Source organism: Salmo trutta, chromosome 11 (genome assembly GCF_901001165.1).
Source record: "Salmo trutta chromosome 11, fSalTru1.1, whole genome shotgun sequence".
Lineage (NCBI taxonomy): Eukaryota > Metazoa > Chordata > Actinopteri > Salmoniformes > Salmonidae > Salmo > Salmo trutta.
In genome coordinates this window covers 97,467-241,645 of record NC_042967.1, presented here as the reverse complement: position 1 = coordinate 241,645, position 144,179 = coordinate 97,467, and the positions used below count along the sequence as shown (strand labels likewise).

The window sequence follows — 144,179 nt, the reverse complement described above, 5'->3', positions numbered from 1 at the left end:
AAAATGGATGGGAGTGACGCAAGGACTGTCCACTGGGTAGCAAGCCTTCCTGAGTCTTCTGGGAGGATATTCCAAGAAGATGGTGTAGTCCCAGTTGATGGAAGTGAAGTGGAACGGCCATATGACGTCCCCTTGAGTGAGGTGTGCTCAGTAGAAGTGGACCAGAGAGAGATTCCCAAAGCCTACAAGAGTTCTGATGGCGAAACTCCATTCAGTGGGGATGGTGCTGTGACAGATGTTAACTTGGTTGAAGATGCTTTGTCAGTGTGGTCTGTGGCAATCTACCAGGATTCTGATCAGTCGTCTGACGCTACTAGTGTTGAGTCTGTAACTGAAAGTGTGCTGGCTCCGGATAGGCCGAGTTGTAGTATTCCCCAACCTGAGGTTAGACCTCTGAGCACGGTTAGTGCTGTCCGTGACATTCCTGCTAGGTTTTTGGGTGAGGGTGTTCGGACTAGACTAGGTAGATTTATTAAGCCAGTGAATAGGTTAATCCAAACTATGTTTACACAGGAAATGAAACCGTTCTTGGTTTCTCAGTGACGGTAGGATATTGTCTACCTTTTCCTTTTTTTGTGTGTATATGGTAACCTAACTGGGTTTTAGAGTGATTGGTGGGTTGGTCTAATATTTTTGACAATTCATGTAACTTTGTGTGTAGTTCATCAGCATAAAATGTATTTGGCATTTTTCTGTATATGGTTGAATAAGGGATTAGCTACCTCTTATTTTTCCTAATCCTTCGCGGGATAGCTTTCCAGCTGATCGACCATTTGTGGGTCTAGACTTAAGGGACTACACTGGGTTACTACGTCGCTCTGTGGGTGTGAATTTTTTTTCTTTTCTTTCTTTGCTTTGTTACCTTCGAGGTAATGTGTTTTGTGCCTATAATCTAGTGTAAAACAGTGGGGGTGAATGTAGTAGAGTGATGTTGTTCCCCTAGATTATGCACCAAGTTGCACGCAAGGACAGTTCAAGTAGGCCAGGGCAAGAGGGGATGTTAATAAGTTAATAACAATAATAATAATTCAATGTGTTTTCTTTATTTAATTACAGCAGCATAGTTAATGTTATTTTTCAGTGTACAAACATTTTTTGATATCTATATTGTAAATACACCTAATTGTAAAAGTTTGTATATTTTGGTTTGGTCCATCGCGGGTTATCCGTACTTGCGGACCCTGTTATCGTTCTCTTTTGCCGGACCTTCAGCTAGCAAGGTATGTTGTCCTTGGCGCCGTAATTTGGCAATATAAAACTGTGGTAAAGTTACATAAAGTGCTGTTACTCAATTATAGGGTTTGTTACAATGTGAACAATTATAACGATTTATGTTAACTTTCACCAGCTCGCTAATTAGGGTACCTATTGTAACTCGGGAGTATTTGGGACCGTGTTTGAGTGAGTTGCTATGTGGTCACGCAGGTGCCCGAGAGCTGTGACTGCACCGAGGGCTAACCTATTGTGTGTTGTCTCTTCGTGTGCAGGTATGTCTTTTATTTTGTTCAGAATATGTTGTATATAATTTTAACTGTATTGTATAGTGTGCTGATGGGCACTGAATGTATGTATGCAGTTCCCGCTCTTTTGCCGGACCTTCAGCTAGCAAGGTGCCCGAGAGCTGTGACTGCACCGAGGGCTAACCTATTGTGTGTTGTCTCTTCGTGTGCAGGACCAATAAACATGATTCAACCATCATAATTCCAGTTGTGGCAGTGTCCTGATTAAAAGTACACAACGCAGAACGAACCACGCTACATTTGCACATAAAAGTATTTCCACTGCAATTGTTGTGAAATCTATTTCAGACCAAAAAAAGATCCCATCTTGTCTTGTTGACATTGGGAAACTTTACTGATAACATTCTGTTTCTAGGAGGTCTGTCATGAGTTGTTTAAAGCGTCAGGTAATTAATCTGCATGAAATGGTTGGATGGAAACCTGGTTACTACTATTATTTTTCTATCTGCATTGTGCTTAGATTGTGGACTACAGAAAGTTCAAGTGTCACTGTTATTGAAAAAAGTACAAGTTTGTAGTACTAGTGCCAGGTATTCCCTCTGGGTTTGAAATGATGAGGTACGGTAAAACAATTATAGAGGGAGAGGAGTAGCAGCCTACCTTTTGCTTGGCAAAACCAGGATCGATCACAAACACCACTCCGTCGATGGTAAGGGATGTCTCAGCAATGTTTGTGGAAACCACAACCTAGGAAACAGGCATTGGGGTTAGCACTAGCAGACAACTGAAAGACTTTCTATACAAACTTACATCATAAGCCATTGGAAATATTTGGTGATAAACGAGCACCAATGTATGAAATCTGGGTTGTATTCAGTAGGGCACCCCATAGCAAAACATTTTGAAATTAAACTAAAATCTGTGTTCTGATTGTACAAGTTCAGGAAGTACCTTCCCATTTCACTCAGTTTCAAAACGTTTTCTTCCTACTGAACACAACCCTCTTTTTATAGTCCGGGCATGTTCTGCTGGTCAGTACCTTTCTTCCTATCGCACCGCTGGGCTTCCTGGGGGGTGCGGCCTCAAAGATTCTTTGTTGCTGCTGGGGAGGCAGTGTGGAATATAGTGGAATGACTTTGATGTCTCCGACTTCAGGTCCCAAGTCGTCAATCTCCCGTTTGATCCGTTTACAGGCCTCGTCAATTTCCTGATAGTTCAGAGTCAGACAATATTCATGTTGAGCAGCAGACAGGTACCCTGAAAGTTAAACCTCCCCCAACCATTCAACTTATATTCAGGTGACAACCTTGGTGTTGTCAGCATCACGCTTCAACACTGAACTGAACCGCCTTGACTGCATATGAGAAGGGCTGGAGGTATACCTCGAACAGTGAACCAACTCAAACCGTCTTGACTACATATGAGAAGGGGTAGAGGTATAGCCCTTGACTAGTGTCCAGTGAACCAACTCAAACTATCTGGATTGCATTTGAGAAGGGGTGGAAGTATACCTCTTGTCCGGTGAGGAACAACAGACAGTCCCCCTCCTCTTCCTCACACATGTGGATCTGAACGACCGTGCGGATGGCGGCTTCCAGGTAGTCCCGCTCCGGCTCAGGGGTGTAGAAGATCTCCACGGGGTGTGTGCGTCCGGGAATGGTCAGCAGTGGACAGCTGTCAAAGTACACTTGGAACTTCCCGGCGTCTAACGTAGCGCTCATCACAATCACCTGGCAAAAAACATATTCCTGTTAATGCTTTGTGGTTGTTAAGGATTGTTGCAATGCCACTGTGTGTACAATAGTGAAACCGTGACTATGGGACCCAAAGAGGGACACATCTACATTTGAATAGGGATCTAAGATGGACGAGCAAATAACTAGGTTAATTGACATTGGGACTAACTAAAATAAGTGAAAGGCAATCCAAAAACATAACCCTTAAAGAGCGAATGCCTTTAAAAAGCAAATAAATCCCTTTGAAAACGGCCTGTGACATCGATATGAGTCAGAAACAGTTATTCTAGTGTTGTCTAAAACAGTTTGGATAATCCGTGCGTCACAATGGGTAAACGAAGGTAGGGTTTTGATTTGACAATGTCCATTTGCCCACTAACATGGAGTGAATAGCTGTGGTGATTGCTCTCTATCCAATAGTATAGACAGTGCGACAGACATACCCAGCAGCTCTGATGTTGTTTACATAAAACACGCTGTACATTTTTTTGTTGACAAATACAGCACAAACACCTTAGTTAGATGTAAAATTGCGCAACTAAAGTATCCTCTGCAAAAAAGACTAAATGAATTAACAGATTTCTTGAGTTACGGTATCTTAGAGTCATTCCAGGCTTCAGTGTCTACAGTGTCTCATGGGCGACAAACATTAACCAAACGCAGAATCTGTCAGGAAACACACCAAGACAAAAATTGAATTTCTTCTAATGAGCAACAGAAAAACACACATGCCAATCCTCATATTCAGTGTCTCTTTAAGGACTTTTGTACATGCATGGGGACTGGGCTACACCAGGGGTTATTTTTGGATTTGGAAATAGTTAGCGGTAAAGCAACATTTATAATTCATGTGGTATTTTTCGCTCCATGTAACTCATTCAGTTATGGTCAATACCATTTTAACTGCATCCAAAAACAAGCAAATTTAAATTCAACTAATGAATCAAATTAATCTCCAGAATTGACTAAATGCAAATGATAAAGATATCAACCTTGGTATATGCCGCCCTCCTCATTTGTCTTTCCTTGATTCCCCACCGCTTTCTCAAAACACAGAGAAGATTCAAATCAAGGACATGAGGAATCGAGGAAAGACTTGAGATCCCCCCCCCCGGACTCAGAGGCTGTACCTTGAGGTCTGACCTCTGTCGGACCACCTCCTTCAAGACTCCCATTAGGATGTCCGTTGCCAGCGTTCTCTCATGGGCCTCATCCAGGATGATCACGCCGTACCGCTCCAGCAGGGGGTCGTTCATGGCTTCCCGAAGCAACATACCGTCTGTCATATACCTTCAAGGGGAAAGGACACACATGGTTTGAAACATAGCAGATGCTGACCTAGTGATGGTTTGAACTCCAAAATGTGTGTTTATTGATCTTATGCCTCTTCAAATTGAACACATAAATACACAACCTTTGCTCCCTTTTAGTGTGCAGCTGTAACACTATACCAAATACTTGTTGACCACAGTAGTCTAAAATAACTTCATTCTTATTAAAGCATGTCCAAAGAAATTTGACTGAAGCCGTGTGTGTTGAATTGAATTAACTGGCTATAACCCAAATGCTTGGATCATGTATTCTGGGGGAATTCAATTACAGTTCTGAAGGGCCAAAATGCTGCGTTTTTGTTTTACCCATGTTGTGTTCAGTAGGCACAAAACAGGAGAAAACTCTTAACTGAGTGAAATGGCGATTAGTACCATCTGAAGTTATCCAATAAGTGCTAATTTTCTAATTCCGTTGAATAACGTCTTGCAGCGCTTTGCTACAGGTGTGCCCTAATAATGATGATCATGGTAGTAGGCGAGAATGAAAACCGGAAGTGTTTAGGCCTGGAATTGAATAACCCTGACGTAGCCTCTACTATCCAGACAAGAAGTTGCTTACTTCAGTATGGTCTTGGCGGAGCTGCAGTCCTCGAATCGTATGGAGTAGCCCACCTCTTGGCCCAGCATGACGTCCATCTCGTCGGCCACCCTCTGGGCCACGCTCATGGCTGCCACCCTCCTGGGCTGGGTACAGGCCACTGCCTTCTTGGGGCCGCCCAAGCCCTTCACCATGTCCACACACCACTGGGGGATCTGAGGAGGGGAAAGGGAGGGCATGTTATGGATGTGTCTGTCTGCTGAAACAACAAACATATTCCAAGGTGCATTGGTTTGGAGGGGAGGGGGAGAATTGACTGGAATGCCAAATTACAAATCGCCCCTATACGCTACCTCTTCTGTGTTTGCAGATCTAAGGGAACAAAGTAGGTGTAAACACAGTGACGTAACCATTTGGTCTTCAATGGCATGTGGAGGGAGGGGGGGGGGGTTATTGCTTACTGTACACCTATCTGATTCCATCAGAAAACAAACAGAGGGAACAGGAGATTAAACTAAAAGTCAACCCAAACTGCTTCTTCCGTTTCAAGTGTGAAGATTTGCCAATGCAAAAATGAAAACTAAGCACTTTTGCAAAGTAGAAACACAGAAGAATTTAAGGCAGGGGTTGACATTAAGGGTTTCCCTATTTCCCAGGACAAGTGACCTGAGCAGTCGCGCAAGCTGCCCCAATGGGCAGAAGATCGTTTTTTTTACCAATAACCAAAATGCAAAGAATTCTAGTAGTTGAGTCTTTCTCATTCCTCCCATGTGTAGGTGAAAATAACTTCACATTTTCGGGGGCAAGTGATCGTAATCTTTCGGCCAACCAAAAAAAGACTCCTGACTTGCCCAATGGGCAAGAGCCTTTTAGCCCTTAATGTCAATCCCTGTTTAAGGACCTTCAAACAGAACTGCACCTGTGTGGTTTTCCCGGAGCCCGTCTCTCCGACAAGCACGAAGCTCTGGTGGCGTGCCAGGATGTCGTTGAAGCGCTCCTTATACTCCCACACAGGCAGCTGCAGCCTCTTCTTCAGGATCTCATAGTAGCGCGGCGTGTGGGGCAGGTTTGTGAACGGGTTGATCTGCTGCTGCATGGCTGTCTGCTTGAGAGGCAGCATGCCTCCCCCGGCCATCATGGTGTTGGGGGGCACGACAGAGGGCTTTACATCTCTATCTCGGTCCCGGTCCCGATCTCTGTCGCGGTCCCTGTCTTTAGAGCGCTCGTCACGGTCCCTGTCGCGATCTCTGTCTTTCCTAAAAAATTTAAGAATATACATAAGTCAGCCCACGATAGTATGTTACTTGAGTACACTTTAATGTAGTGGGACATTTACAAAATGTGCATAATGACAAAAACAAATTCAGTTATACATTTTGGGTTATGTCAATAAGATATATTACACAAGAATCAGTGGATTTATATTATTCATTAACCATTCTACAGCAAGACATTTTACAGATGACCATTTAATGGAATCCAAATATGCAAGTGTTTCTCCCGGTCCCCAAAATACTATTGTATGTAGATTAAGTGCTAATGCAAGTTGGATGCAATATTAGAAAACGCAAGTGTTGGTTATTAGGCTATCTTGCAGCTGAGAAGCTAGTTCCTGAACTTGAGAAATAGGCTGGCCAATTAATTGGCAAATAAAACCCAACTCTATGATTAAAGGATTACATTTCTTATTGTCAGTTGGCCCAACCGAAACTCAACCCCTCTGAATCAGAGAAGTGCAGGGGGCTGCCACATTGGGCACCTGTTGTTGTGGGTGATTAATTGCCTTGCTCAAGGGCAGAACGGTAGATTTTCACCTTCTCTGCTCGGGGATTCGAACTGGCAAGCTTTCGGTTACCTGCCACCCGGCCCGTGTACATAAACGGAGTTGAGCGGCGACGTGGGCGGACTGGAGCTCCAATGTCACATAAAATGATGTGTCGCATATTTAACTAGGCAAGTCAGTTAAGAACAAATTCTTATTTACAATGACGACCTACTCAAGCCAAACCCTTACCAGGACGACGCTGGGCCAATTGTGCGCCGCCCTATAGGACTCCCAATCACAGCCGGTTGTGATACAGACTGGAATCGAACCAGTGTCAGTAGTGGCGCCTCTAGCATTGAAATGGGGTGCCATAGACCGCCACTTGGGAGCCCAATTATGGGCTATTTTTGGGGTGCCATAGTTTTTTTTATAAAAACTCGATTTAATATAACGTCGGCGCTCCAGTCCGCCCACTCTTGTATCCACTCAACTCCGTTGATGCAAAGACATCGTCGAATTGAGTTAACGTTACTTTTGGCTAGCCAGTTTACTCTGTATAACGTCAGCGCTAGGCCGCAGAACATCAACACGTGTCTTATCAACATGACTACACGAGCGTCACAAGCTGATTAACATAGGAAGCTCGCGGATATGTAGCTAATCGTTCATCATCGCTACAAAGTAGCCAGCTAATCAACGACAACTAGCAAGAAGAAACATTAGCCGGTTGATAGCTAGCTAAACAAAACAAGCTAGCAGCAACTTGCTACCCGAAAGAGTAGATGCATGAAACGAGAAGCTTACCCATCAGATCTCTTTTTATTTGAGTAGTCATCGCCTAAATCTAAACGGTGTCTTTTAGACATGATGAATAAACATAGATTAAAAAAAAATAATAAGGGTATATTTAGCTACTTTCCTTACAACCGGCTAGCTACGGTGATCTGCGCGAGGACGCAAATTCGGGTAACCCGGAAGCAGTTTGTTTTAGCTCGCTGGTTATGGTTCTGCTGAGGGTAAAATCACAGATAGATGAGACAAATATTTCATTGGCTGTATAAATGTGAGACATCCGGTTGGCGTTTCTTCTCACTACCATATTTGGTAGTGAGAGGAAACCCAATGGCCGGCAGTGGGAGAAGATTGCGCTAGATGGATTTTGGCTGACATTCTGAAAATGTTCTCATAAATGAAACATTTGATCTCCATACAGTTTTCTGTTTCCAAAACTATAATCTATAACAATCAGAGTTAGTTAATCTCATACAGATGTTACTTTAATAAGAGAATACAGCTCCTGGAAAAGAAGCTGTCAAAATCACAACAAAAAAACAGGCAAATGCAAAGTAGGCATGCTGCAAGACTAAAAGTCACCAAAACCAAGTACGTCGTCCTCTTATTGATTGGAATAACAAAAATGGAGGACGTAATTGACAAAAACCTTAACAGTCTCTGGCAAAAACTGGCATTGCGTAAGGACTAAGAGTCCTCTTACTTAGATCTAGTGCCTTTGATTGCATCCTGGAAGGCCATGTCGAGTGTGCCTACCCCCTCAAACAAAAAATTATAAAGAAATGCACCATGTGTAGAATGTGAGCACAGCTTAGAAAAATACATGGTGAAGTTAACGAACCAAAAACCACAGCACAACGAAAACAGAAGGTTTTCACTGGATAGTACTTTTCTTTTGGTGCCTGGAACCCCCCTCCCCAACTTCACGGATCTTCATTGTAAAGGTTTAAACATTGTTTCCCATGCTTGTTCAATGAACCTTAAACAATTAATGAACATGCACCTGTGGAACAGTCGTTAAGACACTAACAGCTTACAGACGGTAGGCAATTAAGGTCACAGTTATGAAAACTTAGGACACTAAAAAGGCCTTTCTACTGACTCTGAAAAACACCAAAAGAAAGATGCCCAGGGTACCTGCTCATCTGCATGAACGTGACTTAGGCATGCTGCAAGGAGACATGAGGACTGCAGATGTGGCTAGGGCAATAAATTGCAATGTCCGTACTGTGAGATGCCTAAGACAGCGCTACAGGGAGACAGGACGGACAGCTGATTGTCCTCGCAGTGGCAGAGCACGTGTACCAACACCTGCACAGGATCGGTACATCCAAACATCACATCTGCGGGACAGGTACACAATGGCAACAACAACTGCCCGAGTTACACCAGGAATGCACAACCCCTCCATCAGTGCTCAAACTGTCCACAATAGGCTGAGAGAAGTGTAACCGATGTGAAATGGCTAGTTAGTTAGCGGTGATTCGCGCTAATAGTGTTTCAATCGGTGACGTCACTCGCTCTGAGACCTGAAGTAGGGTTTCCCCTTGCGTTGCAAGGGCCGTGGCTCTTGTGGCGCGATGGGTAACGATGCTTCGGTGGGTGTCAGTTGTTGATGTGTGCAAGGGTCCCTGGTTCGAGCCCGGATTGGGGGGAAGAGAGGGACGGAACCTACACTGTTACATTGGTGCCGTGACCCGGATCATTGGTTGCTGCGGAAAAGGAGGAGGTCAAAAGGGGGGTGAGTGTAACCGTTGTGAAATGGCTAGTTAGTTAGCGGTGATTCGCGCTAATAGTGTTTCAATCGGTGACGTCACTCGCTCTGAGACCTGAAGTAGGGTTTCCCCTTGCGTTGCAAGGGCCGTGGCTCTTGTGGCGCGATGGGTAACAATGCTTCGGTGGGTGTCAGTTGTTGATGTGTGCAAGGGTCCCTGGTTCGAGCCCGGGTTGGGGCGAAGAGAGGGACGGAACCTACACTGTTACAGAAGCTTGACTGAGGGCTTGTAGGCCTGTAATAAGGCAGGTCCTCACCAGACATCACCGGCAACAACGTTGCCTATGGGCACAAACTCACAGTTGCTGGACCAGACAGGACTGGCAAAAAGTGCTCATCACTGACGAGTCGCGGTTTTGTCTCACCAGGGGTGATGGTCAGATTCTCGTTTATCGTCGAAGGAATGAGCGTTACATCGAGGCCTGTACTCTGGAGCAGGATCGATTTGGAGGTGGAGGGTCCGTCATGGTCTGGGGCGGTGTGTCACAGCATCATCGGACTGAGCTTGTTGTCATTGCAGGCAATCTCAACGCTGTGCGTTACAGGGAAGTCATCCTCCTCCCTCATGTGGTACCCTTCCTGCAGGCTCATCCTGACATGACCCTCCAGCATGTCAATGCCACCAGCCATACTGCTCATTTTTTGCGTGATTTCCTGCAAGACCTTCAACAGACACACCACCATCACAGGAATCCTATCTTCATTCCTCTACCTACCTATCTCCCAGAGGGACTGATGCATCCAGATTTTTCAGGTTTTTTTATTTGTTTTTTGAGATCCGGAATCAGCGAAGAGCCGAATCTCAATCCCATTGAGCACGTCTGGGACCTGTTTGATCGGAGGGTGAGGGCTAGGGCTATTCCCCCCAGAAATATCTGAGAACTTGCAGGTGCCTTGGTGGAAGAGTGGGGTAACATCTTAAAGCAAGAACTGGCAAATCTGGTGCAGTCCATGAGGAGGAGATGCACTGCAGTACTTAATGCAGCTGGTGGCCACACCAGATACTGACTGTTACTTTTGATTCCCCCTTTGTTCAGGGACACATTATTCCATTTCTGTTAGTCAAATGTCTGTGGAACTTGTTCAGTTTATGTCTCAGTTGTTGAATCTTATGTTCATACAAATATTTACACATGTTAAGTTTGCTGAAAATAAATGCAGCTGACAGTGAGAGGACACTTCTTCTTTGCTGAGTTTTATATCCACTACCATTCAAAACTTTGGAGTTGTCACGTCCTGACCAGCAGATGGAGCTATTGTTTTAGTGTTGGGGTCAGGACGTGGCAGTTTTTGTGTATGTGAATGTTTGATTGTTGATTTGGGACTTCCAATTGAAGGCAGGTGTGTTGAGTTGCCTTTGATTGGAAGTCCTATATAGGTGTGTGTGTTTTTCTTTGGGCTTGTGGGTGGTTGTTCTGCACTGCGTTTTCAAGCCTGCAAACTGTTGCTGCCGTGTTTTTTTTTGTTTCCTGTGGATGCTTTACTCCTTTTGTTGGATAATTAAAGATGAGTATTCACATACCTGCTGCGCCTTGGTCCATTTATGAAGACAGCCATGACAGGGGTCACTTAGAAATGTCCTTGTTTTTGAAAGAAAATCACATTTTTTTTGTCCATTAAAATAACTGAAAATTGATCAGAAATACAGTTTAGACATTGTTAATGTTGAAAAGGACTATTGTAGCTGGAAACGGCAGATGTTTCATGGAATATCTACATAGGCGTACAGAGGCCCATTAACAGCAACCATTACTCCTGTGTTCCAATAGCACGTTGTGTTAGCTAATCCAAGTTTATCATTTTAAAAGGCTAATTGATCATTAGAAAACCCATTTGCAAATATGTTAGCACAGCTGAAAACTGTTGTCCTGATTAAAGAGAAATGAAGGCTATTCCATGCAAGAAATTGCCAAAAAACTGAAGATCTCATACAATGCTGTGTACTACTCCCTTCACAGAACAGCTCAAACCAGAATAGAAAGAGGAGTGGGAGGCCACGGTGCACAACTGAGCAAGAGGACAAGTACATTAGAGTGTCTAGTTTGAGAAACAGACGCCGCACAAGTCCTCAACTGGCAGTACCTTTAAATAGTACCCACATTTCCACAAACTTCAAAGTGTTACCTTTCAAATGGTATCAAGAATATGCATATCCTTGCTTCAGGGCCTGAGCTACAGACATAGATTTGGGTATGTCATTTTAGGCGAAAATTGAAAAAAAGGATCTGTCCCATTTTTTCAATTTGTGGAATTTGTTTTCAATTTGTGGAAATGTGAAAGGAATGCAGGAGAATATAACACAATAGATCTGGTAAAAGATAATACAAAGAAAAAAAAACATTTTATATTTTTTTGTACCATCTTTGAAATGCAAGAAAAAGGCCATAATGTATAATTCCAGCCCAGGTGCAATTTAGATTTTTGCCACTAGATGGCAGGTTAATGGATAGAGGGCAGGTTGGGGAGAAATGACCCCTTTCTCCACAATAGGAGCAGAGGCCCAGATTCCTCCTTCTCCTACGCCTTGGGCAAACGTGCAGAGCCCACCTCCATCGGCTCTGGCCACGGAGCAGGTGTAGCCATGGGCTCCGGATTCCACACAGGTCTTCGTCAAGACCGCAGGAGGTTGTCCAAATAAATCACCATGCTGATGAGCTGGTTGAGTGACAGGTTTTCATCACGGCAGGCTTTCTCAATCCGTACCTCCTCCCGCAGTCCGCTGCGGAACACGGTAACAAGAGCTGACTCGTTTCATCCGGTGGAGGCCGCGATCGTCCGGAACTCCAAAGCGAACTCCGAGGCGGTCCTTGATCCCTGGTGTAGTCAGAGTAGGTGCTCATCCTCCTCTCGGCCCTCCACAGGATGATCAAACACCGAGCGGAAGAGGAGGGTGAAGTGCTCGTAGGACTAGACCTCGGGTCCACCTGTTTCCCAGACCACGGCACCCCAGTCCAGGGCCCGTCCGGTCAGTGCCAAGATGGCAACCCTGTCTCTCCTGGAGACAGCCTCGGCGTAGCTAGCGAGGTACAGGTCACAGTGCAGAAAGGATCCCTTGCATCTCGCTGGTGCGCCGTCAAAGGGACAGGGGTATTCCGCGGACCGGCTCAGATGGGACGGAGGCAGGTAGTGGTGTGGGGGCTGGTGCCGGAACTGGTGCTGGTGCTGGAGACTGGAGGGACTGCACATTCCCCTCCAAATGCAGAATGGTTGCCAGCACACTGTCCATGGCACTGCTGAGTCTGGAGAGACAGTCCTCTTGATGCCGGACTGTCTCTACGATGGTCAACAGCTCAGTCTTTCCTGCTGTCTCCATTTAGAAGGTTGGTTATTCTGTCACGCTGTAAAATGATAGGAGACAAGCGCAGGAATATGTAATAAGGGTTTTTATTTTCTCCACCCAAACAAAAGAGCAAGGTGTAAACCTCTCAATAATACACGATACGAGACCCGTAAAACAAGTGCACAATAACACGTAGCATGGAAGCTGATACAACAGCACAGGTGCTCACAAGACCAACGGACATGGTAACAATAACCGACAAGGACAATGGGGAACAGAGGGCACATATATACACATACTAATCAGGGGGAATGGGAATCAGGTGTACGTAATGAGACAAGACAGTCCGGGGTTGGTGGTAAAGAATCCAGTTCAGTAACACCTAGAAGGCCGGTGACGTAGACTTCCGGAACTGGTGAACGGAATGAGCAGCAGTACTAGGGGGATCCATGACAACACCATAGAGACAAACGCAGTCAAACCCCTACACCTCTCTCTCATGTTATCAAAGCTAGAGGGAAAGGGGGCGGGTGTCAAGAGTTTAAATATGCCCTATGAGTAACAGGAGCTGTTAACTGGAGCTCCTCCCACATGCAGAATTTGGCCGTGTTCGAGAGCATCAAAACTGTGATGTATCATGGGTAAATTGTGACTGACTGATCTACAAATAATAATGAGTTGTTAGTTATGATGCAAGGTGATTTGTAGATCAGTCAGTCGGCAGTTGCATGCACTGTCGGCTGCCTTACTTTTGCTTTCCCCCTTCACAGAACTGACCAGACAGTATAGGTGAAACCGAAGCAATATGGCGGAAACTAGGTGGAGCTTTTGCATAACACCCCCCTAGCTGTATCAAGGTTGTGATGACAAGTGAATGAGAGCAGAGGGGAGTGGGCATAGTTTTGGAATGGAATGAGGCCTGCGTCTACCCCCATGCCCCTCAGTTTGATGTCAAGTTAGAGGCGCCAGGGGGACAGTCGTTCCTTGTTCCAAGGCTGTGCCTGTGCCTCATCTGCATATCCTGTTTACTTTCATTTATTGTGGTGTCATGACGTACCCTGGGGGGAGGATCATAGCCCCCTCCCCCTCTCTCACCACAGTTTTATAAATACCTGGTAGAAACTGCTATGCAGTATTTAGGGAGAGCGAGAACAAAGACCTTCTTTTGTTCAAAACTCCTATATCCCCAAAATGGGAGAACTAAACCATATTTATATTTTTGAGAATGTGGGAATGGTCCGTGGACACTTAAGGGACAGTTATGACAAGTGTGTTTCATTTGGTGATCTCATGGAGGACAGGAAACACACATAACTGTATGACTTAAAGTGTACATTTCCCAGCTGTCAGGTTTACATCTAAATATTGTGAAATGTATGTGATTAAACATGAAACTATTTGTGAAAAGATGTAATGTGATGTTAACCTTCTAAATGAGAGTATGGGTTTTCATATAAAGCTAACCAAATCAATGGCCATGCCCACATGAGCATAGACATTACATCGGCGTCAATGGACCGCCCTTTTCTACTTCAGAGTATAAGACCACCCGTGACCAAATTTACATTTCATGCCAAAGAGACCCACGGTAAGCCGGATGTCTCGATTGGTTATGAAGTCAGAAAAAGCTGTGACATCGTCCCCACGTTGGAATGGCTACAATTCTATAGGGCACGGAGACCATACAGCTGTAGTTTTGGCTACACGGCTGGAAATGGTTAAACTCTGAGACTATTGATCACTACAGAATAAGAGCAATGAGTCTGCAGCTAGAAATGACGTAAATCTAGAGTGAGAAAACAGACAACCGCTGAAGCATCTATCTATGAGAACATTTCCGAATGGTACTCTGAAGTATCCATTCTAACCCCCAACAATCACGAAAGACATTGTGACTTCTGAGAAAGTTAACCAGAGACTCAGGTGAACTCTACAAGACGATTGAGTGTTTAACGGAGAGACCACAATGACATACAGGCGTAAATATGTACATTGCAATTTATTCTCGAATGAGCGGCCGTTCATGTGCAAAGGATTAGCATTCAATGAATATAATTATAGACTGTGTGTAGTGAATCCATTTTGTCTTTCACCACCCCTTTCTTTTGTTTACCAAGCCGTCATATTGGCATAGCCCACTAGGGACGTTTCTATCATTGTTAGTAACCAATATCTACTGTTTGTTTGTTCTGTAATTCTGTGTGATTATTTAGTTAGTTAGTAAATAAATAATTAAGCCAATTTGCATATTGCTGATACATGATTTTGGCTAGGGTTCGTGCAGATATCCAAGGGTTTGCAACGTTCTGTAATGAGAATTGAGGTAATAATAATCATTCATTCATAGAACACTAATTGATCAGATATTAAAATATCTGAAGAGTTATATTCAGAAAATTATAACTTTGTAATCTCAACATTTTCCGTGGTGCCCCGACTCCCTAATGAATTAATGTTTACATGATTAGTTTAATCACATAATAATTCAACCTAGAGAACTGATTTGATATAAATAAGTCTTCACATTTAATGATAGTCACAGACACGACAGTGGTTTCGGAAAAATAAGAGGTGTGTGTGTGTGTGTGTGTGTGTGTGTGTGTGTGTGTGTGTGTGTGCGTGTGCGTGTGCGTGTGCGTGTGCGTGTGCGTGTGCGTGTGCGCGTGTGCGTGTGCGTGTGCGTGTGCGTGTGTGTGTGTGTGTGTGTGTGTGTCTTTATAAGCACTACATAAATGCCTCAGAAATCTTGTTTTGGAAAACAGCTGAGGGATGGGGCTGTAGAAATGCAGCCACTCTCAATTTCATAGACAGAGCTATGGATGCAAGGGTCGACCATCCTGAGATCCAAATGATAGTTTCGTCCTTTTTTTTGAAGTTATACAGTGCTTGATTACAATTAGGCCTACATTGTTTACAAACGTACGTAATAGTGTAAGACAGTTAAACTAAGGTCATGAGACATTTAGAAGCTGTATTCTTCAAGAATCAATGGCTATATAACATTAATTTAAAAGCATCATTAATGTCTTATTTCTCCATTAGGCCTACTGATTCATTACTGACCTCTGGGTACCAGTCAATGATTGAAAAGTCAGAGGAAGACAGATCAACAAAGGAGCTCAAACAGTATAGCATCCATTCAGAAATCGTGCCAGTGAACATCAATGTTTTATATTTGAATAATGGTTATTCTGCAGAAATGTGTGTTTGATGTCCACTGTCCCCGATAATGTTTTTGGCATTTCGGGTGAAGACGTTCGAATACCACTGTTGTACAAATTGTGACATTTTTTCATCAAGTTTGTCACCAAGTTAATATACAGTCAGGTCGATCACAAAGTCCATACATACTGTATAAGATGAGAAAAACATATACCATTGTTGACACATTGGATTTAGGTGAGTCTCAGTCCTTGCAGTGAGTTCCACAATAGAACCTATCGGACAACCTTCCTGGTTCTCGCTATTAAGAGTTTGCAGCTGTTGAAAATCGTGGGTGGAGCATTGATAACATTCAGCTGTCAAAAAATATTTTAAGTCCAATGTATTTGCAGCTACCACATAAGGCCGGTTTGGTTTGGGGCCAACTGATCTATTTCATGCTCCTTTCCAATCAATCATAATGTCTGACAATAAGAGCAGAAAGATATTGACCTATTCAGGAGTGGTATTTATCAAGCAGCATATAGCTGTTTCGGCTTCTAATATCAATGTAGCCTAGCAATTTTGTTAATTTGTTAGAGACATTGATGCTATGCATTTCTGATTTAAATCAGCTACCTTGCCCATGAATTAACAAATGCACATCTTCCCTTTCTTTAGAAAATATTTCCTTCCTAAATGTATTTATTTATTTAGAAGGTATTTATTTAGAAAGTATAGAACGAAACAAAGAAAGATCTGGATAGAGGTTTTCGCTGTTTTCTAGGAACATTAGCTGTTGTTCTAGGAAAGGTGACGCACATTCCATGTCCTTAACTGCACTTTGGGCATACAGTAGCTGATGCGACAATTCTCTTGAAAATACGAGGCAGCTAGCGTTGAACCGCTTTAACATACTTCTAAAATACTTTTTTAATTAGGAGTTAAATTAGGACCTAATATTTTTCAAGAAGAGTACTATGCAGTCAGCGAGTGCCTGTGCTGTGCGGCACTGAGGTTTAGTCCCATGCACGGCTGATAAAAATAGCGCGTCTTCCATTCCGTTATCTTTTATTGCCTATTTGTCACATATGCAAATGTTTAAGGCAACACTTTAGAGAGAGTTTGATGTTTACGTTTTAGTATCTAATAGACTGCATGGGCGCATCAAATATTTACTAGAAAATACAGTAACACGTTGTGCGTAAGTAAGTCGCTGTGCATAATTTATTGTAATTTGGCACAGGGGAGATCATGTTCACGCGCATTCCATGAGGGTAGTTAAATCCACATAGTCATTCGTCTCTCTCTCTCTCTCTCTCTCTCTCTCTCTCTCTCAACCGCGCAATTGATTGTGAACCGCTACGTTATCAAAGAGAGCAGCATCAAGTAGATTAGCATGTAGGCCTAAAATCGCACTCTGTGACGAAGGTTTGACCCCTGCCTTTGCCAATGTAGCTGACATGTCATCCGAAATGTTGCTCGAGCGTTATACAGACAACTGTCGTCGAGAGAAGCCGTGAAGAGCAACAACTCCATGCGCTGATTACGGACGGCGGAATATACAACTGGGGATTCCGAGGGCGACTAGACTGACCCCCTCTAACTCTCCCTCCCTCATTCCAGTCTCTCCCTCGCGCAGTTTTCCGTCCTGTGTCAGGATAACGTCGCTAACAAAGAGCATTTCTGGCGTTAAGAAACCGCACAAATGGAAGCAGTTGAGAAAACTCTCACTTACCGAGACGACACCGGACCTTATAGAAAGCTGCTCCCTGGAAATGAAGACAAAAACCAGTGCAACCCTAAGGCAAAAAGTGACGAATCCAATTATGTTGATTTGGATGATTTACTTGATATGAATTCAGAGGGCACAAAAACGGTTAAAGTGACTTTTACCGGTGACGGTAACCAGCTTGCAGTTTTCAAATGCAACAGTGATACGTCCGGAGAGAGGAGCCCAGGGGTTCGCGAGATTGATGACAATGTGGATCAAATCTATGAGGAACCATCGAAGGACAGGTGGGCAGATAGGCCTGTCTCGGAAGATCACCCCATGGACACGTATTTGACAGAATTTAACAGCAATGTGGACTTGGAGAATGACAATACGACAGAACCCCAGAGCGAAATTGTGCCTCGTGATTATAATGTCCCCAGCGATTGTGAGGAGTTACAATACACAGACATGTATTTGAACAGTAAAACCGAATCGGACGACGGTGAGAGCGTAGTATTTTCAGACCATTGTGCTCCTGATACGGTGATAGACGAATCGCACTACATTACAACGCACGAAATCCAACTGACAGAGCTTGACCATGATGTCGATTACGATTTTGGACGGGGAACCTGTTGGGATATTGAGGACGATATGGTTTATTCATTTGTGGATTATGCCTCTTTTGAAAGCGATGAAACAACGGAGGAAACTTTGATAGGCCTAGTGGATGGTAGGAGCCAGGTGAAAGTAAAAAGCAGCAAGGCGCAATGTAATGTACACCAACGTGTTTCTGGTTGTGCAGTTGTCAGCACTGAGAGTGAGTTTTGTGACTCTGACAAATGCCCCAGCTCAGATGAAAGCGTTTGTAAAAACCAAAACAGTAGTGGGAATTCGGCGGGGCAAATTCACCTGTCAATCAAGACGTCATCAAGAGCGATAAACGACTCTAACAATATCATTGAGAATGAAAACATTTGTTATAATACCAAGCACGTGGGAGACAGGAGTCACTTCTTTTTTACAAGCACTGACGCCAGAGCGGAAGCCTTGTGCGATAGATCCCAATATTTTATCCCAGCCCCGGGACGTCAACACTTTGCAACTAAATTAAGAGGGAAAGATGTTAACGAATATTCCAGCGGTGCGTCAAGTTCGATAAGTGAACTGGACGACGCTGATAAAGAAGTGCGTAATTTAACCGCCAAATCATTTAGGAGTTTAGCATGTCCCTATTTCGATGCTATAAATTTGAGCACTTCAAGTGAGTCTTCAATGTCAGAAAATGGGCTTGGCTTAAACAAGTGGTCAGCTTTCGTTGACCTTAAATATGGTAATATGTCACATGGCAGAGAGCAAAATCTAATCGCCCATAAGAGTGCAACTGCAACTTTTGAAATGAGCAAGAACGCAGACTATAAGAGTATACATGGTATTGCCATAAGCAATAAGAAAGGACCCCAAACCAAGATGTTTTCTTTGAATACAAAAATATCTAGTCCACAACATGCATCTTCCTCTACCCAAAACGTAGAGATTGCAGGCCCATTTGAACCAGGCAGTGAGGTTATCACTTTGACAAAGACATTGAATTTTCGCTGTAATGTTGAAGCGGGTTCACCTGAACCCGGAAAGTCTCACAAATATTCAGAAAATGCGTCAGGAGCACGTTCCATGGATGAAGTTACCGGCACCTTGCCAGCCAAGCCAGGGAATGAAGTGAGCTACCAACACAGTGACGCGGGTGATTGCATGGAAGGCACACATAAGAAGGCAAGTTTCGCATCAAGTCTCTTAAAAAATGTCATTTCCAAAAAAATGCAATTTGAACAGGAGCGCAAGATGGAGAGGGGGGAGATACGGGACACGCATCCCACGCACTCCCCATGCTTTCAATGCAAGGATCAAGATGGGATAAGAGAGAGGGATACAGAGAGAGGCGTGCATAGTCAATCCTCAGAATCGGGTTCGGGATACACAAGCAATTCTTCTGATGAACAAGGGGCTGTGGACAGTAGACCTAATTCTTGTAACCCCAAGGAAGAGCGTACAAGAACACTAGCAAGCACTAGAACACTTCAGCCCATAAATGAGGCACGACTAGATTCTCAAAAGGATGCATGCGAGCACACAAGAGGATCCCTGAGCCATAGCCAAAACAGCGCATTCAAATCATGGCGGGATGGTGAGCCAGAGCCCCGAGATGAACATGAAATTCGTACCGTTTTAGATGGGACACACTCCACAACAGATAACACGGGGGAAAGGGAGTTAGACACCAGAGCTGTAAGTAGCAAGCTAACTAAATTGTCACACTTGTTTGTTCCAAGTTCCCAGCGTCTCCCTAAAGATACGGAATTGAAAGAACAGATGTCAGACAGTACTTTACTCGGTGCGCAAAAAGAGCAACAAGGGGACCGGGAGAGAAAGTTTAGACCTGACAACAATGCAGGAATCGTGAAAGGGTCAAAGGCACCCGAGATAAAAATACGCCTGAGGAGCGTAAAAGAAAACAAATGCAATCCGCTAACAATTGACAACTTGTTAACCCCTAATATAAGTGATCCAATAAAGTCAGCAGGTGACTCCAAATGCCAGGTGCTGCCAGCGCCAGACAGAGTGCCACACTTTACGGTTAGGGATATAAGAGACAATAAGGGCAAGTTTCAGACGCCAATTCATCAGGTAAGAGACGTACGTAAATTGGTCAAGAGTTCATATAGTTTAGTCTCAGTGGATAACAGCGAGAGTAAAGGCGCAGTCGCCCCTGCAACTGCCTCGTTACGCGATGATAAAGCTTCTAAGAAACAACCCGGTAAAAAATCGCCTCCCTCTTCAATTGTAATAAAATGTCAGTCTGTAAATACAAATAGCAGTACTAAACAAGTTGTGCTTGTAACCGAGGCTCCAAAGCAGAGACAAATTGAGAACGATAGGTCATCCCCCAAACCATCTCCAGACTGTGCCAAAAATGAACCCACGTCGCTGCACAGGGCGACGGGCAGACCTCCAATTGGCTTCTCTAAACACCCCAACACAGATCAGTCCGAGGCTAAACAGAAGCAGGAAAAAATGGTCGAGGCAGGTGAACGCAAACCGGAGTCGAAAATACCAAAACAGGGGGCGTTAGAGAAACTAAAGGCGGCCGTTAAAACAATGGAACAGCTTTATGTTTTTGACAGAAATGAATGGAAGCGCAAGAGCCAGGCTCCCTGGCCTATTACAGACAGTCATGTTCTGTCACTCATTGCTAAAGAGGAGCATGGTGGCCCGGAGGAGATAGGTTCAGCAGGTGGCAGAGAGAGGCTTATTACAGAGACAAACACAGACAGGTTGCCAGAAACATGCAACATTCAAGAAGAGAAAGGTTGTCTAAGAATAATCCATGTCCCATTCACAAAGGACACATTTAAAACCCAGTCACAACAAAGTAAAATGTTTAGTAACAAAAGCGTGTTTCATTTGGGGAACAGCATTAAGACAGCTGTCAGTAGCAGCAGCTCTGCTAGTAGGAATGGGCCACAACCCTGTTCTCCATCACATGCAACCTCTATGGTGAAAAGCATTAGCACTAAGACCCCGAAAGCTCCACTGTCATTGAAAATATCCCCCCCAAAACGAGCCCTGGTGGACAGGGGAAGGTTCAAAAGCAGCCCCACCACAGAGACACCACCACAGCCCATCAAATCTGGCAACCCAGACTCTGAAAACTACTTAACAATACCTGTAGAAGGCAGGTATGTCGGTCAAGTGAAACTGCCCGTTCAAGAGCAGGTATTCCCAAACAGCCCTGCTGCCAGTCAACCTGGCATCACCGACACCAAGAGATCCGAGCATAATTCTATCCAGTCCCTCAAACGGTCCCCTGTTGTCATGGAGACGCGGCCCCCGGATACCCCCACCACCCCCACTACCGCCACCATCTACCACCACTCTCTACCAGTGGTCAAGCAAGGAGCCCCCCAGCCGCAGGTGTTCTGCTTCTCCCCGTCCATTGCCCCCTTCCCCACAACCCCTTCGGAGGGAGACCCCTTCCAGCTTACCCAGAGGAAGATGCTCTTTGATCCCACCACTGGACAGTACTACCTGGTGGACACTCCGAGTGAGCCAGTCACCCGGCGTCTCTTCGACCCTGAGACGGGCCAGTATGTGGATGTGCCCATGCCTATACCTATGCCACAGCTGCAGCCAGTGACCCCCATGTCCGTGTCCCCCCTGGCGCTGAACACGGGGGGGCTGTACGCACCCACCTACATGATCTACCCGGGGTTCCTCTCACCCATGCTTCCTGCACAGACGGTGATGACACCCCAGGTCGCATCCAACGTGGCATCCCAATTGGAGGACGAGAGCGGGGATACGGCTCACGGGCAATACACCCTGGTGCGTGGGGGGGGACAGGAGGGTAACATGACGGGGGCAGAGAGCCCCTACTACAGTGCTACTGGAGGGTCAGTGCCAGCGTCAGTGCCCGTCACCGTGGGCCACCACGTCACCACCCGGGGGAGTGCGGCCTTGTCAGAAGGGAAACCACCGGTCATCAGCATCCCGTCGCAGCAGCGCCCGAGAATCATTGCACCACCCTTCTTCGATGGGACGACCATGAGCTTTGTGGTGGAGCATCGGTAACCACTAAGGGAATATACACAGTGAGTCACCTTGAGTGTTTACTTCTCACTCATGCTTGTACCACTTCTAAGCTGTACAGTCTGTGGCTGGAATACAACCTTAAATTACTTGTATACATATATTATATTGACAACATGCAAAGACCCCAATCTGTACTGGAATACCACCAAGCATGCCATTAAAATGTTTACATAGTGTCTTTGTTTACAATCTACAGCCCCTTTAAAATCCACTTTTTGACGGCATAAACAGCAGGTGAGTATTGTCTCTGTATGGCCCTGATTCCGATTTAGGAAATTAAGCCTTTCTTACGCACCCCTTTCCTACGTACTTCTCAGTAGTTGGTATTCAGACTTACCTTATCGTAACGCGCTTTGCAGGTGTGGTTCCCTTGCGCATGCTGAATAAATGTAATTCAACCCTTTAAATATGGTGTTCCTTTTAGTTAGGATTTTGTCGACACTCAATAGAATATCTAGAGATTACGGGTTCAGAATATTAGGGATCAATGAAAGAACGCCATCTAAATAGGCTATATGTATTTAGTCTCCGTTTCAGCACCAATTGGTAGATTAAAAAAATACTCTGATCTTTAGATTATTTAGATTTAGGAAAGTATTTATGAATCATAAAAAACAGGCTTGGAGATTCTTTACTCACAAAATAAAGAAAACGATGGTTTGATTGAAGATGCTCTGCCATTTTCCAACTTCTCAGAGCATTTCGTATTATTCTGTATGTAAATCCGAGACACTCCATTTAGTATGATATGTTACGTTTGGTATAGTTGCGTAAGATAGATGGTTAGTTTAGGCAAAAACTAAAGTAGCGTTGTTGGTCGAGGTGAATGGGTGGGCGTATAACTCGAATGTTTAGCAACCCAAAGGACAACTTTAGAATTGTAGCTAATTAGCATATTTTCAACTACTTACTAATGTTTAGCTACTTTGCAACTACTTAGCATGTTAGCTAACACTTCCCCTAAACCTAACCTTAACCCTTTGATCTAACCCTTCACTTAACCCCTAACATTAATAACCCTTTTAGCTAACTCTTCCCCTAACCCCAAACTTAACCCGTTGTGCAAATTTGTAACATATTGTATGTTTTGCAATTCGTAACATATAATACGAATTGTAATTTGCAACATATCATATGGAATGGGTGATGGACATCCACAAATTAATACCATACATTACATATCATATGAAATGCTCTGAGACCAAGTTGCAGTTCCTGGTTGCTAAAATTCTAATAGTTAGGCTAATTTAAGTTTATGTGACATAGTGTAGAGAATCATTGTACCATCTAAACCACTGTAAAATATATTTTCCATAACCAAAAATATTGTATTTTCAGCTCTTTGAAACTGGTGTACAAAACCGAAAGTAAAAGACGCAAAAACCAAACTTATGAACTGGAAGCATAAGAAATAGCACACATAGACCACTTCTTAGACTTGCTTTCAATGAGAATGACAGATCAATAACACACATTTTTATGTGAATTTGGTCAGGTTGCCCAAAAAGTTACATATTGCAGCTTTAATTTAAAAAATTGCCACATTCAGTTTTTCAACCCATGATAATGTTGGAATATTAGTGTACATAGAATTATAATAGGGAGAATAGTGTACAATAGTAGGCTATTGCTTGCACGAACCATGGAACTGTGTAATGACACGGCCAAGTTGTAACGAGTGCGCTGAGAGTCGGGAAGCAAGTTCAGGGAGTGAGTGTTTTAATAAAATACACGGAAAATAATACAAAACAAGAAACACTAACAGCACACAGACATGAAACAGAAACAATGACGCCTGGGGAAGGAACCAAAGGGAGTGGCATATATAGGGAATGTAATCAGGGAAGTGATGGAGTCCAGGTAAGTCTGATGACGCGGAGCTGCGCGTAACGATGGTGACAGGTGTGCGCCATATAACGAGCGGCCTGGTGACCTAGAGGCCGGAGAGGGAGCACACGTGACACAAGTATTGCGCATTGCGTCGGGTTCAAACTGTTACGGCTTGGTCTGTGCTCCACTCCGTAGTATTTTAATTAGCCAACATGTCTTTTTTTTACATTATGAACTGTGACTAATGATCCACCCCGCCGTGGCGTTTAGAGCGGAAGCAAATGAAGATAAACGAAACAATATAATTCAATGAATGATAATGTAGGCTTTACCAACTGAAGGGAGCTAACAGTAAATTGGCAGTTAAATATGTGTGGTTATTAGGCCTACTGATAGTTGATACTGACAGTGGCTAAATATTTAACATGATAGAAATAGGAAGCAGAGAACGTCAAGGTAGCCTATAATTCAGACATTCAAGAGTGCCCATCCCTGCAAGTTAAAAGGCTGTACAATTTCAATTCTGCGTAATGGTCCAGCATTTCATAAACTTTTCTGTGAGAAAGTTGATATGTTGATATGCTTCAGTTTGTGTCACATTTGTCTCCAGCGATTATAAGTTAAAATAGATCTAAAACAAGTGTAATTTATATTTACAATTTCCTTATTCAAACGGATTACTCATTTACCAAGCTATATGAAGTTGTAAATTACAGTGCATGGAGAATGCTGTTATTTCTATTGGAAAAAAGCTAGTAAATGTTTTTTCCACTTGGAACCATCAGGTTCGCTCGACCTTATTCACGGTTTCCGTGCGCGTAATGGTGGTGGAATTATGAGAGAATTAAATCAAGGTCAAAATACGATGTATCTGTAGACACACCTCCGCCACACCTTCATTTCTTAGATCTTCACCCGAGCGAATAGCAGGTGAATAGCATTCTATTCTCATGCTTAAATTCAAGGTCAGAATATGCATAGAGAGAAAAGTGCATAAAAACGGGACTACGGTACATTTATGCTCACTTAACTCGGGTCGGAATCAGGCCCTATGAGATTTGTAAAAAAAAAAATCCACCACCTGAGAAATAATGGTTAAGATTTGGTTTGAGATTTATGTTGTGAAATGAAGAAAATTCATAAGCAATTTACAATTACCACCAAGTGGGTTAAAGAGATTGAACGAAATCTTAAGCACTTACAAATTTGTAACATATTGTACGAATTGGAATTCGTAACATGTTCAGATTGCAGTTTTTAACTTAATTTTTTTAATTTAAATTGTAATTTAAAAAATGTGTAAGTGGGTTTGCGACAATTTTCATAAAGCCTTTCATAAAGAATTTAATTAATGCTCCATTATTGCATTATTATTAAAAGTGCCACGTCCCCCTCACCTCCTCCCATCTACTTGGAACTTTAAGATGAATGAGGAATGTTAGATATTATGAATTAGTATAATGAATGATGAGACCAGATTGACTTGGCACAATAAGCATCTTGTTCCCTTGTGATGAATGATGATGTTATTAACCTTTTTTACACTTTTCTTATGATATAAGTCCCCTGAATTTTATTTTAATTTTACGTTGCTGTCTCCAATCAGGCCTTTCAAGTTATCGAGTTTGTTTATTGAAATAAGACACAGACAGGTGAGGAAATGTCAATTGTTTTGGATCTATTTTACCTTAGGATCGCTGGAGACAAATGTAAAACCAGTGATATGGCAGCTAACTGAAGCATATCAACATTTCAACTTTTCCACAGTGAAGTTTATGAAGTGCTGGGCTTATTACATGCAAGGATGACATTTGGAGACCTAAGCTATAGGCTTCTGTAGCCATGCGCAAATTACATTAAAGGGGCAAACCTACCGAGTTGATTTATGATTTTTAGTATGTTTTAATTATATTGGGGTGGCAGGGTAGCCTAGTGGTTAGAGCGTTGGACTAGTAACCGAAAGTTTGCAAATTCGAATCCCTGAGCTGACAATGTAAAAATCTGTCGTTCTGCCCCTGAACAAGGCCGTTAACCCACTGTTCCTAGGCCGTCATTGAAAATAAGAATTTGTTCTTAACTGACTTGCCTAGTTAAATAAAGGTAAAATAAATATCCCTGGGCTTTTTACTGTATTTAACAAAAACGGTATCAGGCTAAACAATTAGCCATTTTCGGTAGCCACCATCAGTTATACCCACATACTGTATTTCTATAACTGTCACTTGAGTGCTCATTTCCTTACATTTTGCATCATTCCATTACATACTTAGTTTACCTTTCTTTCCTCTGTCACATTTGTGTGGTTGTTCCTGAGGATCACTAGCAATAGTGGCTCATATTAGTCTAATGTATTACAAGATGTGCAGTAAATTGGGACTTGTAGCTCACATATGTAGCAGTTTAAACTTGTAACCTGGTGCACAGTTCATTACATTTTAGTCATTTAGAAGACGCTCTTATCCAGAGCGACTTACAGTAGTGAATGCATACATTACATTTCATACATATTTTTTTTTTTTTTTGTACTGGCCCCCCATGGGAAACGAACCCACAACCCTGGTGTTGCAAACACCATGCTCTACCAACTGAGCTACAGGGAAGACCACTGGACCGTTGTCATCACAGTTCCATGATTAGTGGGTATTATCAGGGTAGATTTATAGGACTAGTGTTCAACCCCTATTGTACACTTTGAATCAAACCACTGTAATTTTGATTCACCAATATATTTAGTGCGTAAAGGCTTTCCAAACCTGTCTTTTATTATTATTCATGAATACTTTCCTAACGCTAAATATATAATATACAAGATCAGAGTATTTTTAAATCTACCAATTGGTGCAGAAAAATAGACGAATATGCATGTATTTAGGCCTACATGGCTTTCTTTCATTGATTGAAAAATGTATTTAACCTTTATTTAACTAGGAAAGTCAGTTAAGAACAAATTCATATTTACAATGATGGCCTACCCCGGCCAAACCGGCGATGCTGCGCCACCCTATGGGACTCCCTTTCACGGCCAGTGGTGATACAGCCTGGAATTGAACCAGGGTCTGTAGTGACACCTCTAGCACTTAGATCAAATCAAATTTTATTGGTCACATACACATGGTTAGCAGATGTTAATGCGAGTGTAGCGAAATGCTTGTGCTTCTAGTTCCGACAGTGCAGTAATATCTAACAAGTAATCTACCAATTCCCCAACAACTACCTAATACACACATATCTTAAGAGGTGAATGAGAATATGTACATATAAATATATGGATGAGCGATGGCCGAGCGGCATAGGCACGGTGCAGTAGATGGTATAAAATAAAGTATATACATGTGATATGAGTAATGTAAGATATGTAAACACTATTAAAGTGTCATTATTTAAAGTGTCCAGTGATTGGGTCTCAATGTAGGCAGCAGCCTCTGAGTCAGTGATTGCTGTTAAACAGTCTGATGGCCTTGAGATAAAAGCTGTTTTTCAGTCTCTCTGTCCCAGCTTTGATGCACCTGTACTGACCTCACCTTCTGGATAGTAGCGGGGTGAACAGGCAGTGGCTCAGGTGGTTGTCCTTGATGATCTTTTTGGCCTTCCTGTGACATCGGATGATGTATGTGTCCTGGAGGGCAGGTAGTTTGCCCCCGGTGATGCGTTGTGCAGACTGCACCACCCTCTGGAGAGCCTTGCGATTGAGGGCGGTGCAGTTGCCATGCCAGGCTGTGATACTGCCTGACAGGATGCTCTCGATTGTGCATCTGTAAAAGTTTGTCAGGGTTTTGGGTGACAAGCCAACTTTCTTCAGCCTCCTGAGGTTGAAGAGGCGCTGTTGCGCCTTCTTCACCACACTGTCTGTGTGGGTGGACCATTTCAGTACATCTGTGATGTGTATGCCCAGGAACTTAAAACTTTCCACCTTCTCCACTACTGTCCCTTCGATGTGAATAGGGGAGTGCTCCCTCTGCTGTTTCCTGAAGTCCACGATCATCTCCTTTGTTTTGTTGACGTTGAGTGAGAGGTTGTTTTCCTGACACCCCACTCCGAGTGCCCTCACCTCCTCCCTGTAGGCTGTCTCGTCGTTGTTGGTGATCAAGCCCACTACTGTTGTGTCGTCTGCAAACTTGATGATTGAGTTGGAGGTGTGCATGGCCACACAGTTGTGGGTGAACAGGGAGTACAGGAGAGAACTGAGCACACTCTTGTGGGGCCCCAATGTTGAGGGTCAGCAAAGTGGAAATGTTATTTTCTACCTTCATCACCTGAGGGCGGCCCGTCAGAAAGTCAGGACCCAGTTACACGGTGGGGTTGAGACCCAGGGCCTCCAGCTTGATGATGAGCTTGGATGGTACTACGGTGTTGAATGCTGAGCTGTAGTCAATGAACAGCATTACATAGGGATTATTTTTGTCCAGATGGGATAGGGCAGTGTGCAGTGTGATGGCGATTGCGTCATCTGTGGACCTGTTGGGGCGGTATGCAAACTGAAGTGGGTCTAGGGTGGTGGTGATATGATCCTTGACTAGTGCCTTAGACTGCTGTGTCACACGGGATCCCTAATATTCTGAACCGTTTTCTCCATATATTGTAGTATAGTCTGTGGAGAAAATTCAAATTAAAGGCACACCAAATTTAAAGGGATGGCTTTAGATAAATGTACTGAAAACCCTATAGGTTCCAAAAGTTGGTTGAAAATACACTTGCACTTACGAGCTTAGATGGTTCTCGAATTAATCAGGTCTCTGCATATAAATACTTAGGGATATGGTTGGATGATAAACTATCTTTTAAAATGCATATTGATGAACTTTGTAAACGGCAAAAAATCAAGCTAGGCTTCCCCTATAAAAACAGGACATGTTTGTCCTCTACAAATAGAAGACAAATTGTGCAAGCTACTTTTATGTCTGTTATAGATTATGAAATCGCTGTATGCTACTTATCATTGCGCACTTAGGTTTATTACAGGTTCAGAACTCACCACTGTGTTTTATATCAACATGTGGGTTGGACTTCGTCGTCCGTGAGACGAGAACAACATGCACTCGTGTTTGTCTATTAAGCACTTCTGAATAAACTACCTTCTTATTTCTCATCACTCATCAATCTTAGAATTATAATTCCTAAAACCAGGTCTCAAGCATGGATTACACTTGAAGCCCATGCGATTTCCAGAGTTGGGTATGGCTGCCTTTTCCTGTTATGCTCCTTGCCTATGGAAGAGCCTGCAGACTAAACTTAAACTTGAGACTCTTGTCCCCCTTGCCCATTTTAAATATTTATTGGAGGATTTTTATTTTTGTATTGCTTGTAACTGTTTCGGGTAAATCAAGTTCTTGTGCTGTTAGGGTAATAACCTATGTGTAAATGTAATCTGCTGCTGTATTTTTTTGTGTTATCTGTGATCGTTTTGTTTGTCTTGTTTAGTTTTTGAATCATTGTACCTAAACTTTATGTGTAAACATGTATACGCAGGGCCCAGCTGTAAAAGAGACCTTGGTCTCAGTCTGTGTTCCTTGTTGAAATAAAGGTATAATAATAATACTGAATGAATACTCCACGAGAAAATCTGGTGGCCACCAAGTGGGAGGGTTTTCAGCGGTTGAATTCAGCAAGCGCAGGGGAACCACGCATGCAAAGCCTGTTACGCACCTACATAGGGTAAGTCTGAATACCAACTACTAAGAAGTGCGTAGGAATGGTGTGCTTAGGGAAGGCGTACATTTCCTACAGTAAGTCTGATTCGGGCCCCAAATGAGTTATCTGGTATTATAGTTTATCAGTGCTTCTAAGTAATCAGTCACAGACTGTACTTTACGGTAGTATTTCCAGTAGTTTCCTAGTGTTTACTAGAAGATTATGTGGTAACAATACTTTCTGGTACTTTAAATAATTATACACAATTGGTAGGCCTACTTGATGTTGCTTGTTTTAGTGAATTCTAAAGAAAGAAAAATTGTATTTCTGTGTGATGTTTTCAGTTTGCCCTATACTTTCGAGGTAAAGTATTCAGAAAGCATCTCAGAGTAGGAGTGCTGATGTACAATCAGTTTCTAATTCAGATCATAATGTTTAAAAATTATATTGACTGGGAGGACCTGATCCTAGATCAGCACTCCTACTCTGAGACACATTGTGAATAAAGGCCAATGTCTGTACCGTTAGATACAGGGCCTTAGTTCCGACTCGTTGATGGTAATGAGTGATAACAGAGATTCCTAAAGGAATAGTTCACCCAAATTACAAAATGACATATTGGTCTCCTTACCATGTAAGCAGTCTATGGACAAGGTATGACCACCATGCTTTGGTTTTGTTTACCTGATCACTGTTTCAAATGCTAACTTTTTTGCATTTGTGGCCCAAATTCAAGTTAAGTCAATAATATCATATTAGCATTTTCGCTCTTCATGTCCAATCAAGTATAAAAAAATGTATTGTGTAACTCAATTAAGTTACATGTAGTTTCAACTGTTTCAACAGAAACTGAACTGATAAATAATCATACAGGATAGCACATTGTATGTCCAGTGGTGGCCCGAAATTATTGACACCCTTGATAAATATGAGCAAAATTGACTGTATAAAATAAATAATTAAAATATTGTATACTCCAAAAAATGTTACAATTATATTATTTTATACTAATACAATTTCTCAGAGAACAAGATTTTGTTTAACAAGTAATACTTTTTATCTCGAAAAGATAGTTGTAAAAATTATTGACACCACCTGTTTTCAATACCTCACCTTGCGAGGTTAATGACACTGAGCCTTTTTCTATTGGGATGTATCAAACTGTCGCACGCAACATATATCCATGTTTTCATTGATAAATCAGAGCCATATTACATTTTGCGGGAATACTAGGCGCACGCAAGGTCCAAGCACACCAAGACAGTCGTGAAGAGGACACGACAAAACCTATTCCCCCTCAGGAGACAGAAAAGATTTGGCATGGATCCTCAGATCCTCAAAAGGTTTTACAGCTGCACCATCGAGAGCATCCTGACTGGTTGCATCACTGCCTGGTATGGAAACTGCTCGGCCTCCAACCGCAAGGCACTACAGAGTGTAGTGCGTACGGCCCAGTACATCACTGGGGCCAAGCTTCCTGCCATCAAGGACTTCTATACCAGGCGGTGTCAGAGGAAAGCCCTAAAAATTGTCAAAGACTCCAGCCAACCTAGTCATAGACTGTTCTCTCTGCTACCGCACGGCAAGCGGTATCGGAGCGCCAAGTCTAGGTCCAAGAGGCTTCTAAGCAGCTTCTACCCCCAAGCCATAAGACTCCTGAACATCTAATCAAATGGCTACCCCTGACCATTTGCATTGCCCCACCCCCTCTTTTACACCGCTGCTACTCTGTTATTATCTATGCATAGTCACTTTAATAACTCTACCTACATGTACATATTACCTCAATTACCTCGACTAACCGGTGCCCCCGCACATTGACTTTGTACCGGTACCCCCTGTATATAGTCTCGCTATTGTTATTTTACTGCTGCTCTTTAATTACTTGTTCCTTTTATTTCTTATTATTTGTATTTTTTAAACTGCATTGTTGGTTATGGGCTTGTAAGTAAGAATTTCACTGTAAGGTTGTAATACCTGTTGTATTCAGCGCATGTGACTAATACAATTTGATACAATTCGATTTGATTTAATTTGATTTAGAGTATTTTTTGTGAGCACGCATCTTTGATAAATGAGGCCCCAGGCCGTTGACATTTGTTGGATGACATGGAAATAAATATCTTTGGCCATGCATGCTAGTGATGGGTTTGGCATCAAAATGCATGAGCAGAAAAGAACACATACCTACTGTAAAATATGGTGGTGGTACTTTGATGTTATGGGGCTATTTTGCTTCCACTAGTTCTGGGGCACTTGTTAAGGTCAATGTCATCATGCATTTTACCCAGTACCAGGACATTTTAGCCAAAAACCTGGTTGCCTCTGCCAGGAGGCTGAAACTGGATCTGAAAGTGGATCTTCCAGCAATACAATAACCCTAAGACACAGGAACCACAGTAGGGGTGCTGAGGGTGCTGCAGCACCCCCTATTTAAAAAAAAAAATGTTTCTCACAGTAGTCCTGTATATAGCCGTCTGTAGCTCTGGCAAAAACACATTTTCAGTGCGGTTATCCTGAAAAGCTATTGAAAACAGGGGTGTCAATCATTTTGACCCCTTCCTTTTTGAGAAAAAAATTACTTGTTAAACAAATTTCTTTCTCTGAGCAATTGTATTCGTATAAAATAATCTAATTTCCCAAATATTTTAAGCATACATTATAGCTCATTATCTGAATAGTATTTATTTAATAGTAAGTATATGAATAGCCAGATTGATAAATAGTCAATGAATGGTACCCGAACTATCTCCACTGACTCTATCTTGCACTGACCCGACGCACACTCACTAATTTGACACTCCCACACAAAGCCCACACACATTCATATACACTACACACACACATAACACAACACAAACACACATTCATATTCACTACGCACGCACACACACATAACACAACACAAACACACATTCATATACACTACGCACACACACACACATAACACAACACAAACACACATTCATATACACTACGCACACACATAACACAACACAAACACACATTCATATACACTACGCACACACACATAACACAACACAAACACACATTCATATACACTACGCACACACATAACACAACACAAACACACATTCATATACACTACGCACACACATAACACAACACAAACACACATTCATATACACTACGCACACACATAACACAACACAAACACACATTCATATACACTACGCACGCACACATAACACAACACAAACACACATTCATACACACTACGCACACACACATAACACAACACAAACACACATTCATATACACTATGCACACACACACACATAACACAACACAAACACACATTCATATACACTATGCACACACACACACACATAACACAACACAAACACACATTCATATACACTACGCACACACATAACACAACACAAACACACATTCATATACACTACGCACACACACATAACACAACACAAACACACATTCATATACACTACGCACACACATAACACAACACAAACACACATTTATATACACTACGCACACACACAACACAACACAAACACACATTCATATACACTACGCACACACACACACACATAACACAACACAAACATACATACACATTACACACGCACTTTTACACTCATCATTTGCTGCTGCTAATCTGTTCTTTATTTTACTCTCATTATTATCTATTCTGAGGCCTAGTCGCTTTATCCTGCCTTCATGTACATATCTACCTCAAATACCTCGTACCTCTGCACATTGATCTGGTACTGGTACTCCCTATATATAGCTCCATTCTTAAGTATTTTACTGTAGTCCTCGTGTTAGTATTTTAATTCAATTTGTATAATTATTTTTAAAATGTGCATCATTGAGAAGGGCTCATAAGAAAGCATATTTTTTTAACCTTTATTTAACTAGGCAAGTCAGTTAAGAACAAATTCTTATTTTCAATGACGGCCTAGGAACAGTGGGTTAACTGTCTTGTTCAGGGGCAGAACAACATATTTTTACCTTTTCAGCCCGGGGATTCGATCTTGCAACTTGAAATTGAAATCTTGAAATTGCGATCTTGCAATTTAACGGTAAAGTCTACACCAGTTGTATTTGGCGCAAATAATATTTAATTCAAATTATTTATTTTATAAAGTCATCTTTATCAATTAATCCACTAATGAAAGTCACACTCCAATGTTTATCGAAAGTGGTCTTATGTTATTTACAGAATCCAGCCACATGCCTTGCCCAAATGAACTGTATAACATCAGAGTTTTATAATTGCCATGGCGCCTAGTGGCAGCCTAGGCAAAGAGCTCATGTAAATTCTGTACATATTTAATTGTTTTTATGTAAATACTTTTTACAAACTTTATTTTTCAACAGCTAAAAGCGTGCAGATCAAGTCTTGATATCATGAATTGGAATCCTGCCTGTAACTTGATGAAAATCAGCAAGGCCAATAAGCTAGCTAATGTTTTCATTAGAACGACACCTTTGGGTTGTTTTTCAACAATGGTGACCCAAGAGGAGGCTATGCATGCAGAGTTGACAGGGGGCCAGCTTTTTCATTGCTTAGGGGGTACTTCTGAAGTAAGGAGTGGGCTGTACTCTGTGGGGAGCTCATCACAGAGTCCCAGTAAAGAAAAGCTGCAAAAGGCTGAGACGCCCTGCGACCATCTCCGGTCCCCAGATCATCAGATCCTCTCATGACTGCAGCTGTCCATCTTCTGAAGGCTTCAAGAAGCACTCAAACAGACTTGATCTAGCTACTGTTGTAGCCTATATTTCTTTTTAAATTACTTGTTTATTTTGCTTAACAAGCGTTTTGAGATTCTGTCTGTAATGAAAAGAGTGAGATTATTTTAATTTGTCAAACAGCAGCCAAGCATCAATCATCATGTCACCAGAATAATTTTTATTTTTATTTTATTTCACCTTTATTTAACCAGGTAGGCCAGTTGAGAACAAGTTCTCATTTACAACTCCGACCTTGCCAAGATAAAGCAAAGCAGTGCGACAAAAACAACAACACATAAACAAACGTACAGTCAATAACACAATGGAAAAATGTACAGTGTGTGCAAATGTAGAAGATTAGGGAGGTAAGGCAATAAATAGGCCATAGAGGCGAAATATTTACAATTTAGCATTAACACTGGAGTGATAGATGTGCAGATGATGATGTGCAAGTAGAGATACTGGGGTGCAAAAGAGCAAGAAGATAAACAACAATATGGGGATGAGGTAGTTGGGTGTGCTATTTACAGATGGGCTATGTACAGGTACAGAGATCGGTAAGCTGCTCTGACAGCAGATGCTTAAAGAGAGAGGGAGATATACGTCTCCAGCTTCAGTGATTTTTGCAATTCGTTCCAGTCATTGGCAGCAGAGAACTGGTCGAATAAGATCCTCGATATTTATTGGAAAGGAGCATCAAGATCATCACCTTGCACTTTCACCACCCTGTGAATCATCTGTAGCCTAATAAACGTTCCCCGAATCGTAGTCGGAGGACCACACAACATGTCATCGTGTGACTCCAAGTTTACTTCAATATGATAGTTATTATATCAATATTTGCACATAAGAGTGTTTTCACTGCCATTGGTAGCCTAATTAATTTTACAGACACAAAAAGATCCAACCTTGTCTAGTGTATTTTGTTTTGTTGACATTTGGAAAGTTTATGACAAATTTGCTGTTTCCATCATTATCCGGCATGTACTTTACGTGCATAAAAATGTTGGATGGAAACCTGGTTATTGTGACAAAATACAGCTTAAATGTTGAAAATGTATTTCACACAATTTTATCACTTACGTCTACATTTAACTTAATTACATTTTCGTGGGGGAAATATACAAAAATTTGGGTTCCTCAATACTAAATTGATCACATATGTGAAGTGAGATTTCAATTGGCACTGTCCTTTGTGTATTGACGTTTGTGGATATATTGAAACTTAAAATCAATTCCTTGTTCTTCAACTCTATGCACCCTCCCCTCCCCCTTCTTGTCCTCATCCTCTCTTTCACACACACACACACACACACACACACACACACACACACACACACACACACACACACACACACACACACACACACACACACACACACAAATGTGTCGGTGTATTGAGACAATTGCATGAGGGATACATGTCAACTGGGTCAATGGCTAGGGAGTCAGATGGGGTTGAGTGGAAGCATTGGACACGGCTGGGATAGCGACGGGAGAGAAAAGGTCAGGCAATGTAAAGTATTTGTTGTGCTGATGCAGGAGGACAGCTGCTGGGAGAGATCAGATGCTGGAAGGGGGGGGGCAGATTGGTGAGCGAGGCTGCAGCAGGTTAAACTTTTTATAGGTCGCCCCTCTCTCCTAAAAGTGGAGGAGGAAGTGGAGCGGTGCTGACCTCCAGCTCTTACGTAAAGGGGTTACATACTTTTACTACGTTTCACTGTATCTTTTAAGGGTCCCACTTTACATTAAGTTGCTCTTATTGCTGTATAATAACACCACACTGAACCTCACACCCAATATTTTGACCATGTCCACTTTCGCAATGATGGGGCTGTGAATTAAAGGGTAACACTTTATATGAAATGTTAGACCTATTTAATAATGATGTAATTACTCAAGTAATAACGTTGTGTTATCTTATAAGTTAATGTAGTAGTTGCTTTGTAATTGCATAGTCATGAAGTTAAATGGCTATTGATAATGAATGACAGAAGTTGCTGAACTTGCTATCAGAAGGCAACTACTAAATAACTTCCAAACAACACGTGGGTCTAATCCTGAATGCAGATTGGTTAAAACCACATTCCAGCCAGTGTCTATTCCACAAGTTACCACCAGCTAAATCTATGACGTTAAAATGCCTCTTCCATCTTTTATTTTTTATTTCACCTTTTTTTAACTAGGCAAGTCAGTTAAGAACAAATTTGTATAAAACTGTCTCTCTGACATTTGCAACATTATTTCAAAATTCAAATTGGATCTCCAGCTGTCCCATGGTAATGCACGTGTCGGGAGTCGTGATGAGACAGACAGGCAGGCAGCTTTTCTCAGCCAGTCGAAATCAGGAATCAGCATCATTTTTATGGATATATACAAAGAACAGTCAATAGAAAACAGGTAAAACGAAATGAAGTGTTGCTAGTTTGCAGTCTTTTCGTCTTTTCAGCTCCTCTGAACAGTGTCCTGACGAGAGAGCACATTTTTTTATGCCAGGTGAAATCGTGCATCATAAGCTCATTGTTATGTCCATATCCAACTAAATGTCACTAGAAAACAGCTTAAACAAATGCAAATGCAGCTACCTTGTTGTTATTCTGGCCACACTGTTTGACATGACTGTAAGTCAGCTGTAGTTGGCTAGCTAGCAACAAGGAATAAGAACGTTGCCAGCCAGTATGGCAATAGAACGTTTAGAACGAACGACTGGGTCGTGTCTCTGGCAACCGAACTGAGAGAAAAACGACCAGCCCGCTTGGGAAGCAACCCTAGATATGTGTCGGCACAGTATCTTGTGGAAGGATGAAATAGTATGAATTAAATTAATCAAAATAACTTTTTAAATGAAAATATGTAAATCATTATTTAAATATGTTGGTAACCCGTTGTTTAAAAGTGATAATTCCCACAAAGACTGTCTCGGGCCTAACAACACCCGTGCCAATATATCCTCCAAACACTGGCTTTGAGGGCATTATCACTTAAATAACAGCATGCTAGTACGATGTTATTGCTGTGGCATGATGTACTACAGCAGTGGATCCAAACCTTTTTCGGTTACTAGTACCCCTGGTTGGGAACCCCTGTACTACAGCACGCACAATGCTCTGTGTTACATATCCGGTTTTATCTTCATAAAGGGTGTCCCTAAAGCTAACATAGTGGTGTCCTGTCTCTTTATCAATACAATTAAATAATGAACCTTGTCCAAGCCAGAAAAGCCCATAGGACAGGAGCCTATCTCCTGTTTTTGTAGCGTGAGGTAGCTTGGTGTACACCTGGACAGGATGCCAGTATATCACCGGGCCTCACCCCCAATCCATCTCCTTAATGCCGAGTGCCAAGCATCGGGTCCCATTTTTAGAGTCTTTGCTATGACTCACCGGGATTGAACCCCCAACCTTCCAATGTCAGGGAAGACACTCTAATCACAAGGCACTGAATTAGCCTGTGAACACAATTTATTGAGTAATTAGTATCACACAGGTATAATAGTTAATGTGAGTGTTTAATTTACTGCACCATTGTTGCAAAAGTGGATGTGGTCAAAATATTGGGGGTGAGGATCGCCAAGAAAACAAAAACAAATTCAAGCCTTTTCAAATGAACCCTTATCATGATTAAGTTTTATTGCATGTGTCCTGACCACCATCCTTTCTTGTTTTTCTACACAGGAGTGCTTCTTGAGGAGCCTGTCCTGTGATAAGTAGATGTTTCATGGTAATCTTCTCACACCCTTCTTCGCACCCAGTCCACCAAATTCCACCTGAACCCACAATGTTTCCAAGCCCAACCACCTGCCACCATCACCGCCCCATCCAACTCTATCCTGCCGGTGGTCTTTGCAGCACGTCTGTATCTGTAAAGCTATGCTTCATGCCTACTGCTTGTTTGTAAGGTAGCTAATTGCTTTGTAAAACTGCTTTCAGATCTGTATTTAGATTACAGACCATTCCTTTTGTTCAAAAGCAATTGGATTCAGGCACTGCAATATTGTGATTCAAAAGGAAATAATGTAGACTATTTTCCAATTAAGATTCAACATTTTAGACACTTTATTGGATCTACAAACATTGAATTCAGCACGTTTCCCATCCTGCGAAGCAAACGTCTGTTTTGAATTCAGAACAAGTAATGTTAGTTTCTCAGTTATTGTTGAAAAAATTAGATTGCAGCATACAGTATCATTCATCATACAGTAGCATTCAATGTACAAGCTGCTATGATTAATGGGAGAATAAGTAAACATTTCAATTTAAGTGGAAGTTAGGATTCACTCGAGTCCAGTAAACCTGTAATTCAGAAAAGCAGAATAGAAGGCCCATAAAAGTCACACACTTGTGTGTGTGTGTGTGCGAGTGTGACTGTCCCAACAAAAATATTTAATCAGTAGACGTACAATAGACCCTGTTACACCATACATTGGAAAACATTTGCATTTGCAGGGGGGTTAACTCCAATTCAATGCATCATATAGATTGAACATCCAATCCAGGAATTATTTTTAATGAGGGATTTTTTTTATTCTCTAAACTGAGGCGTTTCCTTTTTCTCTTGGCTCTTTGGTGACCTGGAGAAGCAGTAAAAAGATCCCTTTCGCTCTCTGATACTTTGAATCAGGTAGCATTTGTGTTAAAAGGTGACCCATTTTTCCCGTGTCCAAGGGCATTGAAATATTTGATATTGATTTGTACACTTTGTTCTGTTGGAATTTAGAATTCCCAAATCAAAGCTTGTTTCCTCATTTTGCATCTAATAGCCACACAGTTATTGGATTGTATGATTTGATGTGCTTTTATATGACATTTGTATGGCACTCTCCTTGTATGCAAATAATATGATGATAGACTTAAGAGAAACACACGAAGTGTGTTGCTGAGAAAAGCTGGAGCCCTGGGACCTGCCACATATTTAGTGGTTGTTTAGAGTCAGAGGTTGGCTATATAGTATATTTGGGGCAAACGTTTCCCAAGTAGCTTTACTGTAGGCTTAGGGGAGCCAGCTATAGTTGAGACATTTTATGGGATAACCTCCTCTATAGGTTTTGGCTAACTTTTACACTCACGTGTAAAAGGACAATGCCTGTGTGTGTATGTACTGTATGTGTTTAGTAATTGTGAGGTATTATGCATTATGTGAACAGACAACAGGCTAGCGTGCTACTTCAGCATTAAAGAGGTAAGAGGTAGAATACAGAAGAACTCAGATAAATTAGAAATGCATCAGTCGATCATTCATTCATACATAAGTATTTTTTTATTTATGATTTCACAATGTTTTGGGTGGTTGCCTACTTGTAAACAGGAACGGGAAAGGAATTGTCTTTCCCTTTGATCCTTTTCTTAAATGGCAATTATTTAAAAAATAGTGGATACTGCTAATTCATGCCCATTCTGAATACTTTCAGAATAATTCTGAATGCCAATTGTAAAAAATGCTTATATTCACATTCAATCAGGACCAGGGTTGGGGTGAATTCAAATTTCAATTCAGTCATTTCAGATTATGATTTGAAATCAAATTAATTCATTGAAAATTGCTCATTATTAAAACAAATTGGGATGTGGACTTTTACATTTATTAAAACAATTTCAGCTCACACCCAGGGATGAATGAGCTAACATGAAATTGACTTTAAACTTTAAAAAAATATACTAATCTCTTTCTTTCCTTTTGAACAATTTTGCAGTGCAACAATAGACACTCACGCTTAGAGCAATGGTGCTTTCTTCAGTTTTTTTTAAGTTCCGTGTTTGAATGTGCATACTGTAGGTTGCTGTTTTTCTTGTTTTACACATTAGAAAATGCATTAAAGGTATTTTCAGCTGCTGGTCAGTCTATGAACCTGAAAAATATATTTTAGTTTTCTGTCTGTGACAACATACTGTATAAAAAAGTACCCTGTGAGTTGATTCCACTGTGGAAGAAAGTATAGTCACAGTACAAGCCACTGGGCCATGGATCTATAACATTTTGAAAAATATTCACCTGTTACAAAAGGGTGGATTAAATTGCGGTATTTCACCTTTGTCATGCAAACATTTGGATTCAAACGTCAAACATGATACCTTTCAAAATGTCAAACCAGAGAAGACAATTTATTTGTATTTTTATTTTACATATAATTCCTTGTGTTGTTGGTTTTTATGAAATGGTTCATATACTGTGGTATGTAAACTGAATTTCCTTCTTAAGGGTGTGTAATTGCTGTTGGGCACATTAGTGCACTTGGAAGGCTAGATAAATGATTTTATTTACTAACCAATAGCAGTGCATACTCTAACAGTTGAACATTGGTTGATGATGTTTCTTGTCCTTCAAAAGGAAATTTGTTACGCATTATCCTGATGAATTGTTGAATACTAGAATGAAGTCTAATTGAATCCTGACACAAAGTAGCACATTCTACTGAACAGTACATTCACACTACTTACAGTGCCTTCAGAAAGTATTGACTTTTCCAAAATGTTTGTTGTGTTACAGCCTGCAATTAAAATTGATTAATTTGAGGTTTTGTGTCACACACAATACCCCATAATGTCAAAGTGGAATTATGTTTTTAGAAATGTTATTATTTTTTATTATTGTCAATTACATGGCTCTCTGTGTGCAATAATAGTGTTTAACATGATTTTTTGAATGACTACATCCTCTCTGTACCCCACGCATACAATTATCTGTAAGGTCCCTCAGTCGAGCAGTGAATTTCAAACACAGACCATGGAGTTTTTTCAATGCCTCTCAAAGAAGGGCACCTATTGGTAGATGGGTAAAAAAAAAGCAGACATTGAATATCCCTTTGAGCGTGGTGAAGTTATTAATTACACTTTGGATGGTGTATCAATACACTAAGTCACTACAAAGATACAGGCGTCCTTCCTTCCTAACTCTGTAGCGTCTAAGGAAGGAAACCACTCAGGGATTTCACCATGAGGCCAATGGTGACTTTAAAACAGTTACAGAGTTGAATGGCTGTGATAGTAGAAAACTGAAGATAGATTAACAACATTGTAGTTACTCCACAGTACTAACCTGATTGACAGAGTGAAAAGAAGGAAGCCAGTACAAAATATTCCAACAAGGCACTAAAGTAATACTGCAAAAAATGTGGCAAAGCAATGACCTTTTTGTCCTGAATACAAAGTGCTATGTTTGGGGCAAATCCAATACAACACATTACTAAGTACCACTTTCCATATTTTCAAGCATAGTGGTGGCTGCATCATGTTATGGGTATGCTTGTAATTGTTAAGGACTGGGGAGTTTTTCAGGATAAAAAAAGAAACGGAACTGAGCTAAGCACAGGCAAAATCCTAGAGGTTCAATCTGCTTTCCACCAGACACTGGCAGATGAATTCACCTTTCAGCAGGACAATAACCTAAAATATAAAGCCAAATCTACGCTGGAGTTGCTTACCAAGAAAACAGTGAATGTTCCTGAGTAGCCGAGTTACGTTTTGACTTAAATCTACCTGAAAATCTATGGCAAAGACCTCAAAATGGTTGTCTAGCAATGCTTAACAACCAATTTGACAGAGCTTGAATAATTTTTGTAAGAATAATGGGAAAATGTTGCACAATCCAGATATGGAAAGCTCTTAGAGACTTAAATAGAAAGACTCACAGCTGTAATCACTGCCAAAAGGGCTTCTACAAAGTATTTACTCAGGGGTGTGAATACTTATGTGAATGAGACATTTCTGTATTTAATTTTCAATAAGTTAGCAAACATTTCGAAAAACATGTTATCACTTTGTCATTATGTGGTATCGTGTGTAGATGTGTGAGAATTCTTTATTTATTTAATACATGTTGAATTCCGGCTGTAACACAACTGATACCATAAGTCAAGGGTTATAAATACTTTATGAAGGCACTGTGTAAATATGTGTATTTCATTTTGAAATGTTAGATGTTCTTGTCTAGCTGACTACAACAGAAATGTGTAACACTGTCATTAACATGTCATTACCTTTAAGTCTGTTCATTGTATGTCCATTTCTGAAAAATGATATTACACTGTCAGTGGCTCAACTTAGCGCATGTTAGAATTTCAGAACTTACTGAGTTATAATTTGTCACTAACATGAACAGTCATGATTTGACATATATGTTAAGTGTATGATATCATTATGTGGACTAATAAAGCTTAGTCAAAGTGATAACATCATTTAGTAAAGAGCTACCCAGACACACTGTAGCATAAATGATGAGTCATTGAATAAGAAATCTCAGTTTACAACTTCACCTAAGCACAACATCCCTCCCCAAGCCCATAAATCTACCGGCTTTTGGGTTCCCTGATGGCCAATGAAAGAAACATTCAGTGTATATGCTTGCTTTTTGAAAGATGTTGAAAGACGGATGGGGAAGTAATGTTGAGATGGGAGAAATGTACGTGAACGAACGCATGAGAAAGAATGGCGCTATTAAGATTGATTGGCTACATTAGCCTTGGAGTCTGCAAGACAGTCATACAAAAGAGACAGTATGTATATGTTGTGTAAGTTTTGTGCTTTATGGACTTAAGATGATGGCCTAAGAAGGAGCACGAGACCGGGAGGTCAAGGCAGAGTTTGTTTGTTAGATGAAGCAGTGCCGTGTTTGCACTTGCAAGGTGACAGTGATGAAATATGACAAGTTGAGTGAGGTGAAAAGAATGCACTGTAGGCACAAAAACCTACAGGTGTTTGGAATAAATCAAATTGCAAGCTAATTAACATTGTCCGTTGCGTATGTTGCTCATCATGATTGTCTTGCTTGTGCCCATTTTCTTTGCTAAGGTACTTCCATAAGATATTGACAGTGATCAAAACATTGGGAATCACAGCTATCTTTAAACACACAAAGTGGTGTCCCAACCAGTGTTTTTCTGGTCAATTTGTATAATTTCTGTTGCTGGTAATATGATTTCCCCCCAATCCTTTCCAGCAACTTTCTGCTCCACTGAATGAGCAGCATGAGCTTTCTGCTCCTAAAAAAATGTATCCCGAGCAAAACAAGAGCAAATTGATTTTCCTCAGAGAGACACATAACATTTTTTGTTGTCTGCTGAAGGGTGCAAGGTTAGCTTTCTGATGGACCTGAAACCTCACCCGGCCCGAGCTTAAGTTCAACCTGACAGTTTGCTGGTGTGTTTACATTGTTGCCATGGAGGCAGTGAGACTGGCAGACAGCCCCTTGCTCCCAGCTGCTCTCTGCACTTCCTAAAGAATCTCCATTAAGCCCCAGTTGTTGTGCTTGGATGCCAACCGGGGGCTCTGATGTCACAACTGCGACATAAGGCCAGACACGATTTATTACCTCACCCGGGTCAGCAAATGGGTGCACTACTCACTCAGTGCTCCTTCACACACACACACTCACATGTCATGCTGAATTCCAAATCAACCCCTGGCCCTTAATCCCTAGCCACTCCGTAGATCTGAGAGGATTGGATAGGCGGAGGCGATATGGTGACATTTCCACCCAGCCAATCATAAGGCAAGATGAATCGATTTCCATGATGCTGATATCTCAGATCAACAGGACCGCCTGCAGTGTAGGGGTTAGGGGTCAATTTGGGATTCAGAATCAATGCCCTCCTCTGGTTGACATACTTTGCTTATGCTACATACCATCAACACAGTGTCAAAAACATAACAGGACTTGGTTTCCCGCATTTGATGGGTTCATTTTATACTATAAATCATTACTAAAGTGCAACGTTAATAGGCTTATGAAAGTATTTGTAACCACATCCTGTAAATATACATTGCTTTCAGAAAGTATTCATACCCCTTAACTTATTCCACATTTTGTTGTGTTAAAGGCTGTTAGAAGGGAAGCGGAGGTGAACAGCAATTTTTAAATCTTTCCAAAGATTTTCAATGGGAATCAAGTCTGGGCATTGGCTGGGCCACTCAAGGACGTTCACATTCTTGTTCTGAAGCCATTCCAGCGTTGCTTTTTCTATATGCTTGGGATCATTGTCCTGTTGGAATGTAAATCTTCAATTGCCCTCTGAAGCAGGTTCTCATTAAGGATTTGCCTGTATTTGGCTCAATTAATTGTTCCCTCTATCCTTACCAATCTCTGCCACTGAAAAGCATCCCCATAGCATGATGCTGCCACCACCATGATTCATGGTAGGGATGGTGTTAGATGGGTGATGAGCTGTGCCTGGTTTTCTCCAGACATAGTGCTTTTCATTCAGGCTACAGAGTAAAATTTGTCTCATCGGACCACAGAATCTTTTGCCTTATGCTCGGAGTCTTTCACTTGCCTTTTTGCAAACTCCAGGTGTGTTGTCATATTCCTTTTTCACAGTAGTGGCTTCCATCTGGCCACTCTCCCATAAAGTCCAGATTGGTGAAGTGCTGTAGAGACTGTTGTCCTTCTGGCAGGTTTTCCCATCTCAGCCAAGGAACTCCGTAGTTCTGTCAGAGTGGTCTTTGGGTTCTTGGTCACCTCCCTGACCAAGGTCCTTCTTGCCCGGTTGCTCAGTTTGTTCGGACAGCCAGCTCAAGGCAGAGTCTGGGTAGTTCCATACTTTTTCAATTTCCCAATGATGGAGACCACTGTGCTTTTGGATACTCTAGAAATGGTTTTCTACTCCAGCTATATGCCTAATCACAATTCTATCATCTTGCAGATCTACAGACAGTTCCTTGGACTTTATGGTATGGTTTCTGCTCTGACATGCACTGTCAATTGTTATAGACAGGTGTATTTCTTTATAAATCATGTGCAAACAACTGAATTGGCCAAAGGTGGGCTCCAATCAAGTTATAGAGACATCTCAAGGATGATCAAAGGAAATTGGATGCACCTGAGCTCAATTTGAAGTGTTATAACAAAGGGGCATGAATACTTACGTAAATAATCCTGTATTTCATTTTCAATACATTTGCAAAAATGTTTTAAAACATGTTTTCACTTTGTCATTATGGGGTATTGTCTGAAGGTGGGTGAGAATTTTTATTTATTTAATCCATCCTTAATTCAGGCTGTATCAACAAAATGTGGAATAAATGATTATTATCATCATCATCATCTAAAAGACATGTCAGGTAAACCAGTGATCTGATAGTTTAACCAAGTAGGCACAATGGCCATGTACAGGTCAGTAATGTTAGTGGGAAAGGTCAAAAGACATACAATTTCCATTCTGGTTTTCATAGCTTTATTGAAATTAATCTTACACATGCACACTAGTGTAATGCCAGAAAAGCACTGCATACTGTATGTACAATTTCCTTATACACTTACAAGCCAATGGGGCATAGTGGTTCCAGTGCACTCTTTGTTGTTGGTCAAGTACAAACCCTAATAAACTGATCTCAAACTATGGTACAAAAAAATATATCAAAGGCTTAATGTAATAATTATAATATCAAGTCACATTTCATACGGGACACAATTATCTAAATAGGATCAATTACAAATGTGTAAATTCATCAGACACTTTCCTATTGATATACATGTTTAACATCTAGAAGTTCAAATCAGAAATTAATTCAATAAATTAACCCTGTGTTATCTGGTCTCATGTAACAGCTCCTTCAAGCTAGCTACAGAGTGAATCAAGTACTGTAAACATTATTTTACATTGTTACGCAATGACTTTACTGTAATTCAATCTTTGCAGCCTTGGAAACCACATCAATGTCTTCAATTAAACAAAATCTAGAAACTGTGTAATGTGAGCATTTATGTAAATGCCAGTAAATTCAACCATAGCATCAGCTCACCCAATGCTATGTACCATATTTACATAGGTGAATATTGTGTTGTATCACTTAGCTATATTGAGTATATACCACATAATGTATATGACTCCTATACCCATATAAATAGATATGCAAACAAATTCATAAAAAGCCACCACAGAAATTCCTGATTTGAAAAAAAAAGTTGAATTAAGAATGTAAACATGCATGTGGTGTGATACAGTAGGTGTTCCTGGAAAGCTTTAACATTTTTTTTAAATAATAATAAATAACTCTTCAGCCAGAATGTCAAGTAGGACTTATTGGAAGAATAACCCTATTACACTATTGTCACACTGTGCATTGTGTTGTGGAGATCGAAAGGGAGATAAATAGTAGTAAACAGCTAGCAAGTTAGCCGCTAGTTAGCGATTTTGCAGTAAACAGAACTCTGATGTAAGAGATTAAATAAAATGTACGCAATTTCCAATCAGATCAACAAAAAAGGCACAAGACAGTTCACTTTTGCCATTTTACAAATGGTCATATCTTAGCTAGCTAGCATCCATTTATCCGCCTCATACAACACACTGTTTACACTATGACGTTATAACAAAATAGGATTGTTGGCCCATAACTCTCTACACTCTGCAAAAGATCTTCCATCTTCTTACCGATGGATTAACACGGAGAAGACTACAAGTCTGATTCAAACACCCTCTTGCACATGTTGGAATTCTCCTGGTGGAGAGGGAACTCTGAGCCAGGCAACAGCTGCTTGTGGCCCCTGCGCGACACATAGCTCTTCCCTGATGGCAGGCTCTCGTATTTTGTTAGGGACTCACTGTAATAATGGACAATGTCAATTCATGAGCGATGTAATCAGAGACTGTATCAGGTGGAATTATAAGCCATTTTCTCAATCCTAATTCACTGAAAATACAATGTAGAATTAACTAGGCTGCAATTGGTCTTAGCCCTGGCCTACCTGAAGGGGAAGGTGGTCTTGTCCATCTGCATGCACACCAGGAAAGGGTACTCCGAGAACTGGACCGTGGTGATGAAGTCTAGAGACGCCTCTGTCTCAAAGCTCACTTCCATCCCAGTGCGCACAAAGTCCATGTCCACTGTCACATTCCCGGTCACCACCATGGCTCCCCTGCAAATAGACACAATTACAGATGAAAAATAAAAATGGGAGGGTGGGTGGATGACAATAATTTGTGTTTTTTCTCAGATAAAGATTCAATTGCATTTGGTTAGCCTTTCACCAGTAAAATGCCTTTTAACTCAACATACAATTAACAGGTGGTGGACATAGAGGTGTGACAAAAATCTCTTACAAACTTGAGAATGCCTGAATATGAAACCGCTATCGTCATATTTCTCTGCTTGAAATCTCAAAGCAAAATGGCCACTGCCAAGCCATCTGAAAAACCTGTCTGTCTGTCTGTCTGTGGAAGCATGCCTTTGGCCTAGATGTCACTTGGGTTTGTTCTGCTCCTATAGATAGCCTGCTGGTCTATTATCAGAGAGGATCCATACACCTGCCTCTGCCATTCCCCTTGTTGACTTTTAGCCAACACAGAATGTCACCTAAAAAGCCATCGTGAAACAAAGACCAAGAAAGTCTATCTACAGTATCCAGATCAGCGTTCCAACTCTAGGAAGTCATGAATCGAGCAAATTTCATTTCTTCAACTAGTATATTTGGAGGAACAATCCCAATGGCACTAAGATCAGACCAACCAAATCACTTCTTGGATAACAACTTGACATTGTCAAGACAAGACCATTAGGCTCAAATAGGTGATACAAGCACTGGAATGAAATGTCTTATAGTAGGATTGCTGATTTAGGATCAGTTTTGCCTTTTTGAATAAGATTACAACATGGACCGGGGAGACCTGATCCTAGTCTGAGACGCTTTGGGGGAATAGCATGCTATTCACCCGCCATTCGTTTGGGGTGGAGATCAAAGAAATGAAGAAGGTGTGGTGGAGGTGTGTCTATAGATGCACTGTATTCTGACCTTCACTCCCTCATAATTCCACCACCTTTATGCGCAATGAAATAATGAATAAGGTCCAGGAATCTGTCGGTTCCATGTGGAACATCTACTTTGTTTTTTTTACAAAAGTAGTAACACCATTCTCTATGCACTGTAATTTACAAAAAATGGTAAGTGCTAGGTAAATGAGTAAACCTTTTGGATAAGGGAATTGTAATTATCAATCAATCACAATAATTTTAGATCTATTTTACCTTATGAACGCTGGAGACAAATACAAAACAAGTCATATGGCAGCTAACTGAAGCATATCAACATTTACATTTACATTTACGTCATTTAGCAGACGCTCTTATCCAGAGCAACTTACAAATTGGTGCATTCACCTTATGATATCCAGGAGGAACATTTCACCTTTTCCACAGTGAAGATGATGAAATGCTGGGCTCAAACGTGTAGGCTTCTGCGCAAATGACAGTATAGCTCCAAACCTACAGAGTCGATTTATGATTTCTAGAATGTTTTAATTATAATATACTTAAAATACTATTCACTGTATTTATTACCATTTGTATTGTGTAAAATATTAGCCACTATCAGTATCTAACATCAGTTATACCTACATGCATTTATAACGGTCACTGACTTTAGTGTTAGTTTTCTTACATTTTGCATCATTCCGTTACATCGTTAGTTTACCTTTCTTTCCTCTGTCATGTTTGCGTGGATGTTCCTGAGGATCGCTAGCAAAAGTGAATCATATTAGGCTAATATATTACAAGTTGTGCAATTATTTAGGATGTATAGCCTATTTTAATAATTCTGGAATGCAGACCACCGTTTTAAACGTGCAGCCAGGCTCACGATGACTGGACCGTCTTTATCACAGTTCCATGATTAGTGGGTATTATTAGGGTAGATTTGTAGGACTACTGTTCAACCTCCACTGTACACTTTTCTCACCTTCCAATATTTCAGGGACTGAACAATTGAACATGCCAACTTTCAGGATGAATCAAACCACTGTATTTTTGATTCACCAATATATTTTGTGCGTAAAAGTCTCTCAAAACCAGTTTTTTTAAAATTATTCATAAACACTTTCCTAACCCTAAATTATATACTCTGATCTTGCATTTCATTCATCTACCAATTGGTGCTGAAATGGAGACGAATATGCGTGTATTTACATGGCTTTATTTCATTGATCCCTAATATTCTGAACCGTTGTCTCCATACATTCTACTGAGTCTGTAGAGAAAATTCTAATTAAAAAGGTACACCAAATGTAAAGGGATGGCTTTAGATAAATGTACTGAAAACTCTATTGACTGAAAACTCCATGAGAAAATCTGTTGGCCAGCAAGTGGGAGGGTTTTCAGCAGTTGAATTAAAAATGTATTCAGCGCACAAAAGGGAACCACGCCTGCAAGGCCCGTTACGCACCTGCATAAGGTAAGTCTGAATACCAACTTCTGAGACGTGCGTAAGAAAGGCGTGTGTAGGAAAAGGTGTGAATGTACTAAATCTGAAATCGGGCCCTTTATGAATACGGTCCCTGATTCCTGTAAAGTCTTAGAATCTAGATAGGCGCTTTACAGTTCCATCACTGGATTATGTCACATATTTATCTACTGGACCGATGATGTTTTCTGGCTATTGTGTTTGCATTGACAGCAAGCATCAGCCAGTCAAGAACTCTAATCTAGTGCTGAATGAAATGATGTCACCTTCACATATATCTGATGGAGACAAGAATAGTCACGTCGCCACTCGCGAGCATGCTCTATGAATCAGTGGATGAAATGAATCAGGTGCCATTTTTAGATTGTGCAGTTAACGTCAATCTGTCAATCATGTATTACCAATTGAGTTTGTAAATGCTGCACATGTCGACTTAAGCATAACTTCACTTTAAAAGTCAGATATAGTGCGCTATTCCATAAAAACGCATTGGATTGAATCTTGGCCTTTTTGTCTAATCTGAGCCCACCAAAAGATGATTATTCAAAACTATCCAACGACAAGCATGACTAAGTATATTCAGTTGGCAACATATGAGAAGAATGCTCCAATTGTAAAAGTGTTTTTGTTTGCATTCTGCCCATCACTATTGAACCCAGGTGAACCCAGGTTCCCTACTTGTTGTTGACGCTGGTCTTTGACTCCCTGTACCACAGGCTGACCTCCATGCCTCCTGAGATGTCGATGGCCAAACCACCCTGGAACTCGGCGTTGGCCTTCAGCCCAGACTGAAGCTGGATGACCTGAAATGATGTAGGAGAAGAGAGAAAACAGGAGTGAAAACACAATAGCTGCTTGCCCATCCGGGCCAGTGAGTGCTAGTGTCAGAGAGGTTTGAAACCAAGTGGCTGAACATTGACAACTAAAATGTGGCCTAGTCGGATACCAACACCTATAATAGTTTATACGAGTCTATATGAAGAAATTTGTAAAAAATGTCAGAGGTATCAGTGACTTTATATGATACATAAGAACAAGTCGAATGAACTCAAAGTTCATCTGTGTGTTGTAATAGTTTTTTTAAAATACATTTGAAATGAAGTTTGATTGACTGATTGTTTGATGGATTGACTGACTGATTCATTGGTTGATTCATTGGTTGATTCATTGATTTAAGAGAGTGCCAACCTGGGAGTGGTCAGTGAGCAGGATCAGGCCCTTGACCACGTTCATGGGCTCGCCGGACATGGAGAACATCTTGGACATGAGGTCACTGTAACCCTTGAAGAAGGTCACAGGCCGCAGCTGGACGTCGAAGAGCAGGGCCGACATCCCAGCGAAGGACTCCAGGTCCTCCTCGCCTTCGTCCGGCTTGGCCGCAATCAGGGACTCCATGCCTTGCGCCTCAATCGCCACCTGGAGAGCGAGAGATAAAATATGGCAATCAGAATCTAAGTGTCAACAAGTCGGCACTGTTGGTTGGTCCACCTTCCTTAGTTGAGTGCAGGAAGTCAGTGTAAGGTGAAGTTGCCCCTAAACAGTGATCTTGGGTCAGTTTAGCATTTTTCCCAATAAAATAAGCTGTATCTAAGGCAAACTTAACCCAAGAGCATGCAAGATCTTCACTTCTGCTCTTCTACATGACTACATATACAGTGGGTATCATAAGTATTCACCCCCCTTGGATTTCTTCACATTTTATTGTGTTACAAAGGATTTCAATGTCATTTTTGGTCAATGATCTACAGAAAACAGTAACATTTGTTACCGATTATTTGAAAATTAAAACACTTATGTTCCTTGACTAGATAAGTATTCACACCTGAGTCAATACATGTTATAATCACTCCTTTGGCAGCAATGACAGCTGTGAGTTTCTAAGAGCTTTGTACACCAATATTCGCCCATTATTCTTTTAAAAATGATTCAAGCTCTGTCAAGATGTTGGGGATCATGGCTAGATAGCAATTTTCAAGTCTTGCCAAAGATTTTCAAGCAGATTCAAGTCAAAACTGTAACTTGGCCACTCAGGAACATTCACTGTCTTCTTGGTAAGCATCTCCAATGTAGATTTGGCCTTGTGTTGTAGGTTATTGTCCTGCTGAAAGGTAAATTCCTCACACAGTTTCTGGTGTAAAGCAGACTGAAGCAGGCTTTCCTCTAGGCTTTTGCCTGTCCTTAGCTCTCTCTTTTTTCATTTTTATCCTGAAAAACTCCACAGTCTTTGCCGATGTCAAGCATACCATGATGCAGCCACCACCATGCTTGAAAATAAGGAGGCAGTTACTCAGTGATGTGTTGTGTTGGATTTTTCCCATACATTAAAGCTTTGCATTTAGGCCAAAAAGTGTATTCCTTTGCATCCCCCCCCCCCCCCCCAGTATTACTTTAGTGCCTTGCTGCATGTTTTGGAATATTTTTATTCTGTATCTTTTAAATCTTCTTTTCACTCATTTAGGTCATTATTGTGGAGTCACTTCAATGTTGTTGATCCATCCTACATTTTTCCCCCTATCACATTCATTGAACTCCGTAGTTATTTTAAAATCGCCAATGGCTTCATGGTGACACCCCTGAGCAGTTTCCTTCCTATCCTGCAGCTCAGTTCAGAAGGATGACTGTATCTCTGATATGTCTGGGTGGTTTAATACATCATCCACAGCATAATTATTAACTTGACCATGCTTAAAGAGATATTTAATGTCTGATTTGTGATTGTTACTCCACTACCGATCACTGCCCTTGTTTATTAGGCTTTCGAAAAGCTCCCTGGTCTTTGTAGTTGAATCTGTGCTTGAAATTCAATACTTGACTGAAGGACCTTACAGGTGCTGCAAAAATAATGTCAACCCCTATTACTACACATGTAACTTTTTATGTGATTGGTTAAGACACATTTGACTCCTGAGCTAATTTAGGCTTGCATAAACAAAGTGGGTGAATACTTACGCAACGACTATATGTTAGTTATTACATTTTTATAATAATAATTTTAAAAAAAACATTATTTTGACTTCGACAGAGTATTTTACTTAGGTCAATGACAAAAAAAAAGACCACCTTGTAATGCAACAAAATTTGAATACTTGTGATACACACTGTATAATATTAAAATGATCGAGGTAAAACCCTATAACAGAAAATCGCTTTGGATAAAAGTTTCTGATAAATGACATGGAATATAATAACACAATGATAGTGACATAGTGCCTTCACAAAGTATTCACACCTCTTGACTTTTTCCACATTTTGTTGTGTTAAATCCAGACTTTTTTTTTAATATATATTTTTTTTTTACAAATTAGTTACAAATTAAAAGCAGAAATGTCTTGGGTCAATAAGTATTCAATCCCTTTGTTATGGCAAGCCTAAATAAGTTCAGGAGTAAACATTTGTTTAACAAGTCATAATAAGTTATATGGACTCACTGAGCGCAATAATAGTGTTAAACATGATTTTTGAATGACTCATCTCTGTACCCCACACATACAGATAATTGTAAGGTCCCTCAGTTGAGCAGTGCATTTCAAACACAGATTAAACCAAAGACCAGGGAGGTTTTCCAATGCCTCACAGAATAGAGCACCTATTGGTAGAAGTAGACATTAAAAATCCCTTTGAGAATGTAGTGAAATTATTAATTACACTTTAGATGGTGTATCAATACACCCAGTCACTACAAATATACAGGAGTCCTTCCTAACTATGTTGCCAGAGAGGAAGGAAACCGCTCAGGGATTTCACCATGAGGCCAACAGTGACTTTACAACAGTTGCAGAGTTTAATGGCTGTGATAGGAGAAAACTGTGGATGGATCACCAACATGGTAGTTACTCCATAATAGTAACCTAATTGACAAGAAGGAAGCCTGTACAGAATAAAAATATTACAAAACATGCATACTGTTTTAAACAAGGCACTAAAGCAATACTGCAAAAAATGTGGCAAAGCAATGGCCTTTTGGTTCTGAATACAAAGTGTTATGTGTTTTATTGGATTAGCCCCAAACATAAGAGTACCACTCCTCATATTTTCAAGCATAGTGGTGGCTGCATCATGTTATGGGAATGCTAAGGACTGGGGAGTTTTTCAGGATAGAAAAGAAACAGAATGGAGCTAAGCACATGTGAAATCCTAGAGGAAAACCTGGTTCAGTCTGCTTTCCACCAGACAGTGGAAGATAAATTCACCATTCAGCAGGACAATAACCTAAAACACCTAAAAGACCGAATGTAAACCGGAGATGCTTACCAAAAAGACAGTGAATGTTCCTGAGTGGTCAAGTTAAGTTTTTACTTAAATCTGCCTCAAAATCTATGGCAAGACCTGAAAATGGTTGTCTTGCAATGATAAACAACCAATATGAATTTTGAAAATAATACAATGGGAAAAATGTTGCACAATCCAGGTGTGGAAAGCTCTCAGAGACTCACCCAGAAAGACGAAAAGCTGTAAACGCTGCGAAGGTGATTCTAATATGTATCAACTCAGGGGGTTGAATACTTATCTAATGAAGATATATTAGTGATTTATTTTTCATATTTATTTTTCATATATATTTACAAATGCTAGAATTTTTGTTCCCACTTTGACAGAGTATTTTGTGTAGATTGTTGACAAAATGTTTTACAATTAAATCCATTTTAATCCCACTTAGTAACAAAAAATTCTGGAAAAAGTCAAGGGGTGTGAATACCAGGGTAATACCACATTTAACCACTACACCCCTGGACCTCCACATCCGGCTTCTTCACCTGCGGGATCGTCTAAGACCAGCCACCCAGACAGCTGATGAAACTGAGGAGTATTTCTGTCTGTAATAAAGCCCTTTTGTGGGAAAACAACATATTCTTATTGGCTGGGCCTGGCTCCACAGTGGGTGAGCCTATGCCCTCCCAGGCCCACCCATGGCTGTGCACCTGCACACTCATGTGAAATCCCTAGATTAGAGCCTAAGGAATATATTTCAATTGACTGATTTCCTTATACGAACTGTAACTCAGTAAAATTGTTGAAATTGTTGCATGTTGCGTTTATATTTTTGTTCAGCATAGTTATAGCTAGCTACCTGGCTAATAGCCAGCCCTTGAGATACCTAGCTTACTGAAATATCTGTGACTATTTACCAGTTGTACTCTCATTCTCAAAGAGTTAGGTGGTTTTTGTTTGGGGGATGTCCGTTGACACAGCAGGGGTCAAGGGATGATAAAAAAATTCCCACTGTCAGCGGTGTCTCTCTGCCACTTGCTACTGTAGGTCTCTACTGAGCTTGTTTGTTTCACCTTTCTAGGTCATGGGCGGAGTTTCCCGTTGGACAGAGTAGTGAATGAATGCACTGCTAACAAGCCAATTCTGGGAGAGCAGGCAAACATAACGAGCATACATTAATTACTCATGATTCCACTCGTTCGCAGAGGTTGGTCGTGATTAGAACTCAGATCAAGAAGCCTCCTGAGTGTTGATCAATGCTTGGAACGCAATGATAAGTGGGTAAACACAATTTCACAAATAAAAAAGCAGCGTAAATTGTGTTTACTCTCTACTACATCCCTGGTTGGGTCTGGCAAACCTTATTGATAAACATCAATATCCTGCCAGGAAGGATTAAATCTACATTTGCCTGGCATTTTGCTATCGAACTGACGTTTGGCAGCGCCTAATCAGTCAGTTCTGTACCTGCCTGGCGCCAGTGTGGGTGGAATGAGTGAGCTCGCCTGGCAAACAGAGCGCGAAATACATGAGGAAATAAAACTTGCCATGAAATTAGATCACATTTTCCTAATATTTTTCATATTGACATATTTGATCATTTTTTGTTCTCTTCTCATTTTAATTCAAGTATTTTCAACTAGCAACTTGAGAAAATGTCTGATTTAAGGTATTCCAGTACTTGAATTTCAAAGTGCCAAATTCAAGTACTTTAAGCACCTCAAGCACCTTGTGCGAACCCTGGAATACTTTCTGAAGGCACTGTAAATATAATAATATAATTTCTTCATTATCAATTCACCAATTCATTCTCCTTACCTGAAGGCCATGTAGCGTGGCGCCGTTACTGGCTCCGTAGATGTTCATGTTGCTCCTCCTGAGGACCCCCGAGCCAGAGTATAGAATGTCCAGACTGTAGGTGGTAGTGGCATCAGCGGTACCTGCAGGAAGTTGATTTAGTTATAAACATAATTATACAGTAATTAAAACAGAGCCTGTGACTGTGCCTCATGGCAGCAATGACTAATCAACAAGAGAATGAATTTCATCCATCTCTGATTATATAACATACAGTGGTTCCTCCTTTAAAAGTTGCTGCGTACTGCAGCACAGCTTACGTGGTGCTGCAGAATTCTATGGCAACCACTGGTACCAACCACTGGTACCATTAATGCTAGTTAGTGCTAGTTTGACCGCCAGAGGGCATCTTTGAGAAGCATTTGATAGCCTTCAATAGTGGCTGTACTAGAGAAATTAAAACCTTTTTTGGAATAGCATAGTATATGGGACTGATTTTAAGAAATTTTGCTTAATTAATTTGATTAATATTATGGTGTTTCTATTCCAAGAAAAACCCTGAGTTTCTGTTAGGATGGAACGGAAAATATGGCGCTGTACAACGTGACGGTTGGGAGTAGGCCATTTACTTGGCTATTTAGCTAAAGAATCCCCGTTTCGTGCAGGCACGCGGGAGACCGAGGTTCAATTCCCCAACGGGGAGGAAAGAGTAGGCTGTCCTTGTAAATAAGAATTTGTTCTTAACCGACTTGCCTAGTTAAATAAAAGGTTACACTAAGAGCATAACATTTCTACACAATAATTGTAGTCTAACCAATACCCAAACGGAGATTCAGTCAAAATAAAAACCTCAAGACCAGTCCCCATGCTTGTCTCAGAGCAGTGCGAAACGGTGGTAAAATAGTTGTAGGCTTCTGCTTCAAATCCTATTGCTTCTAACTCCAATATGCTCTTAAAAAAACAAAGACCTACACCACCTTTAACAGCACATTACTCAACACTAGTGAGACTCAGATCGCCTACGGTAGACTACAGTATATCAAAAAATATGACGTGAATCTCCGCAAATAATTACATATAGAGGATTGGTGGAGTCTAAATTGAATCCAAAGCCGCATCATGGGTCTCCCGGTGGCAGCCGGCACAGGTTTCAAACCTGCATCTGTAGCAACGCATTTTGCACTGCTGGAGCACCCATCCACAAAGTATCAAAATACAGAGAGGTGTTGGTAAAGGTATATTGTCCTGCTAATAGCCCATAATGGGATATTATAATACTGTACATGGTGTCCAGGTCAGGATAACCAAAACATTTCTTTATTAAAAGACTATCAGAAATAAAGTTGGTACTTATTTATTTTGATCCAAAGCCATGAATGAGTGAGTCACTCAGCTTTACGTAGGTGCCGGCTATTTGGCTGTGCCATCAACTTGATTATACAGTTGAAGTCAGAAGTTTACATACACCTTAGCCAAATACATTTCAACTCAGTTTTCACAATTCCTGACATTTAATCCTAGTAAAAATTCCCTGTTTTAGGTCAGTTAGGATCACCACTTTATTTTAAGAATGTGAAATGTCTGAATAATAGTAGAGAATGAGCCACTCCTTTGTTGCCTTGGCCGTGTGTTTTGGGTCATTGTCATGCTGGAATACCCATCCACGACCCATTTTCAATGCCCTGGCTGAGGGAAGGAGGTTCTCACCCAAGATTTGACGGTACATGGCCCCGTCCATCGTCCCTTTGATGCGGTGAAGTTGTCCTGTCCCCTTAGCAAAAAAACACCCCCAAAGCATGTTTCCACCTCCATGTTTGACGGTGGGGATGGTGTTCTTGGGGTCATAGGCAGCATTCCTCCTCCTCCAAACACGGCAAGTTGAGTTGTGTAGGTCTACAATCTTGTCGCTGACATCCTTGGAGAGCTCTTTGGTCTTGGCCATGGTGGAGAGTTTGGAATCTGATTGATTGATTGCTTCTGTGGACAGGTGTCTTTTATACAGGTAACAAACTGAGATTAGGAGCACTCCCTTTTAGAGTGTGCTCCTAATCTCAGCTCGTTACCTGTATAAAAGACACCTGGGAGCCAGAAATCTTTCTGATTGAGAGGGGGTCAAATACTTATTTCCCTCAATAAAATGCAAATCAATTTATAACATTTTTGACATGCGTTTTTCTGGATTGTTTTGTTGTTATTCTGTCTCTCACTGTTCAAATAAACCTACCATTAAAATTATAGACTGATCATTTCTTTGTCAGTGGGCAAACGTAAAAAATCAGCAGGGGATCAAATACTTTTTCCCCCTAACTGTATTTTTGTCAGATGTTACTATGGAATACTGAAGTATAATTACAAGCATTTCATAAGTGTCAAAGGCTTTTATTGACAATTACATTTGATACAAAGAACCAATATTTGCAGTGCTGACCCTTCTTTTTCAAGACCTCTGCAATCCACCCTGGCATGATGTCAATTAACTTCTGGGTCACATCCTGACTGATGGCAGCCCATTCTTGCATAATCAATGCTTGGAGTTTGTCAGAATTAGTGGGTTTTTGTTTGTCCACCTGCCTCTTGAGGTTTGACCACAAGTTCTCAATGGGATTAAAGAATGGGTAGTTTCCTGGCCATGGACCCAAAATATTTATGTTTTGTTCCCCGAGCCACTTAGTTATCACTTTTGCCTTATGGCAAGGTGCTCCATCATGCTGGAAAAGGCATTGTTCGTCACCAAACTGTTGCTGGATGGCTGGGAGAAGTTGCTGTCGGAGGATGTGTTGGTACCATTCTTTATTCACGGCTGTGTTCTTAGGCAAAATTGTGAGTGAGCCCACTCCCTTGGCTGAGAAGCAACCCCACACATGAATGGTCTCAGGATGCTTTACTGTTGGCATGACACAGGACTGATGGTAGCGCTCACCTTGTCTTCTCCGGAGAAGCTTTTTTCTGGATGCCCCAAACCATCGGAAAGGGGATTCAGAGAAAATGACTTTACCCCAGTCCTCAGCAGTCCAATCCTTGTACCTTCTGCAGAAGGTCAGTCTATCCCTGATGTTTTTCCTGGAGAGAAGTGGCTTCTCTGCTGCCCTTCTTGACACCAGGCCATCCTCCAAAAGTCTTCGCCTCACTGTGCGTGCAGATGCACTCATACCTGCCTGCTGCCATTCCTGAGCAAGCTTTGTACTGGTGGTGCCCCGATCCCGCAGCTGAATCAACTTTAGACGGTTCTGGCGCTTGCTGGACTTTCTTGGGCGCCCTGAAGCCTTCTTCACAACAATTGAACCGCTCTCCTTGAAGTTCTTGATGATCCGATAAATGGTTGATTTAGTTGCAATCTTACTGTCAGCAATATCCTTGCCTGTGAAGCCCTTTTTGTGCAAAGCAATGATGATGGCACGTGTTTCCTTGCAGGTAACAATGGTTGACAGAGGAAGAACAATGATTCCAAGCACCACCCTCCTTTTGAAGCTTCCAGTCTGTTATTCGAACTCCATCAGCATGACAGAGTGATCTCCAGCCTTGTCCTCTGTTAACGAGAGAATCACTGACATGATGTCAGCTGGTCCTTTTGTGGCAGGGCTGAAATGCAGTGGAAATGTTTTTTGGGGGGATTCAGTTCATTTGCATGGCAAAGAGGGACTTTGCAATTAATTGCAATTCATCTGATTACTCTTCATAACATTCTGGAGTATATGCAAATTGCCATCATACAAACTGAGGCAGCTGACTTTGTGAAAATTAATATTTGTGTCATTCTCAAAAGTTTGGGCCACGACTGTACACCTCCAATTGACTGCAATTATGCCTATCAGAAGCTTCAAAAGCCATGACATTTTCCAAGCTGGAAGAATTTTCCAAGCTGAAAGCATAAAAATGCCATTATTAGTTACATTGTTTTAGTTTGAACGTGCAGACTGTCACTAAGAACAGTGGGAACGTTTCCCTAGTCAGCGCCATTATTAGTGCAATGCCCCTTAAAAAGTGTTGCTCTGTGCTACCCAGTGTGGTGGGGTGGGGGTCCACCCCCACTCCTCCTTCCTCCTTCCCCATGGGCTAGGTCCGTCTTCTGTGCACAGCTCTGCAGGCACATTCCGTGCACACCTGTCCTCGTGCCTTGAACCTTCTATTTAGGTTTATGTCGCCAATTCATTGTCAGAGACACAGTAGGACCCAAAAGTGTTCTAACTCTCCCTTGCGCTGGTCTGGAGTAATGAAGTGGTGGCACAGTGTTCTAACTCTCCCTTGCGCTGGTCTGGAGTAATGAAGTGGTGGCACAGGGTACCGTACTAAACCACAAATTACCTCTAAGTACCGCAGCATAATCACAAAACCTTTAGTGGAGCAACCACTGTAGCTGTATCGATTATTCTTTAAAATTTACTCAAATTCCTTAATGTGGAAATAGTTTTTCATTTATATTGAACAGGAGAAATGTGGGGGGGCCACTTACGTGCCATGAAGCCAGAGAAAGCAGAGGATGACCCAACCTTGGAGAAGCGGTCATAGTTGTGGGAGATCATGTCCTTCATGGCTTGCCGTAGAATTTTGCTGAAAATTGTAGCGACAAATAGAAACGAATGGTAAATAATGTAGTGTGTCAATTTGGAGTCACTTTTATTGTAAATAAGAATTGGTTTTAAAACACTTCTACGTTAATGTGGATGCTACCATGATTACGGATAATCCTGAATGAATTGTAATGATGAGTGAGAAAGTTAGATGCATAAATATCATACCCTCTCAAAATGCTAACCTCCCCTGTTATTGTAATGGTGAGAGGTTGTGTTGGGGGTATGATATTTGTGCGTCTATAACTTTCTAACTCACTCATCATTATTCACGATTCAGTCAGGATTATCCATAATCACGCTAGAATCTACATTCATGTAGACCTGTTTAGAAACATATTCTATTCTTATTTAAAAATGACTTCAAAATGACAAAATACATTATTTACCAATAATTTCTATTGGGCACAAAATAATATGAAACACAACCAAAACAAACAGCAAATGCATCCAACATGTTTGTAGAGTCACAACCTTGATGTAATCATTGTGTGCTAGGAATATGGGACCAAATACTGGCCATGTTGACTCCAATGCCTCCCATAGTTGTGTCAAGTTGGCTGGATGTCCTTTGGGTGGTGGACCATTCGTGCTAGGAATACAGGACCAAATACTCAACTTTTGACAGTTTCAATACACATACACAGAGTGTACAAAACATGATGAACACCTGCTCTTTTCATGACATAGACGGACCAGGTGAATCCAGGGTAAAGCTATGATCCTTTATTGATGATGTCACTTGTTAAATCCACTTCAAAATCAGTGTAGATGAAGGGGAGGAGACAGGTTAAAGAATATTTTTTTAAGCCTTGAGGCATGGATTGTGTGTGTCATTCAGAGGGTGAATAGGCAAATTATTTAAGTGTCTTTGAACGGGGTATGGTAGTAGGCAGTGTTGTATTCGAGACCACCTAAAGCGAGAATGATTCAAGACCTATTCCGGAGCAAATTGAGTCCGAGTCAAGACCAAGACCGGGGGAGAGACAGACAACACCGAGAGAGGGACAAGGGGTCTGAGACAGAGTCAAGCTAGCTAGCTAAGTCAGCCATTGGCTATGCCATCAGAAGAATTGGATCCTTTTTAGGGCTATGGCTCCCCCCAGGGCTATTGAACTTATCCCAGAGTCCGCTCCAAGACGCCGCCAGCGGAGAAGAGAGACTTAGTCCGACTCAGGAGGCGGGCACACCATATACCGCTTCCAAGTATATTACTTGCTAATGTTGAGTCTCTGGACAATAAAGTAGATGAGCTCAGGGTGAGGATCTCCTTCCAGAGAGACATCAGGGAGTGTAACATACTCTGTTTCACGCAATCATGGCTGTCTCGGGATATACTGTCCCCGTCCATACAGCCAGCTGGATTCTCAGTTCATCGCGCAGACAGGAATAAAGAACTCTCCGGGAAGAAGAAAGGCGGGGGTGTATGTTTCATGATTAACTACTCATGGTGTGATTGTGATAACATACAGAAAGTCCTTTGTTCACCCGACCTAGAATACCTCACAATCAAATGATGACTGTATTACCTTACCTATTACCTGTAATTTCAGAGTAAAAACTCAACGGACGCTATGAAAGTTTAAACCAAGTTTATTCTTCTCAGAGGATGAATACAGCTGCATTAGACAAAGACACTGTTCACACAAGCGCTGATATTTAACCCTTTATCCTAGGCTGAGTCTCCGCCTACACATCTGAACAAACATTGTATCTTTACTGCTAGGCAGGAAACTAAGCAATACAGCAATAAAATGTTCTTTCTACCTTAACGTGACCTGACCCCGACCCCCTTCATCACTAATCCATGTCTCTCTCCCCTTATCAATGCCTGCCACGTGATCGCTTTCCCTGCACTCAGCACATTCCAAGCTTAATTGCACACAGTATTTACCTTCCTCCTACAGATTAATTAACTTAACCACCTCTTAGGGATAGGGGGCAGTATTTTCACGGCCGAATGAAAAACATACCCAAATTAAACTGGTTACTACTCTGGCCCAGAAGCTAGGATATGCATATTATTAGTAGATTAGGATAGAAAACACTCTGAAGTTTCTAAAACTGTTTGAATGGTATCTGTGAGTATAACAGAACTCATATGGCAGGCAAAAACCTGAGAAAAATTCAACCAGGAAGTGGGAGATCTGAGAATTGTAGTTCTTTCTAATCCCTATCGAAACTACAGTGTCTGTGGGGTCACGTTGCACTTCCTAAGGCTTCCATTGGCTGTCAAAAGCCTTCAGAAAGTTTTTTTATCCGTCTCCTGTAACCGGGCAGAGAAAATGAGCTCAGTCAATGAGTGGACTGCCTGGGGACAAAGGGATTGGTAATGCGCGATCCTGCAAGCGCGCCTTTCCTTATTTTTCTTCTGGAATGAATACGCTATTGTCCAGTTGGAATATTATCACATTTTTACGTAAAACATACCATAAAGATTGATTTTAAACAACGTTTGACATGCTTCTAAGAACGGTAATGGAACATTTCGACTTTTTGTCTCTGGTACTGCGCTCGCACGTTATGCCTTTGGATAGTGCTCTGTACGCACAAACAAAACGGAGGTATTTGGACATTAATATGGATTATTTCGAACAAAAACAAAATTTCTTGTGGAAGTAGCAGTCCTGGGAGTGCATTCTGACGAAGATCAGCAAAGGTAAGATAATTTATAATACTAATTCTGAGTTTAGGTGACTCCAGAACTTGGCGGGTGTTTGTATAGCTTGCTTTGATGGCGAGCTATGTACTCAGAATATTGAAAAATGTGCTTTCGCCGAAAAGCTATTTAAAAATCTGACACCGCGATTGCATAAAGGAGTTCTGTATCTATAATTCTCAAAATAATGTATTTTCTGAACGTTTATCATGAGTAATTTAGTAAATTCACCGGAAGTTTGCGGTGGGTATGATAGTTCTGAACATCACATGCTAATGTAAAAAGCTGGTTTTTGATATAAATATGAACTTGATTGAACAAAACATGCATGTATTGTATAACATTATGTCCTAGGAGTGTCATCTGATGAAGATCAAAGGTTAGTGCTGCATTTAGCTGTGGTTTGGGTTTATGTGACATATATGCTTGCTTGGAAAATGGCTGTGTGATTATTTGTATCTATGTACTCTCCTAACATAATCTAATGTTTTGCTTTCGCTGTAAAGCCTTTTTGAAATCGGACAATGTGGTTTGATTAACGAGAGTCTTATCTTTAAAATGGTGTAAAATAGTTGATTGTTTGAGAAAATTGAATTGTGGTATTTTAGTTGGTTTTGTATTTCGCGCCGTGCGATGCCATTGGCTGTTGGCTAGGGGTTCCGCAGGCGGAATGGGGTTCCGCTAGCGGAACGTCTGTCCTCAACAGGTTAAGGAGAAGTGCATCTTTAAAATGGTGTAAAATAGTCGTATGTTTGAGAAATTGAAATGATTAGATTTTTGATGTTTTGAATTTCGCGCCATGCTATTTTGTCAAACGATCCCGATAACGGGATCCCATCTCGAAGGGGTCACTAAGAGGTTAACTACTGGTGTAGACCCTCTAAACCTAAGCACTCAATATTTCAATAGGATACCTGATAATTAACCCTATCCCACGTTTATGAGTTAGTACCCAGAATCAATCACCTTCCAAGAGAATTATTTTAGGTTAGTCACAGCCGTGTGTATTCCCCCTCAAGCCGATACCACGATGGCCCTCAAGGAATTACGCTGGACTTTATGCAAACTGCAAACATTTAACCATGGCAAGGAAACCACATATCCTGAAGCCGCATTTATTGTTGCTGAGGATTTTAACAATACAAATGAGGAAAACGCTATCGAAGTTCTATCAACAAATTGACTGTAGTACTCGCTTAGCAAAAACATTAGATCAAAGGCTACTCGCGTTTTCGAGGTGCCTACAAGGCCCTCCCTTCGGCAAATCAGATCACAACTCCATTTTGCTCCTCCCTTTCTATAGGCAGAAACTCAAAGAGGAAGAACCCGTGCTAAGGTCTATCCAACGCTGGTCTGACCAATCGGAATCCATTCATCAAGATTGTTTTGATCACGCGGACTGGGATATGTTCTGGGTAGCCTCAGAGAATAACATTGACGTTTACACAGACACAGTGACTGAGTCCATCAGGAAGTGTTTAGGGGATGTTGTTCCCACGCTGTCTATTAAAACCAGAAACCATGGATAAATGGCAGCATTAGTGCAAAACTGAAAACGTGAACCACCGCATTTAACCATGGCACAGTGACTGGGAATATGGCCGAAAACAAACAGTGTAGTTATTCCCTCCCTAAGGCAATAAAACAGGCAGAACGTCAGTACAGAGACAAAGTGGAGTTGTAATTCAGACACGAGACGTATGTGGCAGGGTCTACAGACAATTACGGATTACAAAGGGAAAACCAGCCACGTCTTGGACAAGCTAAACACCCTCTTCGCTGTTTTGAGGATAACACAGTGCCACTGACGCAGCCCGCTCCCAAGGACTGTTGGCTCTTGTTCTCCGTGGCTGACGTGAGTAAGACATTTAAGCGTTTTAACCAAGCAAGGCTGCCGGCCCAGACGGCCTCCCTAGCCACATCCTCAGAGCATGCGCAGACCAGCTGGTTGGAGTGTTTACGGACATATTTCATCTCTCCCTATCCCAGTCTGCTGTCCCCACTTGCTTCAATATGTCCACCATTGTTCCTGTACCCAAGAACGCAAAGGTAACTGAATTAAATGACTATCGCCCTGTAGCACTCACTTCTGTCATCATGAAGTTCTTTGAGAGGCTAGATAAGGATCATATCAACTCTACCGTACCTGACACCCTAGGCCCACTTCAATTTGCTTACCGCTCCAATAGATCCACAGATGCAATCCCCATCACACTGCCCTATCCCATCTGGACAAGACGAATACCTACGTCAGAATGCTGTTCATTGACTATAGCTCAGCATTCAACACCATAGTACCCTGTTAGGCTGTATCACCACCTGGTATGGTAACTGCAACACCCGCAACCACAGGGCTCTCCAGAGGGTGGTACATTATTTTATTTTTACATGTGTGTATTGTTAGATACTACTGCACTAGGAACTAGGAACACAAGCATTTCACTACACCTGCAATAACATCTGCTAAATATTTGTATGTGACCAATAACATTTGATTTGATTTGAGAAGCGAGATGAAGGCATCTGCCATTCAACTGTATTAGGGCAACATTTTTGAGTGACAGTGGAATTAACCAATCACATTTTGACTTAATGGATGTGACCATTTTCACAAAAGAAACGTACGGAAACTTCAACAGGTCACTGCGCAATAGTGAGCAGTAGTTTTCCCACGGTCTATCTAGCTAGCTTTTGTTGTCAGCTAGTTTGCAGCGGAAGCAGCAGGTGTTATCAAAGAGGATGTTGGTAATTTGTTAGCTTCTGTCACAACTTCCGGTCCCTCTCCTTGTTCAGGCGTCGTTCGGCAGTCGACATCACCGGCCTTCTAGCCACCGCCAATCCACTTTTCATTTTCCATTTGTTTTGTCTTAGTCTTACACACCGGGTTTCACTCACCTAATTACCCGTTTATTATTTAACCCCTTGTTCCCCATGTTTGTTTGTGAGTGATTGTTTATTGTATTTTCGGTCCGTTATGGTGTGCTCGTGATGTACTTCTACTGAAAATGACAAATGTACAAAGTAACGTTGATTACTCATATTTGCTGTCCTGCGCCTGACTCTCTACACCAGCTACACACAGGACCCTTACAGCTTCTCCTTTTTCAAGAACAAGAAGTTTCAAATGATCATCATATGGTGAGTGGAACTGTGTTTTTTATTGCAGAACACTTGCTGTTCGAAAATAACTTGTGTGAATGAAACATTGTTGCATTTAAAATGGAACTGACAGCATTTTAGCAACATGAAATCTTATTAAAATATGTTTATATACACCCCCAGGAAGAATTAAACTTTTAGTTTTACATTTTCTGACAAGCAACCACTTAGATATGGTCCTTTTCACGTTTTCATAAATTCTTAGAATGTAAGGTATTTGTGAAAATTCTATTGCAAACTAGAGTGGGAAAGTGGCTGTGGGTTAGGACAATTAAGACACTGCAGTAAATAAAACATCTGTCTTGTCCAGGACCAGAGTCTACACAGACCAGTGCACTATAGCCAAATCAGAGCTGACTCAATCATGGACACTCTTATTGACAGTTATGGCTGCTTTGCGTGATGTATTGTGGTCTCTACCTTCTTGCCCTTTGTGCTGTTGACTGTGCCCAACAATGTTTGTACCTTGTTTTGTGCTGCTACCATGTTGTGTTGCTACCATTCTGTTGTCATGTGTTGCTGCCTTGCTATGTTGTGGTCTTAAGATCTCTTTATGTAGTGTTGTGTTGTCTCTTGTCGCGATGTGTGTTTTGTCCTATATTTATATTTTATTAATTAAAAAATATATATCTTCATCCCAGCCCCCGTCCCCGCAGGAGGTCTTCATTGTAAATAAGAATTTGTTCTTATCTGACTGCCTAGTTAAATAAAGGTTTTTAAAAAAAAAGAGCTGTAGTTGAAGTCAGAAGTTTACATACACCTTAGCCAAATACATTTAAACTCAGTTTTTCCACAATTCCTGACATTAGGCCAATTAGGATCACCACTTTATTTTAAGAATGTGAAATGTCAGAATAATAGTAGAGAATGATTTATTTCAGCTTTGTTTCTTTCATCACGTTCCCAGTGGGTCAGAAGTTTACATACACTCAATTAGTATTTGGTGGTATTGCCTTTAAATTGTTTCACTTGAGTCAAACGTTTCAGGTAGCCTTCCACAAGCTTCCCACAATAAGTTGGGTGAATTTTGTCATTCCTCCTGACAGAGCTGGTGTAACAGTCAGGTTTGTAGGCCTACTTGCTCACACACGCTTTTTCAGTTCTGCCCACACATTTTCTATAGGATTGAGGTCAAGGCTCCACTCCAATACCTTGACTTTGTTGTCCTTAAGCCATTTTGCCACAACTTTGGAAGTATGCTTGGGGTCATTGTCCATTTGATAGACCCATTTGCGACCAAGCTTTAACTTCCTGACTGATGTCTTGAGATGTTGCTTCAATTGTCCTCCCTCATGATGCTATCTATTTTGTGAAGAGCACCAGCCCCTCCTGCAGCAAAGCACCCCCACAACATGATGCTGCCACCCCCGTGATTCACGGTTGGGATGGTGTTCTTCGGCTTGCAAGCCTCGCCCTTTTTCCTCCAAACATAACGATGGTCATTATGGCCAAACAGTTCTATTTTTGTTTCATCAGACCAGAGGACATTTCTCCAAAAAGCACGATCTTCGTCCCCATGTACAGTCGCAAACCATAGTCTGGCTTTTTTATGGCGGTTTTGGAGCAGTGGCTTCTTCCTCGCTGAGCGGCCTTTCAGGTTATGTCGATATAGGACTCGTTTTACTGTGGATATAGATACTTTTGTACCGGTTTCCTCCAGCATCTTCACAAGGTCCTTTGCTGTTCTGGTAATTGATTTGCACTTCTCACACCAAAATACGTTCATCTCTAGGAGACAGAACGCGTCTCCTTCCTGAGCGATATGACGGCCGCGTGGTCCCATGGTGTTTATACTTGCGTACTATTGTTTGTACAGATGAAAGTGGTACCTTCAGGTGTTTGGAAATTGCTCCCAAGGATGAACCAGACTTGTGGAGGTCTACAATTATTTTTCTGAGGTCTTGGCTGATTTCTTTAGATTTTCCCATGATGTCAAGCAAAGAGGCACTGAGTTTGGATGTATTTCAAGGCCTACCTTCACAGGTACACCTCCAATTGACTCAAATTATGTCAATTAGCCTATCAGAAGCTTCTAAAGCATCACAATTTTCTGGAATTTTCAAAGCTGTTTAAAAGGCACAGTCAACTTAGTGTATGTAAACTTCTGACCCACTGAAATTGTGATAGTGAAATAATCTGTCTAAACAATTGTTGGAAAAATACCAAAACTATAGTTTGTTAACAAGAAATTTGTGGAGTGGTTGAAAAACGAGTTTTAATGACACCAACCTAAGTGTATGTAAACTTCCGACTTCAACTGTACATATACCTTTATACAAACAAGTCATTTGCCACACCGGCCTGCCATCATTCACTTTGTGTTTACAGGCAGTTGCAACAGCGCAAGTTTAGATCATTGGAACGCATTCGCCAAAAACCACAAAATACACCGGAATAGATTTCTGCAAATATGTAAACACCACGGGAGTCCTCTTACATTTAGGAACTTTACAGTCCTATTGATCAAACAACCATGAAATGGAAGGCTCTCTCTCCCTCAGTTATGCACATCAACAAGATCAACAACTAATGCTAGCCAAAACAAGAGGAGCTAAAATCTAACGAAGCAACATTAAATAAACCCTCTCAAACCTTTTCAGCTAGTTGGCCATCAAAATTGCACTGATAAACGATGGGGAATTATAGCATCCTCGTCCTTCTGCAGCTTGGCTGCCAATGCATGCTTGTCCCAACCAAGCACCAAGCTAACTGGCTAAAGTTGGCTAGCTACTTAGACACAAATGAGAGTACACCTCACTCTGACCATAGGCTGTTTAAATGTTATCCAGACTGTTCTTGGCTAACTATATATTTTTTTGCCTATGTTTACTGACACCGGTCATATTCAGAGAGCGTTGCGCGTTGGTAAATGAATCAGTATTTCTGCACTCTGGCACACTCAGGCAAGTGCTCGGAAATCGGAGTAGAGAGCTAGAGTGAATTTGCTAACTGGATAACAGTCGTTTAAGTTCTTGCTAGCTAAGCAAATGACACCTGAATCTCTAGCTGTGTATAGCCAACAAAAAATTATATGAGTGCCTTCTAGGCAGAGTTCCTCTGTCCAGTGTCTGTTCTTTGGCCCATCTTAAATCTTTTCTTTTTATTGGCCAGTCTGAGATATGGCTTTTTCTTTGCAACTCTGCCTAGAAGGCCAGCATCCCGGAGTCGCCTCTTCACTGTTGATGTTGAGACAGGTGTTTTGCGGGTACTATTTAATGAAGTTGCAAGTTGAGGACTTGTGAGGCATCTGTTTCTCAAACTAGACACTCTAATGTACTTGTCCTCTTGCTCAGTTGTACACCAGGGCCTCCCACTCCTCTTTCTATTCTGGTTAGAGACAGTTTGAGCTGTTCTGTGAAGGGAGTAGTACACAGCTGTGTCCGAGATCTTCAGTTTCTTGGCAATTTCTCACATGGAATAGCCTTCATTTTTCAGAGCAAGAATAGATTGAAGAGTTTCAGAAGAAAGTGCTTTGTTTCTGGCCATTTTGAGCTTGTAATCAAACCCACAAATGCTGATGCTCCAGATATTCAACTAGTCTAAAGAAGGCCAGTTTTATTGCTTCTTTAAAATCAGCACAACCATTTCCAGCTGTGCTAACATAATTGCAAAAGGGTTGTCTAATGATCAAGTAGTCTTTAAGAATGATAAACTTGGATTAGCTAACACAACATGCCATTCGAACACTGGAGTGATGGTTGCTGATAATGGGCCTCTGTACGCCTATGTAGATGTTCCATTCAAAATCTGCCATTTCCAGCTACAATAGTCCTTTTCAACATTAACAATGTCTACACTGTATTTCTGATCAATTTCATGTTATTGTAATGGACCAAAAAATGTGGTTTTCTTTCAAAAACAACATTTCTAAGTGACCCCAAACTTTTGAACGGTAGTGTATATAGGGCATCAGCCTCTAAGGTGCAGGGTTGAGTAACCGGGTGGTAGCCGGCTGTTTAACAGTCTAATGGCCTTGTGATAGAAGCTGTTTTTCAGTCTCTCGGTCCCAGCTTTAATGCACCTGAACTGACCTCGCCTTCTGGATGATAGCATGGTGAACAGGCCGTGGCCCGGGTGGTTGATGTCCTTGATTATCTTTTTGGCCTTCCTGTGATATTGGGTGCTGTAGGTGTGCCCCGGTGATGCGTTGGGCAGCCCGCATCACCCTCCGGACCATCACAGAAGCTCAATCGTATACCTCCACTACACTACTTTGATACGCATCAGTAGGGATTAAGAAGTAGGGATACACCACTGGCCCTTTGAGTTTTACAAAAAGTGCACTCTCCTACAGGAGCGAGCTGGTATTACGGTTGCTGTCCTTTCAGAATAACAAACCTGTCACACACTTAAGGCCTATGTATTCACCACTGCGCAAACATGTCTATAACAGATATAAAGGCTGTTAAGATAATGTACAAGAAAGCTGTTTTATGCACTGACTAAATTAAAGCTGCTAATTATGAGTTTTTTACTCTGCTGGTCTCGGCAAGAAATTACAAGTCCTCACTGTCTGAGACCGAGTCAAGACCAAGTACAAATGTATCCGACACCGAGACAAGGCCGAGACACTCAATATGTGGCCTCGAGACAGGACTGTTAGTAGGTGCCAGGCGCACCGGTTTGTGTCAAGAACTGCAACGCTGCTGGGTTTTTCACACTCAACAGTTTCCCATGTGTATCAAGAATGGTCCACCACTCAAAGGACATCCAGCCAACTTGAAGCAACTGTGGGAAGCATTGGAGTCCAACATGGGCCAGCAACCCAGTGGGACGCTTTTGACACCTTATAAAGACAATGCCCCAACGAATTGAGGCTATTCTGAGGGTGAAGTGGGGGTGGGGGGCTATTTGAGGCTATTCTTGATGTTTCGTATATAGGTCCCCTAAAACGGGGTGACTACAAACATTGCTGTAATTTCTAAATGGTTCAACTGATATGGACGGAAATACCCTTAAATTAAAGCTGACAGTCTGTACTTTTACCTCATGTATCATTTCAAATCCAAAAGTGCTGGAGTACCGAGCCAAGACAACAAAATGTGTCACTGTCCCAATACTTTTGGAGCGCACTTTAAGTAACGCCTGCCTTCAATTTAGGTTTTTATTTGTCAAATAAGTGAAATAAAATGAGTGCCTGCTGGTCTAGCAGGTAACGTCACTGCCTGCACCACATATACACCACCCCAGTGTGGGTATGAATCCCAGCCCCACCGCTAGTCTCCACACTCATTTAGTGCTGTTTCTGTCTGAATAAAATGAAAATACCAAAGAAATAACAAATCAAAATGTAAATCCCATCACCCACCTGGCAGGCATTTCAAAGTGGAGGATGTCATTGACCTTGGAAAGCATGTACTTGTTCAACTCTCTGGGCAGGTTTCCGATGGACAGGAGCATGTTCTTCACCTCCATGTAAGAGGGGTTGCTGCTGAAGACCACATCCGCAGCTGCTGCCCTCACATTCTTCTCATAGACCCGGCGGTTCTGGTGGTACACTCGGTTCACCGTCTGCTTCACCTGAAATATATATGCACACACACAGTTGAAGTCGGAAATTTACATACACTTAGGTTGGTGTCATTAAAACTCGTTTTTCAACCACTCCACAAATTTCTTGTTAACAAACTATAGTTTTGGCAAGCCGGTTCGGACACCTACTTTGTGCATGACACAAGTCATTTTTCCAGCAATTGTTTAGACAGATTATTTCACTTATCACAATTCCAGTGGGTCAGAAGTTTACACACACTAAGTTGACAGTGCATTTAAACAGCTTGGAAAATTCCAGAGAATAATGCCATGGCTTTAGAAGCTTCCGATAGGCTAATTGACATCATTTGAGTCAATTGGAGGTGTATTTGTGGATGTATTTCAAGGCCTACCTTCAAACTCAGTGCCCCTTTGCTTGACATCATGGGAAAATCTAAATAATTCAGCCAAGACCTCAGAAAAAAATGGTATACCTCCACAAGTCTGGTTCATCTTTGGGAGCAATTTCCAAATGCCTGAAGGTACCACGTTCATCTGTACAAACAATAGTACGCAAGTATAAACACCATGGGACCATGCGGCCGTCATATCGCTCAGGAAGGAGACGCGTTCTGTCTCCTAGAGATGAACGTATTTTGGTGTGAAAAGTGCAAATCAATCCCAGAACAGCAGCAAAGGACCTTGTGAAGATGCTGCTGGAGGAAACACATACAAAAGTATCTATATCCACAGTCAAACGAGTCCTATATCGACATAACCTGAAAGGCCGCTCAGCAAGGAAGAAGCCACTGCTCCAAAACCGCCATAAAAAAAGCCAGATTACGGTATGCAACTGTACATTGGGACAAAGATCGTACTTTTTGGAGAAATGTCCTCTGGTCTGATGAAACAAAAATAGAACTGTTTGGCCATAATGACCATCGTTATGTTTGGAGGAAAAAGGGCGAGGCTTGCAAGCCGAACACCATCCCAACTGTGAAGCACAGGGGTAGCAGCATCATGTTGTGGGGGTGCTGTGCTGCAGGAGGGATTGGTGCACTTCACAAAATAGATGGCATCATGAGGGAGGAAAATTATGTGGATATATTGAAGCAACATCTCAAGACATCAGTCAGGAAGTTAAAGCTTGGTCGCAAATGGGTCTTCCAAATGGACAATGACCCCAAGCCTACTTTCAAAGTTGTGGCAAAATGGCTTAAGGACAACAAAGTCAAGGTATTGGAGTGGCCATCACAAAGCCCTGACCTCGGCGTGTGCGAGCAAGGAGGCCTACAAACCTGACTCAGTTACACCAGCTCGGTCAGGAGGAAACGGGCCAAAATTCACCCAACTTATTGTGGGAAGCTTGTGGAAGGCTACCCGAAACATTTGACCCAAGTGAAACAATTTGAAGGCAATGCTACCAAATACTAATTGAGCTTATGTAAACTTCTGACCCACAGGGAATGTGATGAAAGAAATAAAAGCTGAAATAAATCATTCTCTCTACTATTATTCTGACATTACACATTCTTAAAAGTGGTGATCCTAACTTACCTAAAACAGGACATTTTTACTAGGATTAAATGTCAGGAATTGTGGAAAACCTGAGTTTAAATGTATTCGGCTAAGGTGTCTGTAAACTTCCGACTTCAACTGTGTGTGTGTGTGTTTCTCTAACACGGAAACACACACACGGAAAGTATACAGACCCCTTGACTTTTCCACATTTTGTTACGTTACAGCCTTATTCTAAAATGGATTAAAAAAAACAAATAAATCTACACACAATACCCCCATAATGACAAAGTGAAAACAGGTTTTTCAAAATGTTTGCACATTTATTAAAAACCAGAAATACCTTAAGTATTCAGACCCTTTGGTATGAGACACGAAATTGAGCACAGGTGCATCCTGTTTCCATTGATCATCCTTGAGATGTTTCTACAACTTTCTTAGAGTCCACCTGTGTTAAATTCAATTGAATGGACATGATTTGGAAAGGCACACACCTGTCTACGTAAGGTTCCACAGTTGACAGTGCATGTCAGAGCAAAAACCAACAAAAAAAAGACAAAAAGGCACCTGAAGGACTCTCTAGTCTGATGAAACCAAGAATGAACTCTTTGGCCTGAATGCCAAGCGTCACTTCTGGAGACAACCAGGCACAGCTCATCACCCATCTAACACCATCCCTAACGTGAAGCATGGTGGTGGCAGCATCATGCTGTGGGGATGTTTTTCAGCGGCAGGGACTGGGAGACTAGTCAGTATCGAGGGAAAGATGAATGGAGCAAAGTACAGAGAGATCCTTGATGAAAACCTGCTCCAGAGCATTCAGGACCTCAGACTGGGGGTGAAGGTTCACCTTCCAACAGAACAACCACCCTAAGCACACAGCTAAGACAACGCTGGAATGGCTTCAGGACAAGTCTCTGAGTGTCCTTGAGTGGCCCTGCCAGAGCTTGGACTTGAACATCTCTGGAGAGACCTGAAAATAGCTGTGCAATGACGCTCCCCATCCAATCTGACAGAGCTTGAGAGGATTTGCAGAGAAGAATGGGAGAAACTTTCCAAATACAGGTGTGCCAAGCTTGTAGCGTCATACCCAAGAAGATTCAAGGCTGTAATCGCTGCCAAAGGTGCTTCAACAAAGTACTGAGTAAAGGGTCTGAATTCTTACGCAAATGTGATATTTAAAAAAATTAATAATTAGGTAACATTTCTAAAAACCTGTTTTTGCTTTGTCATTATGAGGTATTGTGTGTAGATTGGTGAGGGGGAAAAACAATTGAATCCATTTTAGATTAAGGCTGTCAAGTAACAAAACGTGAAAAAGTCAAGGGATCTGAATACTTTCCGAATGCACTGTACATAAATACATACAACAGCATATACAGTGCACTTGGAAAGTAATCAGACCCCTTGACTTTTTCCACATTTTGTTACTTTACAGCAGGTGTCCACACACATACTAAGGGTATATCGAAATAAGAGAAATATATCTGTCTAAATATATGGCTCTGGGAATGGCAATCCAGCTTCCCTCATCTGGCACCTCGTCTGTGATGAGGGCGACGTCGTATCTCTGCAGGGCTGTGAGGGAGATGGTGCAGTAGGCTCCGACCTCCGACTCAGCATATTTGGAAAACAGGGGAATGGCCTCGGGCAGCAGGGAGTTCTTCAGCGCCAGCAGGTACATCTGAACGTCTGACTCCACCTGCGTACTGTCGGGACCTTCCAGAATCATCTTCTTCACCTCAACCACAGTCTGGGTTGTACATGAGACAAAAAAAAAAACACACAATAAGTCAGCCATTGTATAGTTCCTTTTAAGAAATTGTGACTTTCTTTGGTGAATTTCACAACAGGATCATATTTATTTTATTTAACTAGGCAAGTCAGTTAAAAACAAATTCTTATTTACAATGACGGCCTACCCCGGCCAAACCCTAACCCGGATGACGCTGGGCCAATTGTGCGCTGCCCTATGGGACTCCCAATCATGGACAGTTGTGATACAGCCTGGAATTGAACCAGGGTCTGTAGTGATGCACTGCATCTCCGTGCTAGAGGCAGTGCCTTAGACCGCTGCGCCACTCAGAGCCCAAATCCATCAGAGGGATATCTTTCTGTATTTCTGTTTATTTTCGAACCATCAGACACAGCTACGTCTCACTATTTTATCACTACACTATTCCAGTCTGGCGTTCCAATAGTCACAATTAGCTCAGTTAAAAAAGTCCAATCAGTATTCTCTTGGTTGAAGATTATTCAATTGCTTAAAAGGGAAATTTAACTGCCTATTCACAATGCCTACTCATAGTTGGTTAAAATTACATGATGCACAACAGATGATGTCATCAGAAACAGTTATCTTCCTCCATCTTTTGAACTATGAAACACGCCATTTTCACATATGTTGATGTTGGGGTGGTGCTGGAGATGAATATGAAGTAAACAGAACGTGTGAATCCCTTTAAGAATTTTGTACAACTCCCCTCATTACAGACATAGGATCAAACATATTCGATACTCACTGGTAGCTCACAACCTCCTTTCTGACAGAGCTTGTGCACAAGGGCACCCATGATGATCACCACCGACTCTTTGATGTCATTACTGACAATCTTGCCCTTTGAAATGTCCTGAAAAAATAATGCGCGTAATTTAAATCACCATATGTTTTATCATACAGTACACAAAAAAACACAATTTTAAATATAATTGCAATTTTGAAAGTCGTTTGAGAGGAAGAGTAGGTCAAAATCGAAGAGAAACAACTGCACCACAAATTCTCTGTACACACTATCGGTCAAACGTTTTTAGAACACCTACTCATTCAACAAGGGTTCTTCATTATTTTTACTGTTTTCTACATTGTACAATAATAGTGAAGACATCAAAACTATGAAATAACACATATGGAATCATGTAGTAACCAAAAAAAGTGTTAAACAAATCAAAATATATTTTATATTTGAGATTCTTCAAAATAGCCACCCTTTGCATTTGATGACAGCTTTGCACACTCATGGTATTCTCTCAACCAGCTTCGCCTGGAATGCTTTTCCAACAGTCTTGAAGAACTTTCCACATATGCTGAGCACTTGTTGGCTGCTTTTCCTTCACTCTACGGTCCAACTCATCCCAAACCATCTCAATTGGGTTGAGGTCGGGTGATTGTGGAGGCCAGGTCATCTGAAGCAGCACTCCCTCACTCTCCTTCTTGGTCAAATAGCCCTTACACAGCCTGGAGGTGTGTTGGGTCATTGTCCTGTTGAAAATCAAATGATAACGCAAACCAGATGGGATGGCGTATCGCTGCAGAATGCTGTGGTAGCCATGCTGGTTAAGTGTGCCTTTAATTCTAAATAAATCACAGACAGTGTCACCAGCAACGCACCATAACACCTCCTACTACATGGTTCACGGTGGGACCTACACACGCAGAGATCATCCGTTCCCCTACTCTGCGTCTCACAAAGTAACACGGCGGTTGGAACCAAAAATCTCAATTTGGACTCATCAGACCAAAGGACAGATTTCCACCGGTCTAAATACTCATTGTTCGTGTTTCTTGGCCCAAGCAAGTCTCTTCTTCTTATTGGTGTCCTTTAGTTGTGGTTTCTTTGAAGCAACTCGACCATGAAGGCCTGATTCACACAGTCTCCTCTGAACAGTTGATGTTGAGATGTGTCTGTTACTTGAACTCTGTGAAGCATTTATTTGGGCTGTAATTTCTGACACTGGTACTCTAATGAACTTATCCTCTGCAGCAGAGGTAGCTCTGGGTCTTCCTTTCCTTTGGCGGTCCTCATGAGAGCCAGTTTCATCATAGCGCTTGATGGTTTTTGCAACTGCACTTGAAGAAATTTTCAAAGTTCTTAGAATTTTCCGGATTGACTGACTGCAGGCAGGATGGCGTACTGAACACGTCGGTGCAAAATTGCCTCAAGATAAATTCACAATATTCAATATTAGTGAGTTAGACTAAATATTAGCACTTCATATATTCGGGGGTAATTACATTGAATCTGGATAATAACAAAACAAATCATAAGGCTAGAGAAAAGTTGACAAATATTACAAGCAACACTCAAACATGAAGGAGAGTAAACGTGGTGAAAAGGAAACGCAACTCCTCCACAGATACAAACGATTTATCCTTTTCATCACTAGGACTGGTAAGTGTGGTAAGCGATCTGTTAAAGTTGATAAATGACAAACTGATGGAAGATGTGGAGTGTGTTTTTGCTGTTTGGAAAAGTGTGGCGTTAGGTGAGTCAGAAAGGAAATGGTTGCATATCCCAGAACCAATGTTTGTCTGTGAGCAGGTGTTGTGAGAGAGCTTTCAATTTTGTGCAGATGAGGGGTATGCATTTTTAAATGAATTATAAGTCTAATATATTTATTTATTTATGTATTTATTTATTGTCCTATCATGATGGAACAGTCCACAAACCTATTCCCTAGACACCCACCTGAGAGGTGCTAGGGGTATGGATGTAAGGGACAATATAGGAGGAATCACAATAATTGTTTGCTAAAATAATAATTGCTTGACAAAAATGTAATGTAATACAATGGCAATCTGGTTATAGGTAACAATCCTTTGCACAAACTGCTGACATTATTACGCATATTTATTGTAAATTATGGAAATGAAGATGCGTAGGATATTTCCCTGTGGCTCAGTTGGTAGAGCATGGTGTTTGCAACGCCAGGGTTGTGGGTTCGATTCCCACGGGGGGCCAGTACAAAAAAAAAAAGTTACAAAAAAAAAAGAAAATGCGTGAAATGAAATGTATGCATTCACTGCTGTAAGTCGCTCTGGATAAGAGCGTCTGCTAAATGACTCAAATGTAAAATGTAAATACACTACCATTCAAAAGTCCTTGTTGAAAGAAAACCACATTCTTTGTCCTTTAAAATTAGAGGTCGACCGTTTGATTTTTCAACGCCGATACCGATTATTGGAGGACCAAAAAAAGCCGATACTGGTTAAATTATTTTTTTTATTAAAAAAGAAAAAAATATATATATTTTTTTTTTGGGGGGGGTTGTAATAATGACAATTATAACAATACTGAATGAACACTTATTATAACACATAAATAAAATCTATTTAGTCTCAAATTATTATAGAAATTATGACGCGTCGACTATTTCTCTCTATACCATTTGTATTTCATATATCTTTGACTTTTGGATGTTCTAATAGGCACTTAAGCATTGCCAGCCTAATCTCAGGAGTTGATAGGCTTGAAGTCATAAACAGCGCTGTGATCAAGCATTGCTAAGAGCTGCTGGCAAAGGCAGTAAAGTTTGAATGAATGTTTACGAGCCTGCTGCTGCCTACCACCGCTCAGTCAGACTGCTCTATCAAATCATAGACTTAATTACAAAATAATAAACACAGAAATACAAGCCTTTGGTCATTAATATGGTCAAATCCGGTTGATTAACGATTTTTATGAAAACTAGAAATCGGCCTGAATCACATCGGCCATACCGATTAATCGGTCCACCTCTAATTAAAATAACACGAAATTGATCAGAAATACAGTGTAGACATTGTTAATGTTGTAAATGACTATTGTAGCTGGAAATGGCAGATATTTTATGGTTTATCTACATAGGCATACAGAGGCGCATTATCAGCAACCATCACTCCTGTGTTCCAATGGCATGTTGTGTTAACTAATCCAAGTTTAGAATTTTAAAAGACTAATCGATCATTAGACAACCCTTTTGCAATTATGTTAGCACAGCTGAAAACTGTTGTGCTGATTTAAAGAATCAATAAAACAGGCCTTCTTAAGACTAGTTGGGAACAGCGCAAACTGGCTCTAACCAGAATAGAAAGAGGAGTGGGAGGCAGAGTTGCAAAGAAAAAGACACATCTCAGATTGGCCAATAAAAATAAAATATTAAGATGGGCAAAAGAACAGACACTGTAAAGAGGAACTCTGCTTAGTAGGCCAGCATCCCGGAGTCGCCTCTTCACTGTTGACGTTGAGACTGGTGTTTTGCGGGTACTAAACTCAGCAAAAAAAGAAATGTCCTTTCACTGTGAACTGCGTTTATTTTCAGCAAACTTAACATGTGTAATATTTGTATGAACATAAGATTCAACAACTGAGACGTAAACTGAACAAGTTCCACAGACATGTGACTAACAGAAATTGAATAATGTGTCCCTGAACAATGGGGGGGGGGGGTCAAAATCAGTGCAGTGCATCTCCTCCTCATGGACTGCACCAGATTTGCCAGTTCTTGCTGTGAGATGTTACCCCACTCTTCCACCAAGGCACCTGCAAGTTCCCGGACATTTCTGGGGGAATGGCCCCAGCCCTCACCCTCCGATCCAACAGGTCCCAGACGTGCTCAATGGGATTGCTGGCCATGGCAGAACACTGACATTCCTGTCTTGCAGAAAATCACACACAGAACAAGCAGTATGGCTGGTGGCATTGTCATGCTGGAGGGTCATGTCAGGATGAGTCTGCAGGAAGGGTACCACATGAGGGAGGAGGATGTCTTCCCTGTAGGGATTGTGCATTCCTGGTGTAATTCGGGCAGTTGTTGTTCCCATCCTGTACCTGTCCCACAGGTGTGATGTTCGGATGTACCGATCCTGTGCAGATGTTGGTACACGTGCTCTGCCACTGCGAGGACGGTCAGCTGTCCGTCCTGTCTCCTTGTAGCGCTGTCTTAGGCGTCTCACAGTACGGACATTGCAATTTATTGCCCTGGCCACATCCGCTATCACCGTGTCTCCTTGCAGCATGCCTAAGGCACGTTCACACAGATGAGCAGGGATACTCTTTAGTGTCCTAAGTTTTCATAACTGTGACCTTAATTGCCTACTGTCTGTAAGCTGATAGTGTCTTAACAACCGTCCCACAGGTGCATGTTCATTAACTGTTTATGGTTCATTGAACAAGCATGGGAAAGTGTTTAAACCCTTCACAATGAAGATCTGTGAAGCTATATGGAATTTTACGAATTATCTTTGAAAGACAGGGTCCTGAAAAAGGGAAGTTTCTTTTTTTGCCAAGTTTATTTAATGAAGCTGCCAGTTGAGGACTTGTGAGGCATCTGTTTCTCAAACTAGACACTAATGTACTTGTCCTCTTGCTCAGTTGTGCACCAGGGCCTCCCACTCCTCTTTCTATTCTGGTTAGAGCCAGATTGCGCAGTTCTGTGGAGTAGTACACAGCGTTGTACGAGAACTTTAGTTTCTTGGCAATTTCTCACATGGAATAGCATTAATTTCTCAGAACATGAATAGACTGATGAGTTTCAGAAGAAAGTGATTTGTTTCTGGCCATTTTGAGCCTGTAATCGAACCCACAAATGCTGATGCTCCAGATACTCAACTTGTCTAAAGGCAAGTTTTATTGCTTCTTTAAATCAGCACAACAGTTTTCAACTGTGCTAACTTAATGCAAAAGGGTTTTCTAATGATCAATTAGCCTTTTAAAATTATAAACTTGGATTAGCTAACACAACGTGCCATTGGAACACAGGAGTAATGGTTGCTGATAACGGGCCTCTGTACACCTATGTAGATATTCCATTCATATTTTATTTTATTATAATTGTTTTTAAATCAGCCGTTTCCAGCTCCAATAGTCCTTTTCAACATTAACAATGTCTACACTGTATTTCTGATCAATTCTATGTTTTTTTAAACGAAAAAAAAAAAAGTGCTTTTCTTTTAAAAAACAAGGACATTTATAAGTGACCCCAAACTTTTGAACGGTAATAAATAAATAAAATATATATAAAGCAAATTTAGGTGATAGCATTGGAAATACTTTTAGCGGTTGATCTGCTTCTGTTCTGTGTGTGGCACTGTGTGCTCTTTTCAAAGGACGGGTCCTGGCCTTTTGGGGGGGCCTAGGGATCCAGGGGAATGGGGGTGGTCTCCCGGTCACTGGAATGACAACCCAACTCGGGAGGGGCTTTGGCGGGTGAAGTAGTGGAGAACAATTGGAGGGTTACTTAGTGGCAATGCAAATATCATGGTACAGCTATATGGACACTCAATCACCATTGTACTTTTTAATGGTAAATTTACAAACATATTATGATGAATAGATTTGAAACTTGTATCTCATTATTGTAAATTGTGAAATAAGTATAGCCAGTTATAATTGTAATGGCTTAGCAGAAAATAAAAAAAGAACAATATTTACCTGGCTCAAAGAGAAGGAATATAATATCTATTGTTTACAGGAAACTCATTCAACAATTTTAGATGAAGGTGAGTAGAAAATGGACTGGGGGTGAAAAATACTTCTCCCATGGGCAAAGAAACTCAAAAGGGCTGATGATATTAACAGTAATTTTGATCCGAATGTGCAAATTGTCCAAACAGACCCACAAAGTAGATAGATGATTTTAAATATGTTGTTATTGGACCATAAACAGATATGGCTCATTAACCTTTACGGACCAAATAAAGATGATTCACGCTTTTTTGAATATATATATATATATATATAATAAATTATCAACCCTGCAAGCAATACAATATTATCATGGTGGGAGATTATAATACTGTTTTAAATACCTCAATGGACCGTAAAGGAAATCACACTATCCCCCTCATGCTCTTAAGGAAATCACGATTATCATGGATATATTGGAACTAGTGGATATATGGAGGCTTAAATACCCTGACCTAGTGAGATATACATGGCGGAGGTTTAATATCCTGACCTAGTGAGATATACATGGCGGAGCCTCAATCAAGCTAGTCGTCTTGACTACTTTCTTATGTCATTCTTGTTGGCACCGAAAGTGAAAACAAGTGTTGATAGGGGATAGAATGCGGTCGGACCATCAGATAATTGGCATATATATTACTTTTACGGAATTTCCACATCGGCGAGGATATTGGAAATTTAAAATATATTGGATGATAACTTCTTTTTAATTCGGACAGAGGAATATATAACTGAATTTGTCGGGCATAACATAGGTACAGCAAATCCGCTTATTGTACAGGACACTTAAATGTGCCTTTAGAGGTCATGCAATTCAGTACTCATCTCTAAAACAAAAACAATTTAGATCAAAAGACTCCATATTAACAAAGGTAATTGAAGGACTAACTGTACAATTAGATAGCAATAAAAACTGTACCATAGAGGTACAGAATAAGTTAGAGGAAAAACAAAAAGAAATGGAGGAACTTATTCAAGAAAGATCCAATGTAATATACTATATTAATAAAGCAAATTGGATGGAAAATGGGGAGAAATGCACCAAATTATTGTTTAATCTTCAACATAGAAATGCTACAAAAAATAATTTCATGAAACTTGTTGCAAATGACAGAGTCACCTATGATTCACCAAATTATATTTGAAAGAGGAAGCAAAGTACGTTAAGGATATGTTTTCGTTTCAGTCTCCTCCATCTCCTCTAACCGAAGCTAATTTTATGGATGTTTGCCCTGATGATGAGCATAAGGGTACTTTCAAACCAGAAAAAACAGATACATAAAAAACACAGTAATTCAATGATTTTCACTGGGAGCTGTGCATTGGGGGAGGGTCTAGTGTTGTGTTGCGGTGCCTGTCAGAAGTCACAATGACATATCTGTCTAATCAACTGAAAACATTGAACTGACTTTTACCAAATAATTTCTCCCCATTCCGCTGTGTTGGACATGCATTTCATTGATTTTGGTTTGTAGAGTTTAAGCAAGTGGCAGCCATTGGCCACTCACCACCAAAGCCTGGAGCATTCTCTCGTTGGGGTGCGAGGCGAAGCCGCAGGCGTACAGGAACCTTTCCTGCAGAACCAGGCCTTTGGGGTCGGCAAAGTTGAGGAACTGCAGCATGGCGTCCAGGGAGGCGGGCGTCTGGGACGAGGTCACGGCGTCCACCACCTGAGGTCTGCAGACCCCGACAGAGTTAGAGAGAGGCAGTGAGTCAGAAGTCTAAAATGGCGCAATATTCCCTATATAGTTAACTATGTGGCTCTGGCCAAAAGAAACACGGGGCGAGAGACAGTGGGGTGACGAGTCACTACATCTCATAAGAAAGCATTACAGCCTGAGAGAGAGAGAGAAAAAGACACAAACATACTAAAAAAGAGGAGAAAACAAGAGATTGAGAAGAGAAAGAGCGATAGAAGAGAAGTGAAAATAGAGAGAAGAGAAGGAGTGAAGCGGGAAAGAAAAAGAGGAGAGTGAGAGAAAGAGGCAGACAGAAAGAGAAAGGGAGAGAGAGAGAGAGAGAGAGGTGGGTAAGTGCTAGGCCTTACAGGGCAGTCTTGGTGGAGCTCTTCAGCACTTGGAGGATCTCGTCCTTGGAGGCTTTCCTCATGCTCTGGATGAGAGCCAGGAAGCTTCGGGGAGCAATGGCCTTTGACAAGCTATCTGGTTCAAACTGCTTCTGGACCTCTTGCCAGTGCTCAAACAGCTAGCAGGAGAAGAGGAAAAGAAAGGGAAAAAAATGTAATTTCTTAATTACATGTTTGGTCAGCAAGGATATGCATCGATAGTGTGGTATAGTGTTGGTAAATTCAGACTTCACAAGGGCTTTTCACACTATTGTAACACCCTGTACTGTGTTGGTTCTGATTATTTCATTCCAGCACCATTCCAGCAATCAACCAGGCCAGCATAGTAAAGTTTTCCTCTGGCCCTTTTAATTATTCTTTAGCAAAGAGTCATTTTTGAAGCATTTAGTTTGGGAGTCAATACCGTCAATGTAAAAGCTGAATTGAAGATTATATTGAAGGTTATATTGGAACCTTTCAGAGGAAAAAAATAAGTGTCCAAGGTTGAAAACAACGTGAAGCACTTTTTTACTTTATTGTTTCGCACAACCACTCACCGATCGACAGCCCTTGCATTGGGATTTGACCTTCTCAGCTGTCACACCAACAGCATACAATTTCTCATCAAGTGATTTGACAACACTGGCGACATTCTTCCCCGCAGCCTCAAATGGCCCAGTCTCAATTGTTACCAGCGTCAAGTTTTGCCTGAGGACAATATAAATTAACAAATCCAAATCAATTAATCAGTTTCGGTTCCTTGCAATTGATGCTCTCAGAAAGCCTACTCAAATCAGTAAGTAAAAAAAGAACATTACTTTTACAATGAAAGAATGCATGTGTTGGATTAATGTAGTAAACAAAAATAAATAAAACTATTGCCTCAAAGTTTAGAGCAGAATTTCACCATTAAAATTCCATTTGACTCCCTTGTGTCTTATTTTTCTTAAAGCCGCATTGTTGGTTAAGGGCTTGTAAGTAAGCATTTCATGGTAAGGTCTACACCTGTTGTATTTGGCGCATGTGACAAATACATTTTGATTTGTGTCACACCTTACCTGGACACTATTTTAGCGGCGGTGGTGCGGCGTGCGTTGACTGCTAAGATGTGAGTCTCCTTGGCTGTGGCTGACTTAATGAAGCCATCCTCCAGGGTGAAAACAGTGACAGAGCTGGACTCCCCACTCACGCCCAGGACCTGAATGTAGGTGGTGAAGCCGGTCTCTGCGGTCTTGCAGGTCTCCAAAGCCTTGGTCCTTGTCACCTGGCCTTGGGCAGCCTTGTACTCTACCGTACATCTCCCGGACACGTCATTCTGTTCCCAGAAATATCAGTCAGCCAACCAAAAGTACTCACACAGAAAACCATAGAAAAACAATTTTAAGCATTTGTTCGAATGATTTACATTGAGAATTCATTGCAAACTTACGACTGTGTTTTTGGTAAAATTTCATTTTACAGTGCATTATTATTTTAAAAAATGTTGATGACATGACACCTGCTCAGTCAAGGTTTTTTTTTATTTTTACATTTTAGAATAATAGTGAAGACATCAAAACTATGAAATAACACATATGGATGGAATCATGGAGTAACCAAAAGTGTTTAACAAATCAAAATACATTTTAAATTTGAGATTCTTCAAATATCAAGGCAAAGGGTGGCTGACAGCTTTGCACACTCATGGCACTCTCTCAACCAGCTTCACCTGGAACGCTTTTCCAACAGGAGTTCAAACATATGCTGAGCACTTGCTGGCTGCTTTTCCTTCACTCTGCGGTTCAACTCATCCCAAACCATCTAAATTGGGTTGAGGTCAGGTGATTGTGGAGGCCAGGTCATCTGAAGCAGCACTCCATCACTCTCCTTCTTGGTCAAATAGCCCTTACACATCCTGGAGGTGTGTTGGGTCATTGTCCTGTTGAAAAACAAATGATAGTCCCACTCAGCGCAAACCAGATGGGATGGCGTATCACTGCAGAATGCTGTGGCAGCCATGCTGGTTAAGTGTGCCTTGAATTCTAAATAAATCAGACAGTGTCACCAGCAACACACCTCTACACCATCACACCTCCTCCTCCATGCTTCACGGTGGGAAATACACATGCAGAGATTATCCGTTCACCAGCAACGCGTCTCACAAAGACATGGCAGTTGGAACCCAAAATCTCAAATTTGGACTCATCAGACGAAAGGACAGATTTCCACCTGGCTAATGTCTATTGTTTCTTGGCACAAGCAAGTCTCTTCTTCTTATTAGTGTCCTTTAGTAGTGATTTCTTTGAAGCAACTCGACCACGAAGGCCTGATTCACAGAGTCTCCTCTTAACAGTTGATGTTGAGATGTGTCTGTTACTTGAACTCTGTGAAGCATTTATTTGGGCTGCAATTTCTGACACTGGTAACTCTAATGAACTTATCCTCTGTAGCAGAGGTAACTCTGGGTCTTCCATTCCTGTGTCGGTCCTCATGAAAGCCAGTTTCATCATAGCGCTTGATGGTTTTTGCGACTGCACTTGAAGAAACTCTCAAAGTTCTTGAAATTTTCCGTATTGACTGTCACAACAACTGATTGCTGTTGTGATTGGCTCAAACACATTAAGGAAAGAAATTCCACAAAACACCTTTTGTGTTAATTGAAATGCCTTCCAGGTGACTACCTCATGAAGCTGGTTGAGAGAATGCCAAGAGTGTGCAAAGCTGTCATCAAGGCAAAGGGTGTCTATTTGAAGAATCGCAAATAAAAAATATATTTTGATTTGTTTAATACTTTTTTGGTTACTACATGATTCTGTGTGTTATTTCATAGTTTTGATGGTCTTCACTATTATTCTACAATGTAGAAAATAGTAAAAATAAAGAAAAACCCTTGAATGAGTAGGTGCTCTAAAACTTTTGACCAGTAGAGTGTGTATGCATGCATGTATGCATATATATATGCATATATATATGCATATATATAGAACCAATTTGGTACACGGCGGTGGTTACCAACTGAGTTTGTTAAGTGTATCAAAAGTACTCATTGTTATCACATCATTTCTTAGTAAGTGCCTGCTAAAATAGGACTGCAGATTAAATGTTTCCACAATTTCCTGTAACTGTATATGTATTGGGTCTCATGTACCTCTATGACCTTCCCAGATCTGGATTGCACCTGTAGCAAGCTAGCCACACCCCTTTTCAAGTTCTTAATGGAAGCAGGCTCTGCCTTATAGCAGTAAAAGCTGCTCACCTGAAACAGAGGCATGGAACAACAAACAAGTCAATATGATATGAAACAGTGCAATAGAGTCAAGTGACAGAACAGCGAAATTAGCAGTACTTTTCTCCGATTAATATTATCAAAGTGCCTCGCCTCAGATAATGATGAGATGTCAACAAATGGAAAAGAGTCTGACTACGTAGGGTCTGCCTGTGAAATGCATCTTGAGGGTGTTCCTTGCGTGGGAGTTCCTTTTCTTTCGGCAAGGTATGTATCACACCCTGATCTGTTTCAGCTGTCTATGTGCTTGTCTCCATCCCACTCCAGGTGTCACCCATCTTCCTCATTATCCTGTGTATTTATATCTTTGTCCTCTGTTGCCAATTCATTTTCTTTTGTGAAACCTACCAGCGTTTGTTCCCTTGTTCCTGCTTTCTAGTCCATCCCGGTTTTGACCGTTCTGCCTGCCGTTCTATACCTTGCCCCACCTCACTGGATTTTTGACCCTGCCTGCCGTTCTGGACCTTTTGTACCCTCTCTGGATTATGGCCATGGTGTGGCACAGGAGCCAATAAGAGTGGAATTTTCTTGGCAAGGAATGCCCACGGCAACCTAAGACACATTCTGCAGTCAGACACTATCAAACACATGTCTAATTCACCTTCACATGTCTAATTCACCTGCGGCTATGGAACCCTGACCTGTTCACCGGACGTGCTACATGTCCCAGAACTGCTGTCCCAGACCTGCTGGAACCCTGACCTGTTCACCAGACGTGCTACCTGTCCCAGACCTGCTGTTATCAACTCTCTAGAGACAGCAGGAGCAGTAGAGATACTCTCAAAGATCGGCTATGAAAAAGCCAACTGACACTTACTCTTGAGTTGCTGACTTGTTGCACCCTCGACAACTACTATGATTATTATTATTTGACCATGCTGGTCATTTATGAACATTTGAACATCTTGGCCATGTGCTGTTATAATCTACACCCAGCACAGCCAGAAGAGGACTGGCCACCCCTCATAGCCTGGTTCCTCTCTAGGTTTCTTCCTAGGTTTTGGCCTTTCTAGGGAGTTTTTCCTAGACACTATGCTTCTACACCTGCATTGCTTGCTTTTTGGGGTTTTAGGCTGGGTTTCTGTACAGCACTTTGAGATATCAGCTGACGTAAGAAGGGCTATATAAATACATTTGATTTGAGATAGAAAGCTTCATTTGAAAAACCATGTCTAACATTGCAGAGACAACAGCATAAAAAGTCAAATACAATACCGAAGTACAAAGGTTGTAGACAAATCACATTGTAGTAAAAACAAACAGTCACCCTAAGGTCACTATCACAAAAGTTTGAAAATCATGTCACTCTCTCATTATCTTACACTTACACAGTTTATTAGGTACACAACCCTGTTCATGAAAATGGATCGCTCCTACAGACAGTGAGTCACATGGCCGTGGCTTGTAATATAAAGCAGGCAGAAAGGCATTCAGTTATTGTTCGATTGAACATTAGAATGTGCAACACGACCGACCTAAACAACTTTGAGCATGGTATCCTGGGTTTTTCACACACGACTGGGTTTACCGAGATTGGTGCGACAAACAAAAACATCCAGTCAACGGCAGTCCTGCGGGCGAAAACAGCTTGTTGATGAGAGAGGTCCAAGGAGAATGGCAAGAATCATGCAGGCTAACAGGCGTTCAATCTGCATCAACTGCATGATGCCATCACGTCAGCATGGACCAACATCCCTGTGGAACGTTCCTGTGGAAGGCAAAGGGGCGTCCGACCCGGTAGTAGATGGGTGTACCTAATAAAACTGGCCAGTGAGTGTATGTAGTCACTTATAATCGTTTGTAAAACTATGAGATACATTTAGTTTCAATATATACAGTCCAGTGCTAAACTCGTAATATTTTCATAACAGATTCAGCTGATCACGATGCATTCAACAGGACATTCACTGATCAACCGGTTCACCTATTCACCTCACCCTGTCTGTGTCATCCAGGAACGGCACCCCTTTGCCACGCCAATGCCCCCACACTTGTCTCTCGTGAGATCTGATAACCGGCCGGCAATCTGAAGGATTGACCCTTGCCCTGTACTCACCACCTGTCTGGTATTTCCCCTTCCAGCGTCACCACACTAACACATTACCAATTACGGTTCCAATAATAGTCCCCGGCAATACACATGTCATCAATGATGCTCCAGAAATGGCTCCCATACTAGATTTAGTCAATTTGTTTAAATCTTAACTGATTGTAGTAAAAGTGATGGTTGATATAAAAATAAATGTACAATTGCACAACACTTTTATGACTATTGACCTATGAAGATAACAGCAATAGTACTACAATGATAGAAAAATAGCTATTTGCAATATATCTAGTATACTTCTGGTAACAATTAAACATCCTACTACCTATACATTTTACTACATCTACCTATGGCAGATAATCTCCACTGCAGTATACCCAAAGCACATTCATGTTCCTAGTAACTGCCTTAAGTTCAATCAATAATTTTGCATTATGCATCAATAAAAACGTACAGTAACACTTTACTTAGCGCCTGCAAGTATAATGCATTATGATGCAGTTCTAATTATTTTTAAGACCTGTTATGAGCCCGTTTATAATGTCTTATAATAGAAACAAACCAACATCCACAGCTCTTACCTTTCCGTTTTTCAGGTGCACCATGAACGGCCTTTCCAGTGCTGCCAGCTTATTCTCTCCGAGAAGGCTTTGCGTTGTGGCGCCCTGGAATATGTTCTTCTTGGCTGAGCGTTGGGCCACATTTTCTATCTTCACGTTTGAGATCTGTGGATGGGAATGGAAGAGCTTGTTAGATGATTTGGAGGAGGATGAGGACAGTCACATTAAGAAAAAAGGAGGAATTTATAACATGGATGCATGTTCCTCAAAGGGCAGAAGAAAAGTTAGTGAATAAAAAGCTTAGGACATTTCAAGCAGCTCAAAATCAATATTCTCCATAGAATACAACCAGAGTGGAAGGTATTGACTGAATGATTTCAAATACTATTTGAACCTATTCAAAAACTGTCAGTGTTTGGTTTAGCCTGTCTGGAATTCCAGACAGGAATGACTGCTTTTGGGCCAGGCACACACAATTAAGCACAACTTAAGTATTTAACAGAATTAAAATACTATTTGAACCCAGGCCTTTTTAAATACACTTTTTTTTAAACTCCCTGAGGGGCCTGTGAGAACTTAAGTACTATTTTTACACAATCAGACCACACTTTTTTTTCTCTAGTATTTCCAATTTCAGGAGACATTAAGAACCTCTTTCCCAGGATCATATCAATATGTGGTTGAGTTTCCTTCCACATTGTAAAGACATCATACACACAATAGCATACGCACTATACACACACGCACACATGGATTTTGTACTGTATATGTGGTAGTGGTGGAGTAGAGCCCTGAGGGCACACAGTCTGAATGTATTGTAATGTTTTTAAAATTGTATAAATTGCCTTAATTTTGGAAGAGCAGCAGCTAATGAGGATCCATAATAAATACAAATAAACAACATTTTGCATGTATAAACTCCAACATGTATCCTCCCAAAACAAGAGGTGTTTTTCTATTAATTCAATATTCCAGGGAAACATGTAGGGGTTTGACAAAAACTGTCTCTCAGTCTGTCCCTGAATTAATCCTAAATCAACCCCTACCCCCTACTCACTGCCCTCTCTGCATTTGTGTAGATCTGAAAAGACTGGATAGGTCTAAGCGATATGGCGAAAATTCCAACTAGGCTATCATATGGCGAGGTAGGGTTATTGCCATAAAACAGTTACACCTATCCAATCGTCTCAGACCTACACAAGAGCATAGGATCTAGGGGCATGGGGTTTTAGGGGCTGGGGTTTGGGTTTGGGATTCAGGTACATCCAGCCAACATACATTTACATTTGAGTCAATTAGCAGACATTCTTATCCAGAGTGACTTACAATTAGTGCATTCATCTTAAGATAGCTAAGTGGGACGACCACATATCACAGCCATAGTAAGTACATATCGGCAAAGTCAGGGTGAGGAGGTGGTGCTGTGGGATTACTTACCACCAGTTGTATGAGCTGGTCGTCCTTGCTGCTGGGGTCTCTCCACACTAAATTGACATCCACGTCACTGGAGATCCTATAGCCGACACTTCCATCCTTTGACCCCTTGGCCCTGTCCACCAGCACCTCGGTGGTGTAGCTGAATTTGTACAACTGGTCATTGTTCAGCCTGGGTCCAGCAGCACCAGCACCTGAAACAAGAGGGGCCATGCAGGAATCGCAGTGTGAGATCAACACTTACAGTGATGAGTGACTTAGAGCAGGGGTTCTCAAACGGTTTTCTTTCTGAGCCCCGCTAGGCCTTTTCAAACTGCATTCTCTTAGCCCAGGGCTATCTTTAACCCTGGGTTAAAATTAGCCCAGGGACAGTTTAACGTCCTTTTACACAAGCATTTGTTAACCCTGGCTAATTGAAACCAACTGTCACTTTTCTGGAATAAAATATTCCTGTGTCACTTTTCTGGAGTCAATTGGGTGACAACCAAGGGTGTTTGCACTGGGCTACGCGCAGTTTGAACATGGCTACTGAAACTCTGACAACTCACTGAGGACCCCAAATGGTTGGGATTCACTTAGACCTGTGTTTCTCTATATAAATATCAAGGTCTTTCATCAGTACAATGTCAACAAGCTGATTAACACCAAATGGCCCTCACTGCTGAGTGAGATTTCTGTCAAAACATCTCCTAAACAAAATAGTTGGTATATACCATTAAGCAATGATTGAATTAAGGTATTTCCCTCAAATCATCTGCTTTACGGCAGTCAAATACTTCCTCTTTGTATGTCAATCATAACAAAAAGGCTTGAGTTCAGATTGGTTCAATGTATTACTCTGTTAGATTTGTAATGTTTTGGCTAGGCAAAAAATTCATTGTTTAACCATTACACACCTTACCTGGTCCCCTGGCTAATTGCTACTGGTTCGACAGAGAAAGATCAGGCAGGTGGATGAGACTGACACGTGTAAAACCATGTGTAGCTTTTTGCAAAATACTTCCAAACATCTTATCCTCTGTAGCAGATGATTTAAAAACAGACCGGAATATTTATACATTCATACTGTCAGGCATCCTGGATTCAGAAGGTGAGCCCTTCATCGTGGTCCAATTGCAACTTGTAATCACGTATCATTATTACGAGAACCCTTGTAAGCTAAACCTACTATGATCTACGTTTCTGATGGACACAATCAACACTGGAGACAGAGAACGTTGTGGGTGGACTATTAAAGTCCTTGATTGCTCTAATACAGTGTAGCATTCCAAAAGAATTGACATTGGGCCATGAGTCAAGACTGACGTGTCACTTTCGGGTTGCATCACCAATCACAAAGTGCTGAATCCAACATTCAAAATCTGCCACAGACAGCTGTATTCAACCATTTTGTCAACTGCCTTAGTATCTACTGACCAAGTTGTACAGGAAATTACTTCATTCATATCGCCTATGATTAATAGAATTGACACCCAAAAAACAACTTTACCACCAGCTACAGTAATATCCACAATATCTACCCTGCAGGTTGCCTCAAATGTTCAGGGGAGTAATTACTATTGGTTGTGTACTTTATTTTTTTTTTAACTAGGCAAGTCAGTTAAGAACAAATTCTTATTTACAATGATGGCCTACCCCAGGCAAAACCTAACGATGCTGGGCCAATTGTGCACTGCCCTATGGGACTCCCAATCACAGCCGGGTGTGATATAGCCTGGAATCGAACCAGAGTCTGTAGTGACGCCTCTATCACTGAGATGCAGTGCCTTAGACCGCTGCACCACTCGGGAGCCCGCCTTACATCACCAGGAAACTATTTGACTATTGAATTTAGGAACAAACATGTGCTGTGAAATGATGAATCTCCAGTGAAAGTGATTTGTTGGTTCCTTGGTTGTTGCAAGACCATTCAAAAGGTTTTATGACAGAAGTTCCAAGGACACTGACTGTAAGCCTAGAGCCCAACTGCTAACATACTCTCTAAGCAAATCACACACCAACACAATATAAAATAACATATTCATCACACATATCCGTACATGAAAAATAACTCACCTCTAGTAGAAGCAGAAAATGAAGATGTTATGCAGAGCAAAAGCACAAAGAGAGCTAACATTTTGCAATCTATTAGGAGCAAGAAGGTGACCGCAGGTAAAAGTTGACTGGATCGGCGCTCACAAGGCCAGAAAGAAAGGCTCAGCTACCCGAAACTACTCAAATTATGTTCATCGGTGTGGAGGGCAGAATCCAAACTCCACGCTCAAGTACTAAGTACGAGGTAAAGAGCAAATCATTAACTTGTAGAGCTGAGATTTGACAATCCCTTCGACTATCACTAGGCGCAATGCCCACTGTTGGCGGGAGATGATACTTTGTACGCGAGCAGTTCATTTATGTTACGACATACCTAATGGTCATGACGATCAATCGGATGAGAAGAGGACGATAGCCTTATCAACAGCGCATGCACAAGTGCGAATTGACATCGAGGTTTCGTCCTCAAGTAGTATCCTATCATGATAAAAACCAGTGAGACAATTACATATAGGATAAAACAGTAACGTTAGTTTCACAGCTGTAGCGATACTGTCGAATTCTGCCCAACTTTCAGAAACAAGTACAAAACAATAAAATACTCTATATTTTCAACGTACGACTAAAAGGTTGAAAACAATGGTGACATTTACCCCTCGGTAGTGAGACGGCGTCATTTTGAGATTGAACCTTTCACCTAGTTTTGCAATAAACAGACTGGCATTGTTGCACACACCGTTGAAGGAAATGGAATATACACGTCACTCTATAACAGACAGCATATGGGCCAATGGTAGGTACTTGGAGTTCTGCCGTGTATGTGTGGCGGTGTGGAGGAATTTGTAAGCACCGATTTGAGGTCAGTTTTGTGTTTCCCACTCTAATGGTAAGGATGGATGTGGGGATATGTGGGAGGGGACGCTGACTGATCCTTGACCTGTGACCCCTATCTGCATCAAGGACAAATTGATCTGGGTTTACATTATGGATGATTCTTATCTTTGACTACATTGTGAGGGAAAGGGAAATAATTGTTCTAGAATTGATCAAGCAGTGAAGTCATTTCCTTGACATTGAAGTCGTTTTTCTCATCCTATTTATATACACTTCAGTTCAAAGGTTTGGGGTCACTTAGAAATGTCATTGTTTTTTAAAGAAAAGCATGTTTTTTGTCCATTAAAATAACATCAAATTGATCAGAAATACAGTGTAGACATTGTTAATGTTGTAAATGACTATTGTGGCTGGAAACGGAATATTTTTTTATGGAACATCTACATAGGCGTACAGAGGCCCATTATCAGCAACCATCACTCCTGTGTTCCAATGGCACGTTGTGTTAGCTAATCGAAATGTATCATTTTAAAAGGCTAATTGATCATTAGAAAACCCTTTGGCAATTATGTTAGCACAGCTGAAAACTGTTGTACTGATTAAAGAAGCAATAAAACTGGCCTTCTTTAGACAAGTTGAGTATCTGGAGCATCAGCATTTGTGGGATTACAGGCTCAAAATGGCCAGAAACAAATAACTTTCTTCTGAAACTCATCAGTCTGTTCTTGTTCTGAGAAATGAAGGCTATCCCATGCGAGAAATTGTCAAGAAACTGAAGATCTCATACAACGCGGTGTACTACTCCTTTCACAGAACAGCCAACTGGCTCTAACCAGAATAGAAAGAGGAGTGGGAGGCTCCGATGCACAACTGAGCAAGAGGACAAGTACATTAGAGTGTCTAGTTTGAGAAACAGACGCTTCACAGGTCCTCAACTGGCAGCTTCATTAAATAGTACCCGCAAAACACCAGTCTCAACATCAACAGTGAAGAGGCAAGTCCAGGACGCTGGCCTTCTAGGCAGAGTTCCTCTGTCCAGTGTCTGTGTTATTTTGCCCATCTTAATCTTTTCTTTTTTTTGGCCAGTCTGAGATATAGCTTTTTCTTTGCAACTCTACCTAGAAGGCCAGCATCCCCGGAGTCGCCTCTTCACTGTTGACATTGAGACTTGCGTTTTGCGGGTACTATTTAATGAAACTGCCAGTTGAGGACCTGTGAAGCGTCTGTTTCTCAAACTAGACACTCTAATGTACTTGTCCTCTTGCTCAGTTGTGCATCGGGGCCTCCCACTCCTCTTTCTATACTGGTTAGAGCCAGTTTGCGCTGTTCTGTGAAGGGAGTAGTACACAGTCTATTGTATTCATTAATAGGAATTCATTGATTCACTTTATTTTTTCATGCATTCGGGAAATAAGTGAGATAAATATACAGATATATTGACTACGGATCCTATTGTCTTTATATTCTTTCAGATGATGTTATTCTATTTGTGTGAATAATTGTCAGTCTAGAAATACTAGTAGTGGTGCAGTATGTGGTTACACTTACGTTACATTGCCATTATTACTGTGTAACTACTTATGTTATTACAGTGTAAAAAGTATTGTTGTAACTAAGGATTACACTCAAATCCCATTTTAACTCCCTTTTCACCTCAATGAAACACTAATTCAAAATCTAATTCAAACCAAATCAGAATCAAATTAGTACCAAAATGACTACCGATTGCTGAATAAGAGGTCTATTGAGATGCACAGGAGGGGTTCATTCATTAGGGCACAACGTTCAGAGTGTTGCAGATATTAATTGAATCACTAGAGCTGATACAATAACCTATTCAACATGACAGACAATGGTATCTATTCTACATCATACATTTCTATCTGAATGTTCAGTGACGTTGGAACTTCCTGAACCAACCCCAGGTGTATTGCCAAGAGTTGTGTTTTATGTCACGAGTGAGCCAGGTGCCTGCTGGGTATAGTTGGGCCATTCGGCCTGGAACACTCCAAGTGGTGTGTGAAGCATCAGGGCCCGCTTGGTGTAACGTAGGACCACCTTTTGGTTGAGGTGACACACGGTGGGGCTACCCAGGGTCCTCTGGGTACTCAGGGGTCTGGCAATGTGTCTCTCCCTGGGGGTCTTGGACTCTGCCCTCTCTGTGCCTGCATCCTCCAGTTTACCTGGGAATGGTGTATTATAGATAGACAGACAGATCTCCAGATATTGAGTGAATCAATCAACATATTAATTACTAGGTCAATTAATTATATTATTTGTCAGTACTTAACCTTGGAGACTCACCTGAGTCACAGTTTGACATAATTTCTAGGGAATGACATCTGTGAAGAGTAAACATAATATATTTTGTAAATACATTACAGGCTGTCCTTTTTCAATAGGCTAAATGTATTGGCCAGTGGGCAGCAGTATTGATATACAGCACCTAGTGCAGGGGTGCACAACTTAGAATTTTTGTCCAGGGGGGAAGTGGCAGCCAGATATTGACATGATTCAAGGGGCCATTAAAACTGTTATAGCGGGATGTACTATTTCTTGGCAGCATGGCGATTTCATGCTACATGGCATTGCATCATCATTCATCCAATTTCAAATAGATTTCCTTAAGAACTAGGATTTCCTCACCCCACATCATCAATTACATTTTAGGCTGCATTTGGTTCTGGGGCTGTATACTGTGAAGTGTGCAGCCAACTTGCAAAGTGCAATGATTCCAAAACATACTTTTTTTGCTGTGATCCACTAAAAGCTTTTGCCATCTTCCAGTGACCCCAAAACAACCAAAAATGTTTAAACAATCGATCCTCCCAGTAGACAACATTTGGCATAGGTGTCTTACAATGCCGTCATTTTCTGGTTGGAAACACTAACCTGGTGGTATCCTCCTCACTGATCGAAACCATTCTGGAGGCAGGAGGGAGGTTTTGAACCTCCTTCACTGTCAGCTGCTCTCTTCCCGGAGCCTCATAGGCTGAGACAGGGTCCTTTGCCAGGGCGGAAGACAGCAGACTTAGAACCTGGTCCTTTTCTGGACAAAAGTAAATACCACCACAGGTTAACGCCATGACAGATCAATGTTTACATCCTGATGGATCTTAGTAGGGACTTGGGATTATGGTCCCGATTAACACTATTTTGGGAACTTTTAAAGTCTTTGTGTGAGTGTATCATATACTTTGTGTGAGGGTGTCTTGCATCTCGCTCATCTGCAATATTAGTGGTTCATTTTGCCTGTGGCAAAGCTAATTGCTGAGTCTCACTTTAATGTTGTGATAAAAATGTTTATTGAAAATGTACCCTTTTGTTACTGTTCATTTGGATGGTGCTATCAAATTTCCTTTGGGGTATGAATAAAGAGCTATCTTATCTATCTAATCTTGTCTTTCCCTCTCTATGCTCTGCAGCTGGATTTCAACAACTAGAAAAGGGCTCTAGATAACAGTGACTGCATGCTAAATGGATTGGTGTATATGTGCAGCCCAGTGCACTTACCTCTTTGACCAGCTGTCAGAATCCATTGCTGGACATCCCCTATAGACTCAGTTTGCAGTATCTGACACAACATATCAATCACCTACAACATATAAGAGTGTTCAAACTATGTCATAACGTGTTACAAGCTGTAACTCGAAGGCCATCATGAAGGCAACCTATAACTGAAACATGCAAATTGCAATTGTTTTTAACATTCCTTGCGGATATACAGTATACCAATGTAATAAAGACATTAAAATTGTAATTTACTGTATCTGACAACCCACTGGGCACACACTGGTTGTATCAACGTTGTTTCCAAGCCTTGTCAATGAAATGACATTGAACCAAGATGGAATAGACGTTAAATTGATGTCTTTGCCCAGTGGGAAGTGCCTTGGAATTGTTTTCAAACATGAAGATCACTCGTGCTCACCATCAGCTGTAGTTTAAGGTTCCCCTCTCTGTCATCTCTAGACCCCCCGAGGGCTGACACACAGCTGGACTGGGGGAAGAAGGGGACACCACTGCCTGGAGGTCAGAGGGCAATGGGGTTACAACCAACAACCCTAATCCTAATTGTAATATTTACCCTAACTCTTACCTAAACCTAACCCTCAAACCAAAAAATGTTTTTCACCCGACACAGAATATACATCTATAACACTTATAAATGTTATAATTATTATTTTTTAAATAATGTGGGTATTTTACCCTCAATTTCGATCTTGTCTCATCACTGTAACTCCTTAACGTGCTCAGGAGGTGAAGGTCGACTCATGCATCCTCGCTCTTTAACAACCGCCCCAACCACGCTCCTTAACACCTGCCCATTTAACCCGGGAGCCAGCCGCACCAATGTGTCGGAGGAAACACCATTCACCTGACGACCAAGGTCAGCCTGTAGGTGTCCGGCCTGCCACAAGGAGTTGCTAGAGCACGATGAGTCAAGTAAAGCCCCCCTGGCCAAAGCACCCCCTTAACCTGGACAACACTGGGCCAATTGTGCGCCGCCCTATGGGACTCCCGATCACGGCCGGTTGTGATACAGCCCAGGATCAAACCCAGGCCTGCAGGGATGCCTCTAGCACTGCAATGCAGTGCCTAGACCGCTGCGCCACTCGGGAGGCCCCAAAATTATTTTGACTGAGATGGTTTCCTCTTAAGTGTTAGGATTACATTATTAAACAACATTTTATATTTTGCAGCAGTATGCAGCAGTTGGGGTTGGGGTCAATACAATTTCAATTCAATCCCACTTCTCTCATCGATGTCAAAATCTGGAGTTAAGAGATCTCCAGTTAGGATTCAGCCTTTCTTGTGGTGGAGTTGAAGTGGAATTTACCCAGACCTGGCTGGGCAGTATATAATAATAACATTTCATCTTCAGAAAAAATTATATTCCATCTCACCTCTTCCACCTGGTCCCAAAAGCCCTGCCCTCTCTGTCAACTCTCGCAACTCCTCACGCCAGGCCTCGGTCACTTGGAAGAGAACAAAAAAGCAGCAAATTAATTCTCTGCTAACACTATGGACAGGAGATGCACTGTTCATAAGCCTGTAATAAGGCCTACATATGCCTTATTCAAGATCTGACAAACATGTGTGACACCTGCATACATGTGATTTCAATGTTTACACTGTACAGTACTGTGATTATTTTGTATTTTTCTATACAATTATTTTCATTATGCAACTTAATTTCCCAAATACAATGCCGATAGCATAACGACACATGCAGACACACACACACACACACAAATACATACATCAATTTTGAGTGTCTTTAGGGCACCATCATGAACATAGTTTTAAATAATTGTTGTTTTCCATTCATCGTCCCTACCAATTTACCATTTGTATTGAATGAGCTGCTTTGTGCAGCAGTTGTAACATGATAGGGTAGATGGATACAATGAAGTGCTTAACCGCCACACTAATATCTGGTTACCTGTAGCCTGTAGCAGAATGCTATAGGGTCTAGAGTTTCATTCTCACTCTACATGCCTGTTTTTACTTTCAGAAACACTATAATATCCAGGCACAACATGCAGCTAAAATACAAGATCAATATAACGTCATCGTAACTTTGTTTACCAGTACGTAGGTACATCATAGTTGTAAACAGAAAATAATGTACAATAGGCTACTCCACGGGAATACAGCTGGATGCAGCTGGGCAAGAACCAAAGCACATCCATTTTACAAGAGAACTACTTTGTTACAACACTATATCACAGGATCAATAGGGCTGGTTTTGTACATAAATGACATCACCATAAAAAGAGAGAAAGGTTCATATTGACAGAGACTTGCTGTATTGAAGGAGTCTTGCCAACTCCTATGGCCATTGACATGACACAAACAGATCTGGGGCCAGACTGACAGACTGTCTGAACGTACATAACCTCAGAGAGGGGGAATCCGTCTGCTTCAGGGGGAAGAACTGGAGGCCCGTGAGGACGTCAATAGGGAGGTAGGTGCTGTTGGTGCCGATGGCCGCCGTCGGTATGTTTGACTGCAATACCAGATTCTTCTCAAGGGTCAGGACCCTGCCCAAGCAGTACTGGGGAAACTGGCCAAAGGTGACATCATTGACAGCACAGATTTGTTTGTCATTGATACCTGTGCAAACAACAGACATGGATTAAAAATGTCTTATATGAAGGATGGAGGCATTGTTGAATTCAATAATATTGAGGCACTGTACCAATGCTATTCATCATCTGCTAGGTGGGAATGTGACTCAACTATTAGTAAATGAATAGACACTGTGTGTGTGTGTGTGTGTGTGTGTGTGTGTGTGTGTGTGTGTGTGTGTGTGTGTGTGTGTGTGTGGTTTGCATGTGTGCAAATGTGCATGCCTCTTTGTGTCTCTGGGTGTATCAAACTAACCCTTGATGTGCCTGACCCTCTGTGGGTGGGGGTTGTTCCTACAGAAGAAAGGGCTGTGGCTGGGCACTCCGAAGCGGGCACTGCTGCGCTGAGGGGTGAGGATCACTCTGGGCTTGTGGCATAGCGGGCTATCCTCTGCCACTTTCAGGGACACAGTGGTGAGCTCACGATTACCCAGGGAGAAGGGCGAGGTGTGGGGATGGCTGGACACACTGGGCTCTGGCCTGGGTAGAAAGGTCCCACAGTTAAGGTGTAGTGGTAAGGTAGGCTAGCTGTGTGTGTGTGTGTGTGTGTGTGTGTGTGTGTGTGTGTGTGTGTGTGTGTGTGTGTGTGTGTGTGTGTGTGTGTGTGTGTGTGTGTGTGCGTGCGTGCGTGCGTGCGTGCGTGCGTGCGTGCGTGCGTGCGTGCGTGCGTGCGTGCGTCCGTCCGTCCTTGGCTACCTGGCTAAAATGCTTGCTCGCTAGCCTAACTTCCTTTCATGGGCAACAGCTAGTTAACATGAGCATTCTACATCTAGATACATATTGAACTTCTATCCTCTCAGGCCAAGGGCACAATGTATAAATTAATGGTTGGATCACCTTGATAATCATTGGCCGGTACGGAGAATTAAGTAAAACGACAAGTCCAAATCACTTTCTCCATCATTGGCTAATTTAGGAAAGGGCCAATTTTAGCTAGCTAGCCACCAGAGGACAACACAACAAGATGCGAAAATTCAAGTTGTTTCTGTCAATTAAGTATGCTCTCAATGAAATTTGATAGGAGTGACGCCAAATCCAAATTGGCTTCCCTTTACTTTTTTTTACCATTCACAGTTGAGCTCACTCAGTTTAGCTTAACGCTGATTGACTATTATTTTATACTTTTTTATCAAGGGAGGCCAAACGCTCGCTGGTTTCCCCAGGGGCGCCATATGGGGGGGTTAGGACGATTCTAAGGGCCTGTGTAACGGTGGTCGTGGTGGATGGACCAAGGCGCAGCGGGTTAAGTGCTCATATTAACTTTATTAGAACACATACGAACAAAACAATAAAAACAAACGAACGACAAACAGTCTTGCATGTAACACACAGCTATGCAACAAACAACCTCCCACACCCCCATGAAAACAAACTCCTAATTTATAGGACCTTCAATCAGAAACAACGATAACCAGCTGCCTCCAATTGAAGGTCCAACCCCAATAAACTAAACATAGAACTACAATAGACTAGACAGAACATAGAAATATACTAACATAGAACAATTACAAAAAAAAACAGAATATATAAACCAAACACCCCTCTACATACACACACAACCCGAACCATATAAAACAAATACCCCCTGCCACGTCCTGACCAAACTACAATAACAAATAACCCCTATGCTGGTCAGGACGTGACAGCCTGTGACTGACAGGAGCCCTAAAAAGTTATTAGAACATTTGCTATATTTTTTCAATATTAAATTATTAACCTATCATCATTAATATAATATAATATTTATATAATATAATATAATATTTCTCTCCTGTCTGAGGCAACACTGATTGCCATGCAAATGGATGTTTCACCTCAATTTAGCAAAGAACACAGAAAAGGAAGAGATTCCATGATGAGACCTCTAAAGACAGAGACAGCTCAGGACAGTGCAGCAACGGTATGTAGGAACACAGTGTTTTTTACTGCTATGGACAACATCATAAGAACACTAGGTTCCACACCACTGCAAAAATTGTACGAGAATTTTCTGCTGTTCTGAAAGTTGGGCAGATTAGCGAGGATAAAGTCCCTTCTGTGTGCCAACCACTGATCATGAAGTATTCCAGAGATCTTACACCTGAGTTTCAAAATGAAGTAAGACACCTGAACACTGTATATGCTGCCACTTTCCCCCCTAACTTGTCCCCTCTTGTTCTCCTGAATGCAGTTTGTAAGATACAGTTGCAAAGCATTTTTTGAGAAGTGTGCATTGCTTTAGATATATTTTGCACACTGCCTGTGACTGTTGCTCGTGACGAGAGAGCTTTCAGTAAGCTAAAACTGATAAAAAACGATTTAAGGTCCACTATGTCCCAGGACAGGCTTTGCAGTCTTGCCATGCTGTCCATTGAAAGTCAGTTAGCTAGAAAGCTGGACTTCAAAGACTTTCAGTGACTTTGCTAGCAAGAAGGCTCGGTGCTGGGCTCTTGGTGAGTAAGGCTGAGCAAGGGCCAGTGATAATGTTAAATGGCATGGCTATGGATATTGGATCACTATACACAGGCTGAGAACAAGACTGAGAACAGACAGACTGAGAACAAGATATATCTCAAAGTAATGGCTGGATTGCCATAAAATTTGTTGTGCATAATCAAGACCCCAAGTGGAAGAAACCTATTGATTTGGTGACCACTTGACCTTTCCTCTAGTGCCACCATCAGGCCTTTTCATTTCCATTTTGTTTACCATTTCCACTTTTCCAGCTTCTTATTGTCTAGTTGGTATGTATACTTAGTTCAACAATCTGCTGCTGATTTTATTATTTGGTTTGTTATATCATTCCATAGATTATAATGTTAATTTATTTTAATTGAAGAGGTTAGTGTATATTTAAGTTCTATTTATTTAAAGTTATTCATTAATGTTAAGATAATTTTACCATTAAAATTACATTTAGACTGTAAAAGATGGCCTTTAGCACTTTTCTTATAGAGGGTATCAGTCTTGCATCAAATAGTGAATTCCAATGTGTGCAGAATGTTGCGTGCATGTCTGCACAGTGTTATATTTTCACAGCTCACTGTCAGTAAATATCGTACAGTAAATATTGGACTACAAGAGAGTTGCAAGCATGCAAAGGTAGAGTTATTGAAATCTTTCAATGGGTCAATTGGGTTCTGGAGGTGTGTGGTTACACCAAATGCGCAGGGTTGGGGTGGCCTGTGGTGGTGGGGTCCAATGTGATATCTTTTCATGGGGCACAAAATCCCTGGCGGTGCCCCTGGGTTTCCCTTGTATTTAATGCTACGGGCAACGTCATACTCTTTTGGAACAGACAGCATCAGATCAATGGCCAACACATACAGAGACGCGCTGATGTTTTCTCCGGTGAGATACAGTACATTCAGACTCTTGTGAATTGAAGGAAAATTATAAAACAAAGAGAGACGAAATATACATTAATTTATGTTATTTAAAAAAAATGATTGGTCAATTTTGGGGGGAAGCATGAAAGCTCCATGAATACACGCCACTGCCATAAACGCATGGATCGTGAATCTTTCTAATACGTTTGGTTTTTAGTCAAATTAAACGAAACACCATACATCTGTTTTTTTAAACAAACAACAATATTTCTAAATTGGATCTGGTCAGAAGCATGATATTGTTCCATGAGCACGAGGCAATGTGCGCACACGTAGGCCTAAGGGCTCTTTGGAAGGAGACACACACTGCATTCGCATTTCGGAAATTCACTGCATGTTTTGGACATTGCCCTAACGTTATAATAAGATTAGCCTACCATCATCGCCTGATATGGCCTGTTAGTGACTTTGCCACGTAAAAGGTAAACAAACGAATAGGAAAATAGCCTAGGCTACAAGCGGATTCAGCACCAAGGACAGCGATCGGAATTCCCACGATTTGACAGTTAGGTCCAACAGATGAAAGTGGAAGATGCCGTTTGTTTTTTGAATGATAAAGGAGACACAATAAGAAGTCTATTGTAATAACTTGGTGTTTCCTAAACATACTTCCTACAGTCACAGACATCTTTCATTCAATGGGTCAATGGGCATCGCACACAGACCTAATGAGTCCAAACTTTTCACAGAAGCTGAACGGGAATGTCTGCTGACTGTTTTGCTGCTCGTGATACTTTAATACAAAATGTGTTATGTAGGCTACTGATAACTGATGGGATTGACTGATTAAATGGGCAGTAAAGCAACAAGAGAAGAGGGTGGGTTATTGTTTATCTATCTACTTGGTATGCAATACAGTAGGTCTACCATCTACATTATTTGAATTTGATCTTGAGTGTGACAGGAAATTATTGTGTTACTGTAAAGTGGCCATGAGATCACGTTTTAAATATTCATAACAACCATGAGCCTTAAAAAGCTAAAAGTAACAAAATGTTGGGAGGCAAAAGACAATTTTTAAAGAAGGTCAGTAGAAATCCAGTAGGTTACATGAATGACAGATAAACAGAAGACTCACGTATTTTCCCTGAAAGGTTCGAAAATTGGTCTCTCTGACATTTTGAAGAATCAAAGGATCTAATGGGAAGTATAAAAATATTGTCTAAATGAGTTTCAACAGAAATTCGCACATTGAGCCTATAGCCTTTAAGATGACAATCACAATCAAAGAAAAAGCCACTACATGCAACAAGCGGGGCTCACTTGCACTTGTGCCTTATTAATGTGGCCTAGCTGACAATGTGTATCGTGTAAAGCCAGCACACATTGACAACCTACAGAGCCAATACAACTCGATCACACAATATAACCCATCATAACCTAATTAATCAGTATCCCCATTGTTTTATACGTGTGTAATAGGTAAATTACGTAATTCATCACTGAAATGTTCCCTACCTTTTCGAAGTCACAGGAATGTTCCATCTACTTCCGCTCTTCAGATGTGGAGTGCTCCATAAATCCTTGGAATACATTGGCTCCATTGAAATTGACGCCATGGAAACGTGACGCGCGCGAAATAAAGACTTGACGTTAATAAAGGCTTGATGACGTTGAACAGAGCTGCTGTATCAGAGTGCTCTCTCACCCAGCTGTCAATGTATGCATGCTATTCCATTTTAACGCAGCCCATCTCTAAAACACTGCTAACGTTAGCTAACCTTACAAGACAGGATATTTAATTGATTTGATTATTTATTAATGTATTTTTGTGTATATGTTGATCTTACACGATAGTAAAAAAAAAATGTGGAAGTAAATGTGCACTTTTAAATTGGGTGGACTACATCTATGAAAAACATTGCCATAGCCTATAGTAAAATCGAATTATTGTATAGCATGAGAGATTCTCTAAATAAGGGACCATCTCTCATAGAATATTTAGGACTGCAGAGACTGTCACAAACTTTAGCTTGCAAATGACCTAGCAAATTCGGTGACTTGGAGGTTTAATCACAACCCTACCGGCAACCTTACCCAGGCCAGGTAGCATTTGTAAACAGACCCTCAGGCCTTCAGCTCTCTTGTTTGGTAATTACATTGTTTTGATAAAAAGGCAGTAGTGTGGCTTAATGAACACTTGAAATTTAATTTGACTTCTGGAGAGAAAAAAAGTTTATGATACTGCAGTGCAGGTTAATTGAATTGAATACTATTGCAAAGCGTCACTTTGGCATCACTGTCATATCATTACACACGCAAACCGTTCAGAACTCCATAACAATAATAAACCTGTCCAAGGGCCTAGTCAACTCACCCCTATTTCAAAAAGCACCAGCGCTGGCCACCAGTTCAAGACATAATAAACTTTGAATAAATAGCGACTGCCTTTCAAAAGCAACGAATCCCTTTGAAAGCTGCCTATTTGTCATCGATATAAGTCAGAAACAGTTATGTTAGTGTCAAAATTGACTACAAAATGTAAAAAGGAGAATTTTGGTCACAAAGTCAGTCTAGTCTAAAACGGAGTAAATAAATGAAGGTTGGGTTTTGATTTGACAATGTCCATTTACTCACTAACATGGGGTGAACAACTGCGGTGATTAATCTCTATCCAATAGCATAGACAGTGAGACAGACCTGTCCAGCAGTTCCGATTATTATTTACATTTTTACATAAGAAAACAACCTGTGACGCATTTTTTTACTTGAGAAATACTGTACCAAACACCTTACTTAGATGTAAAATATCACAACTAAAACATCCTCGGCAAAAACGTCAAAATTCATTACAGATTTCTTGAGTTATCTTAGATTTATTCTGGTGATTTTGAGGAAGTGTCTCATACATAATTGGTCAGGAAACACACCTCCGAGACTGAAAAATCGTTTTTCTAAGGAGCAACAGAAAAACACACGTGCCAATCAGCTTTTTCAGTGGCTCTTTAAATACTTCTACCGGCATTCATTACTCACTGTGGTCTTATTCCAACTGACAAGGTAGTTCAAAGTCATAATGCAAAATGTAACATACTGTATTCCCAATATGGCAGATAGAAAGGTACTGTACCAGAGACAGATGAACACCTTTTGGCCAGTTGCGACAAACTCGTTACAGCTAGAGTTCAAAATGTGATGCAAACAAAACAAATTAGATGTGTCTGCTACAAATTGTTGCAGTTATCATCACTGTAGAACAGTCCCCACCCACTCCTGACATTTCAACCAATCGCCAGTCATCCTCACTTCTTGCAAAGAATAACTTATGTCCGATATGGCTCAGTTGGTAGAGCATGTGCCTTGCAACGCCCATGTGGGAACAGTATAAACCAATATGGAAATCTATGCTCTCACTACTATAAGTCAGAGCATCTGCTAAATAATGTAAATGTAGCCAGTCCTCATAAGTGTGGCTACCTAATGGACTGTTTGTGGGTTGTGTTCAAGTCTTCTAGGGGCAGTGTTTGGAAATTTGGGTTAATGACATGCCAAAAATAAACTGCCTGTTACTCAGGCCCAGAAGCTAGGATATGCATTAGATAGAAAACACTCTGAAGTTTGTAAAAATGTTAAAATAATGTCTGTGAGTGTAACAGTACTGATTTGGCATGTGAAAATCCATTTAGACATTTTTTATTTATTTTTCTCCCCGGCCATTCCTATGTTGGCCTATTGAATTTCCAACCAAAAAGGACACAGATTGGAGTACCTATGGCTTCCACTGGATGTCAACAGTCTTTATAAAAGGTTTCAGGCTTGTTTTTAAAAAAATGAGCAAGTAGTTGTAGTTTTTCCAAGGTGTACCTCATTAGAAAAGTAGTCTTGATGCATGCGTGAATGAGGTGCGCGCTCTTCGTTATTTATCTTCCCTATTGAACATACTATTATCCATCTTAAATTTGATCGTTTATTTACATATTAGAGTACCTGAGGATTAATTAGAAACATCGTTTGACTTGTTTGGACGAACTTTACCGGTAACTTTTTGGATTCATTTGCAGGCACATTGAACGAGTGGATTAGTGAAGTCAATGGCGCCAACTAAACAGACTTTTTTGGATATAAAGAAGGACTTTATCAAACAAAACAACCATTCATTGTGTAGCTGGGACCCTTGGGATTGCAAACAGAGGAAGATCTTCAAAGGTAAGTGATTTATTTATTTTGATGTGGGGCACTATCCTCAGATAATCGCATGGTATGCTTTTGCTGTAAAACCTTTATGAAATCTGACAACGAGGTTGGATTAACAAGAAGTTAAGCTTTTAAATGATGTAAGACACTCGTATTTTCATGTTTAATATTACGATTTTAGAATTTAGAATTTCGCACTCTGCAATTTCACTGGATGTTGTCGTAGGTATCCCGTTAGCGGTTCATGTGCCCTAATTAAAGGGGATCTCCACCTGTTGATTTGACCTTGTTTTATGGCTCCTCAAGGATTGCTGGCATCCATGACAGAAGCCAAACATTAGTTGGTTTCATGTGGGTGTTTCTTGGGTGTGTTCTTGCCACCACCAAAACACACACATCTGTCAGAACTGTGACAGCACCTTTTTCTCCCCACTCAATCACAATAAACAAACCTCCTAGGTTGAGTTTAATTACTACAGGCAGATGTATGGTGAGATGCTGGAGGAAACTTTGAATTCAGTAGGTCAGTAGCCTACAGAGTAATATGAGAAGGTGTTTTGATCACTTTTAATTGTAGTAACAGGTCAATGTAAAATAAACAAGACTTTTACATAATAGTACAGAAACAGTGTTCTAATAATATAACAATGTGCACCTCTCACCTTTCATTCCCAGCCGATACAGATACTGTGCCTATCGGCATTTTGTCTGGTGGTAATGGGGCTACCTTGGCAAACATGTCAGAGTGGTCAATATTTTCCTGTGTGTTGTCCCGTATACAACAGGAGTTCCCTGATCCTGTTGCAGAATACACAGGGGTTGTCACTCCCCATATTGACTGATACCATTCAATAATTTAAAAAAAGACAATAAAAGTCAAACGAGTCTAGTACAATTTTAATGTTGAGTGCCAGGTCTCTCTCCATTCAGAGACATCAGTTTCAAGCCCATCTGTCATTCTGGACTTCATCACATAATCTTGCAAGTCTCCATGTGCTTGCAAGTTAAATAAAAGTTCAATAAAAAAATAAAAAAAACTTGCTCCATACACATTTCTGTGAACCAATAAACATATAGTCACCGTTGTATTACCAATGGCAGTCAGGACAGGTAATACAGGCTCCCGAGTGGCACAGCGGTTTAAGGCACTGCATATCAGTGCTAGAGGTGTCACTAGACCCTATTTTGATTCCAGGCTATATCACAACTGGCTGTGATTGGAAGTCCCATAGGGCGGTGCACAATTGGCCCAGTGTTGTCTGGGTTAGGGTTTGGCCGGGGTAGGCTGTCATTGTAAATAAGAATTTGTTTGTAACTGACTTACCTATTTAAATAAAGCTTAAATAATTCTGTTCTTCCCGTTGGTGAGCAGGCAAAAGGTGATGCTGGAGTGGAGGTCTTTGCCAGAGCCCCATAGGTAGGCATGGCAGGGTTGGGGAGTAAGGGATTTTAAAAAGACGGTAACTGTAATACGTTACTAACAAAAATATTTTAAGGAGATTAGATACTTTTAATGAGTAGGTGTCTAAACTGGTACTGTATATATATCCATTGATTCTTGAAGAATATAACTTATAAATGCCTCATGAGCTTAGTTCAACTGTCACACTCCATGAGAACCCAAAATATAAGCTTGTTTTTCTCCAATGTTTGTAAACATTGTACATTTAAACAACTCAACTCAAAACATGGTTAAAGCAATAATGTGATATCATGGATGGTCAGTCCTTCCATAGCTCTGTCTATTAATCTGAGCGTGGTTACATTTCTCCAGGCCCATCCCTCAGTTATTTACCAAAACAGAGGTGGGGTGACCGTTTTGTTATTGTTTCATTTGTGGATTTGCCCTTTAAACAGCTGTATATTATCAAGATATCAAAGTGTCACCAACTAAAAGGTAAACAATAGGCCTATAGGAAATGCAGCATATGGCATTCATTTTTCACAAATATCACTTTTCACTTGTGCTCAAATCTGCCATTCCATAAGCACAGCATTTATTTTTCAACTCAAATCAATGAGCCCATTCATAAACAACAGCGTAGGGCTGGCTAATACGTCCTTTGTTGTGGGGTTATGCTCAGGTAAAACAATTTGGCCAATCTATACTTCCATATTTCCAAGTCATATTCTTGAAGATCAAGGCGTATAACATTTATTGAAATGACTGAAATTCTGATAGACTTTTGTTTTTAATGTAAAGATATAATTTCATTATTGTATTGTTACGAACCGGCTCAGTTCGCAACAAAAGGGAGACAACGTGGAGACAAGGAGTATCAAAATATATAATTATTAAATAAAGTAAACTAAGTAATTAACAATGGTGTGTGTAATCAGTAATCAGTAGTGTAAGTGAGTGTTTTGCATACCTGAATGTAATAATGCAGTGTTGAAGGGTGCCAAAGCAAACAACCAAAAAGCCACAAAACTACACAACCAAAATCAGCAAAGTGTCTGCATGGAGAGAGTCTCTCCAATGAATGTGGAAGAGGTGCCTTTATCCTGGGACACACCCGAGCCCAGGTGTTTCCCATCTAGCTGACGACCCTCCCAACTCCGCCCACCGGCATCCTAATAAGGAACAAGAGCAGAGAGAAAATACGGCAGACAGAGTGGGAGGGTCGTCACAATATGTAGTACAAAATGATGGGTCAGAAGAAGCCTAACATTTTACCTTTATTTAACTAGGCAAGTCAGTTAAGAACAAATTGTTATTACAATGATGGCCTACCGGGGAACCAGTGGGTTAACTGCCTTGTTCAGACTCAGAAGAACAGAATTTTACTTTGTCAGCTCAGGGATTCAATCCAGCAACCTTCCGGAAACTGACCCAACGCTCTAACCACTAGGCTACCTGCCGCCCCAAATAAACAACCCATAAAGTACAATTTAACATCCAAATATGGCCAGCTATGTAAACTTTTACATTGATTTATTGATTTAAGAAAGGGTCCAGATTGTCTAGCCCAGCTGATTTGTAGGGGTCCAGAGTTTGCAGCTCTTTCAGAACATCAGCTATCTGGATTTGGGTGAAGGAGAAATGGGGGAGGCTTGGGCGAGTTGCTGTGGGGGGTGCAGGGCTGTTGACTGGTGTAGGGGTAGCCAGGTGGAAAGCATGGCCAGCCGTAGAAAAATGCTTATTGAAATTCTCAATTATAGTTGATTTATCGGTGGTGACATTGTTTCCTAGCCTCAGTGCAGTGGGCAGCTGGGAGGAGGTGCTCTTATTCTCCATGGACTTTACAGTGTCCCAGAACTTTTTGGAGTTTGTGCTACAGGATGCAAATTTCTGCTTGAAAAAGCTAGCCTTAGCTTTCCTAACTGCCTGTGTATATTGGTTCCTAACTTCACTGAAAAGTTGCATATCACGGGGGCTATTTGATGCTAATGCAGTACGCCATAGGATGTTTTTGTGCTGGTCAAGGGCAGTCAGGTCTGGAGTGAACCAAGGGCTATATCTGTTCCTGGTTTTACATTTTTTGAATGGGGCATGCTTATTTAAGATGGTGAGGAAGGCACTTTTAAAGAATAACCAGGCATCCTCAACTGACGGGATGAGGTCAATATCCTTCCAGGATACCCAGGATGGGGTGAGTAGAAAGGCCTGCTCGCTGAAGTGTTTTAGGGAGCGTTTGACAATGATGAGGGGTGGTCGTTTGACCGCAAACCCATTACGGATGCAGGCAATGAGGCAGTGATCGCTGAGATCTTGGTTGAAGACAGCAGAGGTGTATTTGGAGGGCAAATTGGTTAGGATGATATCTATGAGGGTGCCTGTGTTTACGGATTTGGGGTTGTACCTGGTAGGTTCATTGATCATTTGTATGAGATTGAGGACATCAAGCTTAGATTGTAGGATGGCCGAGGTGTTAAGCATGTTCCAGTTTAGGTCACCTACCAGCACGAGCTCTGACGATAGATGGGGGGCAATCCATTCACATATGGTGTCCAGGGCACAGCTGGGGGCAGAGGGTGATCTATAGCAAGCCAAAATGGTGAGAGACTTGTTTCTGGAAAGGTGGATTTTTAAAAGTAGAAGCTCGAATTGTTTGGGTACAGACCTGGATAGTAAGACAGAACTCTGCAGGCTATCTCTGCAGTAGATTGCAACTCCGCCCCCTTTGGCAGTTCTATCTTGTCAGAAAATTTTATAGTTAGGGATGGAAATTTCAGGGTTTTTGGTGGTCTTCCTAAGCCAGGATTCAGACACGGCTAGGACATCCGGGTTGGCAGAGTGTGCTAAAGCAGTGAATAAAACAAACTTAGGGAGGAGGCTTCTAATGTTAACATGCATGAAACCAAGGCTTTTACGGTTACAGAAGTCAACAAATGAGAGCACCTGGGGAATAGGAGTGGAGCTAGGCACTGCAGGGCCTGGATTAACCTCTACATCACCAGAGGAACAGAGGAGGAGTAGGATAAGGGTACGGCTAAAGGCCATAAGAACTAGTCGTCTAGTACGTTCGGAACAGAGATTAAAAGGAGCCGGTTTCTGGGCGCGATAGAATAGATTCAAAGCATAATGTACAGACAAAGGTATGGTAGGATGTGAATACAGTGGTAAACCTAGGCATTGAGTGATGATGAGAGAGATATTGTCTCTAGAAACATAATTTAAACCAGGTGATGTCACCGCATGTGTGGGAGGTGGAACTAAAGGGTTAGCTAAGGCATATTGAGCAGGGCTAGAGGCTCTACAGGGAAATAAGACAATAATCACTAACCAGAACAGTAATGGACAAGGCATATTGACATTAGGGAGAGGCATGCATAGCCGAGTGATCATAGGGGTCCAGTGAGTAGTTAGGCTGGCTAGAGACACGGCGATTCAGACAGCTAGCAGGCCAGGGCTAGCAAGCTAGCAGAAGGGCCTTAGAGGGACGTCGCGACGGAAGAAGTCTGTTATAGCCTCCTCGTGCGGAGCCTCCTCGTGCGGTTACTTTGGCAGACCAGTTGTGATGGATTAGTAGGGTTCTGTGTAGTAAAGGGGTCCAGTCCAATTGGCAAAATAAGTATAGTGGCCAAAGAAATTGGCCGATGGACCTATTCAGCTAACAGTCTGATATGCTCTAGACAGCTAGCGGGCCGTGGCTAGCAGGCTAGCAGATGGGCATTCAGGGGATTTTGCAATGTTGTAGCCAGTTGAAGAACACCCTCGGGCAGATTATGTCGGTAGTCCAGTCGTGAAGGATCGGTGGGGCTCCAAACCGGCAGTAAAAGGGGTCCAGGCCAATTGACAAAATAGGTATTGTAGACCAGGAGTGGCTGATGGACCTCTTCAGCTAGCTGGGAGATGGACCTAGCATGGGCTAGCTCCAGGCTAATTGGTGCTTGCTTCGGGACAGCGACATTAGCCAGGAGTAGCCATTCGGATTGCAGCTAGTTAAAATATTCAGAGCTTGCGGTAGGAATCAGGGGATATGGAGAGAAAATAAGTCCGGTATGCTCTGGTTTGAATCGCGTTGTGCAAACTGGCGAGAGTTTTCTGAGCTAAAGGTTAGCTGATGACCGCTAGCAGTGGTTAGCTGACTACTAGCTAGTAGCTAGTTAGCTGGCTAGCTTCTGTTGGGGTTCCGGTTCAAAAGTAAAGAAAAATACTTTAGAAAAAAGCAGATCCACACCACATTGGGTGAGGCGGGTTGCAGGAGAGTATTCTGAATTTGAGGTTTAGAAAAATATAAAAAAGATATGCGAAGAAAAAAAATATAAAAAGATATATACATGGGACACGACAAGATGAGGACAAAGACGTCTGACTGCTACGCCATCTTGGATCAATTTATTTTGAAAATGTGTCCCATATCTACTGTTTCCATTATACATGTCGCACCTTTCTGTTTTCTCAATGACATTCAATTGAGCATTGAAAAAAGGCGCACATTTTAAGTTTGTTAACCTCTCTGGGCCAGTGGGACGTTTGCGTCCCACCTAGTCAACAGCCAGTGGAATCGCGTCGCGCGAAATACAAATACCTCATAAATGCTATAACTTCAATTTCTCAAACATATGACTATTTTACACCATTTTATAGATACACCTCTCCTGAAACGAACCACGTTGTCCGATTTCAAAAAGGCTTTACAGCAAAAGCAAAACATTAGATTATGTTAGGAGAGTACCCAGCCCAAAATAATCACACTGCCATTTTCAAAGCAACTAGCATGCATCACAAATACCCAAAACACAGCTAAATGCAGCACTAACCTTTGACAATCTTCATCAGATGACACTCCTAGGACATCATGTTACCCAATACATGCATTTTTTGTTCGATAAAGTTCATATTTATATATAAAAACAGCATTTTACATTGCCGCGTGACATTCAGAAAATATTTTCCCTCAAATGCTTCCGGTGGATCAGCGCTACAATTGACAAAACTACTATTCGAAAACATTGGTAAATTATAATATTGTCATTCAAAGAATTATAGATTAACATCTTGTGAATGCAACCTCATTGCCAGATTTAAAAATAACTTTACTGGGAAATCACACTTTGCAATAAACGAGGTGCTATGCTCAGAAAAATAGGCTAGGCGATACAGGTTAGCGCCATCTTGGAACCATCTAAAATCAAATATACTATTGTAAATATTCCCTTACCTTTGATTATCTTCATCAGAAGGCACTTCCAGGAATTCCAGGTCCACGACAAATGTAGTTTTGTTCGAAAAAGTTAAAAAATTATGTCCCAATAGCTCCTTCTTGTTAGCGCGTTCCGAAGGCTACTCATAATGTACGAGGCGCGCGGGACTTGTCGTCACGAATGTGCAAAAAATATATATTTACGTTCGTTCAAACATGTCAAACGTTGTATAACATAAATCTTTAGGGCCTTTTTCAATCAGAGCTTCAATAATATTCAAGGCGGACGATTGCATTGTCTTACTAAACGTTTCGGAATGAGAGGGTACCCATGGGCGCCCGCATCATAGTAGTAATGGCCCTCCCTCTATGACAAAATTTCCAGCCCTCTCGTTCGGTCAGTTTCTACCGGAGAAGACTCAAACCACTTTGTAAAGACTGTTGACATCTAGTGGAAGCCTTAGGAAGTGCTAAATGAATCCTAACTTACGTTGTGTTTCATAGGCAAAGTGTTGAAGGTGATTCCACAAATCAGATTTCCACTTCCTGCATGGAATCTTCTCAGGTTTTGACCTGCCATATGAGTTCTGTTATACTCACAGACACCATTCAAACAGTTTTAGAAACTTTAGAGTGTTTTCTATCCAAATCTACTAATTACTTTGCATATTCTAGTTAATGGGCAGGAGTAGTAACCAGATTAAATCGGGTACGTTTTTTATCCGGCCGTGCAAATACTGCCCCCTAGCCCCAACAGGTTTTAAGGTGAAAATTATGTTACTGAGTTTGGGTAATCCAAAAGTTGTTACTAATGATTACAATTTTGGACAGGTACCGTAATTTCCGGACTATAAGCCGCAACTTTTTTCCCACGCTTTGAACCTCGCGGCTTAAACAATGACGCGGCTAATATATGGATTTTTCCCGCTTTCAAATTTTTTTTCTAAAAAAAAACATTCTGTGAGGTGCTCAGTTTTTTGGCGGCATGAAGCTTTCATTAGACCAATGATATTGCCGAACGGGTTATGGTCAAACAACTTCTTTGTTTACTGTTTAGATTAAATTGAGCGCTCTCAAACTTCCCATCATTCTGATTACGGTAGTCATTTTGTCACCCTCATCATGGCAAAGACACGGAGAAATGCATATGATGCAGCTTTCAAGTTGAAGGCGATTGATCTGGCTGTTGGAAAAGGAAATAGAGCTGCTGCACGGGAACTTGGTCTTAATGAGTCGATGATAAGACGTTGAAAACAGCAGCGTGAGGAATTGACTCAGTGCAAAAAGACAACTAAAGCTTTCAGAGGGAAGAAAAGCAGATGGCCCGAACTAGAAAATGAGCTCGAAATCTGGGTCAACACACAGAGAGCAGACGGCCGAGGTGTTGTGGCTTATAGACATGTGCGGCTTATTTATGTTCAAAATAATATATATTTTTTAATTCCGTGGGTGCGGCTTATATTCAGGTGCGCTCAATAGTCCGGAAATCACGGTAACTAGTAACTGTAATGGATTACATTTAGAAAGTAACCTACCAACCCTGATTATAAGCCTACTACTTTCACTTTAGCCCTCAAAACCAATGCCTACGCAGGAGACGCACCGTCAACCTCGATTTGTATTCGATCTGAACAGTTAATTTGATCATGTGTGTGTGTGTGTGTGCGCATGTGATACTTTATTTGTACAAAAAAATGCATGAAATTAAATGTATGAAATGTATGCATTCACTACTGTAAGTCGCTCTGGATAAGAGCGTCTGCTAAATGACTAAAATGAAAAAATGTAAATGTAATTTGTTTCTCTCTCATCAGTTCTCCCAAACACATACTGCCAGAACACATTAGTAATGTAAGGCATGATCCCCAAAATTATCTATTTCTTCGAATCTTTGCTTACATCCTGAATACATTTGTAATTACAACTTAAAATGGACTGCACATGCATGCACAAAGCAAATGCATAAGACTTAGAAATCACTTCAACAACGTTTAAATCATTGCTCTGATTAAATCGTATTTCCTCCACCAGACAAGGAGCTTTCCAAGCCTCAGAAGACGTTCGAAGCCAGTGATCAAGCAACTCCTGCCTAAATGGATAATGGAAACACTTCAACCACTTTTTATTCAACATTATTTTGCGCAAAGTTTTTTTTTAATGTGTTTCATTCGTTCCAGCTGTTTTTATCAACAAGACAGTTCATTGGAAACACCTTAGAAGGCAATTGTTTTCTATTTTCTATGCAAACTTTCTAAATATTAGACAAAATGTAAGGGTGTGTACTGGACACCTGCCCAATATCTTTCTTTTTTAAACAAGCCTTAGAAAGTTGGTTGCAATTTCAGTTCAATCCACCTGAAAAGACAGAACAAATAATACAACAAATATTGTGGTTAAATTCAAATATAGTAATTGATAAAAAAAACTGCATTTTTTGAAGAAATTTTTAAAAAAGGTATAATTTTAGTGAATGATATTATAAATAGGACTGGTGGAGTGGTGTCACACATGCAGCTAACACAGACATATGGAAATGTCTGCTCTACCCAACATTACAACCAATTAATTGCAGCATTACCACAAAAATGGAAGAGGCAAGTAGAAGGGGAAAAAAGTAAGGAACTTGTATGTCGGTCCTGTATTAAAGAACATAAATGGTTAAAGAAAAGTGTGATAAATAAAAACATATACCAATTTTATTCAAGGACCAAAAAACTGATAGCTGTGCCATATAAATTGCAAAATAGTTGTGAAGAGATTTTCGATGTGCCCATTCCATGGCACATGGTTTATGAATTGATACGCAAAACAACGGCGGATTCAAAACGTAGAATTTTTCTACTTAAATTACTATACAAAATTCTTGCAACTAATAGAATGTTATATATATGGGGGATACAATCTTCCCAGCTCTGCAGATTCTGCTGTGAGGAGACAGAGTCATTAGATCATTTATTTTGGTATTGTCCATATGTAGCTCGTTTTTGGTCACAGGTCAAGGAATGGCTGAAGAATTGCAAGATTTGCCTAGAACTAATGCTGCAGATAGCAATACTGGGTGATTTGAAAAACCATAGTCAATCAATCAATAATATAATAATTATTTTAGCAAAAAAATTTTTTTTTAAATTTGCAATCTGTAGAAGCTATGAGAATAGAAAGGTTCAATTGTTTTGTGAAGCATCACAGCACAGTTGAAAAATATATGGCAAATAGAAATCCGAAATGGATGATGTTGATGGATAGATGGGAGGGGTTGAATGGAGCTGAAGGGTGGGACTAATAACAAGATAAACAATGTAAAACATACAGGGTCTGTAAAATGTATGTAGGTTCAGAACTTTTGTGATATAGCACAGTTACAAATAGAAATCAAACTGGATGGACATCAAAAATAGAGGAAGGACTAAAAACAAACCAAAAATAATTATTGTGTATAAGATGAATAAATTGAAGGTAAAAGCCGAAGTGTTTATTAGTTTACTCCAATTGGGCGATCGGTGGTAGGGTTTGCGGGGAATAATAATAAAGGTATATTCTTTAAAAAAGTATGTCTACATAGGTATGTGTATGTATATATGTGTATATGTATGCATGCGTGTATGGATATATATATTTACCCCAAAAATAAATGGGGGATTGGAAATGATGCAGACAATTACATTGATGGAAGCAATATTCTTTCCGCAATATTAAGCTGATCCTCCCCTAAAAAAATAATACAAATAAAATAAAATAAAAGGGTGTGTACTGGAGGCGAAGTCAGGTGCAGGAGAGCAGAGTGTAGAGAACAGGCTGTCACGTCCTGACCAGTAGAGGGTGTAGTTGGGTCAGGACGTGGCAGAAGAGTCTGTGTGTTTTGTTGGTTCATTAATTTTGGCCGTGTGACTTCCAATCAGGCACAGCTGTAGAGGGTTGTGGCTGATTGGGAGTCACACATAAGTGGCCTACTTTGCCTTTTGGGTTTGTGGGGAATTGTTGTGAGCACTGCTTTGTTTGATGTAGCCTGCCACACGTCACATTGTGAGTATTGTTTGTTGTTTTTTTTTTCCTCAAGTGGATACTTTACATGTTTTTATCATTAATAAACATGAGTATCCACACTTCCGCTGCGCCTTGGTCCTATTTCACTGAAGACAACTGTGACAGAATTCCCCACCAACACACGACCAAGCAGCGGAGGAAGGCTGGCGAGGTAAGGGAGACCGAGAGGCACCCCAATAATGTTTTAGGGGGGGGCACAAGGGGAGTGTTGCGGGGCAAGAATGGAGCCCCAGGCCAGCTCCCCGCACTAGCATGGAGGTGCGTGGTCACAATCGGGTACGCCCAGTACCAGCACCACGCACCAGGCTTCAAGTGCGTGAACCCAGCCTCGTCAGTCAACAGTCGACAGAGCTGCCCGCCAGTCAACATTCGTCAGAGCTGCCCGCCAGTCAACAGTCGTCAGAGCTGCCCGCCAGTCAACAGTCGTCAGAGCTGCCCGCCAGTCAACAGTCGTCAGAGCTGCCCGCCAGTCAACAGTCGTCAGAGCTGCCCGCCAGTCAACAGTCGTCAGAGCTGCCCGCCAGTTAACCATCACCAGAGCTGCCCGCCAGTCAACAGTCGTCAGAGCTGCCCGCCAGTCAACAGTCGTCAGAGCTGCCCGCCAGTCAACAGTCGCCAGAGAGGTCAGACTGCGCTGAACTGCCGGAGTGGCCAGACTGCGCTGAACTGCCGGAGTGGCCAGACTGCGCTGAACTGCCGGAGTGGCCAGACTGCGCTGAACTGCCGGAGTGGCCAGACTGCCCTGAACTGCCGGAGTGGCCAGACTGCCCTGAACTGCCGGAGTGGCCAGACTGCCCTGAACTGCCGGAGTGGCCAGACTGCCCTGAACTGCCGGAGTGGCCAGACTGCCCTGAACTGCCGGAGTGGCCAGACTGCCCAGACTGTCCCGAGTTGCCAGACTGCCCAGACTGTCCCGAGTTGCCAGACTGCCCAGACTGTCCCGAGTTGCCAGACTGCCAGACTGCCCGAGTTGCCAGACTGCCCCGAGTTGCCAGACTGCCCCGAGTTGCCAGACTGCCCCGAGTTGCCAGACTGCCCCGAGCTGCCAGACTGGCCAGACTGCCCCGAACTGCCAGAGTGGCCCGACTGCCGGAAAAGGCCAGAACCGGAGCCACCTCCTGATATAGGTGGGTTGGGGAGGGGGGGTGTAGCACAGTGCCGTCGTTGACGGCAGCCACCCTCCCTTCCCTCCCTTTAGTAGAGGGGAAATTTTGTTTTGTTGTTTGGGGTTGTTTTTTTTTGTTTTTTTAAAGGTGCTTCCGGGGTTAGCACCTTTAAGGGGGGGGGGTACTGTCACGTCCTGACCAGTAGAGGGTGTAGTTGGGTCAGGACGTGGCAGAAGAGTCTGTGTGTTTTGTTGGTTCATTAATTTTGGCCGTGTGACTTCCAATCAGGCACAGCTGTAGAGGGTTGTGGCTGATTGGGAGTCACACATAAGTGGCCTACTTTGCCTTTTGGGTTTGTGGGGAATTGTTGTGAGCACTGCTTTGTTTGATGTAGCCTGCCACACGTCACATTGTGAGTATTGTTTGTTGTTTTTTTTTTTCTCAAGTGGATACTTTACATGTTTTTATCATTAATAAACATGAGTATCCACACTTCCGCTGCGCCTTGGTCCTATTTCACTGAAGACAACTGTGACACAGGCACACTTTTTATTCCGGTCCAATGAAAGCACAAAAGTACATAAATGTGCCCAAACACAGAAGAATAGACAAAAGTATGGCGCGTAACAATACCCACATAACATAAATACAATTTCACACAAAGACATGGAAATGAACAGAGGACTAAATACATGCAGTGTGATTAGGGAATGAAAACCAGGTGTGTATGGAACAAGACAAAACAAATGGAAATATGAAAAATGGAGCGGCGATGGCTAGAAAGCCAGTGACGTCGATCGCTGAACGCCGCCCGAACAAGGAGAGGAGCCGACTTCGGCGGACGTCGGGACACAAACAAATCACTGGACAAGTTAATGGAAATGTAGTTTCAGAGAACAGCGTTAGGGCAGATCAGGCCTCATACTTAAGGTGCGGAAGAAAGGGGGCATAGCCATTGAGAAGATGATTGCCTGAGTTCAGGAGAGCGATCCATTACAAATCGGGTCTGGCCCCCGGGCATCCTGCCCAGATGATTGAGTGAACATTCAGTGACATCTGTCACAGTCCCAAACGTCTCTAGGACTTGATAAGAGTTAGTAAGAACTTAGCAGATACTGCAAATGAAATGTAACATGCTGTGTTTTCCCTGCAGCACCATCATAGCCCCAGATATCACAGCAGGAGGAGCGCCCGATGTCCTCATCACCTCAAAGTTTAAGATGGACAATCTTCGAGGGAAGTGTGAGGATAGATCAGTCCCACTGGGCACAAACGTCTATTCAATGTCTACTCCACGTTGGTTCCATGTAATTTTGTTGAAATTACATGGAAACAACGTTGATTCAACCAGTGTGTGCCCATGGGGTGGTTCTCCATTTATATATTATAATATGCTAAGCATTCTAGTTGCAGGAGGATCTCCTCCAACAATTTTGCACCACATTTCTTACATTTTATGCTCGTTTGCACACCGTCGGTGTAGGGAAATCTGGCAAGTTTCTTCGCTCAAACAAGGGGGCTAACCCTAGCACAGTTTTTCCGAATAAACAGTGCCGGTTCTTGACAGATCAGCTGGACAAAGTGTACTTTGGACGCAGCACTACGGGTCCTTTTCCTACGAAAATATTTAGCGCCTTCAGTTCCTGAGGCATGAGGTAAGGGTCCAGGCCAGAGTCGGGTTGCCCCGGGCCATGGGGCGGCTTTGAGGTTTGGTTTCTGACCATCTTGGTGCTTCTGGACAGCTGCGGACATCTTGGTACAGACGCTGTGCTGGGTCGAAAGGAGAACGGGGTGAATGCAGATTCTTCTGCGGAGCAGGGGAAGAAGCAGACCTCACGATCCTAGCTGGAGGCCGGGGGAGGGGCCGTGTTCTCGGGGCCCTCCTCCCCAAGCACTTACTGTGACAACAGTGCTCCCAAGTGGCTCGGTCAGTGGGGGAAAGTTACTGGTTGCCGAAGTCCCCAAACCCGGTGTGGGCCGGATATCAGAACGGTGGTACCATAAAATCACATTGTTTCTGACCGAGTTTCTTCGTGTTCAGGGGTATCAAGAGTGCCGCATCGTCCAGGCGTGGGCCGGATCTCAGAACGGTGATTCTATCAATGCACAAGGCGAGACCCAGATGCAGACAAAGGAGGCAGATGGTTGGAGTCTTAATGTTTATTCATCCAAAGGGGTAGGCAAGAGAATGATTGTGGACAGGCAAAAAGATCAAAACCAGATCAGAGTCCAGGAGGAACAGAGTGGCAGACAGGCTCATGGTCAAGGCAAGTAGGTACAAAGTCCAGAAACAGGCAAGGGTCAAAACCGGGAGGACTAGAAAAAGGATCATACAAAAAGCAGGAGAACGGAGAAAAACGCTGGTTGACTTGGAAACATACAAGACGAACTGGCACAGAGAGACAGGAAACACAGGGATAAATACACTGGGGAAAACAATTGACACCTGGAGGGGGTGGAGACAATCACAGTAACAGGTGAAACAGAACATGGCATATCAAGAAGCTGTGTAAACAGCATGATCATTAAATCAAATCAAATTACATTTTATTTGTCACATACACGTGTTTAGCAGATGTTATTGCGGGTGTAGCGAAATGCTTGTGTTTCTAGTTCCAACAGTGCAGTAATATCTAACAGTAATATCTAACAGTAGTATCTAACAATTTCACAACAATACACACAAATCTAAAGTAAAGTAATGGAATTAAGAATATATAAATATTTGGGCGAGCAATGTCAGAGCGGCATAGACTAAGATACAGTAGAATAGTATAGAATAGAGTATATACATATGAGATGAGTAATGCAAGATATGTAAACATAATTAATTTTTTTAAATATCTTTTTTGTTATTTATTTATTATTATTTTTTATTATTTATTAAAAAAACCACAAGGAAGGGGTAACATTAAAGTTTTAGAACATGAAGGACAAACAATACAGCATCAAGACACTATCAAACATGTATCAGTCTTTCCACAACAGAGCCATCCTTATGTCAGGGTGCGTGTACATGATAGTGATATAAAATACACTGCTCAAAAAAATAAAGGGAACACTTAAACAACACAATGTAACTCCAAGTCAATCACACTTCTGTGAAATCAAACTGTCCACTTAGGAAGCAACACTGATTGACAATACATTTCACATGCTTTTGTGCAAATGGAATAGACAACAGGTGGAAATTATAGGCAATTAACAAGACACCCCCAATAAAGGAGTGGTTCTGCAGGTGGTGACCACAGACCACTTCTCAGTTCCTATGCTTCCTGGCTGATGTTTTGGTCACTTTTGAATGCTGGCGGTGCTTTCACTCTAGTGGTAGCATGAGACGGAGTCTACAACCCACACAAGTGGCTCAGGTAGTGCAGCTCATCCAGGATGGCACATCAATGCGAGCTGTGGCAAGAAGGTTTGCTGTGTCTGTCAGCGTAGTGTCCAGAGCATAGAGGCGCTACCAGGAGACAGGCCAGTACATCAGGAGATGTGGAGGAGGCCGTAGGAGGGCAACAACCCAGCAGAAGGACCGCTACCTCCGCCTTTGTGCAAGGAGGAGCAGGAGGAGCACTGCCAGAGCCCTGCAAAATGACCTCCAGCAGGCCACAAATGTGCATGCGTCTACTCAAATGGTCAGAAACAGACTCCATGAGGGTGGTATGAGGGCCCGACATCCACAGGTGGGGGTTGTGCTTACAGCCCAACACCGTGCAGGACGTTTGGCATTTGCCAGAGAACACCAAGATTGGCAAATTTGCCACTGGCGCCCTGTGCTCTTCACAGATGAAAGCAGGTTCACACTGAGCACATGTGACAGATGTGACAGAGTCTGGAGACGCCGTGGAGAACGTTCTGCTGCCTGCAACATCCTCCAGCATGACCAGTTTGGTGGTGGGTCAGTCATGGTGTGGGGGGCGCATTTCTTTGGGGGGCCGCACAGCCCTCCATGTGCTCGCCAGAGGTAGCCTGACTGCCATTAGGTACCGAGATGATATCCTCAGACCCCTTGTGAGACCATATGCTGGTGCGGTTGGCCCTGGGTTCCTCCTAATGCAAGACAATGCTAGACCTCATGTGGCTGGAGTGTGTCAGCAGTTCCTGCAAGAGGAAGGCATTGATGCTATGGACTGGCCCGCCCATTCCCCAGACCTGAATCCAATTGAGCACATCTGGGACATCATGTCTCGCTCCATCCACCAACGCCACGTTGCACCACAGACTGTCCAGGAGTTGGCGGATGCTTTAGTCCAGGTCTGGGAGGAGATCCCTCAGGAGACCATCCGCCACCTCATCAGGAGCATGCCCAGGCATTGTAGGGAGGTCATACAGGCACGTGGAGGCCACACACACTACTGAGCCTCATTTTGACTTGTTTTAAGGACATTACATCAAAGTTGGATCAGCCTGTAGTGTGGTTTTTCACTTTAATTTTGAGTGTGACTCCAAATCCAGACCTCCATGGGTTGATAAATTGGATTTCCATTGATCATTTTTGTGTGATTTTGTTGTCAGCACATTCAAGTATGTAAAGAAAAAAGTATTTAATAAGATTATTTCATTCATTCAGATCTAGGATGTGTTATTTTAGTGTTCCCTTTATTTTTTTGAGCAGTGTATTTGTCATAGTTTCCTTTTTCATGATCACAATTTTGTGAAACCCGAACCCTCCAAGATCTCCCCCACAGTTCCCCAATAGCTGCCCCTCAACCATTCGAGACCCCTCCCACAGTCCCCCCAATTATTATTTTTTTCCATTCCCCACCCCCAAGAACCCCCCAATGCACCAACAACCAAGAGAATGAACTAAAGAGAAAAAAGGAAAAGACAGAAGAAAACAGCAAACAACATTGCAAAAAAAAATAAACATTTTTTAAACAAAGGACATCAAGGACAACTGAAATCATAACAGCAATGCCTACTTTATATGTTTGTGTGCATGTCTGGCACTATTACATGTATGTGTCACGTCCTGACCAGCAGAGGGAGTATGGTATTAGTATTTTGGTCAGGACGTGGCAGAAGGGTTTGCGTTGTATGGTTTTTCTAGTATGTCTGTTTCTTTGTTGGTCTGTGTGGCTCCCAATCAGGAACAGCTGGTTATCGTTGTTCCTGATTGGAAGTCATATATTAGGAGTGTGTTTTTCACCTGGGGTTTGTGGGTTGTTGTTTTTGCATTGTGTTGGTGTAGCCTGTAAAACTGTTTCCTGTCGTCGTTTATTGTTTTTGGTGTTCACATTTAATAAATTATAATGTTGAGCACGCAACCTGCTGCGCCTTGGTCCTCTCTTCACGAAGACAACCGTTACAGTATGTGTGTGTTCTTGTATGTGTTTATTTGAATGAGAGTGTGTGTATATGCATGTGTACAAACACCTGCACGGCATCAGCCTCAGGCAAACCGGCATTAGTTGTAAAAACACTGTCACTCAGTGTCATTCAAATGTACTTTTATTATTTTTTATTTTGACTTTTTTTCTCCCTTTATCTTTTGACCATCATTCTCTCTCTCACACAGCAACTCCACTCCCACTTGTCTCCAATTCCACATACCAACCCTCAGCCCATCCCATCTATCTCTGCTGGCCACCCACTTCGTGTTTCTACGCAACACATATCTTTCAACTATGCTATGATGTTTAACGTACAATTTCAATCTATCTAATCGAATAGAATCTACAGATTGCGTGTTGAAGATAAATACTTTTACTAAGAGTATTAGTATATTAGTAATTGACTGACCCCGGTCTCTCCAGATCTCCTACCAGTACTATTTCTAGGGTTAATTTTAGATCAATGTTATGCATTTTCAGCCATTCCTGAACCTGAGACCAGAAACAGGCTACCTGAGGGCAATACCAAAATAAATGGTCTATTGATTCTGTATCCTCACAACAAAATCTGCAGAGCTTCGATGATTTTATGCCCCAAATATTCAACATTTTGTTGGTGGCAAGAATTCTATATAATAATTTTAGCTGAAAAGCACAAAGTCTTGAATCTTGCGTTGTTTTATATATCAACTCATACACCCTGTACCATGGAATCGGGACATGAAAAATCTCTTCCCAACTATTTTGCAATCTGTATGGCACAGTTGTCAATGTCCTGGTCCTCAAATGAAACTGGTATACTTTCCTATTCATGCTATTTTTATTCCTCCGCCAGTTTTGAACCTTTATATTGGGCAGACAGACCAGTTCCCTACCTCCTCCCGCTGCCACCCGCCTCCTCCATTTTTAGGGCAATGCTGTAATCAATTGGTTGTACTCTTGGATTGAGCAGACCTTCCCGTACAATTCTGATAACTCCATGAAGGACATAACTCTACCATTACAATTTACAATATAATTTAAGAACAAAATACCCTTTTCAAACATCTTTCTCATAAATACAGGTATTTTATCAACCAGCACATTTGAGTTCAGCCATAATATTTGTTCTATCTTTTCAGGGGGATGAAATTGAAATTGTGGCCAGCTCTGCAATGCTTGTTTGAAAAAGACAGATACTTTGAAAAAAGTATCATTTTCAATTAATCGAAAATGAGACATGGCAATCTGCACAAAGGCAAAAAGGCAATTTTTAAACAATGGATGAGCTTTTCTTATTAATCTACTTGAGAACCATTTATGGGTCAAATAAAACTTTTGAATGAGTGAAGCTTTTAGAGAGAGGTTTAGTGCTTTTATATTTAATCATCTCAACCCACCCAATTCATATTCATTATATAGATAGGCTCGTTTTATTTTGTCTGGTTTAGCGTCCCAGATAAAGCAAAATATTTTTTGCTCATATGATTTGAAAAAATAATCATCAGGAGTAGACAGCACCATAAATAACGTCCAACAACTCTAACATGCTCAATTCCATTAGATCCCAACTTTTAAAAAGAATAAGCATGCGCAACCTGAAATCCCCAGTCAGGCCACCATCACGAATGTTTTGGTTGCGGGTTTCCTCGTTGCTGATATAGAACTCCACGCAGCCACATGGAAGTCCATTCTTTCTCTGTATTTTCACCCTGTGAAATACTCTTCCTGAGGAGTCTGGGGTACCTTTCCAACGGGTCTCGTAGCCCGTGAACAAGCTATACACCTTGGTGATAACTCTCAGTTCGGGACACAAAACCTTGCAAAAAACCGCCCAGTCTTCAGCCCCATTCTTGCTCCAGGTCAGTGAAGGAGAGCTCCTCATAGAGGATGATTGGTTTCAGTTTCACTATTACATATTCTGGTGAGAAATCAAACCACTTGTCAATGTATGTAATGGCAGTGTCATAGAACTTCAAAGTCCTGTTGCTGCTTGGACCTTTGTGCTGACAGTTGTTTGTCCATCAGCTGCTTGGTCTGGTATCCAAAAAAAGCTGTCCTGTTTCCGCTGAAGCATCTTCATTTTGAACTTTTAGACTTCCTCGTCAACATCTGATGCAGAGCGTTGTTTCCTCCAGCTTTTTTATGAGTTGGTCAAAAACACACCCCATGTTGTGGAAAAAGCACAGATAAATCTCAGCAGCTTCCGTTTTTTCTTCATACTCTTCAGTGCCACAGGACAGAGCTTCCCTTGCCACGATTTTGTCATTTTCCACAGTAGACGTCACGAAGAATGCACCGATATTGCTAGCACCTTTAGCTAGCGTGGCCTTCTTGTGCATTTCTGTGGATGCATGCTGAGTTAGGTCATTCTCCCCTCCATGGCCAATTGAGAATTCAAGACGGACTACCACGGGCTTAACCCACGTCTTTTTTGCTTCCCATTGTTTGTTGTAGCTGCAGTCTTTTCTTTTTTGCAGGTTTATCCATATTTCCTTGATATGCCAAACCGACCGAACAACAACAGACATTACTTTGCAGGAATTGCCGCGTTTACGCTATACTGTGAATCCCGGCTAATACGAGACAGTTGGCAACCCTAATTCATTGTTATCTGATGTAAGCTGCTATAGCTAGCATTTAATTGAAGAAATGCCATGAGCAGTAGGACCTACAGATTTAATGACCCTAAAGATATCAGTATGACGTAATCCGGGGGTATCATCGGATGGGGCCACAGTGTCTTCTGATCCCTCCTGTCTCAGCCTCCAGTATTTATGCTGCAGTAGTTTATGTGTCGGGGGGCTAGGGTCAGTCTGTTACATCTGGAGTATTCTCTTGTCTTATCCGGTGTCCTGTGTGAATTTAAATATGCTCTCTCTAATTCTCTCTTTCTTTCTTTCTCTCGGAGGACCTGAGCCCTAGGACCATGCCTCAGGACTACCTGGCATGATGACTCCTTGCTGTCCCCAGTCCACCTGGCCATGCTGCTGCTCCAGTTTCAACTGTTCTGCCTGCGGCTACGGAACCCTGACCTGTTCACCGGACGTGCTTGTTGCACCCTCGACAACTACTATGATTATTATTATTTGACCATGCTGGTCATTTATGAACATTTTAACATCTTGACCATGTTCTGTTATAATATCCACCCGGCACAGCCAGAAGAGGACTGGCCACCCCTCATAGCCTGGTTCCTCTCTAGGTTTCTTCCTAGGTTTTTGGCCTTTCTAGGGAGTTTTTCCTAGGGAGTTTTTCCTAGCCACCGTGCTTCTTTCACATGCATTGCTTGCTGTTTGGGGTTTTAGGCTGGGTTTCTGTACAGCACTTTGAGATTTCAGCTGATGTACGAAGGGCTATATAAATAAATTTGATTTGATTTGATTTAATCACATATGGATACTTATAATGACAACGAGCAGCAGGGGGAATGCTGCCTATGTAACCGATGTGAAATGGCTAGTTAGTTAGCGGTGGTGCGCGCTAATAGCTTTTCAATCAGTGACGTCACTCGCTCTGAGACTTGAAGTAGGGTTTCCCCTTGCGTTGCAAGGCGCTTTTGTGGCGCGATGGGTAACGATGCTTCGTGGGTGTCAGTTGTTGATGTGTTCAGAGGGTCCCTGGTTCGAGCCCAGGTTGGGGCGAAGAGAGGGACGGAACCTACACTGTTTCACCTATATAGGTCCGTACCCCGCGTTAAACAAAATAAACCATAATTCTACTATTTCAGTTCAACATTGCTGCACCTACCACCGATTCGGCTATTGGAGTCTCGTATCAATGTTAATAATGGTCGACCAATAACCTAATGTGCACTGCATTCAGATTTCAATTATCTTATTTATTGTATCCCTTGATGTAAGACATAAAAAACATTAATGATACAAATTCCTTGCCCATTTGCCCCCATATGTGAAACGCAGGCCAAGGTTGAAAAGCATTTCAATATGATGATAGACACTGAAAACGTCATATAGCACTTACTTGCCCAAAATATTATATTGAATCCAAATATGAAATATTTGATACAGCAACTGACTTCATGAGCCTTGAAATGCTTTCCGGACATCATTTGGCTAGTATTTACAAATGTCGCCCACCAGAACAGGGTTAAATCTTATCCAATCTGGTTTGGTTTCGGCAGATCGTTTCGTAAAACCCGCAGTTAACGGTTCAACCAGTAGAAATGCTCTGACAATTGTTCAACACCTTGCTTCCTCTTTGACATGCGTAGGGTCACAAACTATCTGCTTTAAAACAAATATAGAATGTCGTATCCTATATATATATATTTTTCCACCATACAGTATATGAGCCGGACCAGATTAAAACCTTTTGTTTTTCGAGTCTAGTCCATGATCTAGACATGGCTGTTATTTGATAGACGTGTCCGCTGACCAACGAGAGTTTTTCCTGTCATGACTAGGACGGACTTCGTGCAACACTATATATATGCTACTTTCAAAACAACTGGGAACTCGGAAATCTACGACTTCCGACTTCAGTGCGTTCAAAACAACTGGGAAAATGGATTTGAACGGTCATCCAACTCTGAATTCCTTTTTCTCGAGCTCTGACTTTCCGACCTAAAGTTCACTGACGTCATGATTTTACCTCGTATTTTTCAGAGTTCCCAGTTATTTTGAACGCGGCAATAGATCTATACCAGATATGTTTATAACTAACCCAAGATACATCACAGCCTGTCGTTTCCAGTGGGAACAAAGTCGTCATAGTTGGCAGAACAATTAGGAAGGGGGGCAGAGCCAAGCACCAGCTAGCGAGATCCTATTGGGGCGTTCTAGCATTATTTGCATATTTACGTAAGAGAACGCCTACTCTGTGAAGTACTGTGTGCAAAACTCGATTCGCCCTAGCACTCCTTCTAAGCAACGCTTCTTTTTTCCCCCTTTTTCCTTGACTAAATTAGTTTAATTGTTTTGGAACTATGTAATCTGAACAATTGTCAAATTGTTGTTTGGGGACATGTGCGTGTGAATGGGGGGAACTGTACATTTATGCCTGGATTTTATCCCCAGATTTTGTGTTAAACGCTATACAACAAAGCTTTCTTAGTGTCCAACAAGCTTTCTCTGCCCTTAACCTTGTTCTGAACACCTCCAATGTGGTTTGGTAAGAACAATGCCCCTCTCCCCATAGGTGTGATTACTACCTCTGAGGGTTTAGAGCTTGAGGTAGTCACCTCATACAAGTACTTGAGAGTATGGCTAGATGGTACACTGTCCTTCTCTCAGCACATATCAAAGCTGCAGACTAAAGTTAAATCTAGACTTGGTTTCCTCTATCGTAATCGGTCCTCTTCAGATGATTCAGATGACCATCCTACCCATGTTAGATTACGGAGACATAATTTATAGATTGGCAGGTAAGTGTCACTGCACTATACTCCTCTGTAAACTGGTCATCTCTATATACCCATCGCAAGACTCACTGGTTGATGCTTATTTATAAAACCCTTTTAGGCCTCACTCCCTCTATCTGAGATATCTACTGCAGCCGTCATCCTTCACATACAACTCCCATTCTGCCTGTCCCCAAAGCACACACATCCTTGGGTCGCTCGTCTTTTCAGTTCGCTGCAGCTAGCGACTGGAACGAGCTGCAACAAACACTCAAACTGGACAGTTTTCTCTCATTCTCTTAATTCAAACACTCAATCATGGACACTCTTACTTACTAAGAAAGATGGGGATGGCTGCCGTTTTATGGGCTCTTAACCAACAATGCTATTTTGTTAGTATTTTCACATTTTTTGTAACTTATTTTGTACATCACATTGCTGCTACTGTCTCTTATGACCGAAAAGATCTTCTGGAAATCAGAACAGAGATTACTCACCTTGAACTGGACGAAGAATTTTTGTTTAATGAAATTCAGACACCCAAAAAGGCCCCCATCCCCGTCATTCACAGGAGAATAAAGACGGAAGAGATATCGCGGAAAGAAATCGGGGTGCCTTGTGAGGATCCGCCGACAAGTGGCTAATCTGCCTTTGACATCAGTACTCTTGGCCAACATACAATCGCTGGATAATACATTAGACAAACTAAAAGCACGCATATCCTACCAATGGGATATTAAAACCTGTTAGGGCTAGGGGGCAGTATTTACACGGCCGGATAAAAAACGTACCCGATTTAATCTGGTTACTACTCCTACCCAGTAAATCGAATATACATATAATTATTGGCTTTGGATAGAAAACACCCTAAAGTTTCTAAAACTGTTTGAATGGTGTCTGTGAGTATAACAGAACTCATATGGCAGGCAAAAACCTGAGAAGATTCCTTAAAGGAAGTGCCCTCTCTGACAAGATCTTGTTCTTCTTGTCTCTGTTTATTGAAGACTGAGGATCTTTGCTGTAACGTGACACTTCCTACGGCTCCCATAGGCTCTCAGAGCCCGGGAAAAAGCTGAATGATATCGAGGCAGCCCCAGGCTGAAACACATTTGCGCTTTTGGCAAGTGGCCGATCAGAGGACAATGGGCTTAGGCGCATGCCCGAGTCGACCCCGTGCTTTATTTTCTTTCGTCTTTTTACCTAAACGCAGATTCCCGGTCGGAATATTATCGCTTTTTTTACGAGAAAAATGGCATAAAAATTGATTTTAAACAGCGGTTGACATGCTTCGAAGTACGGTAATGGAATATTTAGAATTTTTTTGTCACGAAATGCGTCGTGCTCATAACCCTTCTTTACCATTCGGATAGTGTCTTGAACGCACGAACAAAACGCTGCTGATTGGATATAACTATGGATTATTTGGGACCAAACCAACATTTGTTATTGAAGTAGAAGTCCTGGGAGTGCATTCTGACGAAGAACACCAAAGGTAATCAAACTTTTCTAATAGTAAATCGGAGTTTGGTGAAGGCTAAACTTGCTGGGTGTCTAAATAGCTAGCCCTGTGATGCCGGGCTATCTACTTAGAATATTGCAAAATGTGCTTTCACCGAAAAGCTATTTTAAAATCGGACATATCGAGTGCATAGAGGAGTTCTGTATCTATAATTCTTAAAATAATTGTTATGCTTTTTGTGAACGTTTATCGTGAGTAATTTAGTAAATTGTTAGTAAATTCACCGGAAGTTTGCGGGGGGGTATGCTAGTTCTGAACGTCACATGCTAATGTAAAAAGCTGGTTTTTGATATAAATATGAACTTGATTGAACAAAACATGCATGTATTGTATAACATAATGTCCTAGGAGTGTCATCTGATGAAGATCATCAAAGGTTAGTGCTGCATTTAGCTGTCTTCTGGGTTTTTGTGACATTATATGCTAGCTTGAAAAATGGGTGTCTGATTATTTCTGGCTGGGTACTCTGCTGACATAATGTAATGTTTTGCTTTCGCTGTAAAGCCTTTTTGAAATCGGACAGTGTGGTTAGATTAACGAGAGTCTTGTCTTTAAAATGCTGTAAAAGAGTAATATGTTTGAGAAATTGAAGTAATAGCATTTCTAAGGTATTTGAATAACGCACCACAGGATTCCACTGGCTGTTACGTAGGTGGGACGATTTCGTCCCGCCGACCCTAGAGTTTAAAAACTGTAATATCTTATGTTTCACCGAGTTGTGGCTGAACGACGATATGAACAACATACAGCTGAAGGGTTATACACTGTATCGGCAGGATAGAACAGCAGCCTCTGGTAAGACAAGGGGTAGCGGTCTATGTATATTTGTAAACCACAGCTAGTGCACGATATCTAAGGAAGTCTCAAGGTTATGCTCGCCTGAGGTAGAGTATCTCATGATAAGCTTTAGACCACACTATCTACCTAGAGGTTTGAATCAAATGAAGGTGTACCTGTGAATCTATTTCAAGGCCTACCTCCAAACTCACCAACACAGTGCTTTTAACAGGCGTACTAAGACAACATCTGATCATATATAGGGCTATTGAGAACAGGTGTTACTGGTAGACTACAGGTGGTGTGTTATTTGGCTATGAATTAAATTGCTGTAACTCCAGTCAAAAGCAGTGACTAGGGAATAGGGTGATATTTCAGACACACATTTGCAGACACCCAGAGCTCCTCAACTCCCCCATACTCATGTTATTCATTTTTATATTATTACTTAGATCATTTTCCAAAAATGTTCCCTTATCAAATTATGGTCTTGGTTCTTTCAAAACAAGAAAACATCGCCCTCTTGCAGAAATCAAACTTATCTGATAGTTGCAGGATGTTTTGAAACACAATTTCACCCTGAGGTCAATTGAAAACAGGGAGAGTTCACCTGAAACCCAGTTCTCTCCCTACAGCCGTTAAGCTATTCACAGCAATTCAGCCTGACCACAAGAAATACCATTGTCTCTCAATAGAACATACATTTACATTTACATTTACGTCATTTAGCAGACGCTCTTATCCAGAGCAACTTACAAATTGGTGCATTCACCTTATGATATCCAGTGGAACAACCACTTTACAATAGTACATCTATATATTTTTTTTGGGGGGGGGGGTTAGAAGGATTACTATATCCAATCCCAGGTATTCCTTAAAGAGGTGGGGTTTCAGGTGTCTACGGAAGGTGGTGTTTGACTCCACTGTCCTGGCATCGTGAGGGAGCTTGTTCCACCATTGGGGTGCCAGGGCAGCGAACAGTTTTGACTGGGCTGAGCGGGAACTGTGCTTCCACAGAGGTAGGGGCCAGCAGGCCAGAGGTGGATGAACGCAGTGCCCTTGTTTGGGTATAGGGCCTGATCAGAGCCTGAAGGTGCGGAGGTGCCGTTCCCCTCACAGCTCCGTAGGCAAGCACCATGGTCTTGTAGCAGATGCGAGCTTCAACTGGAAGCCAGTGGAGTGTGCAGAGGAGTGGGGTGACGTGAGAGAACTTGGGAAGGTTGAACACCAGACGGGCTGCGGCGTTCTGGATGAGTTGTAGGGGTTTAATGGCACAGGCAGGGAGCCCCGCCAACAGGGAGTTGCAGTAATCCAGACGGGAGATGACAAGTGCCTGGATTAGGACCTGCGCCGCTTCCTGTGTAAGGCAGGGTCGTACTCTGCGAATGTTGTATAGCATGAACCTACAGGATCGGGTCACCGCCTTGATGTTAGCGGAGAACGACAGGGTGTTGTCCAGGGTCACGCCGAGGCTCTTAGCACTCTGGGAGGAGGACACAATGGGGTTGTCCACCGTGATGGCGAGATCATGGAAAGGGCAGTCCTTCCCCGGGAGGAAGAGCAGCTCCGCTGAGGTTCAGCTTGAGGTGGTGATCCGTCATCCACACTGATATGTCTGCCAGACATGCAGAGATGCGATTCGCCACCTGGTTATCAGAAGGGGGAAAGGAGAAGATTAATTGTGTGTCGTCTGCGTAGCAATGATAGGAGACACCATGTGAGGATATGACAGAGTCAAGTGACTTGGTGTAGGAGAGGGCCTAGAACTGAGCCCTGGGAGACACCAGTGGTGAGAGCATGTGGTGCGGAGACGGATTCTCGCCACGCCACCTGGTAGGAGCGACCTGTCAGGTAGGACACAATCCAAGAGTGAGCCGCGCCGGAGATACCCAACTCGGAGAGGGTGGAGAGAAGGAGCTGATGGTTCATAGTATCAAAGGCAGCAGATAGGTCTAGAAGGATGATAGCAGAGGAGAGAGAGTTAGCTTTAGCAGTGCGGAGAGCCTCCGTGACACAGAGAAGAGCAGTCTCAGTTGAATGACCAGCCTTGAAACCTGACTGATTTGGATCGAGAAGGTCATTCTGAGAGAGATAGCAGGAGAGCTGGCCAAGGACGGCACGTTCAAGAGTTTTGGAGAGAAAAGAAAGAAGGGATACTGGTCTGTAGTTGTTGACTTCGGAGGGATCGAGTGTAGGTTTTTTGAGAAGGGGTGCAACTCTCGCTCTCTTGAAGACGGAAGGGACGTAGCCAGCGGTCAAGGATGAGCGAGGTGAGGTAAGGGAGAAGGTCTCCGGAAATGGTCTGGAGAAGAGAGGAGGGGATAGGGTCAAGTGGGCAGGTTGTTGGGCGGCCGGCCGTCACAAGACGCAAGATTTCATCCGGAGAGAGAGGGGAGAAAGAGGTCAAAGCATAGGGTAGGGCAATGTGAGCAGGACCAGCGGTGTCGTTTGACTTAACAAACGAGGATCGGATGTCGTCGACCTTCTTTTCAAAATGGTTGACAAAGTCATCCGCAGAGAGGGAGGAGGGGGGGAGGGGGAGGAGGATTCAGGAGGGAGGATAAGGTGGCAAAGAGCTTCCTAGGGTTAGAGGCAGATGCTTGGAAGTTAGAGTGGTAGAAAGTGGCTTTAGCAGCAGAAACAGAGGAGGAAAATGTAGAGAGGAGGGAGTGAAAAGATGCCAGGTCCGCAGGGAGGCTAGTTTATCTCAAATTCCGCTCGGCTGCCCGGAGCCCTGTTCTGTGAGCTCGCAATGAGTCGTCAAGCCACGGAGCAGGAGGAGAGGACCGAGCCGGTCGGGAGGATAGGGGACATAGAGAGTCAAAGGATGCAGAAAGGGAGGAGCGGAGGGTTGAGGAGGCAGAATCAGGAGATAGGTTGGAGAAGGTTTGAGCAGAGGGAAGAGATGATAGGATGGAAGAGGAGAGAGTGGCAGGAGAGAGAGAGCGAAGGTTGCGACGGCGCAATACCATCTGAGTAGGGGCAGAGTGAGTAGTGTTGGAGGAGAGCGAGAAGGATACAAGGTAGTGATTGGAGACTTGGAGGGGAGTTGCAGGGAGATTAGTAGAAGAACAGCATCTAGTGCTAGCATTTGCTAGCATTTACATTTAGCAGACACTCTTATCCAGAGCGACTTACATTAGTGAATGCATACATTTCATACATTTTTTTTTTTTGTACTGGCCCCCCGTGGGAATCGAACCCACAACCCTGACATTGCACACACCATGCTGGCGTTGCAAACACCATGCTCTACCAACTGAGCCACAGGGAAGACTAGTGAAGATGAGGTCAAGCGTATTGCCTGCCTTGTGAGTAGGGGGGGACGGTGAGAGGGTGAGGTCAAAAGAGGAGAGGAGTGGAAAGAAGGAGGCAGAGAAAAATGAGTCAAAGGTAGACGTAGGGAGGTTAAAGTCACCCAGAACTGTGAGGGGTGAGCCATCCTCAGGAAAGGAACTTATCAAGGCGTCAAGCTCATTGATGAACTCTCCAAGGGAACCTGGAGGGCGATAAATGGTAAGGACGTTAAGCTTGAATGGGCTAGTGATTGTGACAGCATGGAATTCAAATGAGGAGATAGACAGATGGGTCAGGGGAGAAAGAGAGAATGTCCACTTGGGAGAGATGAGGATTCCAGTGCCACCACCCCGCTGACCAGATGCTCTCGGGGTGTGCGAGAACACGTGGTCAGACGAGGAGAGAGCAGTGTTTTCTGTGGTAATCCATGTTTCCGTCAGCGCCAAGAAGTCGAGGGACTGGAGGGTAGCATAGGCTGAGATGAACTCTGCCTTGTTGGCCGCAGACCGGCAGTTCCAGAGACTGCCGGAGACCTGGAACTCCACGTGGGTCGTGCGCGCTGGGACCACCAGGTTAGAGTGGCAGCGGCCACGCGATGTGAAGCGTTTGTATGGCCTGTGCAGAGAGGAGAGAACAGGGATAGACCGACACATAGTTGATAGGCTACAGGAGAGGCTACGCTAATGCAAAGGAGATTGGCATGAAAATGAACTAAACAACTGGGGAAGCGAGAGAGCAGGGCCTCCCTCACTAACAATTCACTGAAACACTAAAATATAACTTTTCTAGCTACCACTAGAAATTAAAATTGATGTAAACTACAGTGGTTCAATGTTTCCAGGAATAGGCTCAAACTTAGTTTATTCCGCTAGATAACTTGGTACAGTATTCTTCCGTGAAAACCCACCTAGTGCACCGTGTCCTATGACGCCGTAGCTAACTAGCTAACTAGCATGCTAGCATCCTATAAACACACGGTCAGCACCAATACTTGGTAACAACAAGCTACCAATGGATCATTCGTGTCCGTGTCTAGTTCAGAACGCAGAAGTAATTAAACGTTGGCTAGCTAACACAAAGTCAGTCCTGCTAGCTACACAGGTGGCCTACACATCTCGAATGCTCAGAAAGTTAAGCTTACGTTGCAAAAATCTTATTGACTAAAAATGATACAGCTAGCTGGTAGGGTTAGCTAGCTAACAGTGGGCGCGTTGTAGACTGTTAGAAAATGTAGCTGGCTAGCTAACCTCGATAGTTACTCTGTACTACGCCTTTATCTTGATACAAAGACAACTATGTAGCTAGCTAACATTACAAATCGTTCCGTTGTAATGTATATAGTTTCTACAGTACTGCTAATTGGTAAAGTTGGCTAGCTAGCAGTGGCTGTGGTGTTATGGTGGTGACGGCGTTTCGAAAACGGCGCGAACGAACGAATACAGCTGGCTAGCTAACCTTGTTAGTTCCTCAGAGCTACACCTTTATCCTTGATACAAAGACAGCAGATACAACTATGTAGCTAGCTAACAATATACTAATCAAATCGTTCCAATGTAATGAAATGTAATATTACCCGCAGAGCGAGGTGCAGCATGACCACTCACTCCAGCATCCGGAACACTGTTAGTAACCATACTAACAGTGTTCTCTTTCTTATGTTCTATTGAGAGACAGTGGTATTTCTTGTTGTCAAAAGCACAAATACTTAGATTTAAATGTTAAGCCAATGTTCATGTAGCCTAGCCAACTTACAGTATATGCTATAACAACGATAAAAGAGCTGTGTTCGAATACCCATGCTAACATACTGTATACTACATACTTAATGAGTATATACTACATACTATTAGTTCATTTTAGTGTACTGTAAACAAACGGTATCCTTTCAGTTGAACATTCTAGCGCTACACTTGTCTTCCGGAAGTTGATGCTGTTGCTATTCAACCTCTTGTTAGCTTGTTAGCATAACAAATTACTAGCTAGACATTTTACGACTTCGGTTGTGTTCATAAATTCAATCTGGATACCTCCGTTCGTAAATTCAGAGCGTTTCCCTCTCGGAGCACACACTGGACGCTCTGGCCGAGGAGTAGGGTTGATCTGAGTGTTCAGACCATCACAACTGCAGTCAAGCACACAAGTAGGCTGGACACATGACATTTTTAAGAATGCTTTTTTTGTTGTTGAAAACTATTGCATCTGCAATGGAGCCCAGTTTCATAATATTACCATATGTCTCAGCTGCCTGCTGTAGTTTTGAAGTAATCACGAAAAAAACAGGCCTTATTTTAGGGCATTTTTCACCCTGCCAGCTCCTGTTAGTTCTATTGAGCACCGTGGGAACAACTCAACTTCCGAACGTTTAGTTCCCAGCTTATTGTTCTACGTTACAATGCCTGCTTTGCTGTTGTTGGCAATGGAGACCTGCCGACGTTGTTTGTAGTTAAAATGTAAACAACTAAAAATTACTCATGGAACTCTGAGGTCGTCCCATTGTTTCCTATAGGGAAATATAGGTATGTCTGTCTATTTCGCCAAATATCTCGCAATGTGTAAATTTAGATTTTTTTTAAACTGGACACCATTTTAATCATGAGAATCTCCTCTTTCTAATTATGTAAGGCTAAACAGTGTATTCTGCTGTCATCAAATGCTAGCCCCGAAATACCTTTTGTCTTTGGAACGCTGAGTTCCCCCCATTGTTTTCCTATGGAGAGGCATGCTGGTATATTTCACCAAATATCTCGCAATGTTTATATTTAGATTTTAAATCATGATAATCTCCTCTTTCTAATTACGTAAGGCTGGGCAATGTATTCAGTTGACATCAAACGCTAGACTAGAAAGAGTCAGAAGTTGCCATTTTTTTGCTACTTCCTCGTTATGCAGACATAAGCACCAACGAGGTGCGGATGTTTACTTTCTACAAGAGTTGTACTTTTTCCTTTTTGTCCTAAGAACAGATTGTAGTGGTAAAAAAAAGGGATACATTTTTTGGTGCCATTTAGGCGAAATGGAATTCTAAGCTTCACTCTAGTCAAAACAGGCTCTGTAAATGTTGATTCCGTTCATTTGCTTTGGGCTCGCGCTAGTGTTCCAGCTTAGTCAACGTTCTTTTGCCATTTTCAGCCTTGAGTGAATTTAGGCTGGACAATAGAACAAGTCAAACACAAGCTAACTGGCTAGCTACTTCCAGACACAAATGAGAGCACACCTCACTCTGATGATTTTACTCGCCCTAGCAGAGCTGGTTAGGCTGTTTTCATGTTATCCAGAGCGTTGGTGACTGTAACTTTGCTGCTGGCAACACTTGCTTTTTTTGCCGATGTTTACTGACACCGGCCATATTCAATGGGTGTTGAGTGTTTGTAAATTCATCAGTTATTCTGTTGTCTGCCTCTGGCACACTCAGACGAGAGTGCTCTGAAATCTGATTAGATACCCAGAGCGAATTTATGTCCATTGAGAACGCATAACAACTATACCACTTAGCTAAGAATGACGTGAATAATCCCAGACAGCACACATATATCTCGCCGACGTCGGCCCGATGTAGTATGGAGAGCACATTGGCAAGATGTCGGCATTAGATCGCATTCGCTCTTCAACCGCTGTTTGGACGATGCATGTCAAAGCTGCATGCTGCCTGGCCGCTCTACAGACTACATAAAAAATACCTTTATTTGAGGTCATCCAACAGCAAATAATGTTTCACTACACGATTTGAATTACCCTTACCAAATGAGTGTAAATGTTGAATTTGAATGGAAAATATAAGATTATTAGCAAAATTATACGGGCAATAAAAAACAATATGCTTTACTAGACTATAAGGGGATTTTGTTTGTGAAGAGAGAAGGTTCAAGTTAATGTCAAGTTTATTATGCTATTGCTATACCGTCAAGCATTGGCGGATTTAGGTATGGGTGACATGGGCAGCCGCCCAGGGCAGCATCTTGCCGGGGGTGGCACGGTGCTCCCACACAATTTTTTGGGGAATGGTGACATTAGCCAGATCAGTTTTCTATCGCTCATTTGCACGTCACGTCAATAATATCATGTCACCGTGTGGGACTGTGGGTCAATTAACCTTGTCGGAGTGGGCGCCCTGATTCTAGTTTGTGAGCTAGGTAGGCTACTGCCTGGGAAGGTCTCCCACTCAGAAGTACGAGATGGGGAGGGGGGCAGGGGTAGGTTGACCTCAGGTCTCCCCACTGGAAGCCCGAGGTAGGGGAGCAGGGGAATCTAACAAATAGCACGCCTTTAACTTTGTACAGTACTAATGCAATTAGTCAAATCAGTCACACTACGAAATGCTACCAAATAAACCACAATTCATTCATAATACTGTGAATACATAGTTTCACAGACATATTTTTGTATTTACATACTGTATTTCAATTCAAATTCAGGGGCACTTCTGAAATATTTTGGAGCACCCTCTGGCATTGGCCAGGATAAAGAGCCATCCACCTCCTCAGCCACACAGGTGTCTTCACAAATGTTGTCTGAGCCTGAGGATGAGGATGAAGACCCATTTGCTTCCACTTCTCCCCAGCAGGATTCTTCACGTGTGTGTGGGTACACGCACATGTGTGTGTGTGCATCCCTGCATAACATAAACAAAATAAATAGTTTCCCTTTAGCAAAGTTTTAAGTTTCCATATTGTAGGTAATAATGATGATTTTATTATTACTGGGTATGTGTGTGGGATGTTCCACCACTATAAATGCTGTGACTAACGTGTGTAAACTAATGCCCATGTGCTCTCCATTAGAAATACCTGTAGCAGCATCCCCACCAAATTCTTTGCTGACTTCACATGACTGCATGAAAACATGAAAACATGGAAAGAACTGGCAATGAGGATCAAAAAAGGGGAAACAATTGATGAGCATGAGATGGCACTTATGGAGCCCGAGAGGATAAGATGGAGAGAGGTGTTGACACGTCTGACAGCTATTGTGCAGTCTCTGGCAATTAGGAATCTGGCACTAAGGGGGGACACATAAACACTGTTACTCTCCATCAAATGGAAATTTCCTCAAAAATGCTGAACTGATGGCACAATTTGATTCAGTCATGAAAGAGCACCTTAACCGTATCCAAAAAGGAACCTGGAGTCACACCACCAGCTACCTTGCCCACCAAATACAGAATGAACTCATTGATTTGTTGAGCAGCAAGGTCATTTCAATAATGATGAGTGACATCAAGCTGGCAAAATGTTTCTTTATCATTCTAGATTGCACCTCAGATGTCAGCCACACAGTTGTCAGTTGTGATTAGAATTGTGTCACTGAAAGAGGAGCCCTACATAAAGGAACGTTTCATGGGCTTTTTGGAGGCAGAGGATTACACGGGCCAATATTTGGCATCCCTGATTCTCAAAAGATTAGAGGAGCTAAAAATAAAGCATAGCAGTGGCCAAGATAAAGCATAGCAGTGCGACAATAACAACAACACAGAGATACACATAAACAAACGTACAGTCAATAACACAAAAGAAAGGAAAAATGGAAAGATCTATATCTATGTACAGTGTGTGCAAATGTAGGGAGGTAGGCAATAAATAGGTCATAGAGGCAAAAAATAATAACAATTTAGCATTAATACTGGAGTGAAATATGTGCAGATGATGGTGTGCAAGTAGATACTGGGGTGCAAAAGAGCAAGAGGGTAAGTAATAATATGGGGATGACGTAGTCAGGTGTGCTGACTGGCTGTGTACAGGTACAGTGATCGGTAAGCTACTCTGACAGCTGATGCTTAAAGATAGAGAGGGAGATATATGGCTCCAGCTTCAGAGATTTTTGCAATTCGTTCCAGTCATTGGCAGCAGAGAACTGGAAGGAAAGGCGGCCAAAGTGTTGGCTTTGGGGATGACCCGTGCAATATACCTGCTGGAGCGCATGCTACGGGTGGGTGTTGCTATGGTGACCAGTGAGCTGAGATAAGGTGGGGCTTTCCCTAGCAATGACTTATAGATGACCTGGAGACAGTGGTTTTGGTGACGGATATGTAGTGAGGGCCAGCCAATGACACTGTGCTATAAAGAACACTCAGACTTGGATGGCAGAGAGCTTGCACAGGAACCGAAGAACTTACCTGACTTGCCATCGAAGACCATTGTCACATCTGCTTTGGCTACGCCCTCTGGTGTTCGTCCGGTGTCTTCTTTAACCTGCAGTTCTCCCCCTGTACTCTCTCTCTCTCTCTCCCTCTCTGTTTAATTGTGTGATTGGAGACAGGTGTGCTGGAGTCAAGCAGATCCCTATCAGCTGCAACTTGTTCCATAAATCAAGAACTCTACAAATACTCATTCCTGCCACTTCCACTCTGCCAGATCGTAATCTCTGCCCAGTCAGTTATTATCCTAGCCTTTTGTTCATTACCAAGATCCTGTTGCGCTTGTTTCCCTGCCTCACACCAGTTTGTCCTCTCATTGCAGTTACCGCTTTGTCTGTGGCTCCTGTCTCCTATACCACCCTACCACCTTGCTCTGGATTTCACTCACCACCACCTTGGATTCCCCTCAGGACCGATTTACCCTGTTCAACTCAGTCAACTCCAACCTCACTCTACACTTGGGGTATTTCTGCAACTCATCTGAGCTACCCTGGTTCTGCACTCCATATCTCTCTGTGTACAATAAACATTTTGGTTCATTCATCCCTGCTTCCGCATCTGAGTCCGCTCTTGGGTTCCCCTGTGTTCGCTCCTCGTAGCAACCATGACCCTGCTTGAGCTGCTGATATTTATACATGAAAGGGAGCTTTCAGAAATGTATCCACATTTTGTGGACTGCTCTCAGAATTTGTCTTACTCTTCCAGTGATTTTAGCTGAAGTAGAGAAGTTTTTCAAAGCTGAAGCTCATCAAATCCTACCTGAGATCCACCATGTCACAGGAAAGCATTAGTGGCCTTGCAGTCATCAGTATTAACCATGCAATTGCTGGGCAGATTTCTTATGAGGATGTAATTGATGACTTTGCATCAAATAAGGAAAGAAATGTCAGGGTTTAGACGGCAGTTGTACAATTTAGTGTTTCTTGTGTGCAATGGTGTAATCAATGGTGTAATTCTTTAAAAGTGTTATTCTATTTGTGTGATATAGGATTTGTGCAATTTAGTTTTATGTGTTTTTAGTTAGCAATAGGGTAATAATTCTATTCTCTTTTTATATTTATATACTACAATTTGTTTCTATTTGTCTTTGTTACTTTTTGATATTTGAGTCTTATTTTTGTATATATTTTTAGATTTATATAGTTTTAAATGTTATGATTATTTATGTGTTGTTCCAAATGTCTGAATAAAAATGAGTTAGTGCAGAATGGTGGGCTTGGGTAGCCGTACAAGCTAGAACCGCCACTGCAGGTTCTTAAAAGAACTCCAGCACAGAGAAGAGAGAAACACGAAACAGAAACATCAGATTTAACAAAAATGTAGCTTGTGCAGTTGGTTGGATAAAGATGGAATTAAGGTTTTATTATAGGCTAAGAGCAGTGAATATGGGATTAATATATTTACAAAAAATATATACATTTGAGCCCAATAATGCAGTCGACAATAGACAAAAAGTATTAAATGTAGGGCTCGAAATTATAGGCATCCTGCTATCCCGTGATGCTAAAAAAATGTAATGGGCTGTTCAAAACAGACTGGGCCAGTTCTGGGACGATATATACAAACCCTGTAATTAAAAAGCCACACCCACGAGGCAGATACGACAGATCAAAACCTTTAGTTAAAATGTTGACTATTATTTATTCACATTATAAGTGCAGCAATCGCACACCGCAGTTGGCTGTATACGCGGATGTTCAAAAAAATGCAACAGGGCGGGGAAACACGTTCTCCAAAGCGCACGGGCGCCTCAAATGCAAGTGGTTTCATGTGACCGGGATACCAATATTCATGAGAGGTAAGATCTAACAACTAGCATGGGCTGATAATATGATTAGGATTGTGTGTCTGGCTTCTGGGCATCGAAAATAAAGTTGATTTGAAAACCAACAGAACAAGAGAAAATGCTGGTTTCAATGGCATAATGTTAATGAGAAAATGTTTAGCCTATGGTCGGATTTTGGTTAGGCTACTTTCAAACAAGGTGAGACATGCCTCATAAAATTACATAAAACATTCAGGTACTGTACTCCCTCCGCTCAGATTGCAAGGTGGGTGATGTGCTATGTGCAATTGGCCTTTTAGGCCTCACTCCCCCCTATCTGAGATATCTTCTGCAGCCCTCATCCTCCACCATTCTGCAAGTCACATTCTGTTAAAGGTCCCCAAAGCACACACATCCCTGGGTCGCTCCACTTTTCAGTTCGCTGCAGCTAGCGACTGGAACAAGCTGCAACAAACACTCCAAATGGACAGTTTTATCTCAATCTCTTAATTCAAAGACTCAATCACGGACAGTCTTACTGACAGTTGTTTCTGCTTTGCGTGATGTATTGTCTCTACCTTCTTGCCCTTTGTGCTGTTGTCTGTGCCCAACAATGTTTGTACCATGTTGGGTGCTGCTACCATGTTGTTGTCATGTTGTGTTGCTACCATGTTGTTGTCATGTTGTGCTTCTACCATGTTGTGTTTCTACCATGCTGTGTTGTCATGTGTTGCTGCCATGCTATGTTGTCGTCTTAGGTATCTCTTTATGTAGTGCTGTGTTGTCTCTCTTGTCGTGATGTGTGTTTTGTCCTATATTTTTATTAAATGTATTTTTATTTTTAATCCCAGCACCCATCACTGCAGAAGGCCTTTTGCCTTTTGGTAGGCCATCAATGTAAATAAGAATTTGTTCTTAACTGACTTACCTAGTTAAATAACAGTTAAATAAAATAAATGTAAAAAATATAATTGGCACTGACCTTTCTCTCTGTTCTTGTGACCATTTGATCTTAACGGGGTGGCAGGTAGCCTAGTGGTTAGAGCGTTGGGCCAGTAACCGAAAGGTTGCTAGATTGAATCCCCAAGCTGGCAAGGTAACAATCTGTTGTTCGACTCCTGAACAAAGCCTTTCCTAAATAATAGTAATTCTAAATAAGAATTTGTTCTTAACTGGCTTGCCTAGTTAAATAAAGGTAAAAAAAAGTATTAACAAACTGTGCCATGCCTATGTCGACAGATTTAAGACGATAGTGTTGGTTAACATATT

General features: G+C 41.8%; 4 protein-coding genes across 5 annotated transcripts in view; 1 reads left to right on the top strand and 3 right to left on the bottom strand.

The window, feature by feature from the left end:
• LOC115202049 (pre-mRNA-splicing factor ATP-dependent RNA helicase DHX15) overlaps positions 1-7,829 on the bottom strand; it is a 24,475-nt gene extending 16,646 nt beyond the window's left edge. The window contains exons 1-7 of the mRNA XM_029765902.1: positions 7,635-7,829; positions 5,985-6,321; positions 5,087-5,280; positions 4,327-4,486; positions 2,972-3,190; positions 2,500-2,667; positions 2,121-2,207 (exon numbers count right to left, since the gene is read on the bottom strand). Coding sequence (XP_029621762.1) covers positions 2,121-2,207; positions 2,500-2,667; positions 2,972-3,190; positions 4,327-4,486; positions 5,087-5,280; positions 5,985-6,321; positions 7,635-7,696 — 1,227 coding nt within the window. The 5' untranslated portion in view covers positions 7,697-7,829. The remainder of the gene's footprint in view (positions 1-2,120; positions 2,208-2,499; positions 2,668-2,971; positions 3,191-4,326; positions 4,487-5,086; positions 5,281-5,984; positions 6,322-7,634) is intronic.
• Positions 7,830-17,182: 9,353 nt separating this feature from the next.
• On the top strand, positions 17,183-40,942 carry LOC115202048 (uncharacterized protein C4orf54-like). Of its 2 annotated transcripts, XR_003879886.1 has the most exons (3): positions 17,183-22,183; positions 22,381-22,418; positions 38,039-40,942. XR_003879886.1 is itself a non-coding variant. In XM_029765901.1 (2 exons), the coding sequence occupies exon 1, from the start codon at positions 17,526-17,528 to the stop codon at positions 22,161-22,163; it is 4,638 nt and encodes a 1,545-aa protein (XP_029621761.1). In that variant the 5' UTR covers positions 17,183-17,525; the 3' UTR covers positions 22,164-22,183; positions 38,039-40,942. The 2 variants fall into 2 exon arrangements, 1 of the variants encoding a protein (XP_029621761.1); XM_029765901.1 differs by lacking the exon at positions 22,381-22,418.
• A 4,569-nt stretch (positions 40,943-45,511) lies between these two features.
• On the bottom strand, positions 45,512-92,848 carry LOC115202047 (microsomal triglyceride transfer protein). Its single transcript, XM_029765900.1, has 17 exons — positions 92,560-92,848; positions 90,508-90,698; positions 89,092-89,235; positions 86,326-86,433; positions 84,257-84,513; positions 83,756-83,906; positions 83,181-83,338; positions 82,642-82,810; positions 75,434-75,541; positions 74,452-74,664; positions 71,230-71,441; positions 59,986-60,083; positions 55,557-55,678; positions 50,718-50,945; positions 50,208-50,332; positions 47,043-47,213; positions 45,512-46,898 (listed from the first exon to the last, which is right to left on the bottom strand). The coding sequence occupies exons 1-17, from the start codon at positions 92,618-92,620 to the stop codon at positions 46,751-46,753; spliced, it is 2,664 nt and encodes an 887-aa protein (XP_029621760.1). The 5' UTR covers positions 92,621-92,848; the 3' UTR covers positions 45,512-46,750.
• Positions 92,849-94,983: 2,135 nt separating this feature from the next.
• Positions 94,984-104,372, bottom strand: LOC115202025 (protein TBATA-like). Its single transcript, XM_029765882.1, has 10 exons — positions 104,333-104,372; positions 103,953-104,011; positions 99,763-99,986; positions 99,271-99,492; positions 98,280-98,351; positions 97,304-97,398; positions 96,886-96,967; positions 96,265-96,421; positions 95,677-95,714; positions 94,984-95,555 (listed from the first exon to the last, which is right to left on the bottom strand). Exons 2-10 carry the CDS (start codon positions 103,991-103,993, stop codon positions 95,320-95,322), a joined length of 1,167 nt encoding a protein of 388 aa, XP_029621742.1. The 5' UTR covers positions 103,994-104,011; positions 104,333-104,372; the 3' UTR covers positions 94,984-95,319.
• Positions 104,373-144,179: the final 39,807 nt, after the last annotated feature.

Excerpts from the sequence above, each read along its gene's own strand:
- LOC115202048 (XM_029765901.1), top strand. The coding sequence starts at position 17,526 with ATGGAAGCAGTTGAGAAAACTCTCACTTACCGAGACGACACCGGACCT.
- LOC115202047 (XM_029765900.1), bottom strand. The coding sequence starts at position 92,620 with ATGTTAGCTCTCTTTGTGCTTTTGCTCTGCATAACATCTTCATTTTCT. Across the intron at positions 89,236-90,507 it reads ACCAGCTCATACAACTGGTG|ATCTCAAACGTGAAGATAGA; the intron begins GTAAGTAATCCC and ends TCCCATCCACAG. Across the intron at positions 83,339-83,755 it reads AATGCAAGGGCTGTCGATCG|CTGTTTGAGCACTGGCAAGA; the intron begins GTGAGTGGTTGT and ends TTCTCCTGCTAG.
- LOC115202025 (XM_029765882.1), bottom strand. The coding sequence starts at position 103,993 with ATGTCAGAGAGACCAATTTTCGAACCTTTCAGGGAAAATAC. Across the intron at positions 96,422-96,885 it reads TCTGACAGCTGGTCAAAGAG|AAAAGGACCAGGTTCTAAGT; the intron begins GTAAGTGCACTG and ends ACTTTTGTCCAG. Across the intron at positions 95,715-96,264 it reads AGTGAGGAGGATACCACCAG|ATGTCATTCCCTAGAAATTA; the intron begins GTTAGTGTTTCC and ends TACTCTTCACAG.